The sequence below is a fragment of the Gopherus evgoodei genome, chromosome 15 (assembly GCF_007399415.2).
Source record: "Gopherus evgoodei ecotype Sinaloan lineage chromosome 15, rGopEvg1_v1.p, whole genome shotgun sequence".
Classification (NCBI taxonomy): domain Eukaryota; kingdom Metazoa; phylum Chordata; order Testudines; family Testudinidae; genus Gopherus; species Gopherus evgoodei.
In genome coordinates this window covers 6,351,869-6,477,317 of record NC_044336.1, presented here as the reverse complement: position 1 = coordinate 6,477,317, position 125,449 = coordinate 6,351,869, and the positions used below count along the sequence as shown (strand labels likewise).

Here is a 125,449-nt window from a genome sequence, read left to right as displayed (position 1 = left end):
TCTGGCATTGGCCACTGCCGGAAGACAGGATACTGGGTTACCTGGACCATTGGTCTGATCCTGTATGGCCATTCTTATGTTCTTCTGTAAAATTTTCAACCTGCTCTACTCAGAATTGTTTCTCCTATCTTGGCCTATCCGCCCTCGTATACAAGAAACCAGGCTGGATGTCTGCTTTAAGACTGATGAGCCATGACATTTTTAGTAAGACATGCAATTCTACACTTGCATGTATGGTGAGACCTCACATGTGACCACCATATATGTGAGGTCACCATGTGGAGGGTGTCATTTTTTGTGGAGGGCACACTGTTTGGAGGGTGCTTTGGCTATGAGTATCCATGTGGCTGATCTTGTCCTACCACTTAATATGGAGCAGCTGATGAAGACGATGGGAATTGCAAACATCAATCTACTGCTCTTCAGCCTTCTTCTGTACCCATGTTTCACTTGAGACATAAACGATATCACAATAATGTGCAGCTACAATCTATTTGCTTGGATACCGCTGTCAAGATGGAAGATGTAGCAGTCAGAGGAGTTTTCTACACTTCAGGGCATAAGGACTAGTGAGTACCCTCTTCCAAGCATCTAACATATGGCTTCCTCAGGGAAAAAGGACTCCAAATCCCTGTTTTTGCCCATCTCCAATGGAATGGCCTGATTAACAGCCCTGAAGACCCATATTCTTTAGCTCTTCACCTGACCAGGTCCAGCACAGCTCCTTCCTCCCTGCCCCAGAAGGACAACCTCACAGGGGAAGAATCTCCATTTGCTTTTCACTCATTGGCTTCTCTGCTGATGCTGCCAATAAAAAGCCGGTTATATCACTGCCATCTGCAGTAGTGGTGGTTGTGATGGAGAACCACCTCCTCATTTCATCCAACAACCCCACAGGATCCACCTGTGCAAAGCTCCTCTCTGAGGGGGTGCAAATGCAGAGTGTAAGTTAATACCTGATGTAGAATATGGTTCTCCAAAGGGTTTCATAGATTCTCAGGCCAGAAGGGACCACTGTGATCATTTAGTCTGAGTTCCTGCATCACACAGGCCAGTGAACTTCCTTAAAATAATTTCTAGAGGAGAGCTTTCAGAGAAACATTGTCTTGATTTAAAATTTGTCAGTGATAAGAGACTCACTAGGACCCCTGGTAAATTGTCCCAGTGGTTAATTATTGTCGCCATTAAAAATGAACATCTTATTTCCAGTTTGAATTTGTCCGGCTTCAGCTTCCAGCTGTTCGATCCTGTCAAACCTTTCTCGGCTGGATTGATGGGCCCATTGTCAAATACTTGTTCCCGCTGTAGATACTTCTAGACTGTAATTGTCATCCCTTAAGCTTCTCTTTGTTAAACTTTAATTAGATTAACCCTATCATTATAAGGCAGGTTTTCTAATCCTTTAATCTTTCCCAGCTTTTCTCTGAACCCTCTCCAGTTTATCAACCTCCTTCCTGAATTGTGGGCCCCTAACTGGATATGGGATTCCTGCAGCTGGTCACACCAGTGCCAAATACAGATCTAAATTAATGTCACTACTCCTACACGAGATTCCCATGCTTATACATCCCAGCTCTTTTCGTCACAGTGTCGCACTGGGAGCTCATGTTCAGCTAACTATCCACCACAATCCCCCAAAACTCCCCCATCCTGTTAGCATGGCCTGCACTCTCTGTTCCTAGAGGTACACATTTACATTTAGCCATATTAAAACACGTATTGTTTGCTTGCACCCAGTTTACCAAGTGATCTGGAGGGATCTGTGCAGCCTCTTGGGGCTGAGGAGAACGTGAGAATGCCATGGAGAGCCACTCCTCTCCTTTCTCTCCAAACACCACAGAGCCTGATTCCCACAGAGCACTTGGAGAAGGGCTTCCATGTGGTCAGATGAAGCACTGGGGGTAAGGGAGACACATATCCCAATGAGCTGGCAGATTAATATAATGTGAGACAGGTTGGCATGCAGTTGCTAGCACCTTTAATATTTGCCATGAGCCATTAGCTTCGCCTCAAAGAGCTGGCCAGGGACTTGTGACGAGGAGACTTGGTGTGAGGGGAAATGCAAACCTCATTGACAACCCCCGCACTATTTAAGGATCTGTGAGCAGAGCTCTGGTGCTCTGGACCAGCCCGCTGTGGATAGAAGCAGAGGTGAAAGTGGCCAGCACAGGCTGGTACGGCGTACCGGTAAGAAAGTGGCTGCTCTTTAAGCACCATACCAGCAGGCCACTGATAGGGGTGGGGGGCCAAAGGGGCAGCTGCTCCTTTATATCACCGCTGGAGCCCTGGGTGGCGCAGGCTGGGCAGTGCTGAAGAGCTGGCTGGAGGAGTCTCGCCACACCCCCACCTCTTCTGCCCAAGGCCCCACCCCTTCTGGGAGCCCAGAGCCACGCCCCCACCTTGCCCAGGAGGCTGGCTGCCCTGTGTACCAGTAAGTCCTTTAAGTTACTTTCACCCCTGCATAGGAGGATAATTTCCCTCAGTACAGGGCAGACCAGAAAAATTCATCCATTTTCCTGGCTGCAAAATCATCCCTTTACCCAGCTTCCCCTCCCCCACACCTCTCCCAAGCCCATATTTCCCAGAGATGGGACAAAACTAAGCATCTTAACTCAAATCTCCTTGAATTTCAGGGGGGCAAGAGACGAACAAATCCCTGGCTCCAAAATGGCTGCTGAGGTCTTAGGGCTTTATCCAGCTTCCCTTCAAGTCAGTAGAAAAACTCCCATTGACTTGACCAGTGCAAGATGAAAGCTTTGGGCTAGGCTGTTTTCTGGTTCTGGACTGGACGCAGCCCATGTCTTTCAGGAAGCACTGTTCATGCAGCATCTTTTCCTCCCTCAAGCTCCTTCAGCTCTCATCACAAAGTTAGTGACCTGGGGGGCCTGTTAGTAAAGTAATCACTTAGTGACAACATGCAGGTGGGGGAAACAAAACTCTCCATGTGGCAGCCAAAGTAGAAATGTGATTCCAGGAAGAATTTCCCTGGGACAGGAGCCCTTCTTATTTTACTGTGTGTGGGAAGGGTGTGGGGTGGCATGGGTGGTGTGGGGGTGGGTGCATGTGAGTGTGGCTGTGACCAAAACAGGAACTGAACTCCTACAAGCAGTAGGAAAGGAAGGTTTAGTGGGCTTCACTTTGGCTTCTCGTCTCATTTTCTGTTTAGGGCTTTTGACAACAGATCCTGATTGCTGCAAGTCCCAGCGTAGCCATAAACACTCCTAGTGTAATGCTGCTGCTAAGGGAGACTCTGAGTCAGCGGCTAAGGGCACTATGTTATGGGCTGACGGGAAGGAGAAACAGGGTGTGCACCTTACAGCAAACAATCTGCTATCAGCATAGCTGGGAACCAGGGAACTGGAACAGCAAGGCTGGTTTCTAAGCAGGGCAGGATCTAGCAAAACTGTAGAGTGCGCGCTGTCAGAAGAGGTGGTGGTGTTGGCAAAATCATAGCGCCTCATGTCTTCAATGTCTATCATAGGAGAAAAAACACAGCAGGTGCTCTAGAGCAGGAAATCCCTTTTCTGTTTGATATATTCCCCTTTGGTTTGAACTAATGTCAGAGGAGAGCCCTTCACCTGTGCCTGATCTGTGGGGAGCTATTTCTAACAAATAAGGTTAAATAAAACGGGACAAAATGGCACCAGGAACAGGTAGCAGGACTGGGAAGGTGCCATGTCTTTAAAGATGCAGCCACGATGCCTTTATTTTCCATATAATAGAACCTTTAAATCTCAAAGGACTCTGTTGTCTGCAGCGACAAAGTGCCATTCTGAGCTCAGTTTCAGACATACTGCCACAGAGGATCAGCACTGTGTGTTCCCCCAGTCAGGGCCATCCCTAGGGAGGTGCAGGGCCCAGGATAAATCAGCCTCTGTGGGACCCTCTTATCATTTTTTATACAGGTGAAATCTGGTTGCAGTGACCTTCAAGGGCTGCTGCAGATTAAATATTGATAGCACCCAGCTGTATAATTATAATGTATTTATATTATATTGTAGTTCTTATGTATAATTATAATGAAGTTTAGATAATTTAAAAAAACTCCCCTTGAGGCAGCCCTGCCCCAGGACTAAGCTGTGCATGGGTCCGCTAGCTGGAGGACAGTGTCCGAGCTGCTCTGCACCTCTGCAGGGAGCTTGTGGGCCAGGACGCAGCAGGCCAGACCAGCCCCTTGCCCTGCACAGAAATAATCAGCCACAAAGGGACCTCTCACAGGCTCCCAGAGCTGGGTCCTCCCCACAACCCTGCTGTGGGAATCCCGGGAGGGCAGCACTGACCCCCATGAGATGCGGTTGAGAGGTCCCAGCCCATGGGACACTGCCACCTGGCTGCACTCACCACCCCCCTCCGGCCCCGCACTCACCCCCTGGTCCTCCCCGATGCTGGCTCCTGCCTTTTGATCTCACCGCTGCTGCAGCCCCACTGTCTCTGGGGCAACTGACCACGAGGCCCATGGAGAGACAATCGCTGCTGCCTCCAGTGCTGTGGGGCGAACCCAAGAACCACTGCCAGGATCCCCCCATGGATCGATACCAGTCCCTCAGGATCCCCCATCGGCCCTTGGGATCCCCGAACCCCCCTGAGCAACATACACACACTCTGATAGGTGCATGCTAAATATTGCATCTGACACCATGATGTCGAAGCACAGGACCCCCCAAAGCGTGGAGCCTGGAACTGTCGCTCCGATTTGCCCTACCCAAGGGATGGCTCTGCCCTCAGGCAGGGAGACTTGACTTTTGTTCTTTCTTGCTTTCTTAATCTAAACTAAAGGTAACTCAGACTGTTTTTGCTTTGTGTCATAGCAAAGCCTTTCACCTCTGGGTTGCCAGTTCAAATTCATCTCAGGTGGAGAGTGAGTCCGAGTTGTCTAGGAACTGTTTGGTGGACTGTATGAAATGATTTTGATGATCCTCAGCCCAATTCTCAGGAGATAAATGTCCATATCTTAAAACCCAGCATGCAACTGGCACCAATGGGCAGTCTTATCAGAGAGGCCAGGGAGGGGCTAATTCCTTCCCCTTGGTGCTGTGTGTCACCTGCCGTAGAAAAATATATTAAGCTAAGGAGATAATGTGAAGGCTCGAACTGAAATCCATTAGTTTTAGTGAATAGAAATCTGTGGTATGCAAAGACCTCATCCCCTTCCAGGAAAGGCTCCTAGGCAAGAGATACATGGCTTCCTTAATCTGAGTGGATTTCATAGTGGAAGAAGTTTGGAGAGTGACAAGAATAGGGATGGTAAAATTCAGGGTGGGAGAAGAGTCACAGACCAGAACAGCTGATGGCTACACCAACATATCTAGGTCCTGCAGTGTTCCACAGGAACGATCTGCAAGCCAGAGTTGTCAGTGTCAGAGTATGAGCAGGCAGATAGGGAACGCAGAGTTCCTTAAAACTGTAAAATGCCAAAATTTACCACTTCAAATCTGTAAGGAAGAAATGCAGACCTGACCTCCGCTGCTCATGAGGAAGCTGATTTGAACCCTTCAGCAAGGGGGAAATCTGCCAGCAGGTTAGCTCAAGTGATAAGCTCTGCTTCTGCATTCTGAGCCAGCAGCAGTCTCCAGCTCCATAGCGTGCTAAGCTACAACATGTAACTAAAGGGTCAGCAAAAATGAGTCAGAAATGGACACATGGAATGGAGCTGCTGTGTCATTAACACAGGAAACTGGTGAGATGACTCAGTGTCCTCCTTGAGCAGCCAACTGACCCTTGGGCAGTGAATAATGGGGAGGATGAAAGTTCAGAAACTGGAAATTGTGGGTGAAAAGGGAACTCTGAAGGTATCGGAAGGAATGAGAGTGGCCAGGGTATGTCTTGTCAGAAGCTCGAGCATTGAAATCTGCTAAGTGAGATGTAATGAATCAGCAGGTACATTTGAAGGACTCATAGAAATGTAGCGTTAGCAGGGACCTCAAGAGGTCATCAAGTCCAGTCCCTGCACTGAGGCAGGACCAAGTAGCCCTAGACCATCCCTGACAGGTGTTTGTCCTCACAACCTCCAATGATGGGGACTCCACAACCTCCCTTGCAGCCTATTCCAGAGTATAACTATCCTTAGCATTAGAAAAATTTTCCAAGCATTTAACCAAAATCTCCCTTGCTGCAGATTAAGCCCATTACTACTTGTCTGACCTTCAGTGGACATGGAGAACAATTGAGCACCATCCTCTTTATAACTGTTCTTTGCATATTTGAAGACTGTTCTCGCGTCCCACCTCAGTGTTCTTTTTTCAAGACTAAACATGCCCAGTTGTTTTAACCTTTCCTCACAGGTCAGGTTTTCTGAACCTTTTATCCCTTTTGTTGTTCTCCTCTGGATGCTCTCCAATGTATCCACATCTTTCCTGAAGTGTGCTGCTCAGAACTGGACACAACACTCAAGTTGACGACTCTCTAGTGCTGAGTAGAGTGGACATTTACCTCCCATGTCATACATACAATCCTCCCATTAATATCCCCTAGAACAATATTAATCGTTTTTGCAACAGCATCGTGCTGTTGAATCATACTCCATTTGTAATCCACTATAATCCACAGATCCTTTTCAGCACTACTACTGCCTAGCCAGTTATTCCCAATTTTGTAGGTGTGAATTTGAGTTTTCCTTCGTAAGTGTTATATTTTGCACTTCTCTTTTTTGAATTTCATCTTATTGATTCCAAACCAATTGTCTAATTTGTCCAGGTGGTCTTGAATTTTAATCCTGTCCTCCAAAATTCTTGCAATCCCTCCCAGCTTGTTGTCACCTGCAAATTTGATGAGCATACTCCCACTTCATTATCCAACTGATTAATGAAAATATTGAAAAATAACGGACCCAAGACTGACCCCTGCAGGGCCCCTCAAACCTCCTAGATGGACAGCAAACCATTGAAAATTACTATTTGAGAATGGTCTTTCAACAGTTGTGCACCCATTGTATAGTAATTTAATCTAGACCACATTTCCCTAATTTGTTTATGAGAATGTCATGTGGGACTATGTCAAAAGCCTTATTAAAATCAAGATATATAATTTCTACAGCTCCTCTCCGCCACCAGTCCACTAGGCCAATAAGCCTGTGAAAGAAGGAAATTAAGTTAGTTTGGTATGATTTATTCTTGTCAAATCCATGCTGGCTATTCTTTATAAACCAGTTATCCTTCAGGTGCTTACGAATTGATTGTCCCAGTATCTTTCCAGGTATCAAAGTTAGGCTAGCTAGCCTATAACTATCCAGGTCCTCCTTTCCCCACTTTTTAAAGATAGGTACTAGGTTTGCCCTTCTCCTGTTCTGTGGGACCTCACCCGTCCTTCATGAATTCACAAAGACAATTGCTAACAGTTCCGAGATTGCTTCAGCTAGTTCCTTAAGTACCCTAGGGTAAATTTCATCACATCCTGCTGACTTGACTGCATCCAATTTATCTAAATATTCTTTAACCAGCTTGTTCCCTATTTGTGTTCCTTCCACCTTGCTGCTAATATTAATTGTGCTGAGATCTGGCCATCGTTAACTGTTTTAGCGAATACAATGAAGCAAAATAGGCATTAAACATCTCAACCTTCTTGATATCATCAGTTACTAGCTCTCCTTCCAGCTAAGTAAAGCATGTGCACTTTCATCTTTCTCTTGCTCCTAATGTATTTACAAAACCTCTTCTTATTACCTTTTATGTCCCTTGCTTTGTATCTTAGCCTTTTTCATTTGACCCCATCTGTTTTGCAATATTCTTTTGTATTTATCCTTAACAATTTGTCCATGTTTGTGCTTTTTGATTTTCAGGTCACTAAAGAGCCCTTAATGGAGCCACATTGGCCTTTTGCCGTTCTTCCCATCTTTCCTTTACATCAGGATAGCTTAGAGTTGTGTCTTTAATATTGTTTCCTTGAGAAATTGCCAACTCTCCTGAACTCCTTTATCCTGTCGATTTTCTTCCCATGGGACCTTACCTGCCAGCTCTCTGAGTTAGTTAAAGTTTGCTTTTTTTATGTGCATTGTCTGCTCTCACTCCTTCCTTTCCTTAGAATCATGCAATCTCTCATTTCATAATTACTTTCACCCAAATTGCCTTCCATCTTCCCATTTTTGCAACCAGTTCCTCCTTTTGGTCAGAATCAAGTGTAAAATGGCTGCCCTTTCAGTTACTTCCTCCATTTTCTGAAACAAAAAAGTTGTCCCCAACACATTCCAAAACTTACTGGGAATTTTATATTTCACTGTATTACTTTTGCAACAGAAGTTTGCATAGTTAAGAGTCCCCCATTACTACTAGGCCTTGTGTTTTGGATGTTTCTGTGAAAAGAATAGGTTGCTGGCTTTGAATCAACCAGCGCTGGGGCTAACACTTCAAAAATAAAGCCAGTGAGTCTGCTTCTCAGCTCTGTTTTGCACCAGTATTTGGATAACAAATGATTTATTCACTAAAGTGTTTGCAAACAGTGTAAATCTTGGTGGAGACAGATACTTTATGAAATATTCCTGGATTTATGGAAAGATGAGGGGATAGTTAAACAGTGACACAGGAGTTCCCAAAACATGAGGCCAGAGACCTGCCATCCTAAATATAGTTATTCCTACGACACTTGCCAGAGTGCATGACTTTACCCTTTGCAGACAGGAGCGCAAAGGCATATGCAATAATTAAAACTGGCTGAGGGACTGTCAGTGACAGAAGTGAAAAAGATGATAGCGACTTGGCACTAAGGCAGGTAATACGTCGAGAAGGGTTGAGGTACATGAAAGCACAGTTTGTAAACAGCAATGCACAGGTACACATAGAGAATAGATTGGAAATGAAAGCATGGTCAAAAAATGATAGCAGTAAATTCAATCCACGTCCTTGACAGATAGTTTGTGTGGTTGTATAAGTAATTTTCTCCTAAACACCCCTGCCTAAGTCACTGGCACTCAGACAATTAAATGAACTAGGCAAGAATCAGAACAGTTTTATAAACTGGACCATGCCCAGCCACACACAATTATTTGGTATTAATTTGACAAGCTAGTGTATAAGACAGCCCTTAAACCTCACCTTTGTCTTCCTCCCTCAGTCAGGAAGGAAACCATCTATTTTTAACCCTGGAGCCCACATATGTAACTAAATATATCACACTCTCTAGACCAAATGAGGACAGAACAACACGTAACATGGAAGGCTGTTCCATTGACCTTCTCGTCACCTGACAGCTCTGCCTTCTTTCCCCATTCCATCCTCTCCCTGCGAAAATCAAAGCTTCAGTAGCTGGTTTGGTCACGAAAGTCATCCAGTCAAAGAACAACAAAAATACCGTGTGAGTTAAGAGAACAATCATTCATCTCCAGCCATGAATCCTGATCAGCAAATAATTATGTTGCTTATTTCACAAGGCAGGAATCTATTGTATAAATGAGTCAGTGAATAATCATGAATAACGACCGTGAAAGCTGTGTCCTTTTTTGTGGTTACTTGGCAAGCAGAAGAATGTGCTAAATTAACCAGATAAGCTATTAGCTACAAAGAATTGAACCAGGTCTAGTAGAAACTATTATTTATTTATTTGTTTAGATGTATCACCTAACAACAACCATCCCATGCTCTTGGGAACTCTTACAAAATGTCAAATTCATATCATACATGTTTATAGCCCACACAGACATCATGTAATGAACTGCTCCACACACGCATTTCATTGTATTTGGCACCAAACCACTGATCAGTAAGACTGTTGATAGATAAAGCAAGTCCTGTTTCCATCAACCTGAATATTAAGTAACTTTGTGCTATACCGCTTACATAGGTTAAAACAACAAACTCCAGACAGCTTAACTCACAGAACTCTGGTGCCATGTGTTTTCAGTAGGACTGTCAAGCAACAAAATATATTAATTGCAATTAATTGCATGGTTAAAAAAATGAATCACACAATTAATTGTGCTGTTAAACAATAGAGTGCCATATATTTTTGGATGTTTTGTACATTTTCAAATATATTGATTTCAATTACAGCACAGAATACAAAGTGCACAGTGCTCACTTTATATTTATTTTTTATTACAAATATTTTTACTGTAAAAAAGACAAACAAAAGAAATAGTATTTTTCAATTCACCTCATACAAGTACTGTAGTGCAATCTATCATGAAAGTGCAATTTACAAATGTAGATTTTTTTTGTTACATAGCTACACTCAAAAACAAAACAGTGTAAAACTTTAGAGCCTACAAGCCCACTCAGCTAACTGCTCAGTCAAACAAGTTTGTTTACATTTATGGGATATAATGCTGCCCGTTTCTTATTTACAATGTCACCTGAAAGTGAGAACAGGCATTCGTGTGGTACTTTTGTAGCTGGCATTGCAAGGTATGTACATGCCAGATATGCTAAACATTCGTATGCCCCTTCATGCTTCGGACACCATTCCAGAGGACATGTGTCAATGCTGATGATGGGTTCTGCTCGCTAACGATTCAAAACAGTGCAGCTCAACGCATGTTCATTTTCAACATCCGAGTCAGATGCCACCAGCAGAAGGCTGATTTTCTTTTTTGGTTGTTCAGGTTCTGTAGGTTCTGCATTAGAGTGTTGCTCTTTTAAGACATCTGAAAGCATATGCTACACCTTGTCCCTCTCAGATTTTGGAAGGCATGTGAGATTCTTAAATCTTGGGTCAAGTGCTGTCTCTATCCTTAGAAATCTCACATTGGTATCTTCTTTGTGTTTTGCCAAATCTGCAGTGAAACTGTTCTTAAAATGAACACGTGCTGGGACGCCATCCAAAACTGCTATAACATGGACTGTATGGCAGAATGCAGGCAAAACAGAGCAGAAAGCATACAGTTCTTCCCCAAGGAGTTCATTCTCAAATTTAATTAAGTCATTATTTTTTTAATGAGCATCATCAGCATGGAAGCATGTCCTCTGGAATGGTGTCCGAAGCATGAAGGGGCAAGTACCCTGATTTTGCATGTACAAATCATGGATGACGATAGCTTGACTCACCACTGATCAGGATTGCTGTCTGCCTGCAGCCAGTGTTCCTGGGAATTACCCAGCCAACCCCATGGAACCAAAATTTGGACTTGGCTTCTACCAACCAAAAGTCCTAATGGCCCCTTGGAATTTCCTGCTTTATTTGCCTTTGCCCAGTACCCAAAAGACCCACACTCCCACAACCAGGCATCAGCTCCCCGCCGTACAGAAGTGTCCTACCTGCGTGGCTATCAGATGAAGGCAACAGCTGCAGACAGGTTCTTGAATAAAAACCTTGTGGACAGGCCACAAAGAGCATCTCACCCACCCTGCACCATTCTAACCCAGTCATAAAGTCCCAGGGAAGCCCAGGAAGCCTGGAGCTGGACTTCATGCAGTACAGTGAGATGGATTTCATATAATACAACTACACAGCTACAACACCCAGTCCCTGGTTCACATGCTGGTAGGATGACCAGATAGCAAGTGTGAAAAATCAGGACAGGAGGTGTGTGTGTGTGGGGGGGGGTAATAGGAGCCTATATAAGAAAAAGCCCCCAAAATCGGGACTGTCCCTATAAAATCGGGACATCTGGTCACCCTACATGCTGGGTGAAGAGTGAGCTATACAGGGAATGGTTCCTTCTGACATCGCAATATAAGCAGAAGAGGACTGACAGTCAAGTAACTGTATCTCAGGCTGGAGCGTTCTCCCATGGTGAGACAATGTGACTGAGAGTCAGGATTTGCGGATTCTGTTCCTAGCTTTGCCACTGATTCGCTGTGTGACCGTGGGCACATCACTTCCCTTCCTGGTGCCTCAGTTTCTCTGTCTGTGAAATGGGGACAGTACTGATCTTCCTGTGAAGAAGAATGCTTGTGAAGTGTTCTGAGACCTGCCAGGGATGAAAGGCCCTATAGAAATGCACAGTGTCATTGTTATCAGAAGGAATGCAAAGCTAGACTGCAGAGCTGGAAAAGTAGCCATGCATTAGCCAGATGCCTCCCTGTCACTCTTAGCAACATTGTGTATGTGTGTGCACTGTTTAGCAAGGCTTGTTTTTCTGAGACACTGCCTCTTTCTTAGCAGGCTGGCATCATGACAGAAGTTCCATGCACAGTTTCTTGGTGGGGTGAGCCGACACATGCCACACCGCGGGGGCTGAGGTGGTAATGCCAGCTAAGTGACTCATGCCACACCTACTGTTAGTTTTGGCTCACCTCAAGTTTTATAAGTCTCCACCTGACCTGAATGTTTGCTACGCTTCAGAAAACAAAGTCTAGCAATGCTTGGCCCTTCCTCTCCCGCTCCGGGCCCTGTGAGCTTACCAGGGAGATAGCGAACAACAAGGCTCTCTCCTTGGGAGACGTCTTGCATGAAAGAGGAAGTCATCTTGAAATAACACAGGCACTCCCCTTTTTACTGAGACTTTTGCAGACTTTGAAACATGCAGCACAGCCCCTAGAAAGGCAGCAGCTGGATTCGTTAAGTTGTACAGGCTGCCCTGCTGCACCATCAGAGCAGGCAAGGAGATGGCTTGTCAACTGTGCCCTGCTGCCTTCATTTGGGATGGGACCTCAGGTGCACATGAGACTGGCAGATTGCCCCAGTGGCTGTTCTAAAAGAAGTAGGTAGCATTCTTTTATCATATAGCAGGCTGCTGCTGAATGCATAGCTTTGGATGCACTGAAATGCAAGTCTTGTCATATTCCTGTTGCTTTCTCGGCTCTTTCAGAGGGGCTCTGCCACTTAGATCAATGCATCACTCAATAGGTGGTTCTCTTATCAGGTCCTTGACTGGAAACTTTTATTGAAAGGGGTCGGGGGAGATGCACAAAAATGATATTGTGTCGCTAATGTGCTTGTCACATTTGGGAGTGTTGCAGATTGTAGAAATTTGAAATCAGTGGAGGGGGGGAGGTGGGAGGGAGAGAAAACTCTGTTCCTGGTAGAAAAAGGCCCTGGAAATTGTCCTAACAGGATATACATGGTTTCCTTTTTCTAAGTGAATTTCATGCTGGAGCTAGGTAGGGGACTGCCAGCCCTGGAGAATGAAACTCCCTGCTTATCCACAGAGCTGGAACATCACAGGCAGCAGCAGTGTGAGCTTCCCCCACACGTCCTGGTCAGTGCGCGTGAGCCATGACCTGAAGTGACTGCCCCTTGGGCCAGTGCCTATTTCAGTCTGTGCAGCCCATTCAGTGGTCTCTGCTATAACTGCAAACGAGGGGGACAGCTGGTAATTTTTGTGCTGCGGATGCACAGTGCTGCTATGAGACCCACCAGCTCATTGCACGCAGGCCCCCGAAACAGCTAACAGAGAGTAACCACTTTCGATTTCTTCCCACCACGGCTGGAGTATGATCAGTGAATTCCAGTGAAATTATTCTCACCATGATGTTTCTGGTATCTCATCCACATCTCTTGTTCATTTATAAAACTGACTCCAAACCTGCACCTTCTGCTCTCAGCGAGTTGAAAGGGTCACATGCCCTCATCACCACTACCATCATCCTCTCTTCCCCAACTCAGCCCGCTGATTGTGTCTCCTCTTAATTTCTGTCTGTCAGATCTTGGCAGTGTATCTCACTCTGCAATGTGTGCAGCGCCTCGCCTGCTGGGGCCCCGATCCCTGAATGAGGGCCTGCAAATACTGGATAGCACAATTAATAAGTAATGATGATAAAGAGATGGATCGAAGAAAATCAGTACAGTCCTTCTGGGATAGAAAACTGAGAAGGGTCTGTGTTCGGTGTTCAAACGTAACAAAACAGAGAGCTAAGACAGTGCAACATTCAGCTTTTATTCCTTTCACCACATGTACTGTCCTCTCTCATCAGGCATTTTCTGACAGTCGAGGGCTCTGAGTTCCGAGAGGTTATCCTATACATAAGCACACTATCATAGTATAATGTCCTCTGTCATGGACAGTTAGAGGTTCCCTGAAATTTGACCCTAAATGCTGACCCTGAATTTCTTTGGTGGCGTTCACCCACCCCTACCACACAACTATTATTGCAAGTTAATAATTAATAGGGAGGGGAGACTGTACCATTTTTAATTCTGTCTGTGGAAAGGTATTTTATAATCCCTGTGTGGCTTGAACTATAGAACCTTAAATCTGTGAAATGTTGCTTTCCCCCTCAGGAAATCTCTTAAAGCAAGTCACTGCATTGCACACCCCGTATGGAGAATCCCTGCAATCAGCCTGTTGCAGAGCTCTTTCCAGCCCAGAAATAGGTCTGTGTTTTCCAGGCAAGGTTTTCCCCTTTCCAGGATCATCCAAGACTGCTATGCAGAACTGGGCACCAGTTGCTCTGACTCCCACATCAGGTGGAAGGGCTTTGCTTGGCCGTTTTTTTGGAGTACATTTGGCAGTGAATTTGGGAATTATTTTTTTCCCCCCCGGATTGTTTTTCTGAAGCTGACTTTTGGAATGGAAGTAGAGATGCTAAATTTAAAGACCTGATGCTTCCTGAAAATCATTTTCTTCCCCCAGAAGTAATTGAAGGTGACGTGAATGAGAAATTCTCCAAAGAGTCATTAGTATCCAGGAACTAGCCTGCACTTCCCACTCCAGATTTAGCAAAAGAGTTTAGAGCCTATTGGACTCAGAGACACAGACAGACACAGTAGAAGCTGCTAATGGGAGTGGAGTGAATGCTGTGAATGAGTCCCTCAGAATTCAGTAATGAATTGGCTTCCTCTGTGTTTGAGTTCCCTTCATATTTGCTTTCTGCAAATATGAGTCTCCTGGCGGGAATGATCCTCACAAGAGCAGTGAACATGATGCAGATACTGCAGCCTACTGCCGGCAAGCAAAGTCTGAGCTTGTTATCTAAATCCATAGGAGTGGTGCCAGAGTTAGGGCACCTGGTTTTATATCAGAACCAGCCAAAACCACAAGTTCAGCCCGGTTTGAGGTGAAACCAAAAATCAGCCCAGACTTGCTCCAAACTGGACCCAGGCTCTCTCCCCTTTTCTTTAGAGTCTCCTGCACCTCAGTAGCCTGTTTGAATCTGTAAAATGAAACCTGGACCTAGCTGAATTTTATGTGGTTTTGGGGTTTCATAATGAAAGTTTCACTCAGTTTTAGTTGTGACTTCAGACTCAAGCAACAATGGACCTAAAGGGCTCACGGGTCATGGCAGCACCTCACCAATGTCTCTCTGCAGCCTCCTTTTCCTGAACTTTTGTTCAGTATCTTTGGGTTTTTATGTCACCTTCTTCCTGCTGCAGCCAAATGGGGCAAGGCCTTATACAGTCTTTATCCCTGGCTGTGGTTTTGATCCTTGGGACTGTTAGCAGCAAGCAGACATTAGAGCAGCCCTTGGGCTGCTATAAATTATTGCATGGAAAGCAAAGCTGCACACAGTGGCTCCTGGATTGGAGAATACAATGTATGCTTTATGCCACCTTTGTACACACACCCCAACCTCTGCTGCATACAGTTCGACCAGACCTCAGGATCTGGCCCTAAATCAGGAGTAACTCCATTGGAATCAATGAGTGTAAAACAGGCGTGAGAGGAGACTCTGCCCAGTGAGTGCAAAGTGGGCATGAAATGCTACCACTGGTGTCAGTGAGTGGGGAATGCCGATGCAGTATTTTATCTACCCTTTGCACAGGGGTAACTGATGGCACAAGCTGCAGTATGTAGAATCAGATTCCTCTTTGCAGCTGGCAGAGCCCCATGCCCACAGCACAGAATCACAAGGGGCTGTAAGGCAGCAGCAGTGACTGGCATGGAATGGCTAAGGTCTGGGGGGGGGGGGGGGTTGCTGCAAAAGAAGACCCCCATGGCAGCCAGTCTCAGAGCCCAGATCAACTGACCCAGTTTAGATGTTTGGACTGGGGCTGGAACCAAGCTCTGAAACCTGGCGTGGGGGATGGATCTGCCTTTCCACAGCTGCCCTGCTCCCTTCCAGTAAACAAGGATCACATTTGATACTTTCTGCTCCTGCAACTTTCACTGGAGCTAAAAGGAAACGCCAGCTGGGCAAGCACCAAGTGGGAGCTCTGTAAGGTTAGACTGCAGTGCTTCATGTGTTACTTTCAGAACTGTTCTCGCTGTGAAAAGGCTGTGAGAGAGCAGGGTGCAGCAGTGCAGTGCGGGGGTGTGTGTGTGTGAAGTCTGATCTGCTCCCAGGGGCACCTGTCATAGTGTGGCGAGCCAGAACGGACACACATGCTCCTGCATGTTGCCCCAGGGCTGTGGACTCACAGCCTCACCATGCAGGACGGCTCGGGACCGATCACCTGTGACGGTATTTGTACGAATTCATTCTTCGCATTAGTAGCAAGCCAGGGTTTTGATTTCTGCAATGTGATTAGTGCTTTTGGACCGGAGCAGTGATTGATAGGGAGGAAGCAGGGTTGGGGGGCGGGGGGAAGGGTATCTTTCACATTCTGTTCCCAATTAAATTTCCTTTGCAAATATAGCTGCTTGTGCTGATAATCAAGATAAATGGAATGTACTTAGCCGACTGAATTTGTGTAAATACACCAATTTCCAAGACTTGAGCTGGACTATATATAACTCTCCTAAAACATGTGTGAGCATTTCATGGCAGTGCATGACCCAGCTCTGGGACTTCTAAACGTTGGTTAATAGAGGGGGTTTTAGGAGCGAGAATATTTTCCTGTTTTGTCATTATCTTCTTTAGGTTTTTGGCACTTGACTGTTCCAGGAACCCTCCAGGATGCATCGTTTTTGACTCATAATTTGACACTAAATGGTGGGAAAACTTTTCTCATCACAGGTCTGTTTCACAGACTAGACTGTGGCTGGGGAAAAAAAGGCAATTGCTTGAGTTAGCGAGTTGAAGGGTGAGACAATGAAGGCCACACTCTGGAAGAAATCCCCAAATTCAGAGCTGTAATGCCGACAGTGATACCAGGGACTTTGGGAGAGTAACGAATGCAGTTCTGAGGATGAAATTCTTGCTAGATAGAAGCCAGTGGGGGTTTTTGCCACTCACTTCTAAGGGGGCAGTTCTGTTCAATATTTTCATCAATGAGTTAGATAATGGTATGGAGAGTACACATAAACTTTGCGGACGAGACCAAGCTGGGAGGGGTTGCAACTGCTTTGGAGGATAGGATTAAAACTCAAAATGATCTGGACAAACTGGAGAAATGGTCTGAAGTAAATAGGGTGAAATCCAATAAGGACAAATGCGAAGTACTCCACTTCGGAAGGAGCAATCAGTTGCACACACACAAAATGGGAAATGACTGCCTAGGCAGGACTACTGCGGAAAGGAATCTGGAGGTCATAGTGGATCACAAACTAAATGTGAGTCAACAGTGTAACACTGTTGCAAAAAAAAAAAGCAGACATCATTCTGGGATGTATTAGCAGGCGTTTTGGAAACAAGACATGAGAAGTAATTCTTCCGCTGGTGTTTAATATTCTGTGTGCAGACTTCTCTAAAGCCAATGTGTGCTTGCCAAGACATCATGGCACAAACATACTTCTCAGCCTGCTCCTTATGCCTAGGTAGCCCCTATTAGATTTTCAGGCTCTTCTCTGTAAATGCATTTAGAAGCAATCCAAAAGGAACATGCCTTTTACCTACTTGTATAAATGGGAAAAGCTGATAACAGGCTCTTGTGCCTTGTCACTGAACGTTGTGGCTCTGTATCGCTCACTCTTACCACGACACAGCTTGAACAGAGAGGAAGGCACCAACTCAGCACCATGAACCGGAGAGAGCATAATTTCTTTACACAGAAGAGATTCATCCAAAACCCTAGAGCCACACTTTAAGGAAGCTCTGCTCCAGGTCCAGAGGTGTCTTGGTCTGCTCTTTGTTTAGTGCACTAGTTTTAGAATCATAGAATCTGTGCTGATGCCGGACCAAAGAAATCTAGACCATCCCTGATGGGTGTTTGTCTAACCTGTTCTTAAAAAAACTCCAATGACGGGGATTCCACAACCTCCCTTAGAAGACTTGTCTGGTACCATAAAACACACACTGTGATCATTTTGACATTTATGTAACGTAGTGGTAGTGGCAGGGGGCTCAATCCTGCAAAGGGCTGAGTGCCTCCTGCAGGGTGCTGTGTGTCTGCAAAGCTCCAACGGGAGAGGAATACATTCCACAAATCCCAGGGAAACATAGCAACCGAAAAGCAGTTCTTCTGCCACACATCAATAGGTGACAGGTTTCAGAGGGGTAGCTGTGTTAGTCTGTATCAGCAAAAACAATGAGGAGTCCTTGTGGCACCTTAGAGACTAACAGATTTATTTGGGCATATGCTTTCAGATGCATGGAGTGAAAAATACAGTAAGCAGTGTATATATATATTTATATATGTATGTGTATATATAAAAGATGGGAGTTGTCTTACCAAGTGGGGGGGTCAGTGCTAATTAGCCCAATTCAGTTAAGGTGGAAGTGGCCTATTCTCAAGAGCTGACAAGAAGGGGTGAATATCAAGAGAGAGAAAGGTTTCAGAAATGGCCAACGTCCACCTTGATTGCATTGGCCTTGTTAGCACTACAAAAGTAATTTTCCCTCTCTTGAAATTCGTTGGTCTCTAAGGTGCCACATCAATAGGTGTGGCTGGTTAGGCACGAGAGGCGCCCTGACACACAGGAGAGCTGGTAAGGGCTGGTCATCTTCAGTTCCAGGCACTAGCCAACTGATGGGGATCAGGATTCTGTTGACTCATATCCAGCTTCTCATCCACTGTAATCCCCAGGTCCTTTTTTGCAGAGCTGCCACTTAGCCAGTCAGTCCCCAGCCTGTAGCTGTGCATGGGATTCTTCCTTCCTAAATGCAGGACTCTGCACTTGTCCTTGTTGAACCTCATCAGATTTCTTTTGGTAATGTGGGGGAGGGAAGAGGAGCGAGACTACAGTGTGCTCGGGGGAGGGGGCGGAACTGGGCGGGGAACAGGTGGGATTGGGGGCAGGAAGAGGGGGAGAAGAAGTGGGGCAGGACAGGAAGAAGCTGGGCAGGGGTGGAGCCTTGGGGGAAGAGGTGAAGTGGTGGCAGGGCCTGGGCGGAGCTGGGGGGGAGCACTCCCCCCAGCAGATTAGAAACTCGGTGCCTATGTCCAGGGGCTTGCTCCTGCCCCAGGGAGGGCCCTTTCAACAGTATTACTTTTAGCAGTCAAACTTGTCATGTCCTTAAAAAAAGTTCTTCTTCGAGTGATTGCTCACATCCATTCCAGTTAGGTGTGCGCGCCGCGCGTGCACGTTCGTCGGAAACTTTTTACCCTAGCAACTCCAGTGGGCCGGCAGGTCGCCCCCTGGAGTGGCGCCGCCATGGCGCCCAATATATATCCCTGCCGGCCCGCCCGCTCCTCAGTTCCTTCTTACCGCCGTGTCGGTCGTTGGAACTGTGGAGCGCGGCATAGATGTCCTCCACGTCCCTAGCTCTCCTAGTTATCTATCGTTATCTATCGTTATCTCTAGTTTCATTATAGTTGTTAATTAGTTTGTTACGTTGATAGTTAAGTTAATTAGTTGTAAAGTACTTCTTCGCCGGGGGCTTAGCCCTTCCCGGCACCCGGCACCGGGCTCATGCCTGGTTCACCGGGCTTCAAGCAGTGTGCGGCCTGCAAGAAGCCCATGCCTACCAGCGATCCCCACGAAGCGTGCCTGAAGTGCCTCGGGGAATCGCACAGATCCGAGAAGTGCCGCATCTGTAAGGCCTTTAAGCCGAGGACAAAGAAGGAGAGGGATCAAAGGCTCCGAACTCTCCTAATGGAGGCGGCACTTGACCCGACGGCTTCGCAGGCCGTGGTATCGGCACCGGCACCGGATCGCTCCGGCACCGAGAAGACTCCTCGGCACCGACCCTCTCCGGCACTGGAGCCAGAGCCAAGGCCGTCGAAGTCTAATACTCCGGCCAGGCAGACCCGGCTAGAGCGCCCGGCCTCGACATCGGCCGCGGCGCCGCCGGCACCGTCAGCACCGTTGACTCCGGGCCCGGCGGGTCCGTTGAGTCCGGTGCCGCCGAGCTCCCCCATGAGATCTGGGGTTGAGATAGTGGTCCCGTCCACACCGGAGACCTTCGCCTCGGCTCGGGACCTTATTGCCCTGACTGAGCCTACTCGGCTGCCACCCCCGTACCTCCGGTGCGGGTCGTGTCCAGAGGCAAGCCCATGATGTCGGCACCGCCCAGAGACAGTCGTTCCCGATCCAGGTCCCGACGTCTTGGGCGCTCCAGATCCCGACGCCGCTCGCAGTCCCGGCACCGCTCCCCTCAGCGGTACCGGTCGCACTCGCGGCACCGGTCGGCATCGAGACGGTCGCGGTCAGGCTCCAGTCGACACCGGCACCGCGACTCCAGGAGCAGGTCCCGACGCTACTCGCCGCACCGGTCGACCTCCCGGCACCGAGCTGGTGGCAGGTCCCGGTCCCGGTCTCGCTCGACCTCCCGGCACCGAGCTGGTGGCAGGTCCCGGTCGACCTCCCGGCACCGAGCTGGTAGCAGGTCCCGGCACCGAAGCGGCGCCCGGCACCGAAGCGGCGCCCGGCACCGATCAGGATCATGGCACCGTGACAGATCCCGGTCCCGGTCCCGATCCCGGCACCGATATGACTCCCGGCACCGGTCCCCGGCACCGAGACGATCCTCCGTGCCGGCCCGCGCAGACCCGTACCATCCAGGGTCGGCCCCACCGTGGCCCTCGAGACAGCCGTCCGTATCCTCCCAGACGGACAGCGGCTATGCGCTGGGCACCGACCGGCAGGCGGCGCTGTTTGGTGATCCGCCGCTGCAGGACCAAGGCCCACAACAGTGGGGATTCTGGACACCCTGGGCATACCATCAGGCCCAGGGCCCCCAGCAGCTCCCTGCTAGGCCGGCGACTGCGGAGCGTAGGGCCCCGGAAGCCTCGTTGTCTCGCCCCCCTCCCTCCCCGGAAGGGGAGGAAGGGTCCAAGCAGCAGGACTCCGCTGTGGCTCCGGAGGCAGAGGCGAGGGCTGAGGAAGACCCTCAGTTAGACACTCTCGTGCCGGGGGTCTCATCATCCTCCTCCCCGGATGAGGCGGTGGCGGGTACCTCCTCCAACAGTCCCCCCCGCTGGATCTCAGGGCGCACCAAGACCTCCTCAGGCGATTGGCTCAAAATCTGAGTCTGCAGGCGGAGGAGGTCTCGGAGATAGAGGATCCAATTGTAACCATCATCTCTTCTGATGCTCCCACCAGGGTCGCCCTGCCCTTTATACGAACCATCCAGGCCAACGCCAACACCATCTGGCAGTCTCCGGCCTCCATCCCTCCGACAGCAAAAGGTGTCGAGAGGAAGTACATGGCCCCTTCTAGGGGATACGAATATCTCCATGTACACCCGACTCCGTGTTCACTGGTGGTTCAATCAGTGAACGATAGGGAGCGTCATGGCCAGGAGGCTCCAGCCCCCAAATCAAGAGAGGCCAGGCGGATGGACCTCCTTGGCCGTAAGGTGTATTCGGCTGGGGCGCTGCAGCTCAGGGTCTCCAACCAGCAGGCCCTGCTGAGCAGATATGCCTTTGATTCCTGGGTGGCAGTGGACAAATTTAAGGAGCTGCTGCCACAGGATGCTCGCCAAGAGTTTACGGCCATCTTGGACGAAGGCAAGAAGGTCGCACGCACGGCCTTGCAAGCCTCCTTGGACGCTGCGGACTCGGCTGCCCGTACCCTTGCGTCAGGAGTTACGATGCGTCGCATCTCCTGGCTGCAGGTTTCCGGCCTTCCGCCGGAGCTCCAGCATACTATACAGGACCTTCCTTTCGAAGGCCAGGGCCTGTTTTCTGACAAAACAGACCCCAGACTCAAGAGTCTGAAAGATAACCGAGTCGTTATGCGGTCCCTCGGGATGCACACTCCCGTGACGCAGCGTAGACCCTTCCGGCCACAACAACAACAACAACAACAACGCAGGCCGTTTTCCCAGTTCCGCCAGCGGCAGGACCTTTACAGGCGCCGCGGCAGGAACGGGAGGCGCAGGCAGTCGGGGAACCAAGGGGGGCAGAACCAAGGCTCCTCAAAACCCCCGCCTGGTCCTAAGCCTTCATTTTGAAGGTGCGCTCGAGGGCGCAGTAACAGTTTCCCCTATGGATCCTTCCCCCCCGTTTTCCAACCGCCTTTCGTTTTTCCTCCCGGCGTGGTCCCAAATAACATTGGACCGCTGGGTCTTAAGCGTGGTGCAGACGGGATACCGCCTGCAGTTTGTTTCGTTTCCTCCTTCCCGCCCTCCTTCCTCGTCCCTCTTCAGGGACCCCTCTCACGAGCAATTCCTTCGGCAGGAGGTGCAGACGCTCCTCAGCAAAGGAGCTATAGAGGCGGTTCCGGAAAACGAGAAAGGCAAGGGGTTTTATTCCCGCTACTTTCTGATCCCCAAGGCCAAGGGGGGCCTCAGGCCTATCCTCGACCTGCGAGAGCTCAACAAATACCTCGTGAAGTTGAAGTTCCGCATGGTATCCCTGGGGACCATTATTCCATCCCTGGATCCGGGAGACTGGTACGCCGCCCTCGACATGCAGGACGCGTATTTCCACATTGCCATTTGGCCGCGCCACAGACACTTTCTCCGCTTCGTTGTGGGGGCTCTTCATTATCAATTTGCAGTCCTCCCGTTCGGCCTGTCCACGGCCCCGAGGGTGTTTACAAAATGCATGGCAGTTGTCGTGGCGCATCTTCGGCGCAACCGTGTCCACGTGTTCCCTTATCTGGACGATTGGTTGATTCGGGGCACGTCGGAACAGCAAGTGAACAGCCATGTCCGCGTGATCACCGGCATGTTTGCGAGTCTGGGCCTCTTGATAAACTCAGACAAGTCCACCCTGAGGCCCACTCAGAAGGTGGAATTTATCGGGGCCGCCCTGGACGCCACTGTGGGCAGGGCCTCGCTGCCTCTGCAGCGGTTCCAGACCATGGCGGCGATCGTTCAACGCTTGCGGTCAGCCCCGCTGACGTCAGTGAGGACATGTCTAACCCTGTTAGGCCACATGGCGGCGTGCACCTTTGTGACCGACTACGCTCGGCTCCGCATGAGGCCTCTCCAGCTGTGGCTTATCAGTCATTACAGGCCGGCAAGGCAACCGTTAGACATGTTAATCACAATCCCCCAGAAGGTCTTAGATTCCCTCGGCTGGTGGTTGGACCAGTCCGTATTGTGTGCGGGTCTTCCCTTTCACCCGTCTCAGCCCTCGGTATCCCTGACAACGGATGCCTCAGATCTAGGCTGGGGGGCCCACCTAGGGACCCTGCGGACGCAGGGCCTGTGGTCCCAGGAGGAGGTGGGGCTACACATCAACATGAGGGAGTTGAGAGCAGTCCGCCTTGCTTGCCAAACGTTTTGTCATCAGCTTCAGGGTCGTTGTGTAGCCGTGTTCACGGACAACACGACGACCATGTATTATATCAACAAACAGGGCGGCACCAGGTCCTCCTCCCTGTGCCTCGAGGCGATACGACTCTGGGACTTTTGCGTAGCCCACTCCATTCACCTCAGGGCTTCCTTCCTTCCCGGAGTATGGAACACGCTGGCGGATCGATTGAGCAGATCCTTCCTGTCACACGAGTGGTCCCTTCGCCCGGACGTCGCTCTCTCCATTTTCCGGAGGTGGGGTTATTCCCGGGTGGACCTCTTTGCGTCCAAGGGGAACAGGAAGTGCCAAGCGTTCTGCTCCTTTCAGGGCAGGGAGCCGGGGTCGATAGCGGATGCCTTCCTCATCCAGTGGTCGACCCACCTGTACTATGCGTTTCCTCCGTTCCCTCTGGTTCACAAGGTCCTCCTGAAGGTGCGCAGAGACAGGGCTCGTGTGATCATGGTGGCCCCGGCATGGCCCAGACAGCACTGGTACACCATGCTGCTGGACTTGGCCGTAGCCGACCCAGTTCCCCTGCCCCTTCATCCGGACCTGATTACCCAGGACCACGGGTCTCTCTGTCACCCAGACCTGCAGTCGCTGCACCTAGCGGCGTGGCTCCTGCGTGGCTGACTGGTTCCGAGCTGCGCTGCTCCACGCCTGTGAGAGAGGTGCTCTTGAGCAGCAGGAAACCGTCCACAAGAGCCACATATTCGGCGAAATGGAAACGCTTCTCCTGTTGGTGCGTAGAGAGAAATCTCCGCCCTATGGAAGTTTCGGTAACCGAAATCTTAGACTATGTTTGGTCCCTCAAAGAGCAAGGTCTGGCCTTATCGTCGTTGCGAGTCCATCTAGCAGCTATCTCCACCTTTCACCCGGGTGAGGACGGTCGCTCCGTTTTTTCTCACCCGACGGTGTCGAGATTCCTTAAAGGGCTGGAACGGTTATTCCCTAACGTCCGTCCCCCTGCTCCAACCTGGGATCTTAACCTGGTGTTGTCCCGGCTCATGGGGCCCCCCTTTGAGCCGTTAGCTACTTGCTCCCTGCTTTACCTCTCTTGGAAGGCTGCCTTTCTAGTAGCTATCACCTCAGCTAGACGGGTGTCGGAACTCCGAGCCCTTGTGGTAGACCCCCCATACACGGTCTTCCACAAAGACAAGGTGCAGCTTAGACCACACCCTGCCTTTCTACCCAAGGTGGTCTCAGCCTTCCACGTCAACCAAGAGATTTTCCTCCTGGTTTTTTTCCCAAAACCTCACTCCTCAGGCAGGGAGCAGCAGCTCCACTCGCTGGATGTCCGTAGAGCTCTCGCGTTCTACATAGAGAGGACCAAACCCTTCCGCAAATCCCCCCAGCTTTTCGTGGCGGTAGCGGACCGTATGAAAGGGCTTCCTATCTCCTCCCAGAGGTTATCCTCGTGGGTTACGTCCTGTATCAGGACCTGTTATGACTTGGCCCATGTCCCTACGGGCCGTGTGACTGCGCATTCTACCAGGGCGCAGGCGTCGTCGCTGGCTTTCCTTGCCCGCGTGCCCATCCAGGAAATCTGTCGGGCAGCGACCTGGTCATCGGTCCACACCTTTGCTTCCCACTACGCCCTGGTACAGCAGTCGAGAGAGGATGCGGCCTTCGGAACTGCAGTGCTCCATGCCGCGACTTCTCTCTCCGACCCCACCGCCTAGATATGGCTTGGGAGTCACCTAACTGGAATGGATGTGAGCAATCACTCGAAGAAGAAAAGACGGTTACTCACCTTTGTAACTGTTGTTCTTCGAGATGTGTTGCTCACATCCATTCCACACCCGCCCTCCTTCCCCACTGTCGGAGTAGCCGGCAAGAAGGAACTGAGGAGCGGGTGGGCCGGCAGGGATATATATTGGGCGCCATGGCGGCGCCACTCCAGGGGGCGACCTGCCGGCCCACTGGAGTTGCTAGGGTAAAAAGTTTCCGACGAACGTGCATGCGCGGCGCGCACACCTAACTGGAATGGATGTGAGCAACACATCTCGAAGAACAACAGTTACAAAGGTGAGTAACCGTCTTATTTTGTTAGTTTGACAGGATGTTTTCCATAAACCCATGCTGATCTGCATTAATTGCACTGCCTTCTGAATTGCCAAATGGACTCATATATATGCCTGCAATTGCTGGGAAAGTTGGCTTTCAGTTTTCTAAAATAGAGGGTTTTTTTTAATCAGTGAAAATCCAGCATATTTACTGAAAATTGAAGAAAAAATATTTTTTCACCAAAGTTTCCTGCAATGCCCCCCTCCCCATCCCTGCTCTCAAGAAAACCTGGCATTTTTTCAAGCAGTTCTCAACTGCATTTCCCCCGGAGGCTCTCTTCAAGGGACCCTCCACCTGCCCAGCTGGTGAGCCACAGAACGTTGCCCTCCTGGCAGAAAAGGGAAACTCCAGTGTAATGGAGAAGAAAATCTAATCCCCATTCGTATCACAAAGGAGAATCACCAAGTTAAAAAAAAATTAGCTACAACATTTAGAAATGTGGCTCCCATCTGGTTACTAAAAGAGGATTTACTAATTGAACCGGGGTATGAGTGACAAGCAAGGTGCTTGGGGCAAGAATCTCACTGGTGGGAGAGATGGGAATGAGATTGTCCTGATATATGGGGGCACCAGCTCTGCCTCGGCTGTTGTGTGTCACATTTTCCCCTTCGACTCAGCAGTCACTTCCCCATAAGTCATGTGCTCTCCCGGGGGTCTGTGAGCCCTTCCTGCTCTCGGACGGAAGGCTTGTGGTCACAGTGAGCAGTGAGTTTAGAGCTCACAGATAGAAAATCCAGAAGCGAAACCCTTTCAGGCTCTGCAACGCTTTTCACTTGGCTGCCGATGCAAAGGCCAGAGGGGACTTGCAGCCCTTCAGTATAGCCCATTCCTCCTATGCTTGATCTCTGGACTAACATGGGCTGTGGCCTGCACACCATACATTGCTGAGGTCTGCCTCAGCCACAGACTCCTGCTCTTCTTTATTTTCCCTGCGATGCACATGCTGGGGGAGCTCTGTGCTCTGGGGAGAGCTTTGCACTTACAAGCCAGAAGAATCCAAGGGAAGGTAAGGGCAGTCTCATGTGGAGGGGACAGGACAGAGCGGAGAGAGATTTTACCCCCCAAGATGTGGGACACTGGTTGCATTTGGCAGAACGTGGGAGCACCAAGAAATGGACTGGCCCCTAGAGAGTGCAGCAGCCTCTAGGGACAACTCGGGTTCACCTCCAGAATTATGGGGAACCGCCTCCTCCCCCTCACACCCCCAAAGAATCCCCATGCATAAGTGCCTTGGTGGGAAGGAGGAATACATGAGCCCTGCTCAGGGCCGCCCAGAGGCAGGGGGCAAGTGCGGCAATTTGTCCCAAGCCCCAGGCCCTGCAGGGCCCCCGCGAGCCCAGGCCAAGCGGCGGTCCAGGTCTTCGGCGGCATTTCAGCGGCGGGGGGCCCTTCAGTGCTGCCAAAGACACGGAGCGACTGAAGGACCCCCTGCCTCCGAAATGCCGCCAAAGACCCGGACCGCTGCCGGGTGAGTACAAGTGCTGCAGCTGCCCTGTTTACCCCAGACCCCCTGAATCCTCTGGGTGGTCCTGGCCCTGCTGGATTCCCCTGCTCTCTTGTTGGCTTTTGCTTGTGATTGTGCAGTGGCGGTCTGTCAGCAACTCTGCCTTCCTGTCTGGTGTATTACCCTGTAGTAAATTCTGCTGCTTCTCTTTGGGCTCTGGAGAATGAGCAGAGCCTTCCCTGCTTTAGATCCTCCCACGAGAGCACTTGGTGCTCAGAGACAGTTTGAGAAAGTTATTTATAAGGGCCTGGTACAGGGGACACAGTTATGTTCCTTTGGTCAGACTCTGGAGCTGTTGCCCCATCCAGAGACATGCAGTGCACAGCTGAGTGCTGTGTTTGGTTGGGGTCAGTGGGGAGAGCCTAGTGTGCTATTTTGCTCCCTGAGTGATGGAAACTGGGTTGCAGTTTGCACATTCCTCCGCATGAGTTTAATTAGACAGCAAGAAGAACAGAGTAACCAGTAGTGTCACTAGCAAACCATGGGTGAGGAAGTACACACTCATACATGCTTGCACACTCACACATGCACACATGAACATGCATATGTGCATATGTATACACATATGTGCATGCATATGCACAAGTGTGCACATATGAACATGCATGCATATGAATATACACACTCATACATGCACACATATAGACATGCATACATGCGCACTCATATACACACACACACACACGCACACACATCGACAAGCACATACTCACATAAACTAAGGCAGGGATCGGCAACCTTTGGCACACGGCCCATCAGTGCTGTAAGTACTGCAAGTTTCAACGCTGTAAAGTGCCAGTGTAGACAGTGCACCAGTGCTGGGAGCCGGGCTCCCAGCACTGAGAGCTATTCTCTTGGTGAGGGTGTTTTTTTAAAAGTTTTAACATGGCTTTAACGTTGCCAGTGAAGACATGCCCTGACACAGTGGTTTTCAAACTTTTTTTCTGGTGACCCGGTTGAAGAAAATTGTTGATGCCCATGACCCAGCGGAGCTGGGGATAAGGGGTTTGGGATGTGGGAGGGGCTCAGGGCTGGGGCAGAGGGTTGGGGTGTGGGGGTGAGGGCTGTAGGGTAGGGGTGGAAATGAGAGGTTCAGGGTGTGGGACAGGGCTCTGGGCTGGGGGTTCAGGCTCTGGAGTGGGGCTGGGGATGAGGGGTTTGGGTGCAGGAATGGGTTCCGGTTTTGGGGGGCTCAGGGCTGGGATAGGGATTGGAGCATGGGCTTACCTTGGGTGGCTCCTGGTCAGTGGTGCAGCGGGGGTGTTAAGGCAGGCTTCCTGCCTGTCCTGCCACCGCGGACTGTGCTGCGCCCTGGAAGTGGCCAGCAGCATGTCCGGCTCCTAGACAGAGGCGTGCAAGCAGCTCCGTGTGGCTCTCACCTGCAGGCACTGCCCCTCCAGTTCTCATTGGCTGGGAACTGGTCAATAAGAGTGTGAAGTCGGGGTTCAGGGTGGGGGAAGCATGTGAGTGGCCCTTCCGGCTAGCAGCCGGACTGGCTGCTGGCTGCTTCTGGGGCACAGTGCGGTCTCAGAATGGGTAGGGACTAGAATGCCTTAGCTGGGCAGCAGCACTAATGGGACTTTTACCAGCCCAGTCAGCGGTGCTGACCAGAATTGCCATGACCCAGTACCTTACATTCCGAGACCCAGTACTGGGTTGCAACCTGCAGTTTGAAAACTACTGCACGAAAGCAACCTATGAGTTAATGAATGAGTAACTAGTAAACAAGAGCAGCCCTGTAGTCCCAATTCAGTGGAAAGGGAAGGCGTCTGCCTCCAGCTCAAAGAGAAGAGTCACTCCTAGCAAACAGCACCCAGGGTCAGAGCCCTGCAGCGGGACTGGGGTCCCGTGGATCCTGCAGGATCCGCTGACATAATAGCGGGAGCAGGTAAAATGTACTTTGTTGTGGGCGGGATTAGGTGGGAAAAAAAACCAGCCTGCAGTAATTTGTGGAAAAACACTAACTCTCTCATCAATTTATCAAGAGTAGCCTATTCAAGAAATTATTTTCTTTGAGCTTCTCTTTCCCATATGTATACAATATATTAACCAACCATTTTTGTTGGTTTTTTTTAGTAGCATGAGGGAACCTGTCCCTCTTGTGGGATTTGCAGGATCTAAGATTTTTGCAGGTGGGAGCGAGATTAAAAATTGAAGAAACAATGCGGGGAGTGGGTGGGACTAGGAGTGAGTATTGCGGGCCGGGATGGGAGCGGGATTAAAAATATAGTCCTGTGCAGGGCTCTACCCGGGCGCATGTGATGAATGGACAGGCTGGGGCAGGTCCTCTACAGAGGGAGTTGAGATGCTGCTGGAACTAGCACCCTTGGAAGAGCTGGTGGAAATGCAGCATTTCTGTTTCAACATTTCAAAAATTGTTTTCATTCCAATTGGAACAAAACCAAATATTGGCAAAATTTCCCATGAAATGGAAATTCAGAAACCTTTCTGTTTCAAAAACGAAGTCTTTTTGTGTGACATTTCATCCAAACCAACATGATTGCTTGAAAATTGGACTAAGGTCAAAATGGCATTTTCTGGACGAAAACAGTTTGGATGAGAAACTTCCAACCTGCTGTAGCTCTTGGACTGGCAGTTGCTCGGGTACCAGCCTCTAACTGAAAATAAACCATCACACCTAGCCAGGCACAGACTGAATCAGGGAAGGGGACAGGAGAAGTCAGGTGGGGATGGACCCTGCCCTGCTGCTGTTTCCCTTATTCTTCTGCTAGGAGAGCATCTCTGCCTCCATCCTCTCTCGGGCAGGCACGGGCTCACCCTCTGATTTCAGAAGCACTTGGTGATGGCCTCTCTGCTGCAGTTGGTTTGGGGAGAAAGCTCCAACTTCCCTCTGTCCCCATGTGCTGCACCTGACCTCCCTAGGGTGGGGCAGAGTGTCTGCTTCCTGATAGGATGCGGAGCCTGTTGATCAGATCAGATGAGCCCAAGAGAGAAGGACATTTGCTTTGTCCCCTGTTGGAGGAGACCTCAAGCTGCAGGAGAGCAATGATGAGGTGGTAAGATTGGGCACCTGTATGTGTCACCCCACACCAGGTAGCACGCTTCTAGTGGTGACTGCGCCACATCTTGAGCTGTGTCGTTTAGCTCACGCTGCAGATGCTCCTGGTTTCAAATCCAGAGGTCCCAGATTCCATTTCTGCTGCTGTTGACCCACACAGCGGTGTGGATGCAGCATTATGTAGGGTCCTGACCCAGTGATTTGGAGTCAGGGTAATCCCTCTCAGACCCTAGGCAGGACTAGGCAAGGGATGAGGCAAATGTCTCATACACCAGTCAGAGAATGTAAGGCCTGGTTTGGATTCATTGTGCCCATTCTGAGCCCACCGGCCAGCTTCACTCTCAGATATCCCTACGACGAGAACTGCGCCCACAGCAAAGCAGACAATGCACGTGGGCATTGTGGTGGAAATGGAAATACCGCATGACACCAAGCCACTAATTGTCCGCTAAGCAGCAGCAAATGGAAACAAAGATTGGCAGGGCAGGAAATAATGATGAGGACATGGCAGTCACCCAGAGCAATCTGGATCGCTTAGGAAGCTGGGCTCTTTGAAACCAACTGCCTTTTCAATACAGCCAAATGTAGAGCTAGGCCTCTAGAAACCAGGAATGCAGGCCATAGACACAGAATGGAGGAGTGTATCCTGGACAACAGTGACTCTGAAAAAGGATCTAAGGGTCATATTGGACAAACAACCCAACCTGAGCACCCGGTGTGATGCTGGGGTGTAGGAGGAGGGAGATGATGATTTTACCTCTGTGTATGGCATTGGTGAGAAAGATACTGGAATACTCAAAGCTATTAATTCCAGATAGTGCACCCCAGTCCACTTCTGGAAATTAGCATTATACATAGCTGCTGTCATTCACTCTTTGGATCTCATTAGTCTCTAGAGTTCTCTGTTTCTGCGGTTGACCGTTTCCACCTCTCCATCCATCACTCTGTTCGTTAATATTCAGACAGCGCATTTGGCATGTCTCAGAGTCTCCATCCTTTTGGACTCTAATGTTATTTATTTCCCTGGAGACATTTGAGATGGTGCTTTTAGGAATTATTCCTCAGACTTGTCTCTTTTTAGAAATAATTCCTTTTTTCCCCTCCTGAGCTATTTTTCCTGTAGAATTTATTTTTTATTAGTACTAGTCTAGCCTGTGAAGACCCGGCTTCCATAATGTGCCAGCACGAGTTATCAACCCTGCCAAAACAGGCCTTTGTTATGAAAAAACAGAACAGAGCCTGAATCCTTAGCCGTCAAGGGCTGCTGCTGGCATGTCTCTTTGTTTCATGCTGTGGTTTAGCTCCATTTGTTTTTAAACTGCCTATACCAAGACCATGTCTACACTATAGACTTTTGCCACCAGAGCTCTGTTGGTCAGGGGTTGTGATGAGATGTGATCCCTGACCCATCAGAGCCCCTAATGCAGATGCAGTTATATCCAGCAAAGCTGAGCTTTGACCGGCATAAGTTGTTTTGTAGATGTGGCCCACGTCAGTGGCTTTCATTGGATTGTTATGGGAGGCGATGATTGTTGTATTCCTGTAGTGACTTGCTTTCCCATTGGGGCTGTTACCCAGTGGCTGCCTGAGGGAACAACATTCTGAGGCTACATCTGCTGTAGGAACAAAGTGCTCCTCGTGTGGACTTCGCTGATACTGGCAAAACTGCGATTTTGTTGGTATAGCTTATTATACCTGCAAAATAAGCGACACCAATGAAAGCACAGTTTTACCAGAATAGCTGCCTCTAAACTAGGGGCTTTTGGCAGCACAGCTATATCAGGCAAGGATCACACTTCCTCACACCCCTGGCCAACCGAGCTGTGCCAACAGAAGCCCTTAGTGTGGACCAGGCCCTAGGCTCCCATGCTACAAACCTTTATGATTTTGTGCAGCTGAGCAGTCCCGTTTGCTTCACTGGGATTCCCTTACAGGGCAGAAAGTGGAGCATGTATCTGATCTGCAGGATCAGGGCGTATGCTGGTTTTTGCTTTCTAAGGCTAAGCACAGCAACCCTGTGGGTTGGTTCTCTGCCTCCTGCAATGTTCTGTTTCACCAGCTAGCCACCAGATCCTGAGCTGGTGTAAATCAGCGCAGCTTCATTGATGTCAGTGAGGCTCATCCCAGCTAAGGATATGGCCCCACATCTATAATAAGGAAGATCAGGTAAGCTGGATGCGGGCTTGAGTTCCACACACGTTTTGATGCTTTTCCAAAGAATCTTTCCCTTTTAAAATTGAGTCCACCAAAAAGTGATGGTGTCCAAAGGGCGTTGGAGAGTTCCATGTTTGCTGGCTCTGGGTGTGTTCATATCAGGTGTGATCAGTTTACAGTGTCCGTAGAGTTTTGTGCTAATTGCAAGCCTGCAAACTCAACCTTCGCCCTGGAAGTAAAGCAAAGCTGGACTCTCTTCTTATGCGTCCGGGCTTTAATAACGACTCTGCAGGCCAAACTGGGTCCTAAGCCCCTTTGTCTTAAAATCTGCCCTCAGCAATACCTGCGGTGCAAATGCATTGCTCTCTTTGGGTTTGCATCAGTGTAAGTGATTGGTGCTTACTGAAGTTAAACAAGTCTTGATGCTGCACAAGAAGGAACAGAATCCATCTTACTCTCCCAGATCTGGGTTGGTTCTGTGGAGCTAACAGAAGGAGAAAGTAGTAAAGACTTATTTAACTCACTGAAGTCAATCCTGTTCTGTATAGGCTCTTATTCTATTCTACATAGATTCTGGCCTGTTTATGCTACCCTCATCACTGTATTATCTGAGCACCTTCCCATAGATCATTGTGCAATGTGACTAATATCTGACTAAACTGTTGTGTGCAGTGTAGTTGTAGCCTTGTCGCTCCCAGGATATTAGAGAGACAAGGTGGATGAGGTAATATCTTTTACTGGACCAACTTCTGTTGGTGAGAGACACAAGCTTTTGAATCACAACAAAGCTCTTATTCGGGTCTGGGAAAAGTTCAGTGTCACAGCAAAATGCCAGGGGGGGCAGATTGCTTAGCATAAGTAGTTAGCACATATTGTAAGAGGCCATTTAAGGTAGAGTGGTCCACCTTGTGTGTCTAATCTGTCTAAATTAATGTACAAATAAATATATGTGGGGGGAGTATCTTTCAGAGTGGAGCTGCACTTTAAGTTACATTTCCTTTGGAAAAAATAATGCTTTACTTTAGAAGAAACAGGGATTGCTAACTAAATTTCAGCTTCTGCTGTGCAAAGGCTAAGGATTCTTATTCTTGCTTCTACAACAGCCGGGGGAGTCCAAAGTTTTAAATTAGTGCATTTGCTCAGAACAAAGGGGAATCCCTATCTATAAAGTCTCTTGGAGCTTTTTTCTAAATCTAAAAGCCCTTGATTTGTGATTGGGTTCTAAATTTGGCCAAACAAGCTCACCCGCCCAACCTCTGGAAGTGAGATTTGAATGTGTAAAACCACCAGCAACATTAACAGTAATTGTCGTTCTTAAGAGACACTGTCCATGAGCATCCCCTGGCCTGGAAAAACCTCCAGGAGTTAGAGGAGATAGAGATCAGTGGTGCAGTCCATCATTGTAGCACTCTGAAGGAGGCTTCCCTACTCTGTACCTGTTCTGTAGATAACGAGAGCATTCCAGTCTCTGGGGCTGGTGGGCTGGCACCTTTTCCAGCAGTAAATTCACTTTTTAAAAATAGAATCATACAGAAATCGACAGGACGAGTGGTGTTGCTAACTCCAGGTATTTTCTCAGAAATCCTGCAATGTCTGGTGTTTTTCCTGAAGCTCCAGTTCCTGGAGTCATGTGACTATAGGAGAATCTCCACTTAAAAATAAAGAAAGTGAGTAAGTTTCTAGTCCTCGTGGTTGCACAGAAAAGCCTGAAAATGTGACCCAAGTGATTTTGGAAGGCTAAGATTTGGTGATATTGAAAGCACTATATAAGATTCTTCCACTACTGTCCAGAGTCCAGGGCCTCTAGAGCCAGGTCCCATCCATGTGCCTAGACGCAGAACCATGTAGTTAATACGAAATGGGAACTTGTTCTTTGGACAGACTTTGTGAGTCTCTCCTGGCGTTGGGGTGTCTACCCCTGCAAGGCAGCCCCACAAACTTGGGAGCTAGGCTATAGAAGACGGATCTTTGTGTGACCAGGGCAAGGTAGAACAGTTTTTACAGCTAGCTGGTTCCCCCAAGAGGCCTCTGACTATTTCCAGGCAGTGGAGAAGAAGGGATGGTTTTAGGCCTCAAGGTGGCTTCCATGGGATGGGCTCAAAGGAAGTTTGCTGCTTTCCTGTACCATATTAATGTGTATTGGGGGGAGAGAGAGAAGTGTGAAGCCAGTGGATATTTAGTCTATGAGCTGCAGTTTTCTAGACAGAGCTGAGCAGCATGAGCTCAGGAGGCTGGGGATATTTATTGCCTCCGTGGTCAAAATAAGAGGCAGCAAAGAGGAAGTGGAGACGGCTGTATTTACGGTAGGTACTTGATGTACACCTTAAAAATAGAACAGAGGAAAATGTCAAAAGAGCGAGAGTCTCTGAGCACTTGTCATTGGTGTAAGCCCACGTGCCTCCTGGTTAATGACTGACTCATTGGCCATTTATTTTGAACTCTGAGACACCGATATAGCAGGGAAGTGACTCTGAAAATGCCCCTATGAGCTTTTGCCCGTTTTGAGGATTAAGTGCAGGCCATTAGCTTGACCTATGTCATGGGGTCTGCACACACCGGGGTGAGCTCACGACCGGATTGCAGGACTCCCGTGTGTGGCTTGTAGGGGGTGTCTCCAATTGCTGAGTTATTTATTACCAAATGTCTTCAGTAACACGGCTTGCAAGGCTGCTGTGTAATCTTTCGGCAAGGGGCCACTCTCACGTTGCCTGATCACACTGGCCAAAGAAGGAAAGAGAGAAGTAGAAAAAGCGAAGTGCGCTGTGCTGCCGTCAAGGTGAACGCCAGCCTGAGTGAGATAAGGAGGCTGGGTGGGTGTGTGGCAACGCTCTCGAGAAATCTGAACAGAGCAGTGCTGTGCGCTCTCAGGAAGTGCTGCTGTAGTTGCAGCCCTCCTCTCACTCAGCGCTCAGGAGAGGCGAGGGTTTGACTCATTTAATGATAACGCTTGGCCATTTGCCTTCCCTCTGAGGATCTGAAAGCACTTTCCAGACATGCATTAATTAAGCCAAGCAACTCCCCATGTGGTGGGGGAATAGTGTTGTTCTCCACTTTGTTGATTGGGAAACTGAGGCACATAAAAGCAAAGTGACACTGTGTCAATGCCAAGTCAAGGACAGAATCCATTCCCGGCTGTAGTTCCAATATCGAGCTACCACCCAGGCTGCACGGAGAGGGATGGGGCTTCTTAGAAACTGATCCCAGGAAGGTTATGTGGAGCTTTTGCCTCTCATTCTCTCTGGCTCTTGCCTCTGCTCTTCCATCTGCTTCTGGAACAGTGCATGGTGCTGCCATCAGGATTGGAACCTCCCCCACCCCAGTGCAGTGTGCTTCCAAAGCGATGCTAACTGGGAGCAGGCTGCTGCCCAGAGAGCAGTGGAAGTCAGCATGAATGGCAGACAGCCAGGTCTGGTTCCCAGTGTTTGGAGCCAGAAATAAATACTAGAGGGGGAGAGGGAGATTTTGCAACCTGCAGATTTTGCAGGAAACATTTTATGAATTGAACAGCAGCACACTCTCACTGAGTCATGCACGTTGATCTAGAAGGGCCCTGTCCTGCATGGGGCTCACTACATGGGCAATCCCACAATGGCAGTAAGCACTTGGCTTGGCAGGAATTGTTCACAGGATTGGGCCCTATACTATAATTCTCCCCCTCCCCAATTCCCTTGGCTGGCTGGATCTCTCCAAGTTCAATCTCTTGGTGATGTCGTTCGGTCTGTCTGTCTTCCCCTTTGTCCCCCTCCCAAGTCCAACGGTGACACTGCATTGAGAACTGAGCAGTTATCACAGTCTCTGGAGAGCAAATGCTGTGAATGTATTGAGCAGATGCAAAAATGTGGATCTGCATCTGCCAGGATCAACCCGCGGTCTGCTAGCCGTCTTTTACCTGTATCCACATCTGCAGCAGCCCCAGCTGTCTCACGAGGACTAGCGACCTGGGGGGAAGGCGGGGAGCGAGTGGGGAGATGGGGTTTTGCAGGGAAGACGCAGTGCGAGGGTTGGGACTGGGTAAGGGGCAGCATGGAGGTAAAGTCTCAAGGAGAAGGGGCGGAGAGGAGGGGGGGCTAGGAGGAAGGGACATTGAATCCCGTGCTGCTCCTAAGGGCTTCAGCAGCAGTGCCTGTTGCATCACAATGAGGCAGAGGGGTGGGGCAGAGGGGGCCTGCCTGCTCCAATCCCTGTGGCTGGGGGCAGGTCCTGCTGCCCAGGAGCCAACAGGCTGGGCCCAGGACAGGGAGCATGGCCAGTGCTGCCGGACTGGGCCATGATGGGGACACTGGAGCTGTCGGAGGGGCCTGAGCTGCTGGACAGCCCCTGATTCCGACATGCCGCCCAGCCCCAGCCAGTGGCTGCTGGCCTCTAGCCCTGAGCGCGCTGCACCCACCAGGCTGCCTGAGCTGGATGCTGCGGGTCAGGCAGTGCCAGTGAGTAGAGCCATGCACAGGTTCTATCTGCATCCAGTCTACCATCTGCAAAAATGGTTAGGGTAACCAGATGTCTCGATTTGATAGGGACAGTCCTGATTTTGGGGTCTTTTTCTTATATAGGCTCCTATTAGCCCCCAGCCCGTCTCGATTTTTCACATTTGCTGTCTGGTCACCCTAAAACTTGTCCGCAGATATGAAGCAGATATCCGCAGATTTGCAGGGCTCTATTTATTCCCCCAAGGTTATCAACCTGAGATCAGGTTCAAGTCCTCCTCCTCCTGCTCTAATGACAGCTGTAACCCCCTTGGTGATATACACCACTGCCTCCAGGATACTATGGTTGTTTCTCTCTTTCTCCCCTTGGACAGTGGGCTCTTAAACCGCCATATTTCAATGACCAGCCACTAAGGCTCTCTCTCCTTAGCCCAAGCGTTCCAGCTGGGTAGCTGCCTGCTGTTATTTCCCTGATTCCAACACTGCTTGGCATATTATATTTCATGTGCCTAAATGCAAAACACTGTAGATGAATGTGCAAGGCTGTAGAACAGAGGTTCTCAGCCTGGGAGTCGCAGACAGGTGTCAGGGGGCTGCAGGCATGCTGCCTTTCCTATATTGCTAGGAGGACGCATGGTCCCAGTATGGAACAAACTGGGAACCACTGACGTGAGACACACGTTCCTTCTCCACACCTTGCTGTACCATTCAGCACTAGAAGACACATTCCGCAGTGCCCACCTGCCACCTGGTTATTGTGCCACTTAAAGCATCATCAGTTGAGTTAAGTGAAAATCAGAGTTTCCATCCTGTGGAAAAATCTGACATTTTGACATTTGTTTTCATCCTGAAGCAGGACAAAAAGTCCAGATTTTTGGCAGAGTGAAAATTTTAGAAAAATGTATGTAAAAGTTACTGGTAGCCCCCTTAACAGCTTACAAGCAGCCAGTAGGGGGAAGCAGAAGCCTCATGTACACAGTAACCTGAACTTTTAAATTATCTTTTCTCTTCTGCCTCAAAGCAAAAAAAACTTGCTTCAAACCAGTTTTTGCTAACCAGATAACAGAGTGCGGGCTTTAACACCTACCAATCAAGTGTTAACACGCGAGGGTCTTTGTCTATAAGTCTATAAAAGGCTTGTAAAATTTGTATAAAACAAAGTCTTTGTACCAAGGTACGGGGCTCTCCTTTCTTCGGCAGAATAAAGCATCTTTCCTTATCCCTGTCAGGCTGTTATTGGCTCTCAGCTAGGCAAACCCAATATTTCGGTAACAGTTTCTGGTGACCCCAGACGGGACTCTCCTAGCTCGGACATCGGACTCTGGATGGCTGTGGCAAACTAGGAGCGGCGCCACCAGGGTGTTTAGCCCCTCTTCCTCACTTCACCGCGGCCCCTGGGGTTTGTGTTCCGATAAGGTGAGCCCTAATAGGATAAGGAAATGCTATCTGGTTCTGGTTTGCTATCTGGTTCTGGTTCTGTTCTGTTTTGGTTAACCGGTTACTGTTTTTCTGCTGTATACATTTGGGGGTTAGGTGTGTGGGCGGAACTGAGCCTCTTGTTCGTAATTCCTCAGGGTGGAAGCCATAGCGTGCGATGAAGCTCTAAGGTTGAATTGGGATCCTTCTGTCCTGTCCCCTGTAGCGGTCACTGTAATAGAGATAGAAAATTCTGGATTAGACCATAATTCCCTCTGCTCTCTGTGTAATTCTCTGTTAGAGTGTCAGGAGACAGATGGGTGGGTCTCTGTGTAAACCCTCTAAAAATAGCCCTTTGAATGATATGTTAAGTAAATGGCCCCTGCCCAGTGTTCAAAAAGGGATGTCAAGGAAGCGCTTTTTACAACTTTGCACCCAGGATTGGCCAGCCCTGGGAACTGCATGGCCTGAGTTTGGCTCCATTAATATTCCGACTCATTTAACCCCTTTGCGCCTGATATTGGAGAATCAGGCGCCAGATCAAATGGACTATCGGTTTTTGTGGGACGATGAGGCTCATCGTCGCTTGAAAAAGGTACAAATCCAGCTCATAATCCTGATTGGCAAGATGTGGGCCAACTCTTAGATTGCCTACTGCACACGGAGGAGAAAGAGCGGGTCCTAAGGGGAGCCCGGGAGGCTGCGAAGGCTTCTGGTAATGGGGGCAATATTATAGCTCTCACTAACCCTACTCAATAAAACCCGAATAATTCAGCCCACCAAGCAATTCTAAAAAAAATTCCTAAACTATATTTTGACAGGTATAAAACAAGCAAAAAAAAGAACTCTAGATTGGTCTAAGGTCCATAATACTGTGCAAGGAAAAGAAGAACACCCCTCCGACTTTTATGAGAGTTTGTAAAGCATTTTGTACTTATACTAACATAAACCCCAAGGCTACGGACACACAGTCCACGGTCAGGCTTATTTTTATCTCTCAGTCAGTCCCGGACATTAAGAAGCGGTTGCAGCAGCTCGAGGGCGCTGAGGAAAAATCCCTAAAAAAACTGGTAAGCGTGGCCACCTGTGTGTATCACACAAAAAATGAAGTTCAAAAGACCAAACAGGTGAGAATGCTAGCAGCCCTTGTAAACGCTGAAAGTAAAAAAACAAGAAGGAAGGCGGTGACCCCCCAAGTGGCAACCAAAAGAGAATCAAGGGGGGGAGAGGGCCCAAGCCGCGCTACTAAAATGTCATTACTGTAAGCAGCTTGGTCACTGGAAAAGAGAGTGCCCAAACCAACGTACCGGACAACAGCCCCAACCTCAACACTAGATGGCTGTGAAAAAAACAGATGCTGTCAATAGTAAAAAATAACGGCAACCCGGGGGTCCACTTGTTACCTATTCAAATAACTTTACCACTTATGTTTGTTCCTCCACAAACCCCCATGTCCGTTTAACTTTGGGAGGAACTGCTTATTCTTGTCTTTTGGGTAAAAAGCATCTTTCGTTATCCCTGTCAGGCTGTTACTGGCTCTCAGCTAGGCAAACCCAATATTTCGGTAACATTTAGATTTGGAAATGTTGAAACATTTTCGGTCAGGTCTATTTGATGTTAAATCACATGCACTCACAGTCAGAGGCGACACATGGCAGGCATGTGGGGTCACGTGCCCCCCCCCCCAGATTTCTACCACAGTTTGCCGACTGGGCCCCTCCATGTGTGGCAGCTCCTGGAGCCGTTGAGCTGCAAGCTGCGGTCCTGGGGAGAGGCAGCAGCAAACAGCTGGGAGCTGCAGGGAGGGGCCATTAAGGGTAAGAGGGGGGAGACGTGCTGTGGGGGGGGGGAGTAACTCAAGCTGATGGAGGGGGCAAACCTTTAAATTGTGCTCCTTCCACTCTCAGCAGGAACCAATCATCTCGCCCCACAGTCATGAGACTTTCATAATACAGCACATGGCTCAGGCAGAGGGGTGACTGCATTGCATTATGGGAGATGTAGTCTGGACCAAGAGCCTATGGGAAAATGGAAGCGTGATGCACCTTGAATACAGCTCCCATGAGGCATTGCAGCACCCAAGGCAGATATAGTTCAATGTCGGACCAACCCAAGATGAAATATTTTGGTTTGAATACATATTGCAAATTTGAAATTTTCCTGTGGAAAATTTTGATTTTTTCAGAAACTGCATTTTTTGTCAAAAAATTGTTTCACCAGCAAGTTCTTAACCATTGCTAGTGATAGGCATTATAGCCTGGCACAGTCCCTCCCTGTGCCATCACCAGTCTGTTGTGAGTCCACCCAAACACTGGGTCCCATATGCTTCCAAGTCAACTGGGTTTGGCCAGAGTCTAGGATCTGTAGCGCACGCTCTTGTCTGACACTTGTCCAGGGGCACTGCCACCTTACCATCTTAGACCCTGATACCAGTGGCTCAGGCCTCGTGAGCTCCCCAGTGACACCTGCACCCCAGAGCTCTGCCAGGGCTGTGGGCACTCTGGCCTTCTCGTTAACTATCACCTTTAGGGACAGCAAGGCAGAAAAACAAGGGACACAGGCCTAGCAATGGGATTCCTAACCACGGAAACTTGACTGTTGAAGTGCTTGAGAGTTACAGATCTTTGGAAACAACAAAGGTCCTCAGATGCCCCATCCTCCGGTCTGATTTCACTCCATCTGGGAGTCTGTAGTTCACCAGCATCCCAGGCTGGCCAGTTCCTCCTGCCCTCTCACTCCTGCTCTGACCCCGTGGCGATGGCTGGTCCCCAGCACAGACCAGGATCCCATCTCTGAGCCATGACAGAAGCTACAGACCCACCAGTCACACTTGCTTCTTCCCCCCATGGGCCAGCAGTTGAGAGGCAATCAAAGTGGTTGGCCCCGGGCTGCGGTCTGGATGGTTCTTAGTCCTTCAGTGAGGTATGTCAGACCTTTCCTGGGCAGGGCAGCTGTCTGGAGGGCAGAACAACAGGCTGTCTTTGAGTGTGTACAGGCTTCACATGTATAGCAAGACAGCCTTCCTACTCGGACACAGACAGAGCCCATCTGGTCACTGTCCATGCTGCCTGGCTTTGCTGCTGCAGAGTCTGGAAGTTCCTGGAGCTTGTGTCTGCACAAAGAACCCTCTCGATGCTCGTCTGTACCTTCTCCGGTCCCCACTTCTCCTCCTCCTCCCTTGGCACTCCCTGTCACTCACTGTCCTGTGACAGGTTGGCTAGCTGGTGGATAAACTGCCTGATTAATTCCTTCTTTTCTCCCATTCCCTGCCGCCAACCCGAGCACGTCCACTGGTAAGTCAGTGGCTGACAGCACTTGCTAAAGCTGAGCGTACCATGATCTGGCCCCATACAGCTCTACTGATGTCCCTCAAGCCAGACTCGAGTCTCCCCTGCTATCCATTCCTGGGCTTACCTTCCTCATTCACATAGATCTGCCAATGCTCCTCACTCTCGACCCACAGAACCCCCCACCATGCCAGTCTTGGGCTCCCCACACCCAGCTCTCTTGTTGCCCCTCAGTTCCAACCCACAGCCTCCCTGCTACTCTAGTCCTGTTCCTACACACAGCTCTGCCAGTGCTCCGTGCTCTGCAGCATGAACCGCTAACCCAGTCCTCGGCCTTCCTGAGCAGTGATGGCCAGGTCCCAGGCATGCCAGAGTGAGCATAGTGGTGTGACGCAGACAAATCTCCCTTCCTTCCTATTCCACTTCTTGTTTTTCTCCCTGTCTCTGAAGAGAACAATGAGGCCTCAGCGCCAGGGGAAGCCATCAGGTTCCTGGCTGGCTTCTCTCTTGGTGCCCTACAAAGACCCTGACAGAGCTGTGCAAGAGATTGCCTTATGGCCTCTGATTCTCTGAGCCACTGGACTGTGATTAGGAGGGGTTTGATGTGGCGATGGCTGTGGTGTTGCTTCTCCCTAGGTAACGGGACAGCCAGTGAGTTAAGTCTGCCCTGGCAGAGGCCTGTATAGGCAGTGGTGAGCTGGAGCCAGTTCGCACTGGTTCGCAAGAACCGGTTGTTAAATTTAGAAGTCGATGTAGAACCAGTTATTAAAGGGGCCAGCGGGTGGGCAAACTCCGGTCTGCGGGCCACATCCTGCCTGCGGGACTGTCCTGTCCCAGGCCCTTTAAATTGCCACCAAAGCCCCCCTGCTGGAGCCCTGGGGTAGGGCTGGAGGGCTCTGGGGGCTATTTAAAAAGTCCGGAGTTCCGGCTGCTTCTACTGCCCCGGCCCTTTAAATAGCCGCCGGAGCCCCACCGCCACTACTCCAGGGCTCCGGCAGCTATTTAAAGGGCCAGGGCAGTGGAAGCAGGGGAGCCCCGGGCCCTTTAAATAGCCCCCAGAACCCAGCGGTAGCGGAGGGCTACAGGGGCTATTTAAAGGGCCAGGGGCTCCAGCTGCCTCTGCCGTCCTAGTCCTTTAAATAGCCACTGGAGCCCCGCTGCTTCCCCAAGCCTCCCATGACTATATACAGGGCCGGGGCGGTAGAAGCAGGGGAGCCCCAGGCCCTTTAAATAGCCCCCGGAGCCCCGGGCTGCTGCTGCTACCCTGGTGGGGGGGGCACTTACCTTATTGGGTGGGCTGGGGCTGGCTCTGACTCCCTCAGCCACACCCCTTCTGGGGGCCAGAGCTGGCCCCCACGTACTGGTAAGTCACTGGCTTACTTTCAGTCCTGGTCTCGGGAGGGGGTGGTCAAGGGACAAGGAGCGGGGAGGAGGGGGAGTTTGCTGGTTCTGAGGGGGGCAGTTGGGGGCAGGACGTTGGGTTGGGTTGGGGTCGGATGGGCAGGGAGAGAGGCACGTGGGGCTTGTACTCACCGTGCGGTTCCCTACCGGGTCTTTGGCGGCAGTGGGGGGTCTTCACTTGCTCCAGTGAAGGACCCACTGCCAAAATGCCACCGAAAACCCAGAGCAAGTGAAGACACACAGCGCCCCCCCTCCGCCGCCAAAGTGCCGCCGAGGACCTGTTAGGGAACGGGTTATTAGGATTTTGGGAACTCATCACTGTATATAGGTGAGGCTGCCCATAGCTGTGCTGTGACAGTCATGTACCTGATTTGTACATTGCGCACCTGGCTGGCTGCAGGACCGCGTGTCTTGGTGAAAAGCATAGGCAGCGTGTGTGTGTGTGTGTGTGTGCGTGTGTTTCATCCCTCAAATCAAGTCATTTAGATCCCTGATGGGGCATCCAGCAGGAGCCAAAATCCAAAAGGAGAGAAGCACTAGGAGGAGCTGAAGGTTAAAGCTTACTCTACTTTTCAAAGTCAGCTGAAGAACAGACTCTGGATGACTGGATGCCTGGGTTCAATGTCTGGCTCTAGCACTTAACTTCCTGGGCAGTCCTAGGGAGAGCAGTTAATCTCCTTGGGTTTCTTTTTCCCCACGTATAAAGCAGAAATAACGATATTCACCTCAGGGATGGGCTGCTAATATTTTAACTTGGGGTTCTTACAGAAATACCCCACCACCACTTCCCCTCAGGGAAATCCAATGGACAGTGGGGATCTGTCCTTTTCTTCTCCCTCAGTCAAGGAGCAAGGCAGAGCCCTCTGGCAAACAGACTTGAAGTGAGTGTGCCTCTGAGATGTACATGGAACAGATTTTCCTCTAACCCAGACACGCTTGTGCCCCAGGATAGCCCCACTGGGCCCCACTCACCATTGCAACTACCACCATTTGCACCAGTGCAAACTGGTTGGAAAGCCCTAGCAGAGCAGGGAGGTAACATCTCACCTGCTTTGCACTAGTGCAAAAGACTTGGCAAGATGAAGGCTGAAAGAAGTCAGCCGCATGAACTTCACTGGCATGATGCCCGATTGACACCAGGATAATTGCTGAGATCTGGATGACCATGTACAGCTCAGCTTGTGCCATTCAGAGTGTGTGTGTGTTTGTGTGTTATGGAGGGGGGGTTAAAGACCCTGTGTGGGGACTGGGCGTTCTATTTACCAAGGGCTATTTTGGGAGAATCCCCGACCCTTGGTATCACCAGGCCCCCTCCGAAGGCCCAGATCTGCTGTGCAGTATGTTTCTACAAGAAGGCCGTCATGTCATCCTAGGCAGGGGAACCCCTCTCCCAACCTTTCCTTCAGTTTGGCTGGAGAACACAGGACAGCCCAGCACCAGCAAATCAGTGACTCACTAAGCGAGCTCTTCCATTAGCATCTCTGTGAAGCTGCTTTAGACATGACAAGCACTAGGTACCAGTCTCTGCTTTGTTGGCCTGCCACGGGGTGGCTGGCCCCTGTGAGGAGAGTCAGCGTGATGGGTTTCGTTGAGGCAAATGAGCCCATCTCAGCCCACCTGTAAGCAGCTGGCTAGGTGGCTGCTTGGCAGCTAATTAAAAGCACCTGGGCCTGATGAAAGGCTGCCAGAGCTCAGCTGGGGCAGGGTTGCTGGTGGGGAGAGGGAGCTGCCCAGGAACAGTGCTCCTTGGGGAAGGAGCTTCCAAAGAGCTGCAGGAGGCCCAGCTTCCAATTAAGGGGCAGGAAAGTCCTGGCTCCAGGAGGGAATCTAGGTTGGGAAGGCCTTATAAACATGAGATTGACATGCTCAGCTGAAGTCTGCCTCCCTGCTAAGAAGCGTGGGTGAGGGGCTTTCTTGTGATGCTGCTGAATTTTCTGCTAATGACCAAGACCCTCAGAAGGGGGGCACAGTTCAATATGTATCAACCTCGCTGACCTTACAGATGGCTGCATCAGGGAAATTAGGGCAGGGTCTCCCTGTAGTGCAGTGCCTGGCCGCAAGAGGGTGCAGGAGACAGCGTGTACCTTTTACACTTCCATTCGCTGTGTGCTGGCAGCAGGGAGTTCAAGCTAGGCATGGGCTTTCCCGCTAGTCGAGACTGCTTCAGCTGCAGCAGTTATGCCGCTGCCTTAGCAAATCCACCTGCAGTGCCCATCAAACCTGCTTCCCTGACAGGTGCTAGCTTGCCTGAGTTAAATCCCTACCCACTTTTATTGGGGAGCCCCCTTTCTCCTTTTCCAATCTTCCTTGCAGTTCCCTGGCTTGTTTCCAGTGGATGCCCTGTTGGGGGGCTGTGCAGCCTATCTGAATTCTGTGGGGAGGAGTAAGATAAAAGCCCCCCCAGGTGAGGGGGGGGCAAAGGACCGAGGAGCCAACTGGTTGCTTGGAACAAAAATTGAAAACATGGGAAGGGGAGTGTAGATGAAAGGTGTAAAATCAGGGTAGCAGAGGGGGACCCAGCAGAGAGCTGTAGACAGTGACTGCTGCTTGATGAAAGAGTCCAGGGAGTCAATGGATGTTGGCCAGAGGAACTTGTCTGTGTGTGTGATACAACTGGGGTGGCCAGACAGCAAGTGTGAAAAATCGGGATGGGAGCTGGGGGTAATAGGAGCATATATAAGAAAAAGACCCAAAAATCAGGACAATCCCTATAAAATCGGGATATCTGGTCACCCTAGATACGACCAGGAAATGAGAAAAGGGCGTGAGGTTGCAGAGCAGACCCTTCCTCCCACTGAACCGCCTAGTCCTGGGCTGGTGAGTGGCCAGTATGGGCAGCCCCAGGAGGAGGCTAGCGAGGAGCTCTCGTACCTTTGTGGGACACAGAGGGGGAGCTGCGTGCATGGAAGTAGATGTGAGGAGAAGTGCAGACAGCACCTCAGCAGGAGGTTCTGGAGGAGCCAGGAAAGGGGCTGCACCCTGGTGCACTGGTGGCAGGCACTTGCCTCTCGCAGAAGGGACAGATGTCAGGCACCTGCGAACCATGCCCATGTTCACAGCTCCATGCAGGAGTTACCAACTAATATCCCCAGTGGGCTGAGGTACTGGGGTGGAATAAAGACTGTCCCATGGTAGAACATCTTGCAGCTGGGTTGGGATGGGACGTGAGGGTAAGGAAATGCATGGTATGGGGCATTAGAACATGGAGATGCTCCCTAGGCATAGTTCAGAGATGGACTGACTGCATATCATTCAGCATGCTCAGGTAGCGCACTGGGCATGGCTGTTGGGGCTTGTGGAGCAGGGGCCCAATGGTGAGCTCTGGAGGGTGAGGGGATAGGGACAGGTTGGGTGCACCCTCTTGCAAGGCCTGCTTAAGATAAGTAAGAGAGGCAGGGGCAGGCAGCCCTCACCTCATGGAGCAGATGGTGTGAGCAGCACCCAGGGTTCAGCCAGTCCTTCCAGATGGGGCCTAGGAGGTCTCTGGTCCTGGTGACACCAACGAGAGCCAATCTCTGATGTGCCTGCACAGGGAGCCGGGGGTTGTGCAGCAGGGGTGTAAGCAGGTCTTCTCCTGTCCCCTCTGGGAGGCTGCCACAGGCCTGGTCACAGAGACAAGTTTGCGGGTCCTGAGGAGATTCTAGTAAGAGACCAGCAGCTCAGAGGGGGCTAGATGAGACCTCCCATGGTGAGCAGTGCAGACTGAATGCCCCAGAGACTAAAGGCCTCTCTCTGTCCTGAGAACAGGGGCAGCATGAGCAGCCAGACTCCTCCATGGCTCACTCAATGCATGGCCCCTGCTGAGGCTGGAAAAAGAGGGCGATTAGGGCCCATGGGCTCACTGGTGGATGCTGAGCTCTCCTGGGAACCTGGCTGTCATCCATTGTGGCTGCCCATTTTGGTGGCATCTCCCTATTTGTGCCCTGTCCCTCTCTCATTTTCACATCTGAGCTGGTCTGATCCCACCTTCCTCTTGAGATTTCACTTGCGTCTCTCTGTTTTGCAGGTGAGACACAGGACGCAAGGCCATGCAAATGCTGAGTGAGAAGCTGCCACCTGCTCACCCTACTGTTCAAGAAGTGCTGAGACAGACACGTCTGCTCCCTGCCCATTCATGGAGAACACAGGTCTGTGATCACCAGCAATGTCCTTGAGTGGGTGGGCTGAGGCAGCAGGGAAAGGCAAGCTGGCCAAGACAGCCCAAGGCACTTCAGCACAGCGAGAGGCTGGGTGAGAAATAAGTCCATCTAATGACTAAGGAGGTTGCTCTGTTGGGCTGGTACTGCTGTGGGCCCAGGGAGGACAGATGGTGGTATGGGTAAGGTGCAGGGTTGGCAGTCTAGGAGAAAGGCTGCTTGTAGGACTGGGTTCTAGTCCTATTTCCTTTCCTTTCATTGTACGTCAGTTTCCCCCTGTGTAAAGTAGAGATGACATTTACCTACCTACCTCACACTGTCTAAGCTGTTATTATCTGTGTGGCTGTAGCACCTAGAGGCCCCAGTCGAGATCAGGACCCATTGTGCTAGACACCACACAGTCAGAAGGAGCCTCTGCCCTGAGAGCCCACAGTGAAATAGACAAGACAGACAAAAGAAAGATTATTGTCCCCATTGTACAGATGGGGGAACCGAGGCACAGAGAGACTAAGTGACTTGCCCAAGGTCATGCAGGAAGCCTGTGGCAGAGCAGGGGATTGAATGCAGATCTCCTGAGGCCAGCTCAGTGTCTTTACAAGTCCCACTTAGATGCTTTTTTGAGGATGTAAGTGGGACTTAAGTAATTCAAGGGCCTTTTGCTGGCTCTCTGCACAGGGCTGTTTAAGCCTCCAGCTTACATTCACCATTCAGATTTTATGATGCTGGTTTGCCCAGTGCTAGAGCTGATTACACAAAGATTGCAAACATGGATATTTGTTTATAATGACAAAAATCTCTGGGTGCTCAGAAATGGCTCAACAATTTTCACTCAGGCTTCCTGAGAAAATTTGCTTTGGCCCAAGACCAAATGTGGAAAATTTCAGCCTGAGAAGTAAATGTTTGAAAATTTATAAGCATCTGGGAAAGGCCCTTTAGAATGGAAAATGCAACTTTAATTCCCGGATAGGCGTCACTCCACACAATACCTGTAATTCAGTTATGGTATCATGGTACAGTGCAGTTAGCTTTTAGCTATCCATCAGTGCTGTAGCTAGGACAAGGAAAATACTGCCTAGAGCCAGCTGGCTAATTATCGGCACATACTTATGATTAACTGGAAAGGAAGGAGTGCACCCCACGTCATCTTAGGAGGTGCAGCAACCTTACTCATCCTCCTTAATCGAGGTGTCCTTAATCCAGAACTCCTTAGCAAACACATCCTTAGCTAAAGTTGGTTGCAGTGTTGTTGTAGCCCTGTTGGTCCCAGGATATGAGAGAGAGGTAAAATTCTAGCTAGAACATCCACAGGAAAGTCCATCAGGTAGGGATAAGCCTCTTGTATGGTCCATTGTGAGTTAAGTGCTCTTTGAAAGGCCATTCAACTTGAATAGTCCCTTCACAATGTGCTGGCCAGACAAGAAGTAAGCTGCCTTGTGGGTGTGATGACAGAAGCGAATACATTTGAAATACAGATCTACAGGCAATATTCATAACTTTAGATATAAAAATTATACATGCATACAAATAGGATAATCAAACAATAACCTTTTCATTGACACTTTACATGACATACTTTGTACAAACTCTGTTGCAGTTATATAACAGTGGTAGTAACAATGATCTACATGGTCATATTTTAATCAGATAACATCACATGTTTAATAAGCCAACTTCTGTTAGTGAAAGAGACAAGCTTTGCTCTTGTTGGTCCAATAACAGGTACTACCTCACCCACGTTATCTCTCTTAGCTCAAGTGGCCTTATCAACAAAGTCCTTAATTCAAGAGGCCTTAATTCACAGAAGCATCCTTAACTGAGGTGCCCTGTAGCCACTCTGGGGTAAATGCATGGGGAAAGAAGAATGGGAATATTTGCCAGCTGCCAGTATAGGACTGGGACACCCGATTCTCAGACATTTTATTTTCAATGGGAATCGGGCACCTGGATCCCATTAGAGAGCTTTCGAAAAACTCAGCCTGACATGTCCAGGGATCTGACTCTCCATTAAGTTAGGCTTGAATAAAGACTGGGAGTGGATGAGTCATTACACAAACTAAAAATTATTTCCCCATGCCTATTTTTCCCTTACTGTTACTCACACCTTCTTGTCAACTGTTTGACATGGGCCATCCTGATTATCACTCGAAAAGTTTTTTTTCTCCTGCTGATAATAGCCCACCTTAATTGATTAGTCTTGTTAGAGTTGGTATGGCAACCCCCATTTTTTCATGTTCTCTCTCTCTCTCTCTATGTGCATATATTCCTACTGTATTTTCCACTACATGCATCTGATGAAGTGGGTTTTAGCCCACGAAAGCTTATGCCGAAATACATTTATTAATCTCTAAGGTGCCACAAGTACTCCTCATTCTTTTTGTTGATACAGACTAACACTGCTACCACTCTGAAACCTAGTTTAGTTGAACTGGTTATGCCACTCATGAGGGTGAAAAATTCTCCCCCTTGAGAGATGTAGTTAAGCTGACCTACGCCCTGGTGCAGACACCGCTAGGTGAACAGAAGATTTCTTTCTTCGACCTAGCTACCACCTCTCAAGGAGGTGGATTTACTACATTGATGGAAAAATCCTTCATCACTATAGCAAGTGTCTACCCTACAGCATACAGCGGCATAGCTGCAGTGCTGTAGTGTAAACATATCTTAAACTGATGACAGTTTGTGCGCAGACAAGGCCTATGATGAAGTCCTCGATGTATAGCACCACACTCTGCTGAATGAAGTACAAACTCTCTTCCCCACCACATAGGAGCCAGCTACATTTAGCATTTTGCCTCATTCCTTCCATTTATGAGCCATCACACCTTCCAACTGAGGTCAGGAAACCATAGCATTTTCACATATGTACAAATCACAAATAGTTCCCTCCCCATTCACAATTCCACCATGCTGACTCTTCTTTCACAAAGCCTGTCCCAGACACTCAGTCACCATTCATTCCACATAAACCACAAAGCGCCTTCTGCTCTAAAAATTAGAAACACCACTGTCACTGTCATCTTAGTCGCCTTCCTGGCGTGGTTCTGAGACCGTGACACCTACACCTGCACACTGTGCTCAGTCTGCCAAAATCCACTCTGCACATTTGGCAGGAAATTTGGTAATGCAATTAATAATAAAGGAAATCCCAAGAGGATGGTAAATTTTGGCCAGGTTGTGTGTATAATTCTGTTAGGAAGAAGGTGGGAATGCTACTTGCTTTCAGTCCCATAATGTAAAATATAGACCTCCAGGATCATCACAGGCTGCAGTTTGGTCCATATCAGTGGAACTGGATGCAAATTATAGTCCAGGTTAAGAGAATGAAACTATTGTATTCTGAGTCAAGGAATGTTTTGCAAACTCCCTTCTGCATCTTCCTGTAGAGAAAGAAAGTACAAAGGCCCTTTGCAAAGAATTAATGCAAATCTGAATGATCTTTAATTATCTTAATGCATTATCTCTTTTTAATTAATTAGTGGATTATTTTAATGAAGAGAAAGGCAAGATGCCTCTGGGGTCCTGGAGCAAGGTTTTTACAGCTATGGAACAAAACAGCTTTAATTGTTTCATCTGAAGATTATTTCTCTTCTTTCGCCATGCCTGCCTTCTCCCAGCTCTCAGCAAATTGGATCTAGATATTAATGACACTCACTAAGTCCCTGGAAGCTAGTCTGTGGGTGTCAGACTGACATACTGATTTTAGAACAGCAGAGAGCTTGGGTTTTGATTGAATTTTTGCTGCTTTAGGGCCTGATCCAAAGCCCATTGAAATCAATGGGAATCTTTCCATATTAACTCCTATTGGCTTTGAATCAGACACCTGGCCCACCCTATTACTTTTACACACTTAGACAGAACAACTGGTCCAAACTTACTATCCTCCTGGAAGTTCCTTGATTATGAACTTGATTACTAGATTTCCTGCCTAGTCTTTCTCCTGTACTTAGCTGTTTTGTGGGTTGCTCCCTGCAGAGCCCCCTCTATCATGGCCCTTAGTTCCGTACGTGTCAGAGAGATGTCCAAGGGGAATTCACTGCTTCCCTATGGCTCCTCTCTGTTTATAACCTGCCTAGGAAAACAGGGCTCTCTGAAGGTCTGAGACCAGTATGTGCAGGGTGGATGGTGCCAGGCTGAGCACAACATATAGCTGTCGTTGAGTGTCGCAGTCTCAGAACCGTGTCAGGAAGGCGACTAGGATGGCGATAGCGTTGTTTCTCGTTTTTTGAGCGGAAGACAGTTTGTGGTTTATATGGAATGGTGACTGAACAACTCGGACAGGCTTTGTGGTATTGTGACCACGGGAGGGAGCTATTTGTACACAGAGGGTAATATGTGACAGGCTTTTTGACCTCAGGCGGAAGGCGGGTCTGCGGGTTGGCTCATAAATGGAAGGAAACAGGCAATATGCTGAATGTCACTGGCTCCTGTATGGTGGGCGAGAGAGTTTGTACTTCACTCAGTAGAGTGGGGCAGTACAGTGGTTGTTATTATTTGTATTATTGCCTAGCAGCGCCTGCCAGTCATGGAGCAGAGCCCTGTTGTTTTAGGGGCTGTGCAAACACAGGCGAGAAAGATAGTCCTTCCCACAGAAAGCGTCCAATCTAAGTGAGGAGTGTATGTCTTTTATCTGAAGTGTAGTGGCTATGCAGTGCCTGAAGGACATAGGCATACAGGTCACGTGAGGAGAACAGAGGCTACGTCTACACTACAGCATAAAATCGAAATTACTAAAACCGGTTTTATAAAACCAATATTATAAAATCGATTTTATGCGTCCACACTAAGGCACATTAATTCGGTGGTGTGTGTCCATGGTCCTAGGCTACCATCGATTTCTGGAGCGGTGCACTCTGGGTAGCTACATTAAAGGAATGAGACCAATAACTTCGATTTCCGTCCACACTAACCCTAAATCGATATAGTAATATCGATTTTAGGGTTACTCCTCTCGTTGGGGAGGAGTACAGAAATCGATTTTAAGAGCCCTTAAAATCGATTTAAAGTGCCTTGTAGTGTGGACGGGTACAGAGTTAAATCGTTTTAACGCTGTTTAAATCGATTTAACTGTTAGTGTGGACCAGGCCAGAGTTAAGATTTCTGAAAGAACCTTAACTCTAAATTTCCTGACTTTCAAATATCAAATGGGTTAACGACACCGTTCTGACAAGGTTTCCTACAATGTATTACAACCTGAACTCGGTCTGAATAACATTTTTTTTTGCTTGTTCCACCCCACCCCAAAATTCTGAGCAGTTATCATGATGACCATACTTCCTATTGCGGGCCAGCTCCTCAGCTGGTGCCAAACGGCATTGCTCCGTAGAAGCTACTGCTACACCCGAATGTGAAGGAGTTTCCGTTCTTCGTTTACAGATGGTCTGTGTCCAAATCATTATTTTCTGCGAACTCTCAACAATTCTTCGAAGAATTTCTGTTGCAAAAACTCTGTATAGACCCTTTGCTGCTTATACGGCTGTATGGCTCAGGGAATTCACAGTGTGGATTTAGCAGTTTAACTGTAGTAACCATGTCTGAACATTTTGGCCATAGTCTATTGAGACCATCTCTGGAGTTCCCCAGTTCTGTAACCTTTGTAAAATTGTGGCACTTCCTACCTACCCTAAATGAAGGTGATACAAAGTAAGCACCTTATGCCTATGCAGCGAGCTGGTCTGTTCCATGTGCCAGTATTTACCCAAGTATAGCAGAGCGGTGCTGGTTGCTCATATCTTTTCCCTCCTTTTGCACTAGAGGTGGAGTCGGACATTCTGCGTAGCGTCCGTGCCCTCCTTCGAGAACTCGATGGACACCATCATGCCTTCCAGGGTGAGCGAGGTAAGACAGGCCCTCTCTCAGCTTCCCAGCACTGTCTCTCTCCTGTTCTCTGTGCCTCAGACAAGGTCAGTGTCAGAGATTGTCCTGGCTGTTTATTCTGATTTTGTTGGGTTCAGAGGCCCCAGAGCATCGGTGGCCAAGTATTCTCCCACCGCACTCAGACTGAATCACTGGCTGATGCTCTACATCGTTCTCACCTCCTTGTGTGCACTTGGCTTGCGAGGCTGGTCCCAGAGGGACTAAAATTTTCAACCAGCTTTTGGTTTTGGGCACTCATTTCTCCTACGGTGAAATCTTCTTATGCCTTCACTGTAGCTACTCTGTATGATGCTTCCAGAGCAGCTCTAGCCAACCTCCTCCATTCTCCTTCAGCACAAGGTCTCCAATAACTTTCATTAATCCGCAGGGCTGGATGATTAGACCAGGACACTGAGCGAGAGATACCATGGGTTTCATTCCCAGCTACATGCATGTGTACATGCATCCGACGAAGTGGGTATTCACCCATGAAAGCTCATGCTCCAATACGTTTGTTAGTCTATAAGGTGCCACAGAACTCTTTGCCACTTTTACAGATCCAGACTAACACGGCCACCCTTCTGAAACTTGATTCCCAGCTACATTGCTGAGTCACTCCATGGCTTTGGGCAACTCGTGGAACTTCTCGGTGCCTCAGTTTCCCCACTTGTAACATGGGAACAAAACCCTTTTTTGTAAAATGCTTTGGGCTCCTCAGCTGAATGGGGCTATTTATGTGCCGCAGTTATGGAGAGTTGAAACCCTACGCTGTCAGTCAAACAACTGGGTTCCAGAGCCTTGTAAGCCTGAATTAAAATTAAAATAGATCTTGCTGGGAATACACAGACTATGTTACCATTAATTAAAATTAGAGCTTATCCTGAATGAATCCTCAGTCTCTGCAAAATTGAAATGTATGGATTTTATCCTTGTTGCTATTGTACATTATCAGCAGCTAGCATTTCAAAGTCTGTGTGACGGTAACCACGGTAATCTGAATGCTCGATAGACAATGAATCTGTATAGAGATGTGACGATGATGATGATGATAATAATAATAATACTCTTCTGCCCTTCTGTAGCCCCTTCCTTTCAAAGATGTCAAAGGGCTTTTTACCATGAAATCATTACACACCCCATCTCCTCTGAGACACTGGCCTGCGTTGTCATCTCTGTTTTATACCAGGGTAAAATGAAGCTTAGAGCCAGAGCACCTTGTTTGCTGTAAGAGACAGAATCAAGTATAGAACCCAGGAAAGCTGGCAGCAGTGCAGAGTTTTATGGCAAGGGCAGTATCATGGGCCAAAGTCTAATCTGTTACTCTCTCAGTAACAGAAGCCAGCACAGTTACTCCAGATTGATGCTAACATGACCGAGAGTAGAATCTGGCTCAATGACTAATCATTGCCAGCTGCTTGGAAAATGAAGACCATTACAATCTCCGCGTGCAGCTTTCACAGTGTAACCCCAGGAGTGAGTCTGTTAGTGTTTGTCAGTCAAAATGGATCCATGTAATTCTGCCACTAGATGATGCATGGGGCAGACATTCCCAGCTGCTGCTTGGGAAGGTGCACAAAGGATGCCGTCACATCTCAAGCCGGAAGTCTGAGCCAGAGGGGCCCAACCACTGCCCTGTCCGGTGCCTTATTGATAATATTCCAGCAGCCTCATTTTCTTACACATTCCCATTGCCCTCATCTCTATAATGGAGACAGCAGGTCTCAGCATGCAGTGTTGCAGCTGGGTCCAGGTGGCATTCTGCTGGGCTCAAGATGGAGCCCTCATGTGCCATGACCTTTTGTCTTCTTGGATGCTGCTGCCAGTTACAGACCAGGACTGCCGGGGGTGCCGTGTTCTGTAACATTATGGGGAGAGCCTGGCAGGCAGGCTGCTGTTGAGCTAGCCCATTGTTGCTGACCAAACTCACATCTTTGCTATGCAGTGGCTTCTGCCTTGAAGCCGTGAGGATGCAGTTTTGTTTGGCCAGCCCCATGGAGCATGTTTGATGAAGACCAAGACTATAACAGGGTTCAAAAAAGAACTAGATAAACCCCCTGTTTTGAAGTGGTTTCCATTATCTCCGGGGTTTACAGTTTGTTTCAATGGCTCTCAGTACCCCCATTATACAAATTGTTCCAGCAACCTTGTAGACAAATTCACGGAGGATAGGTCTATCAATGGCTATTAGTCAGGATGGGCAGGGATGGTGTCCCTAGCCTCTGTTGGCCAGAAGCTGGGAATGAGAGACAGGGGATGGATCATTTGATGATGACCTGTTCTGTTCATTCCCTCAGGGGCACTTGACATTGGTCACTGTTGGAAGACAGGATACTGGGCTAGATGGGCCTTTGGTCTGACCCAGTGTGGCCATTCTTATATTCATGGATTTATCCAATACCATGTCAGGGATTTAATTACAATTTTTACAAAGCAAGGCACGCGTAGCTCCAGAGGTATAGCAGTGAGATGAGGACTCGCCTCCCTCCTCCCGCACACACACACACTTTGTGCCTTGGCCCTGGTCACTCGGAGATTGGAATTAATGCCTGGAGGCAGCCTGCTGTTTCTTGGTTTCTCTGACTGGTTTAAAAACCAAGACCAGACCAGTTGTAACCATGGTGAAGTGTTTGTGCATAGTCATCTCTTCATCACTGCGGTGGTGGTGGTGGTGGTGTTTGTGTATCTGTAGTCATGGCCCAAGACCCCATTATGTTAGGTGCTGCACAAACTAGGGGAAATAAAAATGACCGTCCCTGCCCCAGGCACTTACACTCTAAGTGTTGCCAACTTCCATGATTCTGCTTCAAGTCACACGATATCTGTCATTTTCCTTAGAGCCCCAGCTCCCGGGATCAGGAAATAGCCAGGAGACTCTTCGCTACAATTGTTTTTTAAAAAGTCAGCTTCCAGACATTACGGTGGCAGAGAAAAGGGTGAAAATGGAACCCCACTGTGAGCTAACGGCTCAAAACCCAGCAAGCAAATCAAAAGAATCCACTATTTATCCCTGCATGAAAAATCATGTGGTTTAAAAACAATCCGACTTTCTGATGATTTTTGATTGCTTGGGATTGATGATACTGCCCTTGGCATGAGACTCCGCATTGCTACCAGCTCTCCGGTTCTGATGTGCACATGTACTGGCAGCGCTGCCAAGGCTAAGACAGTGGCTCAGAGATAGCATCTCTCTTCTCCCACCATTGAGAAATGTGTGCAGTGTTAAGTGTGGGAGGCTTCCGTTGAAGCCCTGGAACTATAACTTCCCATCAGAGTGCTCAGGGAGGTAAGACTTATCCAGGCACAGAAACTGCACTGCTGTAACTAAAGGTTTCTTGTCTGCATGGGGAAACTCACCACTATAATTACAGCAGTATAGCTCTCCCAAGTGGGTTTTAGCCCACGAAAGCTTATGCCCAAATAAATGTGTTAGTCTCTAAAGTGTCACAAAGACTCCCTCGTTCTTTTTGCTGATACAGACTAACACGGCTACCACCCTGAAACTTATTCCAGAATAAGTGTCCACATGATGAGTTCTACCAGTATAGCTATTGCGGTATATTTGTACCAGTATATTTATTCCAGTAAACTTCCCCATGGAGGCCCTGTCTACACTTAAAAGGGTTTGCTGGTTATAAATTACAAGCTGTAAACTGGCAAAACCCCCTAGAGAAGATGCAGCTTATACCAGCAAAAATCACAGAATCATATAAACACAGGGCTGCCTGGAAGAGGCCCTGAGAAGGAATCGACTCCAGCCCCCTGCGCTGTGGCAGGACCAAGAATGCACATGCCCCAGTGGTGGAGCCAGGCTTAGAATGCCGGTCTCATGGCTTAGTTCCTACCCCTAGCTACCACGGTGCACTCCCTCCTTAGCACTGTTTTCTGCTGGATGACCTTTCCCTTATTCTTGATCTCACAGGGATGTTGCGCTGGACCTTGCATAAGAAAATTGATCGGAATCCCCTCAACAGCGCCATCTTGGTTAAAATTCTGGTGAAAGAGTTGGAAAGGGTAAGAAGAGAGAACAATGTCTGCCAATGGTGCCTGGTACCGAATTGGTCCGTGTCTAGCATAGCCATCTCACTATGGCTTTATATGGCCCTCCTTAGCATGGCATCTCTGACTGGGTTGCTAGGCCAGCTCTATGCCTGCAGCAGCCTCTTCCTGCTGTTATGTATGTTGCTGAGAAGGAAGATCCCAGCCGTCTCTGGAGCTCTGACTCTGAGCACAGAGATATTAACTGCACAGCTCAGTGCCTGGGATGGCCAAACCAGGGGGCAGTAGAGGTCTGCAATTACTGGGGGGGCTGATCTGTGTTTCTGCCCTGCAGTATTTCCTCTGTCACCAGGGAGGGTGTGTGGTCACCACCCTCATTCCTGTAATTTGGTGGCATGCTGTGAGCACCACAATTCGGAGAAGCCCTGTAAATACTTAATTGGGTGGGTGGGTCCAGATACCAATCTACCAACTGCCTTCCACCACGCTTCTCCCAGGGACCCCAGCTGCCCTCTCAATAGCCATGGAACCTCTTCCCCAGCCCCCATGACCTATCTCCCTCCATGGCTGGAGAAGGAGAGCAGTGGGAGAGTCACCCTTAGCAGATTCACCACACTGCCCCATCCTGGCTTCCAGCTGCTCAGCAGGTTTATCACAAGGACCTGATTTGTTTGGTGTCACCTGAATTGGGAAACACAGTGCTGTGGTTAAAGGACAAATGTCTGAATGTCTGGTATCTTAGAATTAAGGTGCTACAAGAAGCTGCATGGCTACTCTGTGTCAAGGCCCACCTATGCCTACACCACAGACCTTCCCCTCCACCCATCTGACCTACACATCGCCACCTCTCCCCACAAGCAGGCTGCTGATCAGATCACAGACTGTATGCCAGTTCTCTATCCTATTGAGGCTGAGAAACCCCAATATCTCACCTCCTGTTTTTCCTTATCTGTTTTTGTTGGGTTCAAATAGAACGAGATAAATTCATGGAGGATAGGTCCGTCAATGGCTATTAGCCAAGGTGGACAGGAATGGTGACCCTAGCCTCTGTTTGCCAGAAGCTGGGAATGGACAACAGGGGATGGATCGCTTGATAATTAGCTGTTCTGTTCATTCCTTCTGGGGCATCTGGCACTGGCCATTATTGGAAGACAGGATGCTGGGCTACATGGACCTTTGGTCTGATCCAGCAGGGCCATTCTTATGTTCTTACATTCATCTTCTGGCCCAAAGCCCAGCATACCTATAATATCTCACACTGTGACTCCTGTTTATAATCTAATTGCTCTACACCCTCCTGCACCCCTAGAGCGAACCCGGTCTGTCCCATCTGCCCTCCCTAGGACTGTCTGGGCCTGGAATGCTGCCCTACCATGCAGCCATTATCCTCTCTCCTTACATTACTGGGATACCCCACCCCTAGCGCCAGGGCCTTCGCCTGCCCACTCTGTGCAGTGCTGAAGCCTCTGGGCCAGATTCTCAGTGACACTGAGGCCTAGTCTACACACAAAAGGTGTGCTGCTCTAACTAGATCGGGGCAGTCAAAGCAGTACCACTCGCCCCAGTGCGGGTGCAGCTATACTGCTATAAAGGTGCCTTATGCTGGTCTAGCTTATTTCTGTTGGGAAGACCAATAAGCGCTATCAATGTAAGGTACCTTTATAGCAGTATAACTGCATCAGCACTAGGGACTGTACCAGAAAATCTGTATTGCTAAAAAATCACACACACACACACACCCCCAATTGAAATAGCTATACTGGTAATAAATGTGTGTGACCAGTGTCAAGGGGCCTTAAGTGGGTGGAAATGCCCCTTGAGGTTAATCTCCCTGATGGAGCTCTCCCCAGCCAGTACAGAGCTGCTCCCAGGACCTGGCTTGGGTGCCCCAGGGTGCTAGGGGCATGGCTGCGGGGCATGGCTGCGGGGCTATTCTCCCTGAGCTGGGGGGCAGTGCAAGCTGCTCCCCATGGTGTTCTCTGTCTGCTCTGCAGGCTGCTACAGAGATGGAGTGAGGCCATAGATCCCTTCTCTTTGTTGCCCTTCTGACAGCCATAAGGCCTTAGGCAGGGGGAGGAGGGAGCAGAAATCCTTTGCATCTGCTTTTCCGTCTGCACCCACCCACACGCACACCTGCAGTCTGGCTCCTGGTGTTTATCTCTGGGTATAATCTCAGATTTCCATGCTATGGTCATGTTGCGGTGGCACTGGCATCTGATTTGCCAGTGCTGCAGCCCTTAGGCTGGCTGGCTGACACTTGATGCCATCTCTTTAGCAAGGGTTGGGTTCTGGCGCTCTGCTTATAAAATAAAGGTCTCAGTCTGAAACACAAACCACTGCATGCTGCTTGCCAGAGTGAATGCAGCAGGCACCTTATCTCAGTGATCAGAGCAGATATAGTGAGACCTCTCCATTAGCAGAGGCTAGGTGTGCTTCCTGTTCCCCTCCACCACCATCGCTGAGTTGGTCTCTCAAGGGAAGGCTGGCAGGGGAAAGCAGAGAATGAAAAGGTGTGGAAATGTGTGAGAGCTGGGGAGGTGTAAAGTGAGAGGGGTCAGCTGGAATTGTCGTATACCTGATTGTTGATGCGGCTGCAGCTGATTTCGTGCTTCTTAGCTGACACACAATCACTGCTCCTTCCAGGTTATTATGCCATTTGTACTAGTGCTACAAATCACAGCTATCAGAGTTCGCAGCAAGGATCAAACCTGGGCTCTCCAGTGAGGAAAAGCACAAGCTCTTGCTGTCTAAGCAAAGGCGGAACTCTTGTACCTGGCCCACAGCAGCAGACTGGATGGTTGCTGTGACAGGATATTAGCCAGAGATATTAGCACTCAGACTAGGCCAGGGTGTTATACTTGCATTAGACACTAGGGTCTGTGAGCCTTTCTAGACGAAATAAATCTGTTTTTTTTTTCTGGGGAATTTTCTCTTTTGAATCACTGACGGTTGGCAGCCTGGGCATTGGCTGTTCAGGGCTCAGAGCTATGGTGGGTCTGCTGCATACTGCTCTGGCCCTTTGCAGGGGTTGATGCAGCAACCTGTATTCTGTTTCTGCTGTGCAGGATCAGAAACTAAAGCTAACTGGAAATTTTCCATCAAGAAGTTTTCTCAATGGGAAATGGTTATTTTTTGGTGTAAACAGAACTTCCCATGGGAAATATCAATTTTGCATTAAGTTAGGGGGCAGAGGGGGTTGAAAAGCTAAAAACCAAGTGCTTTGGTTTTCAGTTGCTGAAAACCCTTTTTTTTTAACCAGAAATTTTACATTGTAGCCATTTTTCACTTGAAAAAAAATCCTGACCAGCTCTGTTAGAAACACTTGCCTGCTCCCTTCTTGGGGAGCAGGCTTATCACACAAAGCTGCCTAAACCCCAAAACAGTAACTCCTCACTTAACATTGTAGTTATGTTCCTGAAAAATGCTACTTTAAGCAAAACGATGTTAAGCGAATCCTTTCCCCATAAGAATTAATGTAAATGTGGAGGGGGGGTTATGTTCCAGGGAAATTTTTGTTCACACACACACACACACACACACACACACACACACACACACACACACACACACACACACACACACACACACACACACACACACACACACACAGGCTTATTCCTTCACCCTCCTGCTTCCCTGGTCCTTCCCTGGTCCTACCCGAACTCCAAAGGCGCAAACAATTCGATGTTTATTGGGGTGAATTTCCAGCAAGCACAATTCCAGTTTCCTTCCTTAGTGTCCCCCTTCCCAGCTCTGACACCACAGAGCCTTGCCTGTGTCCCTGTTCCTGTTCCCATCCCGTTCCCATTTCCCTCTTTAGCAAAACATGATCCCAATTCCCCCATCTGCAGTCCCTGTTCCCATTCCCCCCCCCACTTCCTGACTGACTTCAGACTATATAGCAAAACCCGAGTGTTGCTTAGCTATTCCTTAACCAATCATTTTACTGAAATTTAACTAACCAATCCTAACATATTGTAACATGGTTATTTAACCAATTATACCCCACCACCTTAATTGATTTACACCCAACAAAATTAATTATACAGTAGACAGAAACAATTACAGAACCAGACAGAGACTATGCAAATAAACATACAAAACAATACAGAAGTGAGGATTTCACAACTACATCTATACAGACATAAGGGTTCTCCAGCTGTGTCTATTGATAAGTGAGTTCTTGCCAGACAGGATGCGATCAAACTGTTTCCTTTTACATCTTCTAGGCTCTTCCCTTTCTCTGGAGGTGATAGGAATATCAGGACAGAACTGTATTCCTAATAGCTCAATAGCACCTTATTTCAATGTGACTAGTTTGGAATGTGAGGATGTGACCATACACTTCCCAGCTTATGGCTGCCTAACTACATTTTAGCTGAAGGCCTTAGCCTGTCACAGTAAGAGAAGGCCATTACACAGACAGTGATTTTGATTCTTTCTTTTATACCTCTATAACTAGCTAAATGATAAGAATACATCTAAATTCTTAAAGTATAGGCCTTTGCAGACAGACCTGAATATCTATATCCTAACAACACACACACACACATACACACACACACTATAAGTTTTAAACAAACAATACTGTACACAGCAATGATGTTTGTGAAGCTTGGTTGAGGTGGTAGAGTCAGAGGGTGGAAGAGGGTGGGATATTTCCCAGGGAATGCCTTACTGCTAAATGATGAACTAGCACTCGCCTGAGCTCTCAAAGGTTAACACGTTGTTAATGTAGCCTCACACGCTACAAGGCAGCAGGAATGGAGGGAGGGGAGACAGCATGGCAGAGAGACACAGAGGCACACACCGTGTGTGTGTGTGTGTGTGTGTGTGTGTGTGTGTGTGTGTGTGTGTGTGTGTGTGTGTGTGTGTGTGTGAGAGAGAGAGAGAGAGAGAGATGCACATTGCCCCTTTAAGTACACTGAGCCCACTCTAAGTACATTGCCCTTTTAAGTAGATCAGCAAGTTGAGACAGAGGCTGCCGCCAGCAAGCTTTCTCTGTCCTGAGCCCTGTGTGTGTCTCCCCCATCCCCTGCCCCCTACTCTGTGGAGATTGGATAAAGGAGCAGGGGGATGTGTGGCAGGAGTGTGGGGGGAGGGAGACACTGATATTAGCACCCTTCTTTCCCCACTCCCCCCGCACAGCAAGCAGCAGGCTCCTGGGAGCAGCTCCAAGGCAGAGGGCAGGAGCAGCACATGGCAGTGGGGGGAGGGACAGCTGAACTGCTGGCAATTGATAGCCTGCTGGGCGGTTGCCTCACAGGGAACTTAGGGGAGCAGAGAGCTGATAGGGGGGCTGCTGGTCAGCCCTGGTTTCAAGCCCCCATTAACTAGCTCCAACAGGCTGCTCTTTCTGCAAGCCGTAGACAAACCAGGCGGTTGCCAAACAATGTTATATGGGAGTATTGCACAACTTTAAACGAGCATGTTCTCTAATTGATCAGCAACATAACAACGAAACAGCAACATTAACTGGGATGAAGTTAAGTGAGGAGCTACTGTATTGTGTTACAAACAAAGAAAGTTCTGTCACTGGGCAGTTACAGACCTGGCACTTGAAACCCCCTTAAACAATATAGGAAAGACTGTAACACACATGCTGTGTTGTGTGTCTCTTCAGGCATTATCTACACTCAACTGAGCAGTGGCATGTAGGGGTCAGCTTGAGACAGAGCCTGTCCCTGTCAATCTATTGAAATGTGCTTGGGGTGGGAGTACAATTCAGTTCCTCATTAATAAAAGAAACATGAATCTCTACAAATCCTTGGGCCTCCCAGTAACTAGAAACAAATCTGGTGACCATTAGCATCATTCCAGACTCAAAATGTTGGCCAGCTCGCTGCTTTAAGAGTCTTCCTGTTAAACTGGCAGGCAAATGGTGACATTTATTTGGACTGAGAACTTGGACCAAGCTGGCAGGCTGCTGCATTTCTGTCTTGCTGATATTCAGCCTTTGTGCATTAAAAGACTAGTGTGTGCTCAGCATTTCATTTGGATTTCCTTCCTCTGATGCAAACACCACTCAATTGCTTCACCAGTCAGCAAGTCATTAAACAGCATGAGCTTTAGTTAACTGTTTGGCTTGATTTTGCAGGCAGAAAAAGGAGATTATAGACATTACATCATCCCCCTGCTTCATACATTAATGTACACACTAATAAAGGTAAGATCTGCAGACGGTATTTAACAATCCAGGGAAATTCAAAGCTATGGGGCCTGGCCCTGAGATCACTTGCACCCAATTTATAGCAGAATAGGTAGTGTGGCCTCATGGACACTGTATTAGTAGGGGGCCCAAGAAACCTAGGTTCAGTTCCTGACTCTGCTAGTAGGTGACTTTGGGCAAGTCATTTCCTTCTCTGTTCCTCAGTTTCTCTACCTGTAAAATGGGAATAATCATACTGATCTCCTTTGTAAAGCACTTTGACATCTGCAGATGACAAGCACTATATAAGAGCTAGATATTATTATTAGGTGTCGTTAAAATCAGGCCTACCATTCAGTTAGCCATGTTGTACCTATTTATAGCGTTCATATACATGTATAACTACATAGAATATATTTTCAAAAACATTGCCTGTGCAATATGGCTGGATCAGTTTTCTGCAAGAACCTTAAATTTCCCAATTTTGTGCATTTGAATTCTCAGCTTTAACAACATGAGATGTGAAAAAAATAAATGTCACTTTGGGCCAGATTTTTAAAGGTATTTAGATTCAAAGGTATAAATGGGGTTTTCTTATGTGCTTAGGCACCTAAATGCCTTTAGACATCCAGCCCCTGCAGCCTTGCAAAAGGGTATTTCTAGATCTCTGCAGAATTTCCATTACTTTGTCTAGTCTTAGGGTCAGATTCAGGCCTGTCAAAATCAACTAGAGTTCCAGCCATTTAAACCAAGGATGAATTTGGTCCTTAACCTTGAGTCCTTGTATCTCTGGGCAGCTTGTTTCTTATGGCTCTCACATATGGTGAAGAGATTCCCCCACAGGGACCCTAAATTTAGGCTGCTCCATCTCCGCTAGGATCTTGTTAACTGTTCCTTTCCCATTCTAGGCTCCCTACATTTCAGACGATCTCTATGAAAGAGTGTATGACTTCTGTAAAAAGCTACTAACCCTGCCGAAGCCTTACTGTACCATTGGCTTGGACTATGCGTTCCGGTTAAAAATAGAAAGAGTGACACCAGGTTTGTGGAATTCATGGTGCTTCTCCTGTGGCGTGGGGGTGTAGCTATGAGATGGTGATGTCTTTGCTTTAGTAATTATTTAAGTCCCCAGAAGGGTGAAAAGTATTTTCTGTGCATTGTGTCTTTAAATGTCTAAGAGGTCCTCTTGTAGGCAACGAGTGCTCTCATTCTGTTCTCAAAGTGGCTGCAGCACAGGAGACCCTCACACTGTGCTCTCTTCTTGTGGAGACCTCAGCCTCACTTTGAGTGATGTGGGGGAGGAAGCAAACGTTCCTTCTTCACCGAAAGGAGGAGAATTGTGCTTAGAAGAGACCCTCCATACCCAGATCTCAAGGAGACTCACCGTCCCTGTGCTATAACCATTTTGGGGATTATAGTTCTGCCCGGAGGCATACACTGAGATCAGAGCCGCATCTTGCTAAGTTATTTACTATGATCTGTATTACCAATAGTGCCTGAGAGTTCCAGTCGTGGTCCAGGATCCAGTTGCATTAGGTGTTGTATAAACCCAGAACAAAAAGACAGTCCCTGCCCCAAAGAGCTCACAATTCCAATAGACAAGATGGAGACAAAGTGGTTTCCGCGAGGTCACACATGTGGAGTCTGGAGCAGAGCCAGGAACTGAACCCAGAACTTCAGAGTCCCATCTCCTAAAACCAGAAATTAACAATGGAAATTGGTCTGCAATGCCAATGCAATGGGCCCAGCAGGGTCAGTCCAGTGCTCTACAATGGTTACTAGTGACAGACTGTTGTTAAATCACACAGTAAAACCATTCTCCTTAGATCTGTATCCTGCCATGAGAAATCTCCGTCAAACTGAATCCTGCAGCCTTCCCAATGTTTGCTCTCTCATCATCTGTTTTTATGATAAACAGGTGCTAAATACTGAAGAGCCAGTTAGTGCCTTCTGGAGAATAGATATGTTTAGAAACAGTACTGCTGAAATCCTGTATTTTCCATTTTCTCTGCCTTATTTGTTAAAATTCTTCTTATTTATGGTTTTTTGGCTTCCATCACCATATATTAGAGCACTAAACAGGCCCTCCCACCACATGGAGCTGTATTATTCCCATTTTAACTGAGGCGCAGTCTCCACTGAAGAGCTGGGAAGAGAACACAGATCTCTTGGAGCACTACTTTAACCACAAGACCATTCTCCCTTGGCAACAGTTGAATGGGACTAGGCTCTCTGGGGCAGTTTCTCCATTGCCTTGCGCCTTGGGTCATCATGGACACCACAGCAATAAGAGTGGAAAGCACCACCATTCCGATGTGGCAGCAGTTTGTACTGACTTTGTGTTGACACAAATGATGACACAAGGTAAAAGTCAGCGGAGAATCAAGCGCTTTGTCTTGCATCTGCTTCAGAGTCCACCCCATAACTTGTAGTCTAGTCAGCAAAGTGCATGAAATACAGGCAGTGTGTAGCTGGGATTATCTCTAAACAGAAGGTGTTTTCATGTGTTCTAGCTGAATTCCCTTTAGATTTTACTGTCTTTTTTCTGGGCTATATGAAACTGCCTGCTTGATTCTCCTCTCACACCTGCTTTATCGCCGTGTAGCTCCATTGATTTAGTAAAGTTACTCCTAACTCATGCTGGGGTGAGAGCAGGATCAGGCCACTCTCTTGTTACTATCTGTTGCATGTGAATATTTTTATTTGTTAGGGGTGTTATACCAAAGAATGATTATTTCTGAACAAAGTCTGAAGAGTGACCCATATCCTTATCAGGAAAGGTACGTATGCCTGTTCTAGTGTGGCTTTTAAATGGCATTTTAATCTTGTAGCAAAATCTATGCCTTTACTGCATACTAGACACAGCATTTAATGGCCATGGGCAATACTGTCAAAAACCCAACAGCTGTTAGCACAGAACTGGAGCAAAATCAAAGCCCTGCTAGTGGTATTACAAAGCAGAATACAATAAATGTTGGTGGCATCTCAGGTTTGTTAAAACAAGCTTGGTGTCAGGAAGCCGGTGTTTTACTGAGTATTACAGCTGACTTTCCTGGAGCAGGGAGCTTCCCCTAGACAGGTATAGAAGCACAGGAAGTATCTGCAGCAGCTCTGTTTAATTGAGCAGAATGATGCTGACCCAAAATATTCATTCCAGTCTGAGAGTGCAAATAATTACTATGAGCCAAATTCAACTCTTTGGTAAGAGGGTGCATCTCCACCGAATTCACCTGAGTTGTATCCATGTATACCAGAGCTGAACCTGGCCCAGTGGCAGACAATTTTCTTCTTCTCTGAACCTCTGCCTGCAGGATTAGACCCAACATGGGAATAGACTCAGCCATACCAGAAAAAGCCAATGACCCACCTAGTCTAGTACCTTGCTCCAGATGGAGAACAATGCTGGCTTCATCAGCAGGTTTTAATCCTTTCATTGTGCAGTGTTACACCACGGGATGAATTTCTTCCTGACACTGGCTGGTTGACAGTGTAAGCCCTGAAGCATTAACATGGCAGCCACCCCCTTGCTTTTTAGATGTATAATGGCATGCCTTACCTGCCCTCTCAGTCTTCATTGACTCCTGCCTTTTTGCATACTCTGCTTTGATAACCATATTCATTTATTTTATGCATCTATTTTTTCAACCCTTCATTTCCACAGAGTTTTCATATTTGCAGATGCAGATGTGCTCTCCAAGGCTGTATGCAATTCACTAGTCACTGAAGCCAAAGCTGCTCAGATGTATCAGAATCCCAGATCATGCATGTGCTATGTGATAACACGTGCTGTGCAGGCGGCTCTGGGTGAGGACTGCGATGTTGAAAGTTTCCAGAGGATTCTTCAGGTAATGGCTTAGCTGCAGCTTAATATCACCATGAACTTGACCCATGTTTATGTGGGGCCAGATTCTCAAAAGAGCTCTGTTCTCATTTAGGCAACTCAATGAAGTGAACAGATTCTCAGAAGCATGCAGCCCCCACTAGCTTCCACTGACATAGAAAGCAGATTTTGCTACTTTTACACACATTGAACAGCACCTTGCCGCTCAAGTAGTTCCAGTGACGATGCGTGATTTCATATGGATATACGTGTGTGCGCAGCTTAGTGTAGTTTGGTAGCTGTGAGCACTTCCATTGTGCATTTGAAAGTCGGACAACAGAGTTGGTCAAAACACAAACTAATTATTTTTGCAGGACACTTGCAAAAAGATAAAATTTAGGAGGTCTTTTTTTCATTTTCATTGAAATTTCCCACATTTGACAAAAACTGAAACCACAAATTGAATTTTATTCAGTTTTTGAAAACTGTTTTGTTAAAAAAACGTTCACTTTTCATTAAAAATATTTGGTTTTCCATTTCCAGGTTTGCCTTGAAAAACCAGACAATTGAGTTGAAATCAACAATTTTCCCTGCAACTTTTTGTTTGAGATGAAACGCCATTTTTTTTGGTGAAAAATATGTCTCATCAGGAAAAGGTCCTACTCTCCTGAGTAGCCTTTTTAAGGGAGCTCTGGGGACCAAGCATGATAGGAGTGACCAGTTCAGGCACATTAGTGGAGCCCGGCAAGCACTGTTTATTTGGAGCTCTCCATCTAACATAAACCTGGAGAAAGTCTCTTGCTTTGGGGCACCATCGTCCCCTACAGAACCCTCTTCCCTTCGTGTCCCAAGAGCCCGTTTGCTCTGCTGCTGAATATCTTGCCCTCAATAAGGCCTCCAGCATGAATTTCAGCAGCTGCCTCAGCCTTGGGACACTGCAAGGGGAGAGAGTCCTGTCTACACTACTATTTTTAGCCGCATAGTGTGAGCCTGTAATGCAGTAGGGACTGTTTAGGGGCTGGATGATGCCAGGGCCTGTAACCTGAGCTAGGTAAGGGAGGGGAAAGGTCAACACCTCTCTGCCAGGGTCGAGCTGCAGACTTCTCCGCCCCTGGGACCGCTCGCTGCAATCCCCCGGGGGACCCTGTTACTGCAAAGTCCTTCTCACTGGGCACACACTCCCAGGGGTTAACCACCCCTTCGTTTTACTGCTTCCCAGTCACTTACTGCAGGAACCGCCGTCCACGGGGTGCAGTATATCTCCCGCCGCTGCCACCAGTTGTCACGGAGTGTGGGGGAGTCCGGTCCTGCACCCCTCTTCCTGGGACCCACAGTGACTCTTAGCCAGCCAGTAAAACAGAAGATCCACCTTCCAGTGCCTGGTGGATCAGCTACTGCGGGGGATGGAGAGTTTTGCCGTGGCGTATATTGATGACATCTGCGTCTTCAGCCAGACCTGGGAGGACCACATGTCCCAGGTTAAACAAGTCCTGGACCGACTCCGAAAGGCTGGGTTAACAGTAAAGGCTAAGAAGTGCAAGGTGGGGATGGCTGAAGTATCTTACCTAGGCCATCGGGTGGGGAGCGGCTGCCTGAAGCCGGAACCAGCCAAGGTGGAGGTGATCAGAGACTGGCCTGCTCCCCAAACCAAAAAGCAGGTCCAGGCCTTTATTGGGATGGCGGGGTATTATCGAAGGTTCGTGCCCCACTTTAGTGCCATAGCCGGCCCCATCACTGAACTGTGCAAAAAGGGGAAGCCAGACAAGGTGATCTGGACTGAGCAGTGCCAGGAGGCTTTCCGGGCGCTGAAGGAGGCTCTGGTTAGTGGCCCAGTTCTGGCAAACCCAGATTTTGACAAACCCTTTATGGTGTTCACCGATGCCTCAGACACGGGACTGGGGGCGGTGTTAATGCAGGAGGATGAAAAGGGGGAGAGACATCCCATCGTGTACCTGAGTAAGAAGCTGCTACCCCGGGAACAAAGCTATGCGGCCATCGAGAAGGAATGCCTGGCCATGGTATGGGCCCTTAAGAAGCTAGAGCCATATCTCTTTGGGCAACACTTCACCGTGTACACCGACCACTCTCCCCTGACCTGGCTGCACCAGATGAAAGGAGCCAACGCCAAGTTCCTGAGGTGGAGCCTGCTCCTGCAGGACTATGACATGGACGTGGTTCATGTGAAGGGAAGTGCCAACCTGACAGCGGATGTGTTGTCCTGGAGAGGGGGCCCTGAACTTCCCCAGGTCACTGGGCAGAGTGACCCTGCTCAGTTCAGTTTCGAAGGGGGGAGAGATGTGATGCAGTAGGGACTGTCTGTGTGGGGAGTGGGAGAGCAGGGGAGGACTTTAGGGGATGGACGATGCCAGGGCCTGTAACCTGAGCTAGGTAAGGGAGGGGAAAGGTCAACACCTTTGCCCGGGAAGGGGACAAAGGAAGGGAGTGGCAGGAGGGAAGCAGTTTGAGTTTGGGCTTGGGGCTGGATGCGCGGAATTCAGGGTATCTTAGCTAGGATCCAAGCACCCTGAAAGCCCAGAAGGACTCGGTGGAGGGGTCCTGACTGTGCCTGCAAGCTCTGCTGTAACCTGTGTTCCTGTTGTCCAATAAACCTTCTGTTTTACTGGCTGGCTAAGAGTCACTGTGGGTCCTAGGAAGAGGGGTGCAGGACCAGACTCCCCCACACTCCGTGACAGAGCCCAAGTCAGCTGAGCCGGGCTTTAAGATTTGCTGCCATAGGTCTGTTTCTGCGGTGTGGATGCACCCTGAGAGTTTAATGCTATTTCATGGTCTCTTTTATTTCAGCGGCTGTGCAATGATGGGGTTGGGCTTCAGTCTAGCAAAACATAGTGGATGTTTTTTTAGTCTCCCCCTTCCATATGCCTCATGTTCACACCCTCGGGTTATTAATAGCACTTCTCTGTGACAGAATAAGCCCACAGCTGAGCTAGAGCACTGTTTCCGGGAAGTGGCGGCAGCCGTCGAGTGTACAGGAAGTGAGACGAATGCAGACCGTGGCCAGCACGCTGAGAGGCTGCAGAAAATCTACAGCATGGTGCTGAACTCCTCAGCAGGAGGTAAATATGCTGTCTACTCCAAACGCATAGGAATCAAGGGGCTGGGAAGTCCATTGAGGGCACAAGTCCCAGAAACAGCTGTGGCTACCGAATTCAGGGCAATCTGAGCAGTGTCTGTGGTGGACTAAACTTTCCTGAATCCTAGCAGTGCAAGTTCACCATTTCCAGAGTGACTGGGATGCTAAGGCCTTGCATACACACTCAAGTGGCACTGCTGTAACTATGTTGGTACAGTTAAAGCCTACAGCCCTTCTAGTGTGGATGCAGTTCTACGGGTATAAAGGCATTTGCACTAATATAGCTTACCCCTGTATGGGACACAGAATAAAATATACTAGTAGAAGGCACATTAATACCATTAGGCCATACATGAAGTATTCCAAGATATACATGGGACTCTGGTGAACTGCATGGACATATATGTGAATGACAGTTGATTAATCGCTGTGCACCCACAGTTCTGCATGTCCAATGCATCGCTGAGTAATATTTTTTAAAAGAAAGTCTTATTTAAGCCCCCAATGCTATGAGACGCTCTGCTGGTTTGAGCCTGGTCTGAAGTTTTATGGAACTGGTGAGAGGGTTTAACAGTTCTTCCCAGTTATGAGTTGGGCCCCTGAACAGGTTGGGGCTTAGAAGAACTCAACCTGAGCAAATCATTGGAGGGTTTTTCCAGTGCAGGTGTGTGGGAAAATTGGCTGCTTCCTCATGTTTAATGAGCAGTTTCTTTTCATCTACCAAATTGCTGGCTGGGCTGCGCTAAATGCAGATAAGGACCCTTGTTAACCGAGTGCTTCCCCTTCCTGCAGGAGGCAGTTCACCAGGAGGGCTCCACGGCACCCCACTGCCCAACCCGAATATCAGCTTCCACTTGTGGACTGATGAAGACCAGCTTTGTGAGTGCCCTTAAGTGACTGAAATGAAACACTGATGATGTCTAATAGTCTGAGAAGCATTTGCCAAATTGTAAATTGGCTTAGATGGTTGGGAGGCAAGTTTTATTTCTCCCGGTTCTAGAGCAGGGGATTGGCAGCTCCTGTCGCGCGCGCGCGCGCGTGTGTGCGTGCGTGCGTGCGTGCGTGCGTGTGTGCGTGTGTGTGTGTGCTGAGCAGAGGAGGCCAGTAATGTGTGTATGTGTGTGGGCTGAGCAGAGGAGGCCAGTAAGCAGCTCACTTAAGGTGAGGGCTGCCGGGAGTAGAGAGGCTCCTGCAGAAGAGCTTGGGTCAGGAAGGATGCAGAAGCAGGGTCTAGGTGGAAGACCTGGCTGGAGGTACAGGCTGGGTAGGTAGTAGGATGAGCCAGGTTTACCTGCTTTGATTGATGCTGAACTGTGTGTATGAACAGTATACGTATCCCTGGGGAAAGGGACTGAAATATTGACACTGATGGAGCATCACTGACACTCTGGGTGTGCTGGTTTGCATATGAGGCAGAGGCAGAGTCCTGTGCTGTGTTTGGGGTGGCCTTGCTCTCTTTCCTTCTTGAGGATTTGGTGAGAGGCTATTGGATCGTTGATTTGACTGGCCGATTCTGTTTGGGAAAGGCCCACAAGTGGGATAGCAGTGAGGATCCACAGGGCCAGACTTAGCTCTATTGGGAGAGGTGTCTCAGGGCCCAGGGCTGGAGTAGCAGGGGCAGCTACAGATCAGGACTGAGGTGCATTGTCATGCCTGTGTAGAGGTAGCTGGTGTGAACCCCACTTGCCCAGTGCCTGCCTGTGCTGTATGGGGCTCCCCCTGTTTCTTTTGGCCTCTCTTTCATGACTAATGAAAGCACGTGCTCCAGGTGTGAAAAGCAGGGAGGCAATGGGGTTAATGTTTGTTCTAGTGGTATTTCAGCAGACAGAGGGGCCAATGTTCAGATCGTTTGGCCTGGCCCAAAGCCCACTGGGGCAAATGGAAAGACTCCGCAGACATTACTGGGCTTTGGATCGAGGATGCAGAGCCTAAAGTTAGGCATCTAAATCCACCAATGGCCTGAGCACCTGCGGCTCCCACTGGCCTTGGCCCGGGGATGACTTCCACCTGTGTACCTGGCCTTCATCACCTAAGGGCTTTCCTCTCCCCCGCAGGGAAAGAGCTGGTGCTGTTTGTCCGCCCGCTGTCGCGGACTTGCGAGCAGGACTGCCTGAGCCAGGAACTGGACAACTTTGAGATCCAGGACATTGTGTCTGACTGTGACTGCTGCAAACAGACCCGTTTCTCCGTGCTCTCCACCGACAGCGGCATTGAACGGGACCTGCCTGTGGTAGGCGAGGAGCTGCTGCCGCCCAGCAGCACTGATGTGGAGCATGCCAGGCTCCAGAGGAAGGGCGGCATTAAGAAAAAGGCATGCTTTTTGGAAAGCATGGCCTTGCTGCAGAACAGCTGCAATGGCCCAGGGGCAAAGCAATCTGGGAAGCTGCACAGGAAATCTGACAGCAGCATGGTGCCCATGCCTCACCTCCACAGACTGTACACTGCCCGGATTGTGGTTCTGGGGGATGACAGGGTCTTGGGGCGACTGACCCAAGCCTATTACTCACTGAGGTAAGGCTACAGCCTCCTAGGAGGGGAGGTGTTTCTATGCAGGGTGCAGTGATGGCTAATACTGAGGAAGATTGTCCAGTACAGGCTTTGCAACAGGGGCAGGATAGGTACAGGCTGCTCCCACCTCACGCCACCACTTGTTAACAGAGGAAGGGAAAGGGGGAGCCCAGAATGGAAGGGGTAGGGGGTGGGCTAGTATGAGAGCTTCATGGGACTCGCCTCTCCTGTTAGGTAACACCAGAGGCTCAGGCCTCAGAGGCACCATGTCTGTGGTGGGCCACAGCCTCGAAGGGGAAGGATGATCTGGGAGCAGCAGGAAGGGATGTGATGGGATTCTGGCATTAACAGGAGCCAGGATTGACCCATTGGCATTCAAAGCAGGCTCCGCAGCTACCTGAGGTGACAGGCCTAGTGCTGTTAGTTCAAAGGCTGCAGCAAAAAATGTAAATGGGTCTGGTCAAACATTTCCATGTGAGAACTTCTTTTTTGATGGAAAATTAGATTTTTGAGGCAGCAACAACTGAAAAGTTTTCACTCCTGACATTTTTATTTTTTTGATGAAAAGTTGAAATTTTCCACCTGGGACAAACCAAACATTTTCCAGCTCACAGACCTCTCTGTGACACCCCCCCACCCCCACACACTAGAGAAGGCCATAGCGCCGCACGATGAGCGTGGATCTACATTAACGTGTGGTAAGGCCCGACATGCCAGCCGTCGGTGAGCCTAAAGAGCAGAGCTGGTGGGAGGAGAGTGAGGAAGGATAGTACCATGGTTAGGGCACTTGCCCGGGACTCATGACCCTGTTCCCATTCTCCCCACCCCCTCCCCGGGACATCCTAAGGGACCTAAGATACCCCACTTCCAGGTCGGTATGTTGATGACTGCACTGCCCTGCCTCATAGGGCTGCTGAAAGGGTAAATACAGATTGTGACCTGCTCAGATGCTATAGTAATAGAGCCCAGACACGATAGGAAAGGAATGTGGAGAGCACAGAGCCCTGAGGAGATTAGAGGTGGAAAGTGTCCCCATGCTGAGGGAGCAATGCTGTTGAACTTTGGGGCCCTACCAGGATGCAGCTGTGGGCTCCCATTCCCCTGAAGCAGTCAGCTGTGATTGGCTTATAGCAAACATTGTAACTTTAAAAACGAATGTATTTTTTGTACTTCAAGGAAACGAGAAACCAGACGTGTTTTTCTGACGCCAAGGCTGAACCTGCAGTTCTATTATGTCCCTGTTATGGAGGGGCAGCCAGACACCTGGCCCACTCAGGTGAGCAGTCACGTAGCAGGGACCATACCTTCTTTCTGCTCACAGTCTTGTAGAGGGGCTGCCAGGGCTTGGATTGAGCTGGTTGGAATATTTCTATGGGGTCCCACCAGGTTTCTATAGGATTTAAGATTTTGTGTTTAGCCCTTATGGCTCTGAAAAAACCTGCCAAATGGGACCCAATTCAGGGCTGTCTGGCTGAGTCTGCAGACAACCTGAAATCATAGCTCTGAGCAAGGTATGAATGGTTTAGTTTGTCCAAATGGGGTGTTGACTCTGAAACCTAGTGATGATATTTAAGATCTCAACATGACCTATTTTGTTGCTGGCATTTTAACGGATGCATCCAGCTACTCTGGGACTGTAGAAGGAGCTTAGGATCATGCATAGGGTCTTTGCAGAGAAACACAGTTTTTTGTTTTGGCTGATTCCTGCTTCCAATCAAATGCTACAGCAGTGAAAATTAGTCTATTTTCCTTCTGAGAGTCTGTGCCTGTACTGGGGGGATATGTGGCATCAAAGACATGGGACCTGTTTCTTGCTTTGCCACTGACATGTTGTCTGGCCATGGGCAAATCACTTCCCTTCACTGTGCCTCAGTTTCCCCATCTGTAAAATGGTGATACTATTATTATTTGTAGCACCAGTCATGGAGCAGGACATCATTGCACTAGCTGCTGCACAAATACAGAACACAAAGGTGGTCTCTATCCAAAGACCTGTCAGTCTAATGATCTCCATGTTTGTGAAGTGCTTTGAGTTCTTTGGATGAAAATTGCTATAAGTGAACAGCATTATTTACTTAAGGCCGGATCCTGCAACAGGCTCCATGAACCGGACCCCTGTGTCCCCAGAGACTCCATTGACATCAGTGTGGTCTCATGGGGACTTGAGAGTCTTTTGGCACGGAGCTCATGGCAGGATCAGGTCTAAATGAGGTTAGAAGTTGGGACAGCCGGAAACAGGGAGGATACTGTTTGGATCAGCACAAGGCTGCGATGCTATCATGGACCCCGTTGGAAACCAATAAACATTTACAGCTCTTGGCAGTCTAAATTTGCCCTAGAAATGGCAGGATATCCTGACAGCATGTGCACGTATTATTAGTGAACTTAATTCATTAACTGTCTTTATTCTGGAGCACCTAGAGCTGCAGAAAATATTTGAACTGCTCCACACAAGCAAGCAAAGACGCAGCCCCTGCCCCCAAAAGCTGACCATCAAAATTTGACACGACTCCATGAGGGTCATAAACCGACCAGTGAGACTGCACAGTGGAGAGGGGGTACAATCGGGAGGTTACTGAGGGTCTGTCTACACTGTGTTTGAAAGGTGTGACTGCAGCATGTGTAGATGTACCTGGAGCTGGCTTTGATCTAGCTAGTTCAAAGCTAGCTTGGGTAACAGTATCAGCGAAGCTACGGCAGTACGGGCAGCAGCCACTCGGTTATGTACTCAGGGTACTGTGTGGGCAGGGTTAGCTCAATAAGCTGTCTGTGTTGGCACGGCTTCACTGCTATTGTTTCCTGATCTAGCTTTGATCTATAGACTTGAGCTAGCTTTGATCCAGCCAGATCAGAGCTTACTTGGGAATGTCTACACGTGCAACAAGCACACTTTCCAATGCAGTGTGTAGACATATCCTCCACCAGGTGTGAAGCACATGTACCTGCACTTGCATTAACCGCTCTGGTAGAGCTAAAAATAGCAGTTTAGATGCAGTGGCATGGGTTTCCACGCGGGCTCTACAAACATGCTGAGGACACGGGGTATGTACTAGCATTGCTGAAGCCACTGCATCTACACTGCGATAGCTGCAGTCACACCTCAGATTGCAGAGTAGACATACTCACAGAGGGAGACGGTTTGGTTAATAGCAAGATTGCATCCCAGTAAAAGCAGTTGTTTGCTTAGCTTCTGGTGTCTTTAACCCTTTCCTTGAGGGATGTTATTCTGTACATAACAAGCAGGTGCAAGGAGCTGACTGTCCTGTGCTGTGTGTTTCTCCCCCTCCAGGATGATACTACACCTGGCCAGATGGAGCTCTGCGAGTTGGCTGTGTATCTGGGCAAAGCTGACCCTTGGTATGAGAGCAACATCAACACACTGTGTCACATGATCCCCAAGCTGGCCACCATGGTACGAGGGGGAACCCTTCCTTTTGTGCACTGCTTGGGCCGAGTGGCTCAGAAACCACAGTGGGGCCTCTGAGTGAACTTCTCAGAGGCTAAAAGCCCCCACCTTGTGTTTCTCGCTGAGTTCTGTACTTTCCCAGTCGTGGAAAATACGGAGCAGGAGTGCCACACATTTTGGGGTGCACGGTTGTGCTTGTGTGGGTCTGCAGGGCTGTGATTTCCCAATATTTAATGATTTGTTCAGGTTTTTGATCATTTTTATTCCTCTAAGAATATTCCAAGAGGAGTCATGCGGGATGGCTGCATGGTGGTGGGGAGGAGGTGGAAATGGGCTCACATTGCCCCCACCCAGTGGGTAGACTCTGTGGTCTGAAGCAGATAGGATGGAAGAATGAAGAGCAATATCCATGCTGGGGCACTTCACTGCAGCAGATTTTCTTTGGTCAAACTTAGTAACTGGGGAGGGGGAAGCAAAATAATGAAATGAGGCATTTGCTGAAAAGCCTGCCTGTGTAAGGGATTTGCAGCTCTCATTGCCTGGCTTTTTCAAAACATTGTCAGATCGGGGCAGTTGGGTGGGATGTCGAAGGGAGAAGACTCTCCTCCCCCGTGGTCTTGCTCTGACTGATCTTCATGCAGAAATGGAGCACTCTGTGTGTGTGTGTGGCAGGCACGGGTGGGGGCAGGGAGGTGCCTGACTGTGGTAACTTACCAAGAGGAAGTAAGGATCTGAGTGATGATTTCAGAGAAGTGACTGCAGGTGATGCAAACTGTGCTTTCCACACAGCCCTCCTCCCTGATCATGCACCCCATGTCCGACCCATTCATTATTGATGTGATCGCTTACTATGTGCGCCTGGGCATCCAGCCAGTCTATTTCCAGATCTACGCTGTTAAGGTCAGTGCCTTGTCTGTCACCCTTTTACGTAACACACCAGCAGCAGCCCCAAACCACAGCCTAGTTCACAACCCCGATGTGGAGGAGGGCTTGCTGACCAAGCTCTCTAGTCCCCAGTGTTCCCTCTGAGCTCCTGGTTCTAGTGATCCTCTAAATCTCATAAGGAAGCTGAGTTGGAGCATTAGACTCCATCTGGGTCACCTCAGGGCCACGCAGAAGAGCTAATTTCATGTGATTTTTGGCACTGAACCACAAATGGGTCCCAGTTTCCTGTTTAACTGGACCCAAGTTTGCTCGCGAGGTGCACGACTTCCCTTAGTTTAGATTCAGTGATGAAATATGGAATCAGGTGACTCATGAGAGGCTTTGCCAGACTCTACCTGATTGCTGCAAGGTCTTTGGATTTCCTGAAACGTTTCATTTGTTTCCTGTCGTCTTCTCTGAAACAGAATTAATGTCAGACCTGACATGAGACCAAAACAATTAGCAAAGGACTTTAATGAGACCACCTGGTTAAATCATTAGCAGGAACTGAATCCAGGGCTTCTAGCTCCAAACACTTGAGCTGCCTTTACCACTTTACCTTAAGGACTAGATACATCAGCTGGGAACAGAACCAGGTGTCTCGCTATCTTCTGTGGATGAGCCACAGAGGGGGGCCAGTAACTCATCTTGTCAATGCCTCACAGAACTTTATCTCCTTCCTATCACTCTGGCATTGTTCCTGCCCCCACCTCACTTGATCCTCATGTCATACAGCTGGTGATCTTGTTATTTTAAAATTATTTTTATTCCCCAGCTTTTCTCCTCTATGTTGCAGACTTATGGCCAGATGACTCTCTGGGCATTTCTATCAGCACTCAGGTGTCACAAACAGGAATTTACATACCCTCAGAGCTAATCAGCATACTGGTACAGGGACTGGGGGTCTTGTGTGGGAGCCCACACTTCAGTCAAGATGACACTTGGTGGTGAGGTGTACAGTGCCCCAGGGGAAATCTCCCTTGTTTATATTACTGGCCAATTCCGTGTTCTCTTTCTGGAAGTTCTTGAGCTCCCTGATACTTTGTTTAGGTTCTGTGATGAAATATGGAATCAAGCAACTCTAGGGAGGTTTTCTCAGACTGTGCAGGGCTGTCCTTTCTCCCAGAGCTTAGTTTTCCCCTGTAACGAAGGAGATGTGCATGAAATCACTTTGTTTTTCCTGGTGTGTACCTTGCCTCTGGTTGCTTGATTCACATATGAAGTCACAGCCTCTTTGTGATATCACAACTGGTTGCTGCAGAGATTACTGTGATGTCACAGAGGGTCGCTCTGTGGGGACCAATCAGGAGCTGCTCCCAGAGAAGGTCTTTTCCATTTTCAGATTTTCTTCAGCAGCAAGGCTCAGGAGCCAGCAGAGGATGTGTTCCTCACCGAGCTGAGTGTCAAGGTGCAAGATTGCAAAGCTCCCAAAGGTGTGTAGCATGTTTCAGCATCTCCTCTGCCACCAGGAATTCCCCTTCATCCCTGATTCCCTCTCTCTTTAGTAAGCTTTCTCCTTATTTAATCACACTCACTTCCATCACCTCTGTGTCCTTCCACACACAGTAACTGAAGCCACAAGGCCCCAAGAATGTGTGGGGGCGGGAGGAGAGAGAGGGGGAAAATTGAAAAAAACATTTGCAAGACGTTCTGCCTCCAAGTGTTGTTGGTAGGTTGGGGACACTTGGTAAAAGAACAGGAAAGGAAACCTCCTAGCTCCTAATTCTGCTGTTAGAACTAACCTACAGCAATATAGCCCAGTCCTGCTCCCATTGGAGTCAATGTGCGCCTTTGCATTGCAGCTGGATGTATACCCTGTGTGGCAAACCCAGGACAAATGTACAAAGGGAGGGGTAGTAATTAGTCCCAAGGGGTTAAAAGGCTGCTCCCAATCCATTGAGGAGAGATAACGAGGGGGAAATAAGGTTCAGCTGGAAGAGGGGTTACCAGGGAATTAATTAGCTTCAGCTGGCTCCAACTGCTGGAGACCTTTTTAAATCCTCCCTAGCATGGAAGCAGTGGGGAGGGTGAGAGAAGCAGGGGAGCTGCCAGCAAGCTAGGTGCCGCAAGGCTCTGAACCTTTGCAGCAAGGAAGGCTGCGCTGTGTCCCCAGAAGGGGAGAAAACAAGCACAAGGGATTGACTGAGGGAAGGATTAGCCAGACCCTGTGCTACCTGGAAGGGTTTGCTTTGCCCAAGTCTGTCTCTCCAAGGCTAAAGAGGCCTGAGCCTGCCAAGGAGAAGGAGGTACTTTGCCACACATGGTGTCAGGAGTGGGATGTCATAGTGAGTGAGGCTGTGTGGCAAGCCATCTCAGGGCAAGGTAAATCGCAACCCCCCCCCCCAAAAAAAAAAAAACAAAAAAAAATGGAGAATGTCGTGAAGATGTTGATACAGGCCACTGTGGCTCAGCAAGAGGCTATCAGAGTACAGATGGCAGCCCAGCAAGTGTCAGTACGTGTCCAACAAGAGGCAAACCAATTGCTGATGAACCAGATGGCTCAAGATCGAGCCGCCCTAAATGAAGTGGTGAACCAGTTGAAAGCCCTGTCCATGCTGACTTGCGGGCCCCAGGAGACCTAGCCCCTATGACCAAGCAGCTATTTACAGAAGATGACAACGGATGACGATGTAGAGGCATATCTACTTGCATTCGAGAGGATGGCACTACGGGAGACCTGGCCCCAAGACCAGTGGGCAGGCATCCTGGCTCCATTCCTGTGTGAGGAGGCCCAGAAGGCCTACTTCGACATGACCACAGAAGCAGCTATGGATTACCCCCAGCTGAAGGCGAAAATCAGGCGAGGTCAGGTGTGACGCCGGCCATTTGGGCCCAGCGCTTCCACAAGTGGAAGTACCGGGATGACAGATCACCAAAGTCCCAGCTATTTGACCTGATCCATCTTGCTCGGAAGTGGCTCCGCCCTGAGACCCATGCACCAGACAAGGTAGAGGAAATCCTGGTGTTGGACAGGTACATGAGGGGGTTGCCGCTGGACATACGAGGGTGGGTCCGCCAAAATGATCCTTCCTCTTATGATGAATTAGTTGTCCTCGTAGAGAGACACTTAGCAGCCCAAGAACTTTCTCGGACCACTGGGGAAGGAAGGCGCCAGAATTGGAGACCAGTCTCTGCGCCAAGACCCCGGTTTGCCCTAGCGCCAGGCCAGACAATAGAGGGGAGGAAGGAGGTGGAAAAGCAGCCGGTGGTCCTGGAGAGACTTGAGGACTGAGGGAAGAATACTTGGGGAATAAAGCCCAGCAGCCCGAAAAATAGGGGGCTGCCCCAAGCGGGGTACCGTTGTTATGCCTGTAGCAAATTGAGGCATATTGCTGCCCAATGCCCAAATCTAAGAGAGCCTATGCAATGTGAACTGGGAGATATGGGGGGACCACATGATCTAGTAAGTCTAGTCGAGGTTGCGATGGTCCCTCATAGATACACTAGGCCTGTTAAGACGAATGGTATAAAGACCACAGCAGTAATAACTTGGGAAGTGCAATCACATTAGTCTCAGGGAAGTTGGTCATGCAGGACCAACTATCCTGGGCCAAACCTCGGGAATATCCTGTGTGCATGGGGATGTCAACTATTATCCAACCATCCCCCTTAAAAATAGAAGTTCTCGGAAACCCCACTAAGTTGACGGTGGGAGTAGTTCCGAAACTCCCCTACCCTGTCCTTATCGGACGAGACTTCCCGGGGTTTGATAGCCTACTCCCCGGGGAAGAGGTAGAAGAAAATGATGACCCGGGGATCCAGGGTGTAGCCCAGATAGGTGACCCTCCCCCAGCCTTCCATGAGCTTAGCCAGAATTTGTTCTCCCCACTGGGGAAGTCCAGGAAGACCCGGAGAGAATGGAGGGCAGATAAAAGGAGGACAAGGATCCTGACCCAGTACCAAAAGTCTACGCTTGTAGGGGAAAGAAGGGGCTTAACCGACAGTGGGATCGAGTTGGTCATTAACAACCCTATTGTTAGACCTGGTTCCCCAGGGGCGTTCCCTGAGGGGGAGACAGAGATAGACCCCCCCAGAATTTGGACAAATGGGGACCGCACTCGGGAGTTTTGGTCAGGATCAGGCCAATGATCCCATATACCACAATATTCGTAAAGAAGTAATCGAGGTAAATGGGGTCCCCGTGGAGGGGAGAGTTAAGGGCCCATGGCCGTATTATATGATTAAAAATGATCTTCTATACAGAGTAGTCAGGGTGCAAGAGCAAGTCGTAGAACAACTCTTGGTCCCCCGGAAGCATCAGAGGGCCATAATGGATCTGGCCCACAGCCATCTGTTCGGGGGCCATCTAGGGGTAGATAAGATCCTTGATCGGATTTTACAGAGGTTTTTTTGGCCTGGCATTTATGCGGTGGTCCGGTGATATTGTACACCCTGTCCGGAATGCCAGATACATGGGCCCCGACCACGCTTAAGGGCTCCCCTGGTACCTCTGCCAATTATCGAGATCCCATTTGAGCGAATAGCTATGGACATAGTAGGGCCTTTGGAGAAGTCAGCCTGGGGCCATCAGTACATTCTGGTAGTCCTAGATTATGCCACCCGATACCCCGAGGCCGTACCCCTACAGAATACCCTGTCCAAGACCATAGCCAAAGAATTAGTCCAGTTTTTTTCCAGAGTAGAAATACTGAAGGAAATCCTGATGGACCAAGGAACCCTCTTTGTGTCTAAGCTGATGAAGGACCTATGTGCAATGCTCCACATACGGACCCTTAGAACATCAGTCTACCATCCCCAGACCGATGGCCTTGTTGAACATTTTAATAGGACATTGAAAAACATGTTACGGAAAGTGATTAGTCGAGACGGGAAAGACTGGGACGCTCTGCTACCTTACGTGCTGTTTGCCGTATGGGAGGTTCCTCAGGCTTCAACTGGATTCTCTCCCTTCGAGCTGTTATATGGTTGCCACCCCAGGGGCATACTGGACCTGGCTAAAGAAGACTGGGAAGAACAGCCGAACCCGAGGAAAAAACGTTGTTGAACATGTGCTACAGATGAAAGACAGAATAGCCCGAGTTGCTCCCCTTGTGCGCGAATACATGGAGAAAGCCCAAGGGGCACAACGGGCATATTACAATCGCCAAGCAATGACCCGGAAGTTCCAAGTGGGGGACTGGGTGATGGTGCTCGTACCCACAGCGGAGAGCAAGCTCCTGGCCAGGTGGCAGAGGCTGTATGAAGTAATAGAAGCTATAGGAGAAGACTATAAGGTCCAACAGCCGGGTCGCCGGAAGCTGGAGCAGATCTACCATATAAATCTGCTGAAACCTTGGCAGGATAAAGAAGCTCCAGTGGTGGCGCTGGGGGCACCATCCCCTAAAGGCAACCAGCCCAACCTGGTGGGAATATCCCTGGAGTTGACTCCAGAACAATGATCAGAAGTGATCAGCTGATCAAACGCAACCGGGATGTGTTCTCGGAAAAGCCAGGCAGGACTACTGAGGTTCACCATCACATCCTCACAGAGCCTGGACTGAAGGTGAACGTCAAGCCATACCGGATCCCGGAGGCCAAGAGAGAAGAGATTAGGAAAGAGGTCAGGAAAATTCTGGCCTTAGGAGTCATTTGAGAATCTCATAGTCAATAGTTCAGTCCCATGGTTTTAGTGCCTAAGCCTGATGGCAGCATGAGGTTCTGCAACAACTTCCACAAGCTGAATGAAGTGTCCCAATTTGATGCGTACCCTATACCCAGGATAGATGAGCTGATTGACAGATTGGGAAAGGCACAGTTTATGTCTACCCTTGACCTTACCAAGGGCTATTGGCAGATCCCCCTGGCCAAGGCCGACAAGGAGAAGACAGCCTTTGCAACTCCAGAAGGGCTATATTAATACACTGTTCTCCCGTTTGGGTTGCATGGGGCCCCCGCTACTTTCCAACGGCTAATGGAGAAACTGTTGCGGCCCCATGGAAAGTACACAGCAGCCTATCTCGACGACATCATCATATATAGCCCCGACTGGAAGACGCACATGGAGAAGGTGGAAGACTGGACATCCTGAGGAAGGCAGGACTGACTGCAAATCCCTCCAAATGTTCGACTGGGTTAGCTGAGGCCAAGTACCTTGGGTATATAGTGGGGAGGGGTGTGGTGAAGCCCCAGCTCAATAAGATAGAAGCTATACAGAAGTGGCCCCGACCATTCCGGAAAAAACAGGTCAGAGCATTCCTGGGACTAGTGGGGTACTATAGACGGTTCATTCCCCACTTCACCACTAGAGCATGCCCATTAACGGACCTAACAAAAGCTCGGGGCCCAGACATAGTAAAACGGTCTGCTGCAGCCGAAGGGGCTTTTGCGGATCTGAGGACGGCCCTCTGCACAGACCCCGTACTAGTTGCCCCAGACTGGGGAAAGGAGTTTATCCTACAAACTGACACCTCCGAAGTAGGGCTGGGGCAATGCTTTCACAAATGGTTGGAGATGACGAACACCCTGTCCTCTTCCTCAGTAGGAAGCTCCTACCTAGGGAACGGAAATACGCCGTAGTGGAGAAGGAATGCCTGGCGGTAAAATGGGCCATAGAAAGCCTCCGCTACTATCTACTTGGACAGAGGTTTACCCTTGTCACGGACCATGCCCCTTTGCAGTGAATGCACCAAAACAAGGACAAAAACGCGAGAGTAACAAGATGGTTCCTGTCGCTTCAGCCCTTCCACTTCAAAGTCCGACATAGGTCTGGAACCCAACATGGCAATGCAGATGGCCTGTCAAGAGTGCACTGCTTTCCGACCCAAGTAGCCCAACCCCGTAGTGTTGAGCCGGGGGGGGGAAGATATGTGGCAAACCCAGGACAAATGGCTACAAAGGGAGGGGTAGTAATTAGTCCCAGGGGGTTAAAAGGCTGCTTCCAATCCACTAAGGAGAGAGAACAAGGGGGAAATAAGGTTCAGCTGGAAGAGGGGTTATCAGGGAATTAATTAGCTTCAGCTGGCTCCAACTGCTGGAGACCTTTTAAAATCTTCCCTGGCATGGAAGCAGGGGGGAGGGTGAGAGAAGCAGGGGAGCTGCCAGCAAGCTAGGTGCCGCAAGGCTCTGAACCTTTGCAGCAGGGAAGGCTGCACTCCATCTCCAGAAGGGGAGTACACAAGCACAAGGGATTGACTGAGGGAAGAATCAGCCAGACCCTGTGCTACCTGGAAGGATTTGCTTTGCCCAAGTCTGTCTCTCCAAGGCTAAAAAGGACTGAGTCTGCTGAGGAGAAGTTACTTTGCCACATCTAAATGAGCAATGTTGCCATTTGGGCCCTCAGTTCCCATTGATTTCCCTCTTCCAGACCATATGCAGATGAAGAAGAAAACAATGCTGGAAGTCCCTGGGGCAGATCTCGCAGTAACGTATAGCAAGGTAAGATGCGACTCTTTGTCCCATGGCCTCACTGCTTGCAGGACTCCTTTTGGTGGATCTGGGAGCTCACGGCGTGCAGGGGATCTGGGGCAGATCGCTGCAACAAGGGAAAACTGCCTTTGCTGTTGCCCGTGAGATGCTCCTTTCAGCATATGTATTGATTGAGGGCTGAATGTGCCTGGACATCATCTTACCTGAAAAGAGATGCCAGCTCCTGGATCAGCCTTTGTAATAATGAGCCAGCTGTTCCTGGGACATCCAGTCCCCCCTGTCCTGGAAATATTGATTAGGATGCAGAAGACCCTTTACTGATTAACTGTAAAGTCTAGCCTATGGGATTATGACGTTTAATGGGCCCTTTTTTCCCCTCCTATTGCACATCTACAGAGGAGGGGTACTTTTCAATGAACACTTGAAGGGATAGCTCAGTGGTTTGAGCATTGGCCTGCTAAACCCAGGGTTGTGAGTTCAGCCCTTGACAGGGCCACCCAGGGATCTGGGGCAAAATCAGTACTTGGTCCTGCTAGTGAAGGTGGGGGGCTGGACTTGATGACCCTTTGGGGTCCCTTCCAGTTCTAGGAGATAGGGATATCTCCATTATTATTATCTATTGTAGTAATCGTTTCCCTTTGTTTTGAGTCTCTGAGCGTTGCCCGTGTCCAGCTCATGTGTTTGTAAAGGTGTTCATCCGCCCACACTAGCCCCTAAGCAGTGTTTCAAATCACGTTAGCTGACGCTTTATTCAGAACACACATCTTTTTCCTAGTCTAGACAAAGCCTATGGGCCCAGTTCTGCCACCTTTATTTAGATTGCATAGTGCTTTACTCAGCGGCCAGTCTCACTGAAGTCCGTGATGCTACTCACTGAGTAAGACATTATTGAGCCTGAATTAGAGAGGCAGAATCTGGTGCTAAATATGCAGACACATGTGCAAGCTCTGGAATAAATTGCCCAGAGAGGTTGTGGAATCTCCGTTACCGGAGATTTTTAAAAGCAGGATAGATAGACACCTGTCAGGGCTGGTCTAGATAATAGTTAATCCTGCTTTGAGTGCAGGGGGCTGGATTAGAAGAGCTTTCGAGGTCCCTTTGTGTTCTATGATTCGATGATTCCCTGTTCTGCCTGAGCAGCTTAGAATCTGTTTCTTTTTAACATGGCCCTTTATATTTATAATTTTCCCACCTTTTTTCCTCTCAATTTAGATGGGTTTTCCCTACTCCTAATCTTATGCTTTTTCTGTCATTAAAAGGGGCTGGCAGGGTGTCTTTTGGGGTTTAACCAGGGGCTGAGTGACCGTGTCTTGCCTTGTTTCGAACCCACCCAAATATTGCGGGTTTGAAAGCTCAGCTGGAATGTGAATGCTCTCAGGTTTGCTTAGGAGAGGCTGTGAGAAAAGCTGCAGAGGGAGGAAATCCAGTGGGGTGAAAAGTGGAGCAGAAAGTGGAGCAAAGTGAAAAACAAACAGAGGAAAAATGTGAATGTAGGAGCAGAGAGGAGGGGGAGGGGAGAGAGAAATCAAATGAAAAAACAGATTTAGCCTGTCCCAGTGTGCTCTGGATCAGGCACCCAGTTGGTTTCATTCAGGCCTGACATGTTGATCCCTAACATGTAACTGAGTGAAATGTTTCTCTTGTGCAGGTTTTGCTGAGTAATCGGAAGAAGGAGGTAGAAGTCTTGCTGCGATCTACCGGCCTGGTGATGAAAGCCATTCCCTCCAGTGAAACAGAAGGTGAGGATTCTCCTGGTGGGGCACTGTTTGCTGAGCTGCCAATTATTCAGTGTTTTGAGGACTCCTGAGCAGGACCTTGGAACAGCCAAAGAAGAGGTTGGCCCCCAGAGAATCCATCTCAGAATGCTCAATGCATGCTTTGGCTGGGCTGCGGGAGCTGAGTCCATGCTGCATGCATATCCGTGTGCTGCAGACATGATCACTACAGCTCATGGTCAAGTATCTGGCTGTTGAGTCTCATGCCCCACTTTTAGGGAGCTCCCAGTAACTGAGGATGCATCATTGGACTCAGTTATGCTTCTTTGTGCCATTATATCCCACCTCTTCTGCATTTGTGTGACCAAGGAGGAAGGGAGGAAGAGAGAAAGAGATGTCTTTGGGGGATAGACCTTCAGCTGTCATAGCTCCTCCTTTGTGTCTGCCCCATGAACCCCAGTGGAGATACCCCCTTGGGGTGACAGAGGATGGAGTCACTACACAGGCAGTGCTCTCAGCCTTATGTAGTGCAAGGGAATAAGACAGGAGTAACTTGTGTTGCTCTCCGGGGCCCCCTCGGGCTGATGCTAGGAGCTGTACCCAGGCACTCCAAGCAGAGAGATGCTGATTCTAACATAGTACCTTTGGGGGTGATGGGGAGCCCACCAAGAACGGTTAGCAGTGGAGAATTCCAGAAGACCTCACCCAGCCAAGACAAAGCAGGCTGGGCTGACCTGTGCTCTAGTCTCAGTCTAATGCCCCGATTTTGTTGCAGATCTGGCGTGCTTGAATGTAAATATTGCTGAAGTCGTCAAAACCTCCAACCTGTCGGGAAGATCATTTTCTGTAAGTAGCTGTGAGCCACTGGCAGGAGTGGTGGAAGCATCCTAAAAGAGGGGGGAGGCACAGGCTCCTGAACTATGTCCCCGCCCCTCACACTGCCCCTTCCCCCAGAGAGTCACTCCTCTCTGCCCCTTCCCACCCATCGCTTGCCCTTATGGCCAGTAAAAAGTGGGAGGACCCCTGGCGTCCCATCCCTTGGAGGTGGTGATTCAAAATCACTAGCTGAGCAATGTTGGGCCAAGCCAGTGCTTGAATGAGAGGTCTCCCAGGAAATCCCAGACAGCTGCAGAGGAAGGGGGACCAGCCAACCTAGCTTCACAGACATGGTGTAAGGGTCCTGTCCACATTGCAGACTAAGGGTGTTAAAAAAAGGAAGACAGCACCCCAGACTCCCAGTGCTCTCAGTGATGGGTCCACCTGTCCACTTAGAGTGCCTGACCCCGCAGATGCTACTGAGGCTGCTGCTTGCTACCATGAACAACCTGCTACTGGCCAGGAAGCTACTCACTGTAGGAAATGGTGTGCTCAGCAGGGTTTGCGGGATCTGGCCCATTGCTCAGGATCCTTTGGAATGAATGATGTAGATGGAGAAACGTAATTAGAAGCATGATTATTAGAGATTTTACTTCTTGCTACTGCAAAGACTGAAGAAGGAAATCCCCCATTGCTCTACAAAAGGAGGAGGAGATACTGCATAGAGCTGCTCAGAAAGTGGTTTCAGTATTTCTCCCCTGTCAAATTTCAGCTTTTTGCTGGAAACCCAAGCAGGTCTGTCACTGTCCCTCAGTACTGCCCGGATGGAACACGGTGTATTAGCATTTCTCCTCTGCAAGACTCTGCCATTGGAGCAGCGTGTCTTGGTGTGTAGTAGATATTATGATCCAGAGGACAAACATCCACTAGATATAGGGTTTGATCCTTGTTTACAGGCCCCTTTGCCCCGCCGGAATGGTGCAAAGAGGGCTTGGTATAACTGAAGGTATGAGGGCAGCTTGTGTGGGCTCCCCGGTGCTAGCTCTAATCTGGCAGTGCAGATGCAGCAGCACAGACCCTGTTGTGAGCTAGGAACACAGGCTCGTACAGCCAGTGCCACAAGATCTTCACTAGCTAGCTTAAAGCTAGTCTGGGTGTGCCTACGTGAGTGGCAATCACACCTCCAATTGCAGTGTAGACATATCCTGAGAATCAGGTCCTGTAGGGCCAAATGGACCAAAGGCCTGTTTCTTTATCACCTATTTCCATGTATTTCAGGCATCCCAGGTGAGATTCAGTGACTCACAGCCCAAGGGAAGGGGGGCTATAAGCCACCTTTCTGCCCACCTAAACCTGGGCTGCTCTGGGGACTTCAGTGAACCTTAAACAGCCCTAGGGGCCTGTCAAGGTTGTGGCAGCCTCTCCCATCTCCGCCAAGTCACAGTGCTGCCTAGAATCTCTGCAGCATTGAGCATTGTAGCCCTGCCCCAACTCACCCTTCCTGTCCCACCCCCAGCATGACCCCAGGCTACACCAGGGCTTGCAAAGGGGGCCTCAGAAAGCAGTTTTGCAGTGCCTGTGTCAGGGAAACCTTCCCACGCTGGCATAAAGGGTTTAGAGTGGGGGGTGGGAGGTCTCACCCCAAGACACTAACACTAGTGGTCCCTTGTAAGGCTGCTTGAGCACCAGGCCTTCCCGGTTACTGTGGACTCTGGCCAGTGATTTTGGAGACCTAATTTGGGACACCTTAAAGGGGCCTGAATTTCAGAGTTGTTGAGCATCTGCATCTCTCACAGACTTCAGTTGGGGCTATGGGGTGTCCTTTAAGGAGCCTCAAGTTAGGCACCCAAATCACTGGCTGCTTTTGAAAATATTGGCCAATTTGTGCCAGGGGAAATAAAAGGAAAGAGCCAGTTCCCTCTCTATTCCAGCAGTCGTGTCTTGTGGTCCAAAGTTCAAAAATAGATGTGTGCACACACACACATTCACCATCTGTCTTGGTGCAGCCTTAAGAAGGTAAGTGAAAAATTCAGTAGGGCTTTTTCTTCCCTGTTGTTCCAGTCAGCAACAAACAAGATCAGAACACGTAATATCAAAATCCAGAGCATGGAACAAAGGACCTTCAACCTGTGCCTGGACAAGAACTTCAGAAGGACCTACACGAACGTAGTCGGGTAAGGCGACTTAGCTGCAAGGCTTTAAACAAGCATCAAGCTATCGATTTAAAGTTAGACTTCCCCGGAGACACAACATGTCTTTTCACAAGGGTTATTAAGACTACAGAGGACGTGATGTTGGCTAGTGCCCAGGCCTGGAAGTCAGGAGATACAGGTTCTAGTCTTAACTCTGCTTCTAACTTGGTGAGAGGCCCTGGGTGAATCACATGGCCTCCCTGTGCCTGTTATCACCAGAGTAAAATGAAGTCAGTGATATTAACCTTCCTTTGTAAAGTGTTTTGAGATCTTTGCCTGGAAAACACTAGGTCAATGCAAACTATTTTATCATATATATTAAATAATAAAAGAGAGTGGCTTGAGCAGATGGCTGGGGGTTAGGAGATCTGGCTCATTTCCCAACACTGCCACAGACTTCCACAATATCTCAGTATTCCCACCTTCCCATTTGTAAGGTGCGGATTATACTCTCCTAGTTCCCATAGGGGGGTTCTTAAGTCTAACTCATTAATGCTTGTGAAAGACAAAGCAGGTGAGCTAACATCTTTTATTGGACCAACTTCTGTTGGTGAAAGAGACAAGCTTTCAAGCTCCACAGAGCTCTTCTTTGAGATTCATGGATAGAAAGCATTATCCAAGTGCGTGTTTGCACATGATGCACTGGATATGAATACAGGAATCTTCATTTCTTGCTTGAAACTGTCGTAGAATGTTATTTACTGTTAAAGAGTTTCTTGAGTTCTACCCCAGCAGTGGCTGCATTTCTGTGGTGGTGGAAATGATTCTTCTCTACAGCTTGTAGAGTGATTGGAGATCCTTCAGGATAAAAGGCACTGTAGAAATCTGAAGGTGGGAGTGGGTAGTCTGTGTGAGCAACTTTGATAATATAGCAACAAAAAATGAGGTTCTTTCAAGAATTTGTGCAGTCTGGATTTGTATTTTAAGAACCACAGTTTCATAATTTTGCCCCAAGTAGCACCACCAACAAAAACGTATGATGAACCAATTCATATGCAGCCACCAAAGTCATCTGCAGGGGTTTGAACCCAGGACTCTAAGCCCAAAAACGCAAGCTACCACTTGAGTAGAGCTGGTTGGAAAATGTCAACAGTCAAAATTATTTGACAAAGAAAAGGAAGATTCTTTTTTGTGTATGAAAATGTGTCCCTTTTTTAAACTGGCCCTTTGTGTGACAGAAGTTGGCTGTACAGTCACAAATCAGCCACTTGGAGGAGATGTGATCATACACTAGACCGGAGCATTACACATACTCACATAACTGTGCACATAAATGCTGCGTGTGCACATGCAGCTCTGATAGCCGGGTGTGCAAACTGGTATTTGTGCATGAGCATTAGTGCATAGAGATGGCAGTTGGTATGCAGACAGGCCAGTTTGGGTGCTCACGATGTAAGGCCTGAAAGTGAAGCTCTATTTCTTATTTAGGGCAAAGGTTATTGAAATCTCTGATTTTCCTAGTTTCTGGCTACCCTCCTCTTTTGCCCTCTCCTCCTGTTTTCTCTCTCCCTCATTACACATAGCCAACAGCGAGTCTTATTCTGTTTCTTTCTATCTGTGTTTCTTTTCCGCCGTTGAAGAGGATTTTGAGGGAACTCCCTTCCAAGAAAGCTGTTTGTGATTCTGGGTTGCCCATCAGGGGGAACAGCTGGGTGTCAGAGACAGGCTAGTGATCTGTAAAAAGCCCTGTGGATGGGTTGTGCTTCCCTCCAAGCCTGGAGGAAGGGATTTCCCATGGCAACAGCCAGAGGCCACCAAAGACAATCTGCCACTCTAGGCAAAACTTCAGTGTGCCGCCCTCTCCTCTTTGTAAGCCTAGGGCAGTAGATTTGGCTGGCTGCCCCTCCATAACAGAGGGGTGGCTGGGCCAAATCTGATTGATTGAGTGGCATTGAGACCTGGTATTCTCAGTCACAACCCCACTCAAATTTGGCCCAGTCACACCTCCGTCATAATGGAGGGGCGGTTGGGCCAAATAGGTCACCTTAGGCAGGTGCCCAGAAATCTGATGCCATACACAGCTGCCTAGTTCACCTCTAGCCACTACTCTCCGGCAACAGTGTAACCTCAAAGATTTGGGGCCCAGCAGGCAAAAAAGACTCAACAGCAGTTTCTTACAAACCTCACCAGGGGAAACATTGTGTGAAGCTCATGGATAATGGTGCAGTGTGTGAAACGTTTGCAGAGACCACAAATGAGGCCTTCAAGAAGCTGGAGAGGGAACAAACTGGTTTCTGTGAGAAAGACAGTTCAGAGATGGTGCTTTCCTCCTCTCTGGGTAAAAGCTTGTGTTGGGGAGACTGCCATCTTTGGAGGAAGTGTAAAACCAAAGTTCTTGCTTCTTGTCTTCATAAAGGTCCTGTGGCAGTTTTTGTGCAAACACCAGGGTGTTAGCTTTGGAGTCGTGGCAGAAGTCCACTCTGAGTAATTACATTCTGCATTAGTAAATTTCCTCCAGCAGTTTCAAACTGAGGCAGTTTTCTCCTTCATTTCCTGTCCTAAAACCACTAGGCAGTGTTGTATGCACCATTAAAAGCTGCCACATCCTGCATCAGCAGTGACTGCCTTTCAGTGATGGAGAAGTGAAGTGTTTATATATTAGACAGGCTCAAGCCTCAACATTTGGATCTGGAATTTGAACCTCCCAAAGTTCAAGGGAATTGGATTCAAGGATTGTGACTGGAGTCAAATGCAAAATTTGATCTGAATTTGGATTTCAAATGCCTTTCAAGTTCTGGGGAGTTTGAAGGTGGAGTTTTGATTCAGGCCCCTCTGTAGTACATACAGTTTGCATTCCCCTGAATCAAACTAAGGCTACCCTAAGGCACTGTGTAATAACAATAATAATAACAATGAATTAGATAATCTTTCTAGCAAAAACCAGTGCAAGATTGCAAACATTATAAATCTTAGTTACATGGATGTAAATCCAAAGCAACAGCCAAAGCCAGTGGAGTTATTCTGGATATACACTGGTATAACTGAGATCAGTATTTGGCCCATGATTCAGCATGTTTAGTAGAAGTATCTTTCTTCTCTTTCAGTGTGGAAGTTTCTCCTTGCCTGGAACCCAGCTATTGCTTGCACAAGACAAGGAAAATGAAATTCAGCCTGCATGAGCCGGAGGATGTGGGACTGGCCAAATACATGCCCAAATCTTTGCTGTTGCCCATCAACACATTTGCAGGCATCATCCAGTGAAGAAGATAAGAAAAAATTGACAGGAGAGGCTTTTGTAAGAATCCCTGGTTGGGTCACAATAGAACGAGGACCGAAGAACACACTAAAAGCCACCTACAGTGACTTCACAACAATTTCTGTTGTAAAGCTACAACTGTATGGGAAGTTAGGGCTCAAAGAAGAAAGTAAAAATCAGGCAAACTGTTATAATGCCGTGGCTTAGGTCGGAGCCAAGGAACAGAGCCTGAGAGAAGGTGGAAGAGCAGGGAATTCCTGTAATGCTGGAGAGTGAGGCTGGGCTGGGGAACTGAGCACAGAGGAGTCAGACCCTTATTCCTCTTTGTGTGTCAGAGGGGAGGAGGAGTTTCTTCGGGAGAAGGATTGGAGACAAGCTGGCAGAGTTTGGCTTCTGCTTGCTTTAGATGGGGCACAAGGTGCAATTATTATTATTTAATATTTTATATTACAATAGTGTCTGAAACCCCTAATCAGGGATCAGGGCCCATTGTGCTGGGTGCTGCACAGATACACCTGAAGCCACGGTCTCTGTTCCAAAGCAATATATTTGAGTCACCTTGGGGACACAGGCAATTGCCTCCAAACATTCACTTAGCAAAGAAGAAAGCTTGTAAGGGCTGATTGGAATTGGGTAGAACATGTGCATCACTAGGGTCTGTCGAGCTCCCACTGAGATCTGTGGGAAAAACTGCCAGGGACTTCCATGCTAGTGACTTTGGCTAGGATCAAACAAAGCTCCCACAGCAGCAGGTGCACAAGTTCCTATCTTCATTCTTGCTCGTTGCCAGCTGAAGTCATTTCAGATACCCAGTGTAGATTCAGTAACTTGTCAGATCTAATCCAAAATGTCCAAGACAGTGCTAACATGGCTTCCCTTACATCCCGATAGATGTGATCATTAGACCTTCCTTGTGTGAGGCTCTGGGTCTGCTCCTAAACACTGGGTTACACAAACCCCAAATTGTTCTCTGCTCCCACACCTCATTGCCAGTGTTGCTTTGTCACCAGAAACAGCTACCCAAAGAATCCATCAGTGGCTTCTCTAGTTTCTTGGCCTTCATGTGCTTTCTGTTTGGTGAGAAGTGCCTGAGAGCCCAGGGCAATTTACAGCTGGTAATGCGTTGTCGTGTAGTGCGTATTGGGCCAGGTTAATTTGCAGTACCATAAGGTCTCAAGTGCAGCACGTGCTCCCCAAGAGATTCTGCTCATAGCCAAAGCAGCCCGAACAGGGGATGGTGCTGTCTGATGAAGATAACCGTAGGGGAGTGCTGAGGCAGTGCATCCCAGCTGAGGGGTAAGCCAGCAAGACTCCCACAAGAGCTGCTGGTGGAACTTAAAGCTGCACCCCCCAGCAGAATCCCTACAGGAGTATAGCAGGGAAAACAACATCCCCCGACCCCCAGTGGGGATGCCACACTCCTATCATGGAACAGCTGGCCAGGCTGGGATGTGACTTTTGTCTGGCCAATTGGAACTGTTCCTCTGACAATCAGGGGCTACTTAATTTAGTGCCTACATGTGGAATGAGAATGTATCCAACCAAACTTTAGGTATCCAAGTTTGAAATGTCGGGCTGCAATGTTTAGATCGGGCCTCTCTAAATAACCCTTCACAGAACTGCCTTGATTAAGGCCCAAAGATTTTGATAACATTAGGATTTCTTGGACATTTAGGCTCTGTGGACATGGGGGAAGTTTGGGTTAAATTTTCCCCCATGTAGGCTTTAAAGATCGTCTCAATCCTCCTGCAGCTCCCATCACTGCCCTGCTCTGTGATTTTTAAGATCAAACAACCACTTACTCTCTCCCCTCACTGCAAGCGTTTTTATCTTTTACTTTCTAGCTAAAGTTTTACAAACTCCCAGCTTAGCGTATTGCATAAAACATAAACATAAAAACAATTCCCTGGGAAGCTCTATTGAAATAAACTGCCTGCTGGCAAATCACCTTTAAAACTGATGGCAGGTGAGAGGCTCCCTAGCAACAAGAGATCCTGGCAGCCCCCCCAGAATCATTTAATTACAAAAAAAATAAATGCGTGTATGAGAATCTCACCCACACCATGGGGGCATCCTCACTTATTATGAGACACTGATGGCTTGGGTGTATTCACTGTACTGCCAAGTGACTCAAGTACTCTGATTTCACGAAAAGCTATACTCCCCAAGGTGTGTTATTCCACTTATGAAAACTGTATATTGGACTTTTTCCTCCGGGGAAAAAAAAAAGCCAAGCCCTATTGTTGTTCCATTATCACTGGGATTACAAAAATAATCCAAAAATTTAATCCAGGAAATTTTCTTTCACCTCTACTGCACTGCACTTCCTTGTATTTGGATCTCACCAGAGCCACTGAAGGAAATATTTTTGTTATGCTAGAAGATTTAGCCACCTCATTCCAAGTTCAGCTAACCTCAGCCTCCTGAGCCGTAGGAAGGGGATACAAGATAAACAAAGCCAGAAGCATTCAGCAACAGGGCTTTCATTTCTTCAGCATAAACAGCATTGTCTTTAACCTCAGTTTACTCATGGTTTATTGTAAATTATTAACAAGCAAGAACATAAAGTTTATGTGGAAAAAAGATGAATTTGGCCCCAGGAGACACATACAAAGGAGACCCTGTGACTAATGATGGCAAAGGAGGTCAAGAAATGCCTGAATGAAGCCAGCACTTCTCTTCCTAAGAGCTGCTATGTAGGGCAGTAATTTGAGAGGCTGACAAACAGCTCCTCACATGTCCTCCTGTCTTGGGATTTAACTGTAAGTTCACCTTGCTTGGCACTCTAGACATAACCAGAGACTTGTGCAGTAGCTTTGAATTTGTAGTGATGTATATAGGTATTAACTGTGTATAGTTGTATATGATGTAGATTGATTATAAATTATTTGTACAGGCGTCATGGATTATATATACTGGAAAGTGCAATCTTTTTACCTGTTTGATTACATGACATTAAAGAAACCCTAATGGGTGCTAATGGGTGTGTGTGTGCGCGCGCATGTGTGTGCAGGGGGAGATGGTCTGGGTAGAAAGAGGTCACTTATCCAAGTGGCCAAGTACGTTTTGTTCTCCATGTCTTTCCTCTGCTGTCCCTATTGTGAGATTGTAACACCCTGCATTAGAGGATGAAATCCATTTTCAAGCAGTTCGCCCTTAGAGGAGTACACATAAGTCCCTGTGCGTCAGTATGTGAGAAGCCAGGGTGCAGAAGCTCCCAGGCCCTAGTTTCTCTCTAATTCTGGGCATCTCTGTTAAATCTCCAAAGTAGAGAAATGGGGCGGGGTTTGGGGATGATATAATGGGGTGCATACCCACACAGGCACTGAAAGGGTTAAGGGGAGCTGAAGAGCTCAGCTATGGCACCTGGTGGCAACTACAGGGTGTGTCAGACTCAGTTAAGGATGAGACCCAATGGGGAGGAACTGGGTGACGAATTAACATACAGGAAGGGTTTCAGGGCAGATGGAGGAAAGAAGCCAAGGGAAAGAGGCTACTTGGCCTTGGGATTGTCTCCTGAGAGAGAACTCTGCTAATGTGCTAGGAGAGCCATGGAGTGATCACAGGGGTGGAGCCAAGGAGTAGCCTGGGTGAAAGGGCAGGTGCTGGATCTCCATGAGGAAAGCGTTTTCTTGTTACCAGAGATGGAAAGGATTCTACAGAGCCTGGAAAGGTGCTAGGGGAAAGGGCCTAGACACAAGCCAAGGTAGGAAGAAGTCTGGGGAAGTGGCAAGGGGTCAGAGTGAGCAGACTTTGGCTGTTAATAGAGGCTGGATAAACAAAGCTAACAGGTGACCCTTTCAAAAATGCCTAAGTGACTGAGAAGCTTAAGTGCTGTTTTCAAAAGTGACTTAAGAGTCTATTGACCTTCAGTGTGACTCACCCCCCTAAATCGCTTAGGACTAGATCCACAAAGAAATGTAGGCCTGGGGTTGCTGAGCTTTGCCGCACCTACCTTTTAGGTGCCCAGAAATTCACAGGGATCCACGAAGCCTGAGTTCGGCACCTCCTCCCCCGTACAATGAATGGGGAGAGGGAGGTGCCTCAGAAAGAGATTCACAAAAGCTAGGTGGCTTCCGGCCTAAATGGGAGATGCCAAGCCAAGGGGTGTGTGCTAAGCACTGCTGCTCTCATGATGTTCAGCACCTAAATCTGGGCGGCAAGGGGGGCACCTCCCTCTACTTGGGATTGTCAACCCTCTCTTGGGGCTAGGTGTCTAGGCTGTTTTTGCAAGAAGCCTTGAGGGGGAGGGGAAGGAGAAGGGTGACTGAACCACTGAGCTACGGGATATTCCAATGTGAGGCTCCCTCAGTCTCTCCTGTGGGTAAATAATGAAAGAACGATTTGGACAGAGAGAACACAAGCATGAGTGATTCTGGAGTGTAGTGGTCAGAGCACTCAACTGAGAACCCAGGATCCAGGCCCCTTGCTTCAATGAATTACTGAAATTTATTCAGCATGCAAAGCTTCGACAGGAGATGCTGAGGAACCACACACCAGAATATCCCATAGCCCACGGGGCTTGGGCACTCACCTGAAAGGTGGCAGACTCCTGTTCAAATACCTTCTCCCCCACAGGGAGGGAGAACTGGATGCTTCCCACATCCCAAGTAAGTACTCTAACCACTAGGCCAGGGGTTCTCAAACTGGGGGTTGGGACCCCTCAGGGGGTTCTGAGGCTATTACATGGAGGGGAGGGGGGTCACGAGCTGTCAGCCTCCACTCCAAACCCCGCTTTGCCTCCAGCATTTATAATGGTGTTAAAAATATAAAAAAGTGATTTAAATGTATACGGGGGGTGTGTGTCTCACTCAGAGGTTTGCTGTGTGAAAGGGATCACCAGTACGAAAGTTTGAGAAGCGCTGCACTAGGCTAAAAGATATGAGAGAGCTTCCTGCACCCCACTTTTTTGTGTATTTTTGCCTATAGAGGGCTGATCCAGTAGGTGAGCTCTAAGCATGCTTACTGGCTAGGGGCCTGCAAGCGAGTTAGGCGGAGGAATACCTATCTTTCCCCTGGGTTTTGCTTTGCTCTAGGATTTAGACATCCAGATGCCTGCGCATGCACAGAGGCACAAACATAGGTGCCTAGGGATCTTTTACTGCATAAATATAGGTACCAAGCAAGTTTAGGCACCTACAGACTTGGCAGCAGCTGAGGGGGGCGGGGGTGGTGGTACGTGAATTCCAGTGGGGCCTGACTCTGGGATTTCAGCAGCTAAGGTGGGGGTTACGAACCTATGTCGTTTGGTGAATCTATCCCATCAGTAGTTTTGAAAATATTGCTTAACATTTTTACTTGCAAATTCTGCAACATGTAGGCAGCGATGTCTACACTGCCAAAGAAGAACCAGGCTGCCTATGAAGACTGTTTCATTTATGTTTTAGGGGTCTGTGTACAAGTATATATATATATATAGCTCACATTTTCCCTTCTGCAATCTTACAGCCTTCTGTAATGTCTGGATATCTTGGAGACTGGTGCCCTGGAAATACAAAGATGTAAATGAGTGAGTCCTTATCTTGCTCCCAATGCAGCACACACATATAATGGATTATAGTCCCAACTCTCTCATATATTTAACTTATTTACACAGTCACAGGGCAACCCAAGAGAACATCCTGTTAGCAGCCCCTTCTCATTCAAACAACAGGCTTTAGCTCAAGTGCCTCTGCTGATCTCAACTGTGGTAACTTTGCAGAGAGAAAGAAACGACTCTCTGGTACATAGCTCCTAATTAACGGTGGATGAAAAATGGAACTTCTGTCCTGTGGGAAATGCTGAGATTTAAAAGTTTTGTTCCAAATCAGAACAAAAAGTCAATCTCAGTATTTTTCACTAAACAAAATATACTGAACAGGGCCGTCCTTAGGATTTATGGGGCCCTACACAGTATTATTAAACTGGTGCCCCTATGCTTCATTGAACGTGGTCCCCAGCTGGCGCCACTGCCCTAGTGTGTTTAGGGGGCACAGCCACCATCCCTGCCCATGGACCCCCAAAACTCCCCCTCCCCACCCCTGTTGCTGACACACACCGAGCTTTGTACGCAGCAAACACTGCAGCAGTGGCTCAAGGCAGGCTTCACGCTGTCCCAGCAGGGCTGCATCTTGCCAGAGCCCACGGCCCTCTTGCAGCCCCTCGGCACTCCTGGCTCACCAGAGCATTTTGACAGGAAGTACCAATCATTAATAACAATAATACAAGCGAGTGTGTGTGTGTGTGTGTGTGCGCGCGTGTGTGTGTGAGAGAGAGAGAGAGAGAGACAGTGTGACTGTGTGTTGCGGGACTGTGTGACAGTGTGTTGTGGTGTGTGAGACTGTGTGTGTGACAATCTGTGCTGGGGGGACTGTGACTCATGAGAGGCAGAGTGTATGTGAGTGTGAGGGCCAGCGTGTGTGTGTGTGTGTGTGTGTGTGTGTGTGTGTGTGTGTGTTAGGGAATTTTGAGACTGAGCGCCTTACTGAAAATACTTCATTTTGATCTTGTCACTTTCACTTTTTTATAAATGACATGTATTGATGATTTCCTATAAAAATGTTAATGAAATTAATACATTCCCACAAAATGTTTTAATTCTGTTGAATCTGCATTTTCTAATGGAAAACTGTTCTGTCAGAAGATTATTGACCACCTTTACTCCTAATCCATTTGGGGGTATTAGGTTAAATTTTTGCCTGGAAACCACAGCCAGCCAGCGCAGATCCTGGAGCATCAGTACCATAGATTATTAGAGTTGGAAGGGACCTCAGGAGATCATCTAGTCCAACCCCCTGCTCAAAGTAAGACCAATCCCCAAATGGCCCCTTCAAGGACTGAGCTCACAACCCTGGGTTTAACAACCCAATGCTCAAACCACTGAGCTATCCCTCCCCCCTGCTTATGGTAATATACTCTTAGCAAGTAAACTGCTGCCTTCTGAACCAACTTCAGTGTTAAGGTGAAGACCAACATGTAGCATGTTGCATGGTGACAAAGGCATGGATGACTGTTGCAAGGCTCATAGTAGAGAGTAATCCTAGCTATTGCAACTACTTGTCTTCTATTAGCAAATGGGAATCTGACCAGATTACTGGAAGGTGAGCAGGAACAAATGGTGAACACACGCACTTGGTTAATGGACCAGATATGTAACAAAGCCCTGAGGCAGGCTTGTACAGGTCTGTCTCATCTTACACTGGGGTTACGTTCCGCAGTCAGCGTGTAAAGCGAAAATTGCTTATAGTCAAAATTACATTGAGTGTAATGGCAGGCGGAATTGCCAGCACTACAGAAACAGTATTTAAATTGTTTTTCTTTTTTTGTTTTTTTTTCTTGTTTTTGCTGACTGCGTAAAGCTGAAATCTCGCATGTTAAACACGCCTAAGATGCGACAGACCTGTACTTACAAACATAAACCTCAACGTGCATTACTGCTTGAGATGGCTGATCCTAGAGTTTCACTTAGCAGGAGTTCCTATCATTCCTTCATTCTAGCTGGGAGAGAAACAGCCTTTTGTACTCCTACCTCTTTAGAACTTTATACCGTACTCACCACTGCGGTGCATGAACATCTTCTCTAGAGATGATTAACCCTATTTGGTCTGGATAGTCAGCACCTCCACACTGCATCTTGAAACCTGACATCCACCATTCAGAACAGTGACAGGTTTCAGAGTGGTAGTCTGTATCAACAAAAACAAGGAGGCGTCTTCGTGGGCTATTCTCAACAGTAGAATACAAAAGTGATTTTTTTCCCCTCCCTTGATAGTGTTAATGAGGCCATTGTAATCAGGGTGGCCCATTTCAAACAGTTGACAAGAAGGTGTGACTAACAGTAGGGGGAAATAAGTTTTTGTAGAGACCCATCCACTCCCAGTCTTTAGTCAAGCCTAATTTGATGGTGTCCAGTTTGCAAATTAATTCCAGTTCTGCAGTTTCTCACTGGAGTCTGCTTTTTTTTTGTTTTGTTTTGTTTTGTTTTGGTCGAATTGCCACTTTTAGGTCTGTTATTGAGTGTCCAGGCAAATTGAAGTGTTCTCCGACATCTCCCCCAACTGTTACTCACGCCCTCTTGTCAACAGTTTGAAATGGGCCACCCTGATTACTCTGGCCTCATTAACACTACAAAGTGATTTTTCCTCCCTTGATATTCTACTGTTGAGAATAGCCCAATTCCACTTTAGTTGAATTGTCTCATTAGCACCTACCCCCCACTTGGTAAGGCAACTCCCATCTTTTCATGTACTGTGAATATATACCTGCCTACTGTATTTTCCACTCCATGCATCTGATGAAGTGGGTTTTATCCCATGAAAGCTTATGCCTAAATAAATTTGTTAGTCTCTAAGGTGCCGCAAGTACGCCTCATCATTCATTGAGTGGATTATTTGATAAATAGAACAGTTATATCAGTATTGTGACTTTTTTTTCACCTCCCACCAGTGTAATTTCCCTGCTGTCCATCAGAACAACTAGTCTGGAATCTGAATATTCCTCCTATAATTATTTCATAAAACCCACCTGCGCCGCCTTTAAGACAGGACAGAGTTGGTCGGTTGAAAGACAAAAAGCACAGGCTCATCAACGGTGAATTATTAAACAACATATGAAAGAGTCATCTCTTTCCCATAGAACATCCTGCCCCAAAATGCCTCACTCTTGAGAGAAACTAATCACTGAGGCAGTCATGTTAGAAATTACATAAGGCAATATAAATTATTGCATAGAACATTTTCACAGCAGAGGTGGAAAATTCAAGCATGCCCCGTGTTTTCCATCAGCTATGACATTCCACGTGTGAACTGGACTTAACAGCAGAAATACATGTAGTAAAAGACTTTCAGTTCCAGAACACAGTTACAGCTGGATGAGCTTGGCATCTGAAAGATTTATCACCAGCAGCATGCTGCACAGCTCCTTAAATAAATCAGTGACATCAATGTTAAAAAAAGCCCATCAATATTTAATACTCCCACTGAAATGATTCTCAGCTTCCTCCTACTCAGCCAGAACTCTCCTTCCTATTTCAGGGAAGCTGCCTGAACTTGCTACAAACATACACCACCCAAAGCAGACAATTTTGCGCCTATCCGTTCAATGGGCACCTTAAGAACAGTCTGATACTATGGTGATGAGCTCAGCATAAGACTCTAAAGAAAACAGAAGATAATAACGGTCTCTCAAAATGAGTGAAAGTGTAATGCCACCACAACTTCATTTCCAACTCAATCAATTCTGATGTTCTGTTGGGTTCTAAGCTACAAGTCAGTGATGAGGGATGGTGTGTGATTTCTTTTTAAGAAGGTGACAGGTGCTTCCCTTTGAGTCAGTGCTGGTCCAAAACAAGGGCAAGCTTCTTACAGAAAGCTGTTCTGTGACTCTTTGTGATAATTGAAAATTCCATACCACTAACCCTGGGATGTGGGCCAAATTTCAGTTTGGACTAGCCATATTCTGTCTGGCTTAATTCCCTCTGTAATTTCAATTGGATAGGCTATTCCTTGTTTCCTGTCTTAAACAGCTAGATTGTGTTGTTTTTTGCTTTTTAACAGTAGCTGAAATTCTATCCTAGAGGTAGCTGCATTTCAGTAGTGTATAGTTACTCTTGTAAATACAGTTTTGTATAGACAGCACAATATGCAAAGCACTTAGGGGTCCAATTGGATGGAAAGCACTGTAAAAACACAAGATCACTTTCTTAATATGCAATGTATAGTAGCAAAAATAAGACTCCTACATGAAAAGTATTTTCCAGTGATGCAAATACACTCTCAAATTAAAAAAAAAAGATACAAGTGTCACTGGGTGAAATTTATTATAATTCCATTTATCGGAGATTTCTTTACATTGCAAACACTGTGTGTGTGTGGGGGGGGGTGAGTCATGAATCAGTGCATAGAGGGGTAAGTGGCTCTGATGGAAGCTCACCACCCACACCTTCAAGCTGAAAGAAGTTTGCTGCACATCCAGCCAACCTGTGGTATGATTTCCACAATTATCCTAAGCCAAATATTTAATTTGATTTCAGAATTACCCTCTGTTGGCCAAGGCAATACTTGCTTTTGTGGGTTTTTTGATCCTCATCCAGGAGAAGAGATTTAGAGTGTGAGAAATTTTCAGGGAGTCAGGTAAGATCAAAGCCCAGTCTGCCTTGTTATAGGATCAGAATCTCTGGCCTATAGCTGATAAACTCTGTGTTCTGTTCAGCAATCTCCATTTGTGATTGCTGCGTACAGCAGACATATCTGTGTCAAAGCATCTCAGTCACTGTGGAGGAGAGGAAACCTGGGGGTGTTGGAACTTTACAATGGTTTTGTGAAAAGGTATGTGGGAGGGGGAATGTAAATCCTGATTCTCCTCTCATAATGGCATAAATCAGAAGTAACATCATTTACTTATTCTGGTGTAAAAATAAGGTGAGACCAGAATCAGGCTTGTAGGATCTAGCAGAGTAGTTTTGTTCATAGTCACACAACAAATAAAATGTGAGGTTTTAGGGCTTTTTGGCCTTGACATGAACATGCACAGCATATGCGCCTCAGTCCAAGTTCCAAAGTAAAAAAAAATTGCTTGTTGGAACATGTTTGTGCATGTGTGCTTCTTGCCGACCTTGGGCATTTTTTTCAGGTGGACAGCAAAAGGAATATCCCTGACACCAAGGTGACCCTCAGGACAAATTCCAACTCCCTGCTCCAAAGAACAGAAGCACTAGGATTTCTCAACAAAACAATTTTCAGAATTTTTCAACATGGGCAAAATAATATTTTTCCTTAAATTCTTCCTGAGAAATAGGTGAACTATTTTTGCTAAACATTTCCAAAAAATCTTTAGCCTTAGGCAGACATCTAGCATGGAAAAAGTCAGCTCACAAGTTCAGCTAAATGATTAAGGTTGGGCAAAGTTATAAGCAACCGAAAACAGGGTTTTATAATTAAATGCATCAAACTACCTTTAACTATAGGCATCACTATTTGCACTGCCTCAAATAAGATCGTAATGTGTTTAACTGTACTGAATAAGTGTCATTATCCCCATTTATACAGTTCAGGAAACTGAGACACAGAAAGATTAAGTGACTTGCTAAAGGCCACCCAGTTTTCTAACCAGTCCTGGGCCTTATCCAGCAAGCCAGCCAAATACAGCCTTCAGAAAGATGGTCAGAAAATTATAAGTATTATTCAATAATTCAGCTTCAAGATTGTTTTTGAAAATCAACTTTTCATCTTAAATAAAAAATTAAAAAGCAAAAAAAGGTTCATTTTCTAAATGATTTTTTTTGACTAGCTCTAGATAAAATGTTCCCAAACCAAAGAGAGCCTAATGCCACTAGAATCCCACTTTTTGGTCATGTATTGCTAAACAAGAATACAATTTACTAGAGCTAATCCTAGCAATGGGAAAATGGAGAGATCAAAAGATAAGGAGGTAAAGAAGTAAGAGTAGCAGGGTCTCCCCCCAGCGCTGCTTGTCTAACATGATGAGTTTGCACGGGTGAAAGTAACTTAAAGGACTTGATGGTACTCTGGAATCCTGAGGAGGGGCATGACCTCCACCGGAAGAGGCAGAGCCTTTAAATCCCTAGGCCCTTTAAATCAGGATTTAAAGGACCCGGGGCTAGGGCTGTGGTAGCAGCAGCTGGAAGCCCCAGGCCCTTTAAATTACCCCTTGAGCTCCCAGCTGCAGAGGTGGCTGGGAGCCCTGGGGTTTGGGGGTAATTTAAATGGGGTGATTTAAAGGACCCAGGGCTCTAGCTGCTGCTACCGCAGCAGAGCCCCAGCCCTTTAAATTGCCAACAGAGCCCCAGGGCTCCAGCAGCAGGTCCCGGGGCTTCAGCTGCCGCTACCCTCTAGGGCCCTTTAAATCATCTCCGGAGCCCTGCTGCCAGAGCCCTGGGGCAATGGCAGCAGGGCTCCGATGGCTTTTTAAAGGGCCTGGAGTGGTAGAAGCAGCGGGAGCCCTGAACCCTTTCAATAGCCACCAGAGCCCTGCTGCCACTATCCCAGGGCCCTGGCAGGCTCTGGAGGCCCTTTAAATTGTATCTGGAGCCCTGGGATAGTAGCAGTGGGTCCCGGGGCAGTAGCAGTGGCAGGAGCCCTGGGCCCTTTAAATTGCCACTCGAGCCCCACAGCCGCTACCCCAGGGGGGGTGCACCAGCTCTTGCCGGCAGGGCTGGTAGGTTTGTAGAAATTTTGATGGTGCCCAGAATTTGCCCCTGACTAAACTCTGCCCCCCCCCCAAACTCCATTCCCCCACCTGTCCAACACTGGGAGGGAGTTTGGGTGAGAAAGGAGGTCTGGGGTGCAGGTCCTGGGCTGGGCAGGGGACTGGGGTGCAGGAGGAGTGCAGGGTGCAGGCTCTGGGAGGGAGTTTGGGGATGGGAAGGAGTGTGGAGGGAGGGGGTGCAGGTACTGGGAGGGAGTTTGGGGATAAGAGGGGGTGTGGAGGGAGGAGGTGCAGGAATGAGGGCTGAGGGGTGAGGCTGGGGATGAGGGGTTTGGGGTGTGGGAGGGGACTCAGGGCTGAGGCAGAGGGTTAGGGTGCAGGGGAATGAGGGCTCTGGCTGGGGCTGGAGATGAGGGGTTTGGGATGTTGGAGAGGCTCAGGGCTAGTCTCCAGAGGGTTGGGATGTGGGGGGGATGAGGGCTCTGGCTGGGGGTGTGGGCTCTGGGATGGGGCAGGGCTGGGGATGCCTTTGGGATGCAGGCATGCTGCCCTGGGACTGGAGCAAGAAAGAAGGACTCCCCTCAGCCCTCTCCCTGCTGGCAGCAGCGAGCTCTGGGGTAGGGACCCCTTTCTCCCCCCCTGGAAGCACACTCACCCCCGCCCCATCACTGCACATGCTCCTAGGGCCCCTCTTCTGTCCAGGAATCCCTCTCGTCTCCCCTGTGGTGGGTGCCATGCCGGTGGGAGGGTCTGCCATCACATGTGCACCTCCTCCCCTGCTGCTGCCCCTCACTGTAGCCTCACTGGGGCTGCCCCTTGCCCAGCATGGGACAAAAGCAGTGATTGCAGGCAGGGGGGCAGCTGTACTGGTGGAGGGTCCCACTGGAAAATGAAAGAGTCCGAGAGGGAAGGGCAGCCTACCCTGCAGGAGTGGAAGGGGGCACTAGGACCCGGTGGTGGCAGTTAATGCAAGCAAGCAGCATGGAGCTGCAAGGGATGGGAAGAGACAAATGCTCTGCTCCAGGACCTGGGGAGGTGCATGGGGGCATCAAAGGGGGACCGTGGCACACTCAGGGGAGGCATGAGGGGGCAGCAGGGGGGAGACCCAACTCCGAACATTCATGGAGCCGGGCTTCCGGACCCTCAGTTTTGCTGGAGCCAGGAGGAAGAGTCAGAGAGGGAGAGAGTGCTCCATTTTCTTGCCGGTAGTAACTGCACCTTTTCTTACCAGTCCTCCATACCTGCCCGTACCTGCTTACTTTCACCTCTGTGGGTTTGTCTATTGTAGGGGTGGCTAACGTATAGTCAAGAAAGCTGTCAAAAGGGCCCTACAGAGATGCCCTTCACCCCCTCCTCTTTAACCCAGAAGTAGAATCTGCAGCCGCTAATTCCCACCAGGCAAGAATACATGCTGATCTATCAGAGACAGCGGGTCCTTGCACATGATGGTCTGTGTGCTGTCACCTATGGGTTACCCTCATTTATTAAATATATAGTAATATATGGATCACAAGGTCTCAGGGAGTGTTGGGACCTGTTGTCTCTGTGGAGTACAGAAAGCTGCTGTCTCTGAAGAGGCCACACTCAGTGCTTAATATATGTGTAGAATGGGAGGGAAGAGGCACAAAGGGTGACAATATTTTTTAACTGAGCCGGTAGAACTGTAAGCACTATCTTACCAAAGCTGCTGCTCCCTAGATTTTGACAGGCATCGCACTTTTATCACTGGCCACGCTGCATTGGTGAGCCTGTTATCTCTGTCCCTGGAAAGGGGCCACCCGCTGACCTCACACAAAGGCTGCAAGTGACTGCTAGGCCTATCATCACTCAGGCTACCCTGCCATACCCCAGAGGTGGGTGCCTGCTGCTCTCCCCTGTGCTTGGTATGGTTCCCTGTCATCCCTCAGCATAGGCCAGGCTAGCTCCTGGCCCTGCCCTTGCTTGAAGCTAGCGGGACAGTCCCAGTTCAAAGGGGGTTAATGCCACTACTGGCCTGCCCATGGCACCACTCCTGCCCTTGGTGCTTGCCCCTTCCAGCACCTCCCTGCAGCCATGGGACACACAGGTGACCCAGCCGAGAGAGGGCAAACACCATTCTCTGATCTGGCTTGGGGTTAGGATGGTATGGTGATGGCCTGCAACACCTCCTTCCGCGCCAGGCCCCAGCTGGACTGAGGGAAGGACGGGAGGTGTGAGATGGGAGGGAAGGGCTGTGGATGAAGAGATGATTGTTGTCAGAGGTGTTGTTAGATGCCACCGGTGTGGAGCTCTGCTCTCTCCAATGTTGGTATCACTCGGCTGCGTGCGTGTGCTCACCTCGTGTGCTGCCCCAGCTCTGCAGATAGCTGATGCAGCAGACCCAAAAAGAACCCCCAATGACCCAGGGCCGTAGCAACAAAGAACGTGGCCCCCTCCGAACATATGTCCGGGGCCCCTTACAATGCAGAAACTGGAATGCGGAATTTATTTTATACAATATACAGGGTTCATAGTATGTATACATAGGCCTACAGTGTACATGTATTCCGTATTTACGCAAAGCGCTTCTTTCAAGCCTTGTTCTCCGCAAATTGGTTAATCAATGCGTCATATCCAGAGATCTGGCAATCTTGTTTTCGATTGAGATAACTGCAAGCGCAGAAAGCCTGTCATCTGTCATGGTTGAGCGCAGGATATTCTTGATCAGTTTCATTCTGCTGAAGCTCCTTTCAGCACCAGCGACAGTAACTGGTGTGGTCAGAAGAATTCTGATTCAAATGCAAAGATTTGGATATATCTCCTGAAGGCTGTTCTTGTATATGTACGTTAAAAAATTGTTTGCCATGACAAGTCCTCTCTCTTTCTCGATGACATAAATAAAATGATTCAATTCCATTATGAGTTCGTTGGCATCAATGTCTCCCATTTTTCTTTCAAAATTTTTGCAGTGATTCTCCAGTTCATTTTCTCTGTGACACTGCTTCAGGCTGTTAGCGTTGTACAGAAATCCAAACAACTTATACCACTCCACGAGTTGGTCAAATCGTGACGAAACAGAAGATATGGCCTGATCAGTGAGAACAAGAAAGAACTGCAATTTGAATTTTTCTTCGGCAGAAAGACGACTCGAATCATCAGCACATTCATAATCAAACATTCTCTTCTTACATCGCACCCTGGTTTCTGGAAACACCTGCTCAATGCCCAAATGCTCTGCTATTTCACGTGCATTTGTGACCACAGAGTTATATCCTGTATTTCGATAGTCTTCCAAAACCTTCATTGTAGCACCGACTTCTGCCTGCTGTACGTCAATTGACACATCTGGTGACTGAATTAATTTGCTGGTTTTATTGACATGAAATAGTACATCGTACCACGTGTACACAGACAGAACAAAAGGCCATGTAGTAACATGGTCTAAAAACGCACCGGCTTCTGTTGCTGTATTGCCATCTTTCTTTTCGAGCACATATTCTCGCAAAGATGACAAAGCATTTCACAATTCTTCAAGGTGATAACGCAATGGCTTAACAGCATCAATTCTCGACTCCCAACGAGTGTCTGATAACCCTTTAACAGATATTGGCATATGTTCTTGAAGTATATCCCAACGTGAAGCTGAAGAAGAAAAGATAACGTATATTCTGTTAATCAGACCGAAAAAGTCAACAGCATATTTCGATGACTTTGCTGCGTCTGAGATCACAAGATTCCAAATGTGAGCTCCACATGGTACATAAAAGGCACGGTTATTTATTTCTAGCATGCGGGCTTGAACTCCTTTATTCCTTCCTCTCATATTTGCACCATTATCATAAGCTTGGCCTCTCATGTCAGCAATGTCTATTCCTAAGTTGTTTGCCTTTTCAAGAAACGCTTCCAATAAGCCCTCACCAGTTGTATCATGAACATTAAGAAAACCAACAAACGCTTCATGAATATTGACACCATCTTCACCGTTGCATTCAACAAAGCGTAACACCACAGACATCTGTTCTTCATCTGACACGTCGGGAGTACAGTCCACAATAACTGAATATATTTTGCTTTTTTAAGCTGCGCTATGTTGGCCTCTTGAATGTTACTGGCAACAAGTTGAATCAGCTCGTTTTGGATCTGTGGACTGAGGTACTGAACATGTGTCTCTGCCTTCTTAATCCTCTGTAAAAGTTTGCTGTGGACAGTATCATACTTTGCAAGCAATTCAAACAGTCCCAAAAAGTTGCCATTCGAAGGATCGCCGAGCTTTTCATTACTTCTTCGAAATGCCAAGTTTCTTTCGGACAAGAAAATAATGACATCAACCATGTGTTTGACAACATTTCTCCAGAAATCTCTTTCTTTCAGAAAAGCCTGCAATTCGAGTTGGTCAATAGATGTACGGTTTACTATGCCTGACTGAAGGTCAAACCATTTCACCATACAGTCTTGATGACCTTTGCCTGTTTCATGCTGCTGAAGTCTTTTTGACAGTGATTTCCAAGCAGATGTTCCATGACGTAGCGGTATGTCACCAGTGCCAAATAATTTACAACAAAAACAAAAAATGGCATCTTTCTGAACTGAGTACATTAACCATGAACGTCTTATTTTCTCGCCATTTGCCATGGTTCGATAGAAATGAGTACTCGTGAACCTCCGTCTTTCCTCGTTAAATGGAAATTCGTAACTTTCATTCTGCTGCGGTGGGCCACGTGCAACAATGTCACACACTTGCTTGTCCGATATTATAGACGGCCAATCTCCTGGATCATCAGTCAGTGGTTCAGATTCAGATACTTCTTTCCCTGCAGCAGCTGGAATATCTGTCACAGTTTGTTTGGTAGAACAACTGGCTTCACCTTCGACCTCACTTGAAGCACTTCTGGATACTTCTGGATACGATTCGTCGCTGCTAGCACTGTCCGTTTCATGTGCCTGTACCTGTACGTTGGATTGCAGCGCAAAATACGTTGACAACTTTGGAATTTTCTCAAGTTCCTTCTTGGCATCTTTTGCTGCCTTTCGTTTACTAGCTCCGCTCTTATACATTCTCTTAGACATCACAAAGCACGCTTCTGCATTGGAAACGATAAAAAATTAAACAACTAAATTAATAACATTTATCCGCCGACTGCCATTATGAACGCAAATACACATTCTTTGAATGGGTCCAACTAAAATTCGAAACTGACCGACAGACAACTGATGTAGCCAATAGCATTATGATGTATCATAATGACTTCACGTTTTTGTCAGTAAAACCAACATGGATTGTGCAATAGTGTCAATAAATGTCACTTACCTAGTTATACCTTACATTTATTTTGCCACTTTTAGGGGCCCCCTTCCTTGCGGGGCCCCCTCCGGTCGGAGGGTACGGAGGGCGCTCGCTACGCCTCTGCAATGATCACAGAGTCTAGTAAGATGCAAAGGCACGTCGGCCAGGTTTATTGTGAAGAAAAGCACAGACTCCAGCTCCCCGGCAAACGTAGTCCAAGGTGCTGCTAAGATACAGCTAGCTAGTACATATGTGCTCCTTGACAATGGACTCAGCTCAGTCAGTGGTGGGACTTTCCACTGACCTCTAGGCTGGACAAAGACACCGCCCCAGGGATGTACACTTATACACAGGTATAAACAAGTTACACATCACTCCTGACGTATTGAAGTACAACCCCTTTATGCAGCAAGGTGCAACCCCTCTACGTAGTAAGGTGCCGCCTCTCACCTTGTACATGTTGGTTCGATCAAAACAACTCTCTCCATCATATTACCCTTTTGCCCCTGTCATTGGGATGGGTCGACCTGTTCCTTATCTGTGGAATGTTCCAGTATAAGGTGTTCTGGTACTGTGTTTATACTTCAATATGCTAGGTGAATATATGTTTATGCATCATCAGCCCTTTCCTTGCCAGCATTTGTGAACCGAGCCGGCTTCCAGCTCACAGCTTGACTTTGCTTTTTAGCTAAGTCTTGACCATTACTTTAGTTCAGGCCTCAGGCCTCATATTGGGCCTTTATCAGGGCCTTCACTTACTACAGTGATGTGATAGGGAGGGGAAGGTCCTGTGGGGGAGGGAGGGATGATGGGAGGGGAAAGTCCTGTGGGGGAGAGGAAGGGAAGGAGTGATGTGAGGGGAAGGTCCCGTGGGGGAAGGGAAGTGGGATGGGTGATGTGAGGGGGAAAGGGCCTGCGGAGAAAGGAGGAGGGATGATGTGAGGGGGAGGGGAAGGTCCTGTGGGGAAGGGAAGGGGGATGGGTGATGTGATGGGGATGGGAAGGGCCTGAAGGGGAGGAGTAGGGGAACAGGTGATGTGATAGGGAAGGGAAGGTCTTGTGGAGGAAGGGGGAGGGGTGGTGTGACGGGGAAAGCCTGTGGGGGAGGGAAAGAGAAGGGGAGATGTGATGGGGGGGAAGGTCCTGTGGGGGAAGGAGGACGGGTGATGTGAGGGGGGAAGGGAATTGGGGTGGGTGATGTGTTAGGGAAGGGAAGGGCCTGTGGAGGAAGGGGGAGGGGTGGTGTGAGGGGTAAGACCTGTGGGGGAGGGGAAGGGAATTGGGGTGGGGAATGTGTTAGGGAAGGGAAGATCCTGCGGAGAAAGGGGGAGGAGTGGTGTGAGGGGGAAGGGACTGTGGGGGAGGGGAAGGGAAGGGGCGATGTGATGGGGAGGGGAAGGTCCTGTGGGGGAAGGGAGAGGGGTGGTGCGAGGGGTAAGACCTGTGGGGGAGGGGAAGGGAAGGAAAAGGGGTGATGTGAGGGGGGAAGGGAATTGGGGTGGGGAATGTGTTAGGGAAGGGAAGGGCCTGTGGAGGAAGGGGGAGGGGTGGTGTGAGGGGGAAGACCTGTGGGGGAGGGGAAGGGAAGGAAGAGGGGTGATGTGAGGGGGGAAGGGAAGGGGGAGGGGTGGTGCGAGGGGGAAGACCTGTGGGGGAGGGGAAGGGAAGGAAGAGGGGTGGTGTGAGGGGGGAAGGGAAGGGGGAGGAGTGGTGTGAGGGGAAGACCTGTGGGGGAGGGGAAGGGAAGGAAGAGGGGTGATGTGGGGGGGAAGGGAAGGGGGAGGGGTGGTGTGAGGGGAAGACCTGTGGGGGAGGGGAAGGGAAGGAAGAGGGGTGATGTGAGGGGGGAAGGGAAGGGGGAGGGGTGGTGTGAGGGGGAAGACCTGTGGGGGAGGGGAAGGGAAGGAAGAGGGGTGGTGTGAGGAGGGAAGGGAAGGGGGAGGGGTGGTGTGAGGGGAAGACCTGTGGGGGAGGGGAAGGGAAGGAAGAGGGGTGATGTGAGGGGGGAAGGGAAGGGGGAGGGGTGGTGTGAGGGGGAAGACCTGTGGGGGAGGGGAAGGGAAGGAAGAGGGGTGGTGTGAGAGGGGAAGGGAAGGGGGAGGGGTGGTGTGAGGGGGAAGACCTGTGGGGGAGGGGAAGGGAAGGAAGAGGGGTGGTGTGAGGGGGGAAGGGAAGGGGGAGGGGTGGTGTGAGGGGGAAGACCTGTGGGGGAGGGGAAGGGAAGGAAGAGGGGTGATGTGAGGGGGGAAGGGAAGGGGGAGGGATGGTGTGAGAGGGAAGTGGGGCAGGGGAAGGGGAGGGCAGAAAAGTCGGAGCGGGTCCGGGCTGCAGTTCGCTCGCCCCTCCAGCAGGGGGCGCCGCGCTCCCCCCGTGCCCCCCGCGCCGCCGGCCCCTCTAGCCCTCGTGAGCCGAGCAGCTCGATGGTCGCTGGCCGTCTCCTAGCAGCAGCCCCCTCGCTGCCGCGGCCGCCGCGCGTTGTCCGTGGGGTCGGGCGGCAGCCGGGCCCGGCCCCCTGGGCAGGTGTCAGAAGCGGCGCGAGCCAGGGCCCGCCCTCCACAGGTGCAGGAGGCGGGGCCACGCCCGCGCAGGTGACGCGTGCGCAGTGCGTGGCCGGGGTGAGCCCGTACGGCGCAGCGCGTGAGGAGCCGGCCCCAGCCCTCAGGTACAGGACCAGCGGCGGGGGCTGGTCTCTAGGCGGCTGCCCGGCGGGAGGGGAGGTCGCCCAGGGATGAGGAACACCCACGTAGTCGCCCCTCCCGTGGGGCCTGGCAGAGCCCCTGTTCCTAGCCCAGAGCAGGCCCCTGGTGGCCCTGCAGGGCCTGGCTGGCTGTCGGGGCTCTCCCTGGTGACCTCATGGCCCAGTGGACGGGTTGACGATGGGCATTGGGGGGCAGTCGCGGTGCCCCTGCCCTGCCCTGACCCGGGGTGGGTCGAAGAGCTGCCATCGCACAGAAACTCACAATCAGGAATGGGGGGCTGGAAGGGGCCTTGAGAGGTTGTCTAGTCTAGCCCCCTCACGCCGGGCGGGACCTCGTGACCCTGGACCATCCCTGATGGTATTTGTCTAGCCTGTTCTTAGAAATCTCCAGAGATTGCCCAGCCTTCCTAGGGAGCCCTGGTCCAGTGCTTACCTGTGTGCCATATCCCTGTATAATTCCCCTTAGAACAGGAAACAGATTAGGGACTTGTGTTCCCAGTATCCAGCAGCAATAGTCTTGGAGTACGTCTGGGCCTGAGTCTGATCTCGTTCATGCAAATGTATAACTCTTTGATTAATGGAATTATTTCTGATTCACAGTGATGTAAGTGTCACCAGATTCAGACTCTGTCATGCACACTCTGCTTCCTGATCCCAGCACCATAGAAATATTGTGTAAGTTGCTTACTCACATGTGTTCTTATCACTTACCAGTACAGAGTCGTTGTGCCATTCATTGACCATTTTGCATTGGAAACTTTCATGCTGCCACTGTTAAACAAATAGTAAATACTATGTTAATAATCCTCTGTACTCTGGAATCTAAGGTTTCAGAGTAGCAGCCGTGTTAGTCTGTATCCGCACAAAGAACAGGAGTACTTTTTTCTGAAATCTAAGTATACATCCTTTTACAGTATCATTCTGCCCTGCTAGCTGCTGGGTGTGGAGACTTTAAAACATTTCCAGATGCATCTAATCCCCAGCAGAGCTACAGAAATATGTTGCCTCCTCTTTTAGGAAAATTCAGGACAGTGTACAGTGAGGATTTGTCAAAGGAAATTTCAGAGTTTACATGGAGCACCAGGTATCATAAATCTATAAACAGTTTGAAAAATACTTCTGGCACAAAATACAATGAATTTGAGATGATTTTCCTCCTCATTGATGTAGAACAAAGTACAGTTCGTGGAGTTTTTTCAAGGGTAGCTGCAAAACTGGCTAGATCACAAATACTAGATATGCTGATAGCATTTCTTAAGTGTCTTTTAGCTCTATTACAATAAACTGAGGAATGGGGACTGCACCTGAACTTTGTGTTGTTTTGTTACCAATTGTTTTGTTAGAATTGGATAAGGTACAGAGAAGGGCAACAGAAATGATTTAAGTGTATGGAAAAGCTTCCATATACAGAGAGATTAAAAAGACTAGGACTTTCAACTTGGAAAAGAGACAACTAAGGGGAGAGGTGATAGAGGTTTATAAAATGATGAATGATGTGGAGAAAGTGAATAAGGAAGTGTTATTTACTCCTTCACATACGACAGGGACCAGGAGTCACCCAATGAAATTAATAGGCAGCAGGTTTATAACTAACTAACAAAAGCAGTTTCTTCTTCACACAACACACAGTCAACCAGTGAAACTCATTGCCAGGGGAGGTTCTGAAGGCCAAAACTACAATGAGGTTCAAGAAATAATTAGGTAAATTCATGGAAGACAGGTCTATCAATGGCTATCAATAGGGCACTACCAAATTCAAGGTCCATTTTGGTCAATTTCATAGTCATAGGATTTTAAAATTAGTCAATTTCATAGTTTCAGATGTTTACATCTGAAATTCCACTGTGTTGTAACCATGGGAGTCCTGACCCAAAATGAGGCCATAGGGGGTTGCAGAGCTGTCGTAGGGCTCGGTCACTGGATTGCCACCCTCACTTCTGCATTTCCTTCAGAGCTGGGCTCTGAAGGCAGGCACCATGGAGCTTCGTGCAGCTGGAGGAGGTACCCAGAGCTGGGTCTGATCTCCTCCCGAGAGCGGCCATACAGGGGAACAGGAAATCCTGTCCCTCCCCACCCCTGCTGGGACTAGCAGCTAGAGCCTGGTAGGAGTCCCACTGCCCCCAGCCCTGCCCCTCTCCTCCAATAGCTAGATTTTATGGAGGAGATTTGATTTCATGGTCCGTGACTCATTTTTCACAGCCGTGGGTTTGGTGGGGTCCAACTATTTGATAAGATGGTCAGGGATACAGCCCCATGCTCTGGGTGTTCCTAGCCTCTGATTGCCAGAAGCAGGGAGTGGACAAGGGGATGGATCACTCAGTGATTGCCTGTTCTATTTGTTCACCTCTGAAGCACCTGGTATTGGCCATTGTTGGAAGACAGGATACTAGACTAGATGGACCCAATATGACCATTCTTATGTTCAGTCTTTTCATTTGGACTAATATCTCTAATGTCTGTAACTTGAAGTTTTTATACTATGATTTGAGGACTTAAGTAACTCAGCCAGAGCTAGGGGTCTATTAAGTAGGGGAGAGGGGAGGTTCTGTGGCCTGCAATGTGCAGGAGGTCAGACTAGAGCTAGATAGGGGGACCAGATGTCCTGATTTTATAGGGACAGTCCCAATTTTTGGTTCTTTCTTATATAGGCTTCTATTATCCCCCACCCCGGTCCCGATTTTTCACACTTGCTGTCTGGTCACCCTAGAGCTAGATGATAACGCTGGTCCCTTCTGACCTTAAAGTCTATGAGTCTAATCTCTTTTTGTGAATGAACTTCATTTTAAAACTTTTCAATTTAAACATTCGGAGCTTGGCATTTGAACGGCCAGGCTTATAAGTAGTGAAATATTTGACACTTTATGAAAAGTCTGTTTCTCTTCTAACTTCTTACCTGTTATTTACAAAATACTCAAAAAGGGTTTGTTTTTGTCTTATTTATTTTCAGGTCCCTTTCGGAAAGCATGCAACCAAAGCCATGAGTACAAATAAACAGTGGGATGTTAACAAAGCGCTGGCTGTTGCCAGCCTCTTCCATTTTTTTTCCAGTGCAGGAAATGCCTGTGTGATTCCATTTTTAACTCTTTACTTCCGGCAGCTGGGGCTGACTGCCCCTTTAGTAGGTATTATCATTGGAATTAAGCACTTAATATCATCTCTCTGGGCTCCACTATGTTCCTACTTTGCAAAGAGCCACAGGAAAAGGAAAGTTCTCATTACTGGATCTTTGCTGTGTTCAGTGGGAACCGGTTTGCTGCTTACACTTGTCCCACCTTTGAGTAAGGATGTTGTGTATAAATATTGTAATATAAGCCAGCAATCAAGTAGCTTATTGAATTCAGTCGAGATGCCTGACATGAGTCTGAACAATCTGAGTGCTGTAAATCCCAGTACAGTTACCAATAAAGAAATGGTGTCCGCAGAAACACTAAGAACAGCTACAGATGTTTCGGTGACGAGTGGAAAGCCACCACTAACAAGTTCAGCTTTCCAAGAGTTGTTTAACTTTACAGATGCACAGAAGAAGAATGGTAAAATAACTGGTGAAGTGGGTATAACTGCAGACCATTACAATAATAGGCCTTTTGGCAAGATAGCCTCTTCTATGAATGCAATTAACGAGATGATACAAGAACTTGAGACACTCACTTCAAATGAAACACCAATCCATAGGCTTGAGAAGGAAACCAAAACTCCAGAGGCTGGGCTGCTGAATGTGAATAGTAATCCTGAGAAAAACCTTTCTATTGGTGGAAGTACTGAATTTTCTTTACTTCAAACAAACCCTCACCCTGCTGATCGAGCTGTTTATGTTTTTGAAAATCTGTCGAGTCACTGGGAGAAAGTTCGGGATGTCAACTTTGAGCTTCTACAAGATATTAACTTTCTTGACCGTGAGCACCAGATTTTTCTCATGGTGCTAGGTGCTGTTGTGTTTTGGGAGCTGTTGGCTGCACCTCTCGAATGGATGGTTGATGACAGTCTTTATGAATATCTTGACTTTGTTGATGCAACTGACCGATATGGGAAGCTTTGGATTTGGAGTTATTTGGGTGCATCTGGAGGAGCCTGTGGTATCACCATATTTGTAGATCAGTTGAACTGCTTCCTCAGTGCTAAAATCTCTCGTCTCGCTGTGCACTTCTATGGCTATGCTGTACTGATCACACTCACATTGCTCATCAGTGTCTTTCTTCCTATCCATGTTTCCAAGAAAACAGAGCATGTGAACAAAACTGTCAAAGCTCTGAACCTCATTGGAAGTGATGGCCGAACAATTCTTTCTGCTGTCACCGTCTTCCTTACAGGAGTCATTGGATCTACTGTGCAGAATTTTCTCTTCTGGCAAATGCAGGACCAAGGCAGCAGTGAATTATACATGGGTGTCTCAGTGGCTATTGGACTGATTGCTGAAATTGTGCTTTATGTCTTTAAAAGCAAGTTACTAAGGGCTCTCTCAAGTAATGGTACTGTTGCACTGAGTTTAAGCTGCCTTTCAGCACAGCTTCTGTACTATTCATTCCTATGGAATGCGTGGTCAGTACTGCCTATTCAGATGTTGTGTGCCTTCAGCAATGGTGCCTTATGGTGGGCAGTTAATATGTTGGTTGACGATGTAGCCAGTCCTGGGACAGAGAGAGCTCTGCACATCGTCCTTCAGGGCCTCTCATATGGTTGTGGAGCTAGCCTGGGAAGCTTTGCAGGCGGATTTGTTGTGAGCCACTTTGGCTTGGCAGTTCTGTATAGGGCATGCTCTATAAGTTTGGCACTGTGGTTAATCTTGTTCCTGATTGTCCAGTCTAAGTTGCCTCGGCAGAAAAAAATTAATTATTCTCGTCTCCTGGCTGCAGATCCTAGTGATGAGAGTGACTCTGACGAGGAGAAGGAAAGGGACTGGCTAGTGAAAGCTATGAAAGATGAGACCTTCAGTAGGAATTGGTAACACAATCATATTTGATCAGCTGTTCTGCAGTAGAACAAATTCAGAGTACAAAGGTGAAATTATTAGGCAGGAGGGAAAGAAATGCCCAGGAATGACTAATAATTCCTAAGTGATGGAATAGACTGTACATATTTGCTTGGAAAGCTGTGTATCAAGACTATGTTTTATAAATCTTTTATTTTCTTAAGATTAATTTATAGTAAATATTTGTAGCATTTTTTAACTTAATCATTACGTTTCCCAAATCCAAGTGGAAGGCCTTTTGAGATGTGCGTTTGCTAAAATAACTGCAATTTAGTTTTTAATCCAAAGGCAGAATTTGGATGCACATTTCTGAGAGCTATAGCAGCTGACGGTGGAGCTGTATCTTAGCACAGTCTAATCAATTTTTAAATATTTACAGTGCACTGAAGTCAGTAAGAAACCATCCCTCCCAGGCTCAGTTTTCAACAAATAAGGATTATTAATGAAAGAAACACCTTGTTGGCTTTAGTTTGACCTCTAAAATCAGTCTTGCTGTAGGCTTGGTCAGCAGTGAAAAATTATATTGGCATAGCTACGTTGGTCAGGGGTGTGAAAAAAGATAGCTCTGGCGACACAACCCCTAGTGTGGATGCAGCTATGTCACCAGAAGTGCTTCTGTTGATCTAGCTAATATATTTGGGGAAGTGCTGTCCCTGCATGGACAGAAAAACCCCTTTTGTTAGCGTAGGCAGCATCTACATTAGGAGGCTGTGCCGACATAACGTCCATAATGTAGACACAGCCATAGACTGCACATGTTTATGATGGCAGTGTAGTCTAGTGGATAGAGCACTAGGTGATCTCAGAAGACTTGGCTTCCTCTGCCACTGGCCTGCTGGATGACTTTGGACAAGTCACTTTCCCTTCCTGCACCTCAGTTTTCCCTGTCCGTAAATGATACTTTGTAAAGGGCTTTGAGGTCTATTGATTAAAACCCCTGTAAGAGCTAGGTATTTATGGTGGTTGTTTAGCTAGGGGTATAATTGTTTAGGTGACTGTGAAGACAGTGTTGACAAATAACTGGGCTTCCTTATAGTCAATATTTTTAAAAGGGTGGCTGGAGTACACCCCCAAATGTTGGCTCACTGAATTCAACAAAGCATCATGTGGCTTATCTTTGACATAGTGTGTCCTTGGGCCACTGAGGACCATCTGTTTCATCTTGATCTGAGTAGCCTCTGCTTGGATCAGTATGCAGTAATGCATGCAGGTGACCTGTGTGTATACTTGTAGCATGGTATTCACAAAAATGCTTAGCACTGGACTGAACTGCTTCCATTGTAGTCAATAGAATCATTGACTTCTGTGGGAGCACAGTTAGGCCCAGGCTGAGTGCATTTGAAAATCCCACCCATATAGTCCCCATCACTGGAGTATTACAAACCTTAGTAAATCATCCTTGTAAGGTTGGGAAGTAGCATCGTCTGCACAGAAAGATGGAATGACTTGCCCAGTGTCACACAAGATGTTTGTGGCGGAGCTGAATCTAGATCTCCAAAGTCCCAGGACACTGCTGTAACCACAGTGCTATCCTTCCTCTACCTGGACTTGTGCAGACTGCATCTCCATATTAAGGATAGAGATGGCTAGAGCACCATCTTTTATATCTTTCAAAAGATAGCTGCTACCTTCTTTATTTTGTGCAAGTTAAACATGGCACTTTCTACACCCTTTTGATTGGGGTAAGTTTGGGCAACCTGTATTTTTAGAATACACTATTCAGTGCATTTGGACAGGAATGTATCTGCACTTCTCAGGGGCTGGTTAATGAGTAACTTTAAAGAGCCCCCGAGATTTGTCCAATTTATAATCTCAAACGCATGCAAATTCCAGCATAGTTTTCTTTATAGGCACCTACAAAATAAAAATGATTTGGCTGACCTCACCAAAAGGTCCGTATTAGACCTAACTAAAAATGGGTCATGAGTCTTTTTGCCCTTCAGGCTAAAGTTGAGTGTAGTGCCAGTGTAGTAGTTATACCATCTTTCAAAAGTTTACATCCTTCCTTTTCAGAGGAATGGGGTTTAATGCTTAGTGGGTGTTTCAATATAGTTTGCTAGTTCAGGCTTAAAGTTTTACAAACCATGAGAGTGGTAGCTGCAAGCAAACTAAATATTTTGGCACGTTTAACATGCAATAGTAGCAGGACTCATAAAAGAGCTGTAAATAAAATGATATGCACTTGGCTTAATGAATGTTTGACCTAACACCTTCCTAATTCGTTGGGAAGTGGTACAGAAGTGACCAGCAAGGAAAGGGGATACCATTGAATGGTATTTTGTTGCTAATTACACATCAGTAACAACTGATATGCATGTCAGATCATTTCAGCCCAACAAGCTGCCCGCAACTTGCTGGCACAAATCCACTTTGCCATGCAATATACTCAATTCTCTATATAAAGCATTTCAAGTAGTCCTAGTGCCAAGAACAGCTACAAAACTTATTTTATCTTGTCTATCAGAAGGGGAAAAAATGTTACTATCTCATAGGAATTCAAATCAAACAAGCTGGGAACAATTTTAGTGTCAAAAGAATTTGCATCTCAGCCCTGTTATCACATAGTACCTCATCAACAAGTGGTGATCAGTAATACATAGCACAAATTACTTATTTTTAAAAGTTAAAAGGTATCTGACAGCAACCATAAGTAAAATAAAGAAGTTGCCAATGCAGTATTTAAAGGGACAGTGTCTGTTAGACACTCTGATACACGGGGATGTTTAGAAATTTGAGAGAACTTAAATTTGGCCTCAAATTTAGTAAAAACAAGCTTTTGTAAAACCTTAGACCAATGGAAATGTACATTTTTAAAGTCCAGTGAAAACAGGTTTTTTTAATCAGAAACAGTCGCCTTCAGCGGTTGAAACTCTAGATTTTATAGCATAAAAACTCTGGAAGTGAAACTGACTCAGTGCACTTCTACAACAGACCTTAACTACGTATGTTTCTACTTAAATCTGTGCAACACCCTTGTGTAGACACTTCCTCACACCTTTCTCTGCTTGAAGCTGGGTCTATCTCTGCAATACTCTCAGCCCCAGCAATGAAAAGTGAGGGGCTGTGTGCAGAATAATAGGCGTTTCTCCTGCCCTTTAGAGGCTCAACTTGCTGGTTCGACAGCATTCCCAGGCCCTTCTACCCAGCAGAACAAGGGGCAAAATTTAACTGTCCTTGACATTCACTTAACTCCTGTTAGTTGGTTTTTCTAGCTCTAATTCCATTTGCTTTAGTTGGTTTCTGTCATATCCCTAGCATTGTTTTAACAACTATGAAACTTGTCAAGGCTTTTAATGCTATTAGGACTAAAAACCCAACAACTTCATATCAACTAAACTGCCATTGTGTAGTGCAGGTATTCAATCTCTTGTAAAATAAGTGAATGGCTACTCTTGGTGGATTTAGAAATACACCCACACCAACAACATGTACATAGATCACCTACTAATAGCCCCAAAGTATTAATGAAATTCCTGCATGGATGTTTTCCTGTTGCACTATCATTTATTATTATTTACAGTATTAACAGGAGTGTCCTATGTAAGATATGGGAGCTTTAATTGTTGTGCTCTACTTGGCAATGGAGAGGCCTCACTTGGAGTACTATGTCCAGTTCGGGGCACCACACTTTAAGAAAGATTTGGACAAATTAGAGAGAGTCCAGAGAAGAGCAACAAAAATGATAAAATATTTAGACAACCTGATGTACTGGGAAAGGTTAATAAAACTGGATGTGCTTAGTCTTGAGAAAAGAAGACTTTGGGGCGGGGGCTGTGGGGACTTGATTAAGTCTTCAAATATGTAAAAGGTTGTTATAAAAAGGATGGTGAACAATTGTTCTCCATGGCAACTGAAGGTAGGACAGGAAGTAATGGGCCTAATCTGCAGCAAGAGAGATTTTGGTTAGATATTAAGAAAAAAATTCTAACTATAAGCATAGTTAAGCACTGGAATAGTCTGCCAAGGGAGATTATGGAATCCTCGTTTTTTGAGGTTTTAAGAGCAGATTAGATTGATTTTTAGTAGGCAAGGCCTCAGTCACTAAAATTAGCAGATTGGTTGTGTAAGAAAGTGCCAACATAGTCACTTTGCTGACCATAACTAATCTTTAAAGTCTGCAGAACACTACACAACTCTGATTCAAATAGCCAGAATTTAAATAACTGGTTGCATCATCTTATATTTTGATTTTTATCACTGAATCCTAAGAAAACTACCTTCTGCAACATTCTAGGTTCTAGCTTTTTCCTCTGTGTCCTATACAAGCATTGTAACCAGAGCTGTGTGCAGCAGCGTGGCTTCATTTCACAGTGTGATGTTGCAAACTTATCCTTTAGTTTCTGTTCATGTGCGGTTCACGTTCTCTGAGATTTCCTTAAAGTTGCAGGATCCAACAGAACTACAATCTCAAAGCGAAATTCAGGTGAAATTATAAATTTTTCATGCTTTTGATTCAGAATTGTAAGAATTGTCCTGGGAGCTCCAAAAAGATTCATTAGACTCAGCAGACCTTTCCACAAAGCTTTTTTTCCACTCTTGAGTTTGTAACGAAATATAAATCCAGGTGAGTTTCTAGAAAGGATTTCAGGTTTTGTAATGGACACTTTCCCCAGCTCTGCTTGTAACAAATACATCTCCAAGTCGATTTCCTTAAAGTGGCCCCAGTTAGCTGTAACTTCACCTGAATGTCAGATATTTTCAGCAATGTTATATTACAAATAGGAATATTTGCATGTTCCAAAACTTAAAAACTGGAGCTCTCCTGAATCTGCCCTCTTTTATCATGGAATATGCTGCCTTTCCGGCATCATGTGCACTCTATCAAACACCACTAAGACTTTCCATATTACTTTATCAGTAAAAATGCTGCTCATTCTTTTTGCCTGTCTCTGAAATATGCGCTGTTCTGAGGGCTGTGTGAATGGTGTGCTCCAAATCAGATTTAAGCACTTGGAAGAGTGAAATAAGATTGGAACTCGATATTGAATTGCTAACATTGCAAATTCTTGAGATGATATCTTCTGTAGACTTCATAATTGAAGATACCTTGTACGCACTTTCTGAGCTATTAAGCAGGTATTGACTCTTGGTTAGGTGAACATGTAGGGAACTAACCCAAGAGATAAATATTGACCGAGAAGGATATCAATATTTACCCTGAGAATTCTTGAAGCTTATTAAACATGAAGTCAGCATACAGTATATATTGCTACATTCATTCAAACAGACACATTTTTAAAGAAGCCTCAACCCAGTTTCTACTCGTTCAGGGGCTGGGACTAAGTCTTCCTATGTGTGTGTACACTGCTTAACCTAACTGGCCTCAATCCTCATTGGGACCTCTGGACACTATAATACAAATACTGTTATTGTGCCCAAAGTCAATGATGCATACAAATTAGGTAAAGAAACACCTAAAATGCTAGTAGTCTGTAACCCAAAAATAGAAGCTAGATTGAGGTACCTTTACAAATTTAATCTTAATATCTTCATCTGTAACATTTAGAAAATTTTCCGCTATGGCTGTGGATTTCTGGTATAACAGTTTGCTTTCTCCGTCTATCCTTCCTCTAGGTTGTCTATAGTGACAATCACTCTAGTAACTAAAACTACTCCCTTCTATTTGGGCCAGCAGTCTACCGGGGAGATAATGTTAGATGGCTAGTAAAAAAGTATAGTCATGTGACCCAGCCAGCCAGGTAACAGAACTTTGTATGTGTGATTTGATTGGACATAGGATGAATTCAAAAACATCTGTAATTGACTTCTGAGCCAATGATGTTGCTGCTGTTTGCATATGCAATCTAATTATTAACGATGATTCCAGAGTTCCCTATTGAGTTAAGCGATAGAAAACAGCTGAATTATCACATGACTTGTAAAGCCATGAGGAGCCAAACATTTATTTTATAGTTCTTCCACAAGAATAGGATTTCAGGTTCACCAAACTGAAGAGAGCTGGTAAAATCTGGATATAGGAACCTAGATTTTGCAGGTAGCCATCAGCTGCCTTGTGTTGCTCAGTGATATATTTGAATGTGATGATAGGCAGAAGTTTAACAATGTGGTGATTAATTGAGAGTACATGGCCCTTGCTGCTTCATGGAAATTTTTTTGAAGGCTTTGATTCTTGTGTATTTTATAGTGTGTGCCTTAGAGCTATATGAAATTTCTTATTGTCTACTCAAATAATTGCCTTTTAAAGAGCTCTAAATCACCATATCTGTCTTAATGTTTTCCCACCTGCCGTTTAATATTTTTGGCATTTGTCCACATATCTCCAATACTGTAGAGACTGTGTTGCTGTTTTCTTGAATTAGGCAATGCACTTTAATATTAAGCTTTTAATATATGTACCCTTTCTATTGGATATCAATGTACTTGCACCTTTTGACTTTTTATAGAAATAACTATGTACTGAGAAATTGTTGGACTTTTAAGACACATTCTTCAGTTACACTGGAAGTTTTGCTATTAGTAAATCTGTTTTTATGCAGCCTAATGTAAAAATCTTTTTAGAACAGGGTCCATTAAAGACTTTTAGCCTTGAATTCTAGGACTTTGGGAGGCTGAGCATGTAGTCAGACTTACACATTTATGCTTGAGAATTGATTTGCACAGGCATGCTGACCTGGAACATAAATGTGCTGACCTGCTTGCAACTTGACTTCCTACCTTACCATGTGGAATGTCCAACACATCTGAATGTAACTTTTTCATTTGAAATTAGTTCTGCCTTCCGTTTTTCAGTGATTTTATTTGATGACGACTGTGGAGCAAACTGACCTTCATGCTTTAATTGGATCATAAACTCAGCCATGTGATTCTTTAACTGTTGCTAGATTAAATCCTGTATTTTTAGTAGCACAATATAAATGTCTAAAACATTCTCATTTTGGCCAGTAGCGTTTTACACTCCTGAAGATGAGACTATCCCTGTAAATATTCAACTCTTCTGTTGATTAAACAGTTTACACTGTTGTTTTTCCCTGCAATGCAGAGCAGTGAAAACAAATCTGAGGTGATTTTCATTGAGAGCTCACAAATGGGTTTTATGGCGGATGCTCTTCATTTAATGAGCTGAGTCACAGTCAGATGCTGGATTCTTTTACATTTTACATGTGTAATTGAGGTACAATAATAAGCTGCTTGATTTTAAAAACAAATTGAAGTATAAATAAACCAGCAGGTGTTTGTACTTGTACAGGAAAGAGCCATTTCCTGCCTCCACAGAGATTGTTTGCCTCATTAACAATAAATGATTTGACCAACAGTTGAAAAGTACAGTGCAACTTCTAAAAACTTGCAGTGCATGAACTAGGAAGCCCAAGATATTCTTGGGGCTGAACAGCTCTTGAAAATACTGAGGTTATATATTTTCCGAAAACCACAATCTCGTCAAGTGCCAGATATTGCATTCCTTAATGCCCTAAATTACTGCATTAATACAGTGCAGGTGATGGTACTGTATTTGCAAATCATTGGTTATTAAGAGAGGGAAAAGGTATTCACGTCAACTACTGTGAATAATCACAGGTCATCCATGCTGGGTTCTGCTGCTGTCTTTCAATTTGAAATCAACATTTCCAGAATCCTCTGCCTTTCATAAACACCTCTTCATTTGTCATCTGTATATTTTTGCTGCCAACCTCTGTTTGCACTGAGTTTACAAGCAGAATAAATACCTTTTAATTAATCAGAAATGTTGTGGTGTTTAAAATCCTTGACTCACTCAGGACTAGGCTGTTTCTCTTTGCTCTTAGTTATGGGTGACTTGGTATTTCTGGTTTACTTTTCATGACTTCTGCCCTTGGGACCTGTGACCACCTCATGACTCCTAATGGTTATCATTGCAGCCACAGGTTTGTGTTTTCTCTGTGGGTGAAGTTCACTCATGTTATTTTAGATTCAACACAGTAATGTTTAAAATCAATAAAAAATCCATCTTTCCAGCTGAGCAGAGTGTCAGTGCTGTGGAGGCATTGGGTACCACTTCATCCCATACTGAGCTATACAGCCCCTGGGTGGGATTATCAAAAGTGCCTACGTGATTTTCATTGTGAAGTGAAAAGCACACTAGTCCTGTTGACTAAGTCACTTAAGATGCTTTTTAAAATCCCAGCCCATGACAGCTCTCATCTTTAAAATCTCACTGAAGCCAATGGCAACTGTGGTCAATGTTTTCAAATGTAGGCACCTAACTAGAGGTCTCAAAACCTTGCAGCTCCTATTGGCACGAATGTGTGTGCAGCACCTCTGAGAACATAGACACTTATGTGTCTAAATAGGTATTTAGGTACATGACTTTTAGGCACTTGGGTTTGAAAATATTGGTCCTAGCTTGGTAACACTGCATCTAGATCGGGATCACTGAATCTTTTCCTATGATGGGGCCTTGTACCTGTAGGACAGATCATTTCACCATCTTGTGTCCCAGCAGTACCTGCAGCCCCTTCTGCAGCATTGCTTCAGAGGGAGACCACACTGCCTTCTCTTTCCCCTTGACTTGCACATGTGCTGCTGTCATGTTCATCTTTCTCTGCCTCCCTTAAGAGAATGGAGGTCACTTTCCTCAAGAGCCCCCATCCAATGGTTTCCCCAGATGAAACAGTCCATTACAATTCAATGTACATTCAACTAAACAAAAGTATTTCTTGGAATAAAAAATAGTTTGATACTAAATGCCTGAAATTTAGCTGTAATGGATG

The 125,449-nt window shown here is 47.8% G+C and overlaps 2 protein-coding genes across 8 annotated transcripts; both read left to right on the top strand.

The window, feature by feature from the left end:
- Positions 1–12,389: 12,389 nt before the first annotated feature.
- On the top strand, positions 12,390–94,673 carry PIK3R6 (phosphoinositide-3-kinase regulatory subunit 6). 6 transcript variants are annotated; one of them, XM_030534613.1, is made up of 20 exons: positions 12,390–12,568; positions 46,532–46,652; positions 52,413–52,496; positions 56,434–56,525; positions 62,608–62,676; positions 63,567–63,699; positions 65,369–65,438; positions 66,320–66,503; positions 69,405–69,552; positions 70,362–70,448; positions 71,624–72,080; positions 73,254–73,353; positions 75,367–75,489; positions 76,273–76,383; positions 77,750–77,840; positions 83,711–83,781; positions 85,421–85,511; positions 86,263–86,333; positions 88,365–88,477; positions 91,540–94,673. In XM_030534613.1, exons 2-20 carry the CDS (start codon positions 46,640–46,642, stop codon positions 91,694–91,696), a joined length of 2,265 nt encoding a protein of 754 aa, XP_030390473.1. In that variant the 5' UTR covers positions 12,390–12,568; positions 46,532–46,639; the 3' UTR covers positions 91,697–94,673. The 6 variants fall into 6 exon arrangements, with proteins under 6 accessions (XP_030390473.1, XP_030390474.1, XP_030390472.1 ...); XM_030534614.1 differs by lacking the exon at positions 12,390–12,568 and adding an exon at positions 15,851–15,967; XM_030534612.1 differs by lacking the exon at positions 12,390–12,568 and adding an exon at positions 16,029–16,208.
- Positions 94,674–111,697: 17,024 nt separating this feature from the next.
- Positions 111,698–120,596, top strand: MFSD6L (major facilitator superfamily domain containing 6 like). 2 transcript variants are annotated; one of them, XM_030534569.1, is made up of 2 exons: positions 111,698–111,739; positions 114,723–120,596. In XM_030534569.1, exon 2 carries the CDS (start codon positions 114,753–114,755, stop codon positions 116,715–116,717), a length of 1,965 nt encoding a protein of 654 aa, XP_030390429.1. In that variant the 5' UTR covers positions 111,698–111,739; positions 114,723–114,752; the 3' UTR covers positions 116,718–120,596. The 2 variants fall into 2 exon arrangements, with proteins under 2 accessions (XP_030390429.1, XP_030390428.1); XM_030534568.1 differs by lacking the exon at positions 111,698–111,739 and adding an exon at positions 112,373–112,450.
- The last annotated feature ends 4,853 nt before the right edge of the window (positions 120,597–125,449 follow it).

What these genes read in the sequence shown, in the direction of transcription:
- PIK3R6 (XM_030534613.1), top strand. An exon ending in CCATATCCTTATCAGGAAAG is followed by an intron (nt 65,439 to 66,319) that starts GTACGTATGCCT and finishes TCATTTCCACAG; the next exon opens with AGTTTTCATATTTGCAGATG. An exon ending in CAAGCCTATTACTCACTGAG is followed by an intron (nt 72,081 to 73,253) that starts GTAAGGCTACAG and finishes TTGTACTTCAAG; the next exon opens with GAAACGAGAAACCAGACGTG.
- MFSD6L (XM_030534569.1), top strand. Translation starts at nt 114,753, where the DNA reads ATGAGTACAAATAAACAGTGGGATGTTAACAAAGCGCTGGCTGTTGCC.